General features: G+C 47.0%; 2 long non-coding RNA genes across 3 annotated transcripts; one reads left to right on the forward strand and one right to left on the reverse strand.

Annotated features, from left to right (window-relative positions):
• Positions 1-44,434: 44,434 nt before the first annotated feature.
• Positions 44,435-58,969, reverse strand: LOC140631776 (uncharacterized). Its single transcript, XR_012029294.1, has 4 exons — positions 58,864-58,969; positions 46,891-49,656; positions 46,410-46,542; positions 44,435-45,121 (listed from the first exon to the last, which is right to left on the reverse strand). It is a non-coding gene; the product is annotated as an uncharacterized lncRNA (long non-coding RNA).
• Positions 58,970-59,004: 35 nt separating this feature from the next.
• Positions 59,005-97,013, forward strand: LOC140631774 (uncharacterized). Of its 2 annotated transcripts, none has more exons than XR_012029291.1 (5): positions 59,005-59,243; positions 59,577-59,624; positions 74,096-74,196; positions 96,604-96,786; positions 96,859-97,013. It is a non-coding gene; the product is annotated as an uncharacterized lncRNA (long non-coding RNA). The 2 variants fall into 2 exon arrangements; XR_012029292.1 differs by having other exon boundaries at positions 96,893-97,013.
• The last annotated feature ends 21,600 nt before the right edge of the window (positions 97,014-118,613 follow it).

The raw sequence follows: 118,613 nt of genomic DNA on the forward strand, positions 1-118,613 counted from the left end.
CTCTCTTATTCCCAGCCTTTGTCTTTCTGTCCACCTGGATGGTCACCAAGTGCCAGAGCAGAAGAACAGAACGTCTTTGAGGTTGTCTTTAGCACCAGTTCTGAGACTATTGTGAACATGATCCTGGCTGATGGGTGACATTTTTTCCTGGTGGAGTTTTTGATTTAAGATAAGGCAGTGGAGCCTGAAGTCGGCAGCATGATGTGGACCCTACACAGCCAGCCTCACTTTTCTATAGGAACCTCAGTAGAGGTTCTGCTCATCTAGGGCCACATGCCATGAGGGCACCGAATGAGACCTCTGGGTAAGGTGCTCATCCCAGGATGAGCTGAGGAGTTGATACAGAGGTCATCAATACCTACTGGAGATTGTACTGAATTTGCTTGGAAGTAAAGGTGCACACTCACTAGATAATGAGATGATCTGTACCCACTGATCAGCCCGACTCCAGAGAGCTCCTGGGGCTTTGAGAACCCATTTGCCAAGCATGAATACATGGGCTAGGCACTGCATGATGGACAAGGCCACAGCCTACCTTTCTGAGTCTATTATCTTGGGGAGGGCCACAGGTATGTTTTGCAAAGGGCTGGATATTCCCTGCTTTGAGGGCCATGTGTCTTTGTCACAACTACTCAACTTGGTTGTTGTGTGTGAAAGTAGCCACAGGTGAATGGCATGGCTGTGTACCAACAAAACTTTATTTACAAAGCAGGTGCTGGCCAGATCTAGTCCACTTGTCTACTGCCTAGGCTTTTCCTCTGAGCTTTTGAAGGGCAAGAACAAATTCTTACTTATGTTTGCCTCTCTAGTGTCTGGCATGGGGCCTGATACATGCTATGTGCCGAGAAATACTCCATAGGGAAGGAAAAGGTATATTTACGATTCATACCATGAACTGCACTTGGAGTCCTGATATGAGAATGCTTAAACTAAAGGGCCCTGGTATATCATACACCCACACCTGCATACCCACTCACCCACAGAAATAGACATACAGATACATGCAGGTATATTACAACTAATTCCCCAGATATGTGGGCAATTTATATTCCAGTTCTGTTGTTCTTTCAACTCCCTGACTTTTTCTCCTTCTCTTTTCCCCCTTTTTCCTTTCCTTTTCTCATCTCCCTAAAAATTTATTATGCATTTTCTATGTGCCAGACACTATGCTAGGCTGTAGACAACATTTAAATATAACAACCAACACATAACATTTGTCTTATGGAGCTTATAGTCCAGTAGTTGAACTCAAAGAAAGGAAAAAGAAGAAAAAAAAGGATAAATGATTATTTTAATGAAGTATACAACAAATACAAAATAGGAAATCTTAACGAAACCAGAAGTTAGATTATTTGGAAAGAAAAATAAAACTGATTTAAAAAAAATAAACCCTAGCAAGATTGGGCAAGGGGGGAAAATAGATAAGGTAAACCTAATCACTGTCCAGCATGATAAGGAGACATCACAACAGAGCCAACCTTCATGAAAATGCCATTACATTTGAACATTTAGATAAATGGGTAAATCCTTAGAAAACACAATTTGTCAAAATGGACACAAGAAAAAAATGTGAATCTCAACTAGTCTAAGACTAAATAAGTTAACTAAGTTAAGTCTAAACTAAACTAGTTGATTAAACAAATCCAATCTATAATTTAAAACTTTTCCAGAAGGAAAATCCTAGGCTTTCTGTTCTAGAGGGGTACTCTGGGGGCTTTGCTGAGGTTGGATAAAGAAATTAAGCCCAGAGAGGGTTTGGAGGGATGTGTGAGGTCACATGAGAGGTGCTGAGGCTGGGGAAAGAGTGCAGATGCAGTAGGGCTGGAGAGGCAGGGGTGGAAACAAAATCTTCACCAAGGTGGAATCTACAGGACCTAGATGATGAGTATATTTGGATTGCTGGTTTGGATGACTAGGTGAATGGGAGTCCCATTCTCTGACAGTGGGGGAAGATGAACAGTTAAGTTTGGAGCATGTTGAGCTGACAATTCACTGTCCAGTAGAAAGCTGGGAAACTGGTTTGGGGCTTAGAGAAGAAATTCATGCTGGAGTCATCAGACATCCAAAGCAGCGGGTGATTGGAAGCATGGGGCAGGGGTGGGAAAGGAGGAGCTGTCTCTGGGAACGAGATTGGGTGGAATGAGAAAGCACTGGAAAGCACCAGCATTTGTGACAGTCATGGGCCATGCTGGAAGTTTCCTAGTGGAGAGCAGGCATAGGCCCTCTCATGGAGGTTGTCTATGCATGCTGGAATAGTCATTAGTTACCGTGGCCAAGGATGGGCTCCAGTGGCAGGGGAGCCCAGCTGGGGGAACCCTAAAGAGAAGGAAACAGAAGCCCTTAGATTCAGGATGTTTTTCCCTTCCAGCAGTGACTCTTGGTCTGGGGCAACACTGGACCCTCCAGCCCTCTTGTTCCCTTAAGAATGAAAGAAACAGGGTCATTGTGTTGCCAACGTGCTTTTGTGTCATCAACCCTATAAAGATTGGGAAGTCTCAGAATGCCTTGTTCTGCCTGGGAACAGCACAGTTCCTGGCACATGGGGTCTCTTTCTTCCAAGCTAAGGAGTCAACTTAACAGCTTTCTAGAGTTCTCTCAGTCTGTAAGCCGCAGATTACATTTGGAAACCATTCTGCAAATGCATGGCTCTGAGTGATTTTCTGCTGATAGCACAGAGGCAGTGACTTGTCTGCCAATTTGACTTTATGATTGAAGTCTAGGTAACAGGTTGTAGATGTCTTGAAGGAAAAGTGTAGGTAAGTCCTCATCTGGAGCACAGAAAACTAAGCTAAACAGACAATTTAAAGCCAAAGGAAAGTAACCCTAGGATACTGAATTACATAATTTTTGGTAAAATATAATGCAGGGGCAACCTTTGTTTAGGTAAGTCTTACCGAGAAACTGAACAACCAAACCAGCCAAGTGCTGAGCTGCTCTGAGTTGTGGAGCCCACCCCTCTACCTCCTGCCACTTCCCATCACTCCCTGCTCTTCCAGCCTTGGGATATTGCTGGCAGAGCCCCATGGTTCTTGGAACCTGTACCTGTGGAAGTTTGCTTCTCTCCTGCTAGCTCTGCCCAGCACCTGCGAGCAGTATCTCCAGATCTCATCAGCATCTCTCAATCCAGTGACAACCTCTGACACACAGCAGGGGGTCTGCATGCTGTTCCCCAGTGACTCTTATGTCACAGACAGGCTGTTAGCTCTTTTGTTTCTAGGAAATATTCCAGCCAATGTAGTTTCTGACCTGGGGCTTGGTCCCAACGCCTCTGGCTCGAGTTGATCTGACATCTGATGTCTGAAGCAGACAGTTGGCCTTATGTAGATGCTGCCTGTGGTCTGGCTGGGTCCCCTCGGGACTCTGGGCTCCACCTCCACACCCTTACTTGGGAAGTAGGAGCTCCCAAGGGCCCAGGTCTGGAGGAAGAGCTGAACAATTAGCTTTTCAAGGCTTGGAGGGATTAAGGGTTAGCATGCAGAGGACACAATTTATCAATAAACTTGACAATTGTTCATGATCTTGGTCATTCTAATTTGGAACTTGCTCTTTAAGAGAATGTACTAACCTAATAAGGTGGATTCAGGAACTCAGTGAAATGAGGACATTTATCCAGAGGTCAAGGTCCCTCTGAACTCCTCTGGGTCACCCTTGCTAGTTCAGCGGCTGCTCATAGCCTGATAACAGTCGTGAACCTCATGGGGTACCTAATACCTCACATGGATTGTTGTGTTTCCCTTCGGATCTGTACCTCCACAGACCTTGAAGTCAAGCATGACAGTTGTAGCTAGCACACATTTGTAAGCACTCGTGGTGGGCCAGGCACTGTTCTAACATGTTCCATGCGTCATCTCCTTTCAGCCTCACAACAGCCCTGAGAGGTTGGATGAAAGCAATGATGAGCACTGATTTATTGATGTGGGCTCACTATCGACAGCTTCTGGTTTAAGCCCCTGACATACATCGGTTTAAGAACAGGAGTGAACAGAGGTCCTCTGGGCCTGCCCTCTTCCCGGGGGCACTGAGACAAGCAAAGACCATGCCACGAGGCACCTGCATGAGTGGAGCACAGGCTCCCGTGTATGTGGGTGTGTGCGCGCACACACGCGTGTGCACATACATGTAGGCATGCACTTCTCATGCACACACCCCCAGTGGTGGCAGAAGGGACACGTGGCCCCTGGATACAAATTGACCTTGTCCCTGAAAGTCTGGGGTGACCTCACGTACTCTGTACAGCCACTGACTTGTTTCCCTGGCTCACCCAGTGTTGCTGTGTCCTGGGGACAGACTGTGGGGGAGACCTCATGACGACAGGATCACCCAGGGTCTGCACAGCTGTGCAGCCTAATGGGACTGTTTCTGTTCAAGGCATAGGACAGGAGGAGCCAGGGGCTTCTCCCCGGCCATGGGAGGTTTGAACTGCCCTGGCCACCCGCCCCTCCGAGAAGCTGACACAGACAGGACCTGGCTGAGTCCCGGATGGATGGTAGGAGCCAGGAGGAGTGCTGACTGCAGCCGTGGCAGTCCACAGGGACTAAGGCTGAGTGAGAAAGAGCTTCAGCTGTCAGGAACGGAACCCACCAGGGGAGTGGGTGGAGTGGAGTCCTGTGGAAGGCAGAACAGCTCAGGGGTGAGTCCAAACAGGCTGGGCCTAGAGAGCAAGGTGGCGGCCAGGGTCCCCGGGGGCCCCGAGCAGGGGAGCGCCGCCCCCTCCAGCAGGTGCTCTTCCTAGCCAGGTATGGAAACGCTACTGATTTTTCTTTGAAGTGGGCTAAGGTGTGGGTTTCCTGGGACAGTTTGTAACCCCAGGAAAATGAAGCTGCAAAAGCTGTGAAGCACATTTTCCTCTCTTCCGGTGAGGATGAGAGGGTCAGAGAGGCAGAGACTAGGAAGGGTGCTGTGTAAGAAGCAGTGGTCCAAGCTGCTCCTCCTGACCTCGCTCATGGTGTGGCCCCCAAGGCAGGAGACAAATTGGACAAGCCCGGATGGTCAGAGAAGCCAAGGATGCATTCTCAGGGTCATCCTCCAGTTGTTTGGAGGTATTGGGTTCTACTCCAACGTTTATGTACATTCCTGTGGAGGGGGTGTGATCATATTTGAGCTTCCAGATGGTGAAGAGAAAAGATAGGAGTGATTCTGGATGCCAGCTCCCAAGCCAGCCACCACTGTCCTGGCACCTCAGGACCTGGCTGGTGGTGGGACAGGATGGGGCCTCGTGTCCCTTGGGTCCCTAGGTGTTAATCAACCCGAAAGAAATGGCTTCTCAGGAAGAGGGGCTGGTGAGCAAGCAGATGACCACATGAGTCTGTGAGACAAGACACTGACTAGGTCTCCTTTGGAGGCAGTCACCGTGGTCCCTGGCGAGTCAGCGAGCACTCTGTGGTCTGCATCCCCTGCGGTATCGTTGAGAAGTGCCAAGGATGCTGTTGAGGGAGTTGGCTGCGTGTCTTTTCATACAAGGTCCCAGGCAAGTATGTCCCATGAGGGAGAAAGCATGAAGGGGGAGAAGGGGAAGGCAGGGCTGCCCAGGTAAGTAGAGCCAGGGCCCAGGCAGGAGGCTTCCCCGCAGGGAGCCGGGTAGCCCTGAGAGGGGGAGAGAGGCCAGGGCCAGCTGGCTCAGGGAGAGGAGGAGCATAAGGGTGGGCAGGGGAGGCTAATCTGAGGGCAGGCCGACACTCAGGTGGGCAGAGAGCCTAGGCTGCTCTGCAGTGGGACTCAGGAACCAGGAACAGGATGCCAGAAAGGACGGCGGGGATGGAGGCCTCTTTCCTGAGAAGAAACAATGGCCATTCTTCCATTGAAGGCTGACTGGTGAGAGAGGAAAAGCCTCCTGGTGCAGGGGAGGGGGCATCTGAAGGAATGGAGCCCAGAGGGAAAGGAAGGGGCCCCAGACGCTTGTGCTGACCCAGGCCTGCCCGACCAGGCCTTTGGAACTGACTGGGAATTTGATATGTTGCACGCAACCACCCCCCCCCCCCCCCCCCCCCCCCCCCCCCCCCCCCCGGTCCCCCAGCATGGAGCAGACAGGCCCGCTCCCTGGGACGGCTCTACCTGAGTGTGACTTTATAGCTTTACGAGGCGCCACTGACTCAGCTCCCGCCCCTGCTCCGTGGCCTCCCAGGAGGACCCTGAGTGGCAGGCCTGGATGGGGCGCTGCGATGCTGCCCCAGGCAAGGGTCTCATGTGCTGTGCTGTGCGGTTCTGGGAGGCTCACCATCTATACACACGGGAAGAAGGATTTCCCAGAAAAAATAAAGGAAGTGGGCCAATATAATCAAGGCACACAAACCCCTCCTCTTTCCAAATATGTGCCTATCTCCAAAACAATCAAAACTGCCCCATTAAATAACACTTGTTCGGTACAAAGGAAGTACAGCATGATGGGATTGCACACCGGTTCCAAGTAAAACATTCCCGATTGTTAGGCATGCAACAATGAACAAAAAAAAGCTGGATGGCATTCACACGTGAGGGCTGTGGTGCTCGGGTGAGCCCTTGGGAGTGCCTGGGTGCCCAGCGCAGGGGTCACTTGGTGGCCCTCTCATGCTCAGCTTCGGGGAGAGGCCACCCCTGGGTCCAGGGGGTCGGAACTGGGCTGGGGCCTCGCCAGTGGGTCCTGACTTGCCTGGTGGTCTGTACCCCCACCTCCTGCCTCATGCGGTGCCTCTGGTCTGGCCCTCAGTCCTTACCACAGCCGCTGGCACATGATCTGACACAGGCTGAGAGCTGGCAGAGAGGGGAGATGGTGACCAGGGCCCAAAGGGAGCTGAAAGGAGGGCTGGCAGCCTTGGTTCTCACCAAAAGGAGGGCTTGGGGGCCTTGGTGACAGCAGTGTTGTCATCTGTTATGGGCTGAATTGTGTCTCCCTGAAATTCACCCACTGAAGCCCCAACCCTCAGTGTGACTGTATTTGGAAACAGGGCTGTCATGAGGTAATTAAGATGAACGGGGTCCTAAGGGTGGGGACCTGATCCAATAGGATTGGTGTCCCTATAAGAAGAGACACCGGAGAGACCCAGCCCTTCTCGCCCCTTCCCTGTGTGAGGACATAGAGAGAAGGAAGGTGGCTGTCTGCAAGCCAGGAGGAGGGGTCTCACCAGGAACCTAAAAGGGACCAGCATCTCAATCTTGAACCTCCAGCTTCCAGAGCTGTGAGGAATAAACGTCTGCTATTTAAGCCACATGGGCTGTGGCATTTTGTGATGGCAGCCCACGCGAATTAAGACATCATCCAACAAGAAATTGGGAAGCCAAAGGGACCCGAGAGCGTTGGGGGCCAGCGGACTGTCCAGGCCATCTGAGGCCTCTGCCAGCCCGTGGGGGCTGCCCTCCCCAGAGCCCACCAAGCCTTCCCCAGGGACGTGGCGAGCGAATTCACTCGTGTGCACGCATGAGGATGCGTCAGCTCCTGGGTTCGGTTGCTGGAGCCTGGGAACGCAGCACCTTCTCCGAGTCCTCGCTGGACTGGCCCAGCACCCCTCGCCCTCGAGCTTGAGGCTGGCATGACTCCCACACGGCCCACGGCCCAGTGGCCCTGTGCGGACGGTAGACAGCAGGGAGAGATAAATTCTTAATAAACCGAGTCCCGTTTTTATGCTAATGTGCCTGCTAAAACAGAACGAAGGAGCAGGAACTACAGAATATTTATGACAGAAGCAGGACTGTTTGGAAACAGACGTTTTATTAGGTTCCCGTGAGGCACCAGCTGCTCTTTTAACATTTCTATTTCAGGGCTTATGTAGGAAAGCAGTGGCTCTATAAATAGCAGCGCAGCAAAGTTAGGGAGGGGCTGGTATCAGATGAGGAGGCTGGGGTCCCGAGCTGGGAAACCTTGGGGCTCTGTCCCCGGCCTTGAGGGTTTCTCGGGAGACACCATGTCTCCCAGGGTCATCTCCCTTCCGGGTGACCTTTTAGGCATTTCAAACTCTTTTTTTAAAAGTTTTTATTTATTTATTAATGAGAGACAGAGAGGCAGAGACATAGGCAGAGGGAGGAGAAGCAGGCTCCTTGTGGGGAGCCGATGGCAAAATCCATCCCAGGACCCTGGGATCACGACCTGAGCTGAAGGCAGACACTCAACCGCTGAACCACCCAAGCATCCCTCAAACTCTTCTTTTGATAATACATCCATGCCTGCCTCTGGGCTCCTTCTTTTCTTCTTCCTTTCTAATGTTTCAGATGTTTTTATTTAACTTTGTATTTTGAAAGAAATTCTTACCTTGGGAAAGTTGCAAGAATAGTACAAGGAACATCTGTATACCTTTTGTACAGATTTATAAGTTGACATTTTGCTTTCTCTCTCTCCAAATACATATTATTCATATCTTTTGCTGAACTCTTTGGGATTATGTTGTAGACAACATGGCTTTTCACCCTGAAACACTCCGGCAAATATCTCCTAGGAGGGACTTTATCTTCTATAACCATGACATGATGATCTCATCCAATGCCATGACCTAACATGAAGTCAATACTCACATCTCACCAACGAACGTCCCAATAGTGTTTTTATAATGTTCCCCACCCTCCATCCACGATCCAGTCCGGACTCGTTCACTGCATTTCCTGGTCTGGTCTCATGTCTCCTTGAATCTGCAAGGATTCTATAGACTTTCTTTGAATTTCGCAGCATTGATATTTGGGTCAGGATCTGGAAAGGGAAGCAGAATGGTTAGCAAAGGAATCAGGATGGATTAGAAGGATGATCCCTACTCCAGGATGGGAGAAGTGGGGGAGGTGAAGTTCTAGAGAGGTCATTGGAGAGGGGAATTGGAGGAAAGTGCTGAGCTGGGACAACATGGGGGAGCTGGAAAGATGTCTAGGGAGGGCTATTCTCTGATGGAGTGTTGAACCTGGGGTCTCTGTCAATGAGCAGGGCAGGCCTTTGGTGAAGGAAGTGGTACAAAGCGGGAGAGAACAAAGCGGTCCCCATGGGGACACAGTGGCTTATGTCTATCCCCACTATACCTACAGGAAAAGTTAGTACCTTCACCACAGAGCTGCACCCATGCTTGGCCTGGGACGTGCAGGTGCCATGGGAGCCTGAGATGCCAGGAGCCCACTATTGGCTGGGGCATGGAGGTGACCTGGTGGCTGGTGGTAGGGGACCTCAGCAAGCCCTCCAAATGTAGCAGTGGCTACTTCCCCACTGCCTTTCTGATCTTGTGCACATTTCTCCCTTGGTCTGTCCTACCCATTTTTCCTCCCTGCAGACTCACCTCTTCTGTGAAGATGAGTCTGACAACCATAGGATCGATGGACATCCTTGTCAATGGAAGTGCTCCCTCACCGGGCTGAGTTCCCACACCAAGCCTGTCACAGCCCATGCTGTCCTTTCATGCTTTCTTCTCCTCATCACTTTGCTTGTTCTCTGGCTCCTTTTACCCATGAGATTGGGAGCACTCCCTGGGAGGACAGGGCCCAGTCTATCGTGTTTATAGCTGTACCTCCAAGATCCAGCCCAGCACCGGGCAGAGCGCTCACTTAGAAGATAGTGGATGAACCATGGGGCTAATTCGTGGCTCTGCTGTTCTGGAAACCATCTAAGAGGCTTGGGTGATGACTTGCACTTTTAGGAACTTGCTGTGAAGAGTGGCCTTATAGATGGGCCACAGTGGGTTAGATCTGCCTGGCATTTTCGGTGGTGACTTTGTCCTGAGAAGAACTGTTGGAATGAAGGCAGAATTCACTTCCAAGGTACAGAAAATCTACTATCACTGTGGCTTAAACAAGATAGGAGTTTATTTCTCTTTCACATAAACTGAATCCCAAGGGAAGTGATCTATGGAATTCTTAGTGCCTGGGCTCGACCAACTCACCATCCTGCCTTCCCTAGGAAGTGGCTCTCTTCCTCCTGGTCCAAAATGGAGGCACCCACATCTCAGGAAGCAGGAAGAAAGAGGGGACAAGGAAGAGACCCCCCCCCCCCCAAAAAAAAGTGCAGCCACAGGACACAGGACACTTCTGCTTGTTTTTCATTCTCTAGAACTTACATGGCCACAGCTGGCTGCAGAAGACCCTGGATTGTGATCTTATTCTGGGTAGCCATGTGCCCAGGTAAAAAGGCTACAAAGATGGTTTTGTCTTTTGTCGGGCCACTAGCAATCTCTGCCACCGTTGTGTTTGGGGAGAGGTCACATGTCTTCTTCTCACTCCCTCTTTCACATGTAGGATGGGAAACAAGTAGAAGGTCCCAGGCCCTTTGCTCCGGTGCAGGGTCATGTGTAAACTTTTCCTAAGAGTGGGGCAGGCTGGCTGCAGTGTGTTGTGATTGGATTATTTGTGTTGAGTGGCATGAGGTTGTCCACCACGCAAATATTGAAGTGCAGGGAATAGTCTGCATTTCAATGCATTGGGACAGAAATCTAAAAAACAAAAAACTACCTCAAGCCTAAGAGAAATCTGTCAGGGTTTAAAGGCAGTGGTGAGCAGGGAGGACCATGCTGTGTGTTCATGGCAGGGCCCTGGTTTTTGCTGCCTTGTGATTGAAAGAGTATTTATTATAGGGTGGGAATTTTAAATCTCCTTTTAAAAGCACGAGTCTCATGGGAGTGTGTTGGAGGCAGGGAACTGCTCCCCAGAGAGCAGTTCTGTAACTGCTTGTAGCTGAATTTATTTTGTTTTACTGAAGTATGCCAGCCTGGACATTTCCTCTTGTTCTCATGCTTATGGACTTGAGAATGTAGAAAGCACATGTGTGTCTGGAAAGCACAGCTGGCAGGATGTGAACCAGGGACTCCCCCTTGCTATGTCCAGAGGGTAAATCACCTTGCCTCTGAGTGGTCAGTGTGGGAAGGGACTGGGACATAGGGGAGAAGCAAATGCTGCTGGTAATGGGAGTGGGCTATTTTCTCGGCCAAATTACTCTTGAATTTCTGCTGTTTATTCAAGTTGACTTCCCCATGTCCTATATCTTGGGGACTGGGCTACCCCCCTTACAGCTACTGCTGCTATTCTGTGGCTCTGGCGTGTACAGGTGTGTGCCATTGAGCTGAGCTTCATTTATTTGGCTGCCTCAGTTTCCCTGTAAGCCCTCACACTGTTTGGCGGGTCAGAGAGACACACATAGGATTGTGTATGGTGTAAGTCAATTAGTGGAGTGAACAAAACCCAAAGCAACAGCAACTGCCATTGACAGAGTGCTTGTACTGTGTCCTAGGTCCTGAATGTCCCAAATCTCAGCACCTCCTCTGACAACCATGAAAGGTAGGGATTGTTTTCTCACTTTGGAGATGAGGAGAATGATGTAGCAGTTGAGTGACTTGCCTCTGGGTCTGTGTGTGATGGAGTTTGGGGGTTGGGTGGGATTCTCAAGATGGGGAGCAGCCTAACCTGTGAATGCTGCCAAGGGGACTCTGTGCAGGAAAGAGAAGGTGCTCTAGCTCACAGGCGGGAGCTTTGCAGGTTGTGAAGCAGAGAGACATCTCACTTAGGAGCATCTCCTCCCTCTGCAGACAAAGCATCCAGAGCAGCCTTCTTGCCATTGGGAGCAGCTACTGTGGTAGACAAAGGTCCTCCAGCTTATCCAGCCCTTGTTTTCCTGTGACATTCATGTTTATGCTAAGGCCACACCTGCACATCAGCTCTGGGGTAGAATGAAGAATTTACCCTATAGAGTATGAAATATCCCTTCCTGAACTTTTCCCTTTATATCCACACCAGTTGAACCCATAACCATTTTGGTCTGTTGGTTTGCATACATCTACTGGTTTGTCAAACTCTGGAGGGGAGGCACCATGTATTTAAAATCCTCAGCCTGGCATAGCAGAGAATGACAAAATTTTAAAGACTGGTTGATAGATTTAATAACAAAAAAAGTTACTTCCTTACCTCTGTGTTTTACACAAAGCAGCATTTTAATTCCATTAATAATTCATTTTTTCTCCTATGTCTAGTGGGAGAGACCTCAAAATGTTTAGGCTTTATTGTTCTGCTGTGCTATTCATAGGCCAATGTACTTCCTACTGTATAAATTCACGTATCTCCTTTTTTAGGGGATAAAATCATGTGGAGGGTGATTGTACTAAACCAACACCACAGAGACCACACTTTACTCCTGGGTACAATCCAGAGAATTCTTTTCCATTAAATAAATAGGTATTTTTACAACTCCATACATAAAGTAGTTGGCAACATTTGTTTTAGGGCTTCCCCACATTCCTTCCAGCAGATTACCTACATGTCTAATGGCACCTACTCTGTGCTATGGGTATTATTGAAAATGTGTGTATCATGATCTCTGCCCTCAAGGAGCTCACAATCCAGGTGGGAGTCATGACAAAAAATAATAGAGAGCCACAAAGACAATACAGTATCAAGACCCAAATTTTAAACTGCAGGTTGGAATCCACTGGTGGGTGGGCTGTAAAATTAGTTTACGGGATCACAATCAGCAATAAAAAAATAAAAAGAAAATAGAAAAATAGGAAAGATGAACATGTATATGATGTAGTAGGCTTAAGAAGTTTTTGGCAAAGATTTGGTTCTGTTTTACATATAAATGGTTTCTCATCTAGGTCATGGCCAAATATATTTGGACACTTCTGAAAAGCTATGTGTGAGATGAATAGAGGCAAGTGTCTGAAGGAATGCCACATGAAGAGCAGAAGTTCTTTTTTTTTTTAAGATTTATTCATTTATTTCAGAAAGAGAGAGAGAGAGAGAGAGGGAGGGAGGGAGGGAGAGAGAGAGAACACAAATGGGAGGGGCAGATGGAGAGAATCTCAAGCAGACTGGCCTGAGCACAGAGCCTGATGCAGGGCTTGATCTCATGACCTGAGCTGAAACCAAGAGTCAGATGCTTAATCAACTGCACCTTCAAGGTGCCTCAAGAAGTAGTTCTTAACTTGTGTTCAAGTCATGGACTCTTGAGAAACCCTTTGAAAATGATTGGCAACCGCTCCAGAAAACATGCATATGCCTGGCATTTTGCATGTGATCTCAGTGATACATGAACTCTGCAGCCTTTCACACACCTTGGTTAGAGCCCTTTGATTTGAAGATTAAAGCTGGGAAGGAAGGAGAAGAGAGGGGCCGGAGAGATGGTGGGTCTTTGTTTCCCAGGAGAGAAGATCATCTATCTCTCACGGGAAGTCAGTGAAGGCTTCCAAGGAGGAGAAGCTCACGATCCAATTCATGTTTTAGGAAGACTGTTCTGGAAGCATTAGAGACTATTGAAATAATTATATGAGAGGTTAGAGAGGCAGATAGGTAGGAGAACACAACTGTAGAAGTTTTTAGGATAAAAAAAATCATTGGACTTGGTATTTGTTTGGATATGGGGAGAAGGAGTGTGGGGAGGCCTTGGGTTTCAATCTTTGAGCAGACAGCAATGCTAAATGCTGGGTCAGGAAGAAATATAAATTAAAATAAATATATATTAAAATAATATATTAATAAATACATATAAATATAAATAAAAAGGAAAGTTAGTTTGGGGAAGGAGTATGAGTTTACTTCTGTAGTTAAGGGACATGCACATGTATATCCGGGGACTTAATATAGTCTCACAACATTTTCTCTATGAAACTAAAGAGGTGAAAGGTGCCAAGGAGGGCCATGTGGGGTGGGGCTGCGGGGTGGCAGACCTGGAAGAGGAAGGGGCTTCAGACCTTGGGTAAGTGTGTTCTTTGGTGAGACAGTTTGGCAATCCTGGGGCAACAAGAGTGTCCCAAAGGCTCTGAAACCCCCACGGACGACAGAAATAGTGGGCAAGGTGCATTTGATGAACTAAAGCAGCAAGTGAATGACACTGAGGATGAAGCTGGGCCTCTGGAGGCAAAGGGGCCTGTGCCAGTGGACTGGGTTTGGAAATATAGGGGAAGGGGCTTGTCCAGCCCAATAAGGAAGGCCTACCAGGTTGTGGCAAGGGTGTGTGCATGTGTGGCAATGTCTAGCTCCATCTGGAACTAAAGTTGGTGAGTCTGTACAGCCTCATAAGCATCTACGAGGAAGCAGGGCTCTGACCCTGCCTTCCCACCCAGTGTCCTCACTGCATTTTACTGTGCCTCTGGCCTGCTTCAGATTGCTCCAGCCACTGAGCTCCTGCAGGGTACTTAGGGCTATTTAGGTCTTGGCACTAATGCTTCGAATCTAGTGCAAGTGCTGCCCATCCAGGCCTGACTTCTGCTGACCTCCACCCCATTCATTCCCCATTTGCCCTTGAACCCTGGACTGAGTGCCTGCCAGCCTGTCTGGGCTATTGCCCTGTCTCATCTAGTCCTGTGGCCCTGTGCCTGCCAGATTCCACTGACCCTGCTGGTGGGAAACATAGCAGGATCCCCCAGTCTCTTCCAGGCCCAGGAACCTGATCCAACGTGTTTGTGTCTGGTATGGAGGAAGGTGATATAGTCAGGAATTTCATGCTCCTTCACTCTTGATAGGTGCTGCTGGGAATCTGGGTTAGAGTCAAATTTGTATTGGATGCTCTGGGTGAACTTCTTAACTATTTGTTTGTAGCATTGCTAAATATTTCCAGATGTCAGCATAGCACATATACCATGATGCTATGATTAAAGCACTCAGTGCTAAAACTTATTTCTTTTTAAATAAGAAAAATGCATAAGGAGAAACTAAATCTCTTTCTGTCTGGAACACACCATAAAGACCCTGCATTATTTACCAACCACAAGAGTTTTTCCTTGGCTGGTACATGTGTCTCTCCTAGCACTTTTTCCAGCTGCTCAAACATACTTTGGCAAAGTTACTCACTAGCTCCAAATACCAGGGTTACCCCATTCTCATTTAGCAGTTCAGGGATTTGGCACTCAGGGGAAAAGCGAAGGTAATTTCAGAATTCTACTAACTCCCCAAAAAGAACTAGGTAATGGTCCTGAACTTATGGGGTTGTTGTGAAGATGGCAGGGGACAGTGCATGGAAAATATCTAGTACATACTTGATATCTACCGTGGTCTCAGGCAAGGCCAGCTCTCTTTTCCTGAGGAGAGTCATGTAATACCCGACCAAAAGATTTTCACATCAGCTGGATTGGGGACATTGAAGCCTCTGATGTGGGTTTATCTGTAGTTGAGATGTTGATTGGAAGTCTCGAGAATGTCATGGAAGAAAAGAAGCAGGTAAGTAGAATGGTAGTTCCAGAGCTGAAGGTTTGAATCCTAGACTTACCTCTTCTTCCCTGAGTGACCTTAGGCAAGGCATTTACTGTTGAACAACACAAGGGGTGGGGCACTGACCCCCCTTGCAGTTGAATATCTACATATAATTTATGATTCCCCCCAAAATTCACTACTCATGGCCTACTATTGGCCAGAAATCTTACCAATGACATGAACAGTTGATTAACGCCTGTTTTGTATGCGATATGTATTACATACTATATTCTTCCAATAAAGTAAGCTAGAGAAAAGAAAATATTATTAAGAAAATCATAAGGAAGGGCACCTGGGTGGCTCAATCAGTTAAGTGTCAGCCTTCAGCTCAAGTCATGATCTCAGAATCTTAGGATTGAGCCCTGTGTTGAGCTCCCTGCTCAGTGGGGAGTCTGCTTCTCCTTCTCCCTCTGCCCCCCACCTGTGTATGCTCTGTCTCTCTGTCTCTGTCTCTCTTATTAAAAAAGTAAAATAAAATCTTTTTTTTTAAGATTTTATTTATTTATTCAGAGACAGAGACTGAGAGAGAGGCACAGATACAGGCAGAGGGAGAAGCAGGCTCCACGCAGGGAGCCCAATGTGGGACTCGATCCTGCGTCTCCAGGATCATGCCCTGGGCTGAAGACGGTGCTAAACCGCTGAGCCACCAGGGCTCCCCAAAATAAAATCTTAAAAAAAAATAGAGACACACAGAGAGAAGCAGAGACATAGGCAGAGGGAGAAGCAGGCTCCCCGTGGGGAGCCCAATGTGGGACTCGATCCCAGGACCCTGGGATCATAACCTGAGCCAAAGGCAGATGCTCAACCACTGAACCACCCAGGTGCCCCTAAAATAAAATCTTAAAAAAAGAAAATCATAGGGAAAAGAAAATACATTTACAGTTCTGTAGTGTAAGAAATCCACATACAAGCGGACCCCCACAATTCAAGCCCTTGTTTGAGGGACAACCACAGTTTTGCTGAGTCTCAGTGTTTTTGTTTGAAATGTGATAATGCATTTCTCAGAGGGCCGTGGGGCAAAGAAAGAACACTGGCCAATGGTTAATTATTAAGCAGCAATTATTATTATTATTACTGTGACTTCTCTCATTTTTTGCAGCAACTTGTCACCAGAGCGTCACATTCTCAAATGTCTTCTTTGATGTTACAAAGTTGTTTTCCTGTAGGTGCTGATAATATATTCATTCATTCATCTAACAAATACTTATTGAGTACCTGCATTACCTGCTGTGTCCTATGTGCTGGGGTCCCGCAGTCAACAAAGGTCTTACCCTTCTCCATATCATATTCCAGTGAGAGAAGACAGACTGTAAACATATGGTAGGTACATGCTACCTGTACAGGTGATTAATGACATGTTCATCAGGGAGATTCTGCATCTGACTTCACCAAACTTAGGGAGCCAGTGACATAGGAAATCCATGGTCTTTATATCTTCTCAGGCCTTTCCTGGTTGGGATGACTTTGCTGGTGCTCACACTTGGGGACCTTCTTCTAGTCCTGTATTTCCTATTTGGTCCTTGCTTTCTCAGTCTCAGCATCTCTGTTGCTCTGTAGCTCCCCAACTTTGGCTTTGCTCCCTTTTCAGGTGATGAGTTTTCTTGGAGCTTGAAGGGAAAATCCAGCTTCTCTTGAGTAATATAACCCAGGAGACTATATTGTGCTTCTGGCTGTACAGAGCTCATTCTAGAGAGTTCTAATTCTCATTTTTAGGCCAGAGCATCTCCTTTATGTTTTACTCATCCTTCAAACTTGTCAGATGCTCTCACACTGTGGGGTTTTTGTTGATGAGGTTCTTGCAGCCTGGTGTCTCTTGTCCCCACATACTAAATCCTATCCATACTATCCATACTAAATCCTATCCACTCATCCGGGTTCAGCTCAGATAATCCCTTTGTGACAGAGAATGTGAGCAATTTTCCAACATCCATTCTCTTCTGTTTCTGGTGGTCATAGAACCCCTAAGCATAAGCTGGACTCACGGCTAAAAGTTAAACATTCACCGCCTACTTTAAAGCTCAGTGCAGCTGTGTGACCTGGGACTGGCTCCTTCTACCCTTCTTGCTGGCGAGAATGGGGAACTTGGTGTCAGGACTTGGAATCTTGACAGAGCAACAAGCTGGAAGGAAGATGCCTAGGTACTTGACAGGATGCAGCTGCCCCATCAGTCCTGGATTATTAGTGTTCACGCAATAATCAGAGGGAAAACCGAAGTTCTTTCTATCTTTGTGTCTTTCTCAAGCTATTGTTATTTTGGTTTTCATTAGTAAAACAGAAACTGATATCCACAAAACTCGTCTTCTTCTGTGAGGTATTCCCAACATGCCTCTACTTTTGTATCCCCAAAGTGTGAGATTTTGCCTCAGAATTGTCCTTTGGATGTTTGGGAACCCAGTGATTTATATGACTTATAGTCCTTGATGATGCAAGACCCCAGAGAACAGGAACCTGTCTTATTAAATGTAGACACAACCCCCCGCCCCCCATAATCAGCACAGCATTTGGCCTGTGTTCTTCATGTATTTAATGAATGCTCAGTACATTTTTTGGTGAATGGAGAATGATTCCCTGCTTCTCTGGGCTAAAAAATACTCTCTCTCTCTCTCTTTTTGAAAAGATTTTATTTATTTATTTGACAGAGAGAACAAGAGAGCACAAACAGGGAGAGTGACAGAGGTAGAGGGAGCAGGGAGCCTCATATGGGGCTCCATCCAAGGACCCTGGGATCATGACCTGAGCTGAAGGCAGATACTTAACCAACTGGGCTACCCAGGCACCCCTACTCTCTCTTTCTAAAGCATCTTTGCCCAATAGAAATATAATCCATGTATGTAATTTTGAATTTTCTAGTAACTACATTCAAACCAAATCTGGTGGCATCGCAATTCTGAATTTCAAGCTGTATTACACAGTTGTAATCATCAAGACAGTCTGGTACTGACACAAAAACAGACACATAGATCAATGCAAGAGAATAGAGACCCCCAAAAGGGACCCTCAACTCTGTGGTCAACTAATCTTAGATAAAGCAGGAAAGAATATCCAATGGAAAAAAGATAGTCTCTTCAACAAATGGTATTGGGGAAATTGGACAGCCACATGTAGAAGAATGGAATTGGACCATTCTCTTATACCATCCATAAAGATAAACTCAAAATGGATGAAATACCTAAATGTGAGACAGGAATCCATCAAAATCCTAGAGGAGAACACAGGCAGTAACCGCTGTGACCTTAGCTGCAGCAACTTCTTGCTAGACACGTCTCCAAAGTCAAGAGAAACAAAAGCAAAAATGAACTATTGGGACCTCATCAAGATAAAAAGCTTTTGCACAACAAAGGAAACAGTTGATAAAACCAAAAGACAACCTACAGAACGGGAGAAGATATTTGCAAATGTATTATCAGATAAAGGCTAGTATCCAAGATCTATAAAGAACTTACCAAACTCAACACCAAAAAACAAATAATCCTGTCAAGAAATAGGCAGAAGACAGGAACAGACATTTCTCCAAAGAAGACATACAAATGGCCAACAGATACATGAAAAAATGCTCAACATCATTAGGCATCAGGGAAATACAAATCAAAACCACAATGAGATACCACCTCACGCTAGTCAGAATGGCTAAAATTGATTGTCAATTTGTCAGGAAACAACAAATGTGGGTGAGGATGCAGAGAAAGGCGAACCCTCTTCCACTATTGGTGAGAATGCAAGCTGGTGCAGTCACTCTGGAAAAGAGTATGGAAGTTCCTCAAAAAGTTGACAATAAAGCTACCCTATGACCCAGAAATTGCACTACTAGCTATTTACTCAAAGGATAAAAACATTGTGATCTGAAGGGGCATGTGCACCTCAATGTTTTTAGCAGCAATGTTCGCAATTGCCAAACTATGGAAAAAACCCAGATGTTTGTCCACAGATGAACGGATAAAGATTATTACCAAGAATGTTTTACATTCTTTTTTTCATACTAAGCCTTTGGAATCTGGTGCATATTTTATACTTTTAGCACATCTCAATTCAAACCAGCCACATTTCAAGTGCTCAGTGGCCACCAGTGGTGAGTGGCTACCATAGCAGGCAGCATAGATCTAAGGGACCCTGAGCCAGACCTAGAAAGGTGGGGACAGTTTGGATGGACTGGAAGGGCATGGGGGGAATGCCATGAAGCAGAAACAAGGAGTCTTTTTCTAGAGGTTTCATAGAACTTGCTCAACACAGGGCTCTGAGATATATGGGGGCACTCAGCGAATCTTAGTAACTGTCAAGTGGCTTTGATGTAGAATGATTAAGACAGGAAGAGAAAGAACCACTGGCAAAACTAAAGAAGAAATGAAATCAGTAGAAGAGGGTGTTTGGAAAAAGCTCTGGGGGTCACTGAAGCCAAACTCTGGGCATATCTAATGATATAATGAATAAGGAAGGACACAGTCTTGGCTGAGAGACATGGTGATGTGGGGCCGTGTTTTCACCATTGCTGCCTGAGTGACCCTAGATGAGCCATTTCAACTCTCTGAGACTCAGTTTTCTCAGGATGCCCACTTGGAAGCACCAGTCTGGTAGGCACAGAGCAATCTCTTCAAAGGAGCCAAATTCCTGGTGGCAGGAAGCTCACCAGACAGCCTCTAGGGCCACCAGGGAAGGCAGGGCTTTTTTCTTGAGTTATTGAAGAAACAAGTGGTTTCCATCCAAGGTATCTGGCCAAGGAAAGACTGATTTTGCGAACAGTGGAAACGGACAGGTGGAACAGGGAGGGAGCAGCCACCACACAGGGTGGGGTGGGGAGGTGCAGACACAGGCAGTTGCCCATAGGGAAGGAAGGAAAAGATGATGCTTTTCCTTTTTCTTATGGAAGCCCCTTCATGGAGCTCTGGAATTATGAGTAGATGGGGCACAAAATACCTCAACAGCCCAGACTGGGAGAAATGGGACCATCATACAGATCATTTAAGGAGGAAGCAGAAAAAGTCCCCAAGAACTCCTTTAAGGTCTCAGCTTTCTAGTATCTCAGACTACAGTGTTATTTTGGCCTGCATTTATCCAGTCACGGCACTAGTTTTTTACAGAACTTTCCACGAACAGATCTGGTCATCAAGGATGTAGACCATTCCCACCAAGAGCATTGTGGGAGGAGGCTGTGGCTCAAGGCTGATTTGGAGTTGATTTTAGGAGGGGGAACATGTCCACAGTCCCAAAGCTCAAGGTTCGAGTCACCAGAATGTATGGATGTCCAGGGAACAATGGAAGTTGTGGTCATGGTGATGGTCTGGGAAATTTGAGTGCTGTATCCACCAGAGAATCTTAGAAACTTATGACTTTGTATTTGGGAAGCTTCCAGTGTTTCTGGAAATGGCTGTGCTTTTGGGTGAGAGCAGCTGAGCAAATAAAAGTGTTAGGTCAGGACCAACATGCTGACACAAAATCACCAGGCCAGCGCTGTGAGTAAGAGGCTGGCCAACCCCAAGGCCAAGTGTATCCTTGATGGAAAACTAAAATTCTCCAGGAGGAAGTCTGTAGTTGGATGAAGTTCCTTCTTGTCTCCCTAGCTTGTAGAAGCAGCCAGATTCCCCTCCCCCCGCTGGTTTTCTGCATGGAATGTTAGTTCTTTAAGAGCTGGCCTGAGCTGCATGTGCTTCAATGTTTCCTCAAGGTGATATTTTCCTTGGATGGTCCCATATGGGATGGAAGGAGAAAGTTTCAGGTGGCACCTGGTACGATCAAGGTGCTCAACCAACGTTTATGTAAAGGATGCATTCATGTGTTCACCTCTGAACAATGAGGGTACAGTGACACGTAGCACCTCCCACTTCTTTCTGCCTTCATTCCTCATGCCTGGTGGCACCGGGGAGCTGGGATCCTGCCTTTCCTACCAGAGACTTCATGCTGCTTTGCTACTCTAATCTTTCTTACTGGGGACAAAATCCAATAAACCTGATGAACATAATCATTCTCGAGTGTTAGGGATTTACTGCTCTCCCTCCATCCTGAGTAGCCAGTGCTAAAGGTTCAGAGCTCAACCAGCTGGATATGAATCAGGATTCTGCCTATTATTGGCGGTGAGGCTGTGGCCAGTTCACTTCACCTCTCTACGCCCTAGTTTTCTTATCTAAAAAACCAGGGATGCTAATAATTTTTATAGCTACTTCCCAGGGTCCATAGAATTACATGAGATGAGGAACATGAAGCTCCTAGCACAATGGTCACACTGCACGCCTTCCAGGGCTGGATACCCGGGCAAGACTCTGAAACTTGTAGACTTTCTCTTCTGCCTCCTAGAATATGTAACCTTTATGTTAAATGACTGGTGCTGGAGAGGAGGAAAGAGAGGGGAGGTTGGGATTTGTTATAGAAAAACTCTCCACCATCCATTTTAGTGACGTCAGTTCAAAACAGGGAGTTGACTGGACAGTTTTCATAAATACAGGGCTCGGGCTTGTATTTTAGACAAGAAGGAGAATGCACACCAGTGACGCGGCCATCCGCAATGGTGCTCTAGTGGGGAGTGGTGGTGGTGGTGGTGATGGTAGAGTCATCTTCTTCTGGTGGAAGCTGAACAGGGCACATGATCTGCCGAGAATTTAAGATGGAAAATAAAATTAAGGCAAAACCGAGTCTACTTTTTATGATCGCCGTGTGTGGGCAATTCTAAACAATCTCAGATAAAATAATCTTCCCCACAAAAAAAAATAATGCTGTTCTAAGTTCTTAACAATTGGCACAGTGGCTGTTGAGTTTTAATAACATATCCATAAGCTTTTGGGCAAACTTTTATTACTTATCCTTTCCTAAATCATTGTATTCTCTGTGAAAGGTAACTTAGAGAACTCTCAGTTAGGCAGTTGGCCTCCTTATCACATGTTTACCCAGCTATGTAGTTTATTTCAGGAGTAAATTCACGATGATCTGGAAGCATTGAAGCTCACTTACAGTGCTGTCCCTCTCTCCAACCCCTGAGGCGCAACCTCTTTTTAAAAATGGTATATCCAGGGGCGCCTGAGTGGCTCAATCAGTTGAGTGTCTGACTCTTAATTTTGGCTCAGGTCATGATCTCAGGGTCATGAGATCAAGCCCCACATAGGTCTCAGCTTGAGATTCTCTCTCCCTCTCTCCCTCCCTCAAAAAATGGTATATTAATTTAATGGATTATTATGTAATTATGAATGAGAAAAAGGTAGATCTATGCAAAAAACAATCTCCAATATATGGTGTTCAACGATGTAAAATATGCAGAACATTTAAAAATATTTGAAAAGGGGACATGTATGTATGTATGTATGTATGTTTTATATATGAATAGAATGTCTTTCAAGGGACAAATAAGAAATGCTGAATTCAAAAAGAGGAAAGGTAGTACAGTGATCGTAAGGGCAAAGACACATATTTGAGCTACCTCAATTCTGTTGTTCTGTATGTGACTGCTTGGAGATTTCATTTATGCTAAAAATTCAGCACAGTGAAGCAGAGTGTAACGTTTGTCGTCACTGAGTGCAAATGTTCACACATGAAATATTTTACTGAGTCCAAGCAATATTTTTCACAGCGGCATTTATTTCTCTTTTTAAATTGTTAATTGTTCACTCTAAAGCTAACAAACTCATCAAGAGGGTAATGGCTATTACTGTTTATTATGGGATTCTTAGATGAATAATTTGGTGGCAGAGAGAGGGGGGTTTTAAAAAATGATTCATTCTGGGTGCCTGATGCACTGCATGCCTGACTTTTAATCAGGATGTAAAAATGCTTTTTGGGCATTATTTTTATTTTATCTGCACAAGATTTGCTCAGAAGAGCAATTTAATCAACAGTTGTAACTGGTCACCTTTGGGGCCACTCCAAAGACTTGGCTTGGATTTAGGAGCACCCACCTCACTAATCCGATCTTTTTCTTTCTTTACAATAGCTTCCTACTTTCTGATACTATGATTCCTATAAAAATTCCTTTTATTCCAGGGTTGAAAGGCCAAACATATAGGTGCTCATGGGGTCATGTCTCAGGATGGAGGAGCCCCAGCGAGAAAGCGCCACCAACAGGCAGGGGACCCTCATTCTTTTGGTCAAGGAAGAATTTGCAGAGCTCTGCGGAAAATCTGAGAACCTACAGGAGGGCATGGAGTGCCTTCCTGGTGGGTAAAGGAAGTCAAAAGAGGAGGCCAGGAATAAAGCCTCTCCTGGCCTCTCTTATGTCTTCCTACCATGGATCCTGTTTTCCCACAAGGGACAGCACTGCGTTTGGCCATGCACCTGTACAGAAAGGCAGTGGCACCTCACACAATTCAGGGCAGGTCCTTCCTTCTTTGTCTCCTCCTCTCTCTGAGCCTTGCATCCTAGAATGGTAAGGGACCTCCTTCCCTCTACTTTCTGGACTGAGGCACGTGCCAGGTGGATTTCAGTGGTGCCAATATGTCGTGACCCGCCCACCTCCTCAGGGATCAAGAAGGAGCCTGTGCAAACACAGATCCTAAGCCAACCAATCACCTTCTGCTTTCAGTGGCAGCCTCCCATTGACTACAGCGGGCCACACAAATACTATTTTGTATGTGTGCCCTTTTGTGCAAAGATCTCAAGAAGCACTGCCTTGGGGCCAAGACAATGTTGTTCTTGGCTGTTTAGGAGAAATGGATCTGTTCTGTGCAGATAAGAAAAAGTTGGTCTGATCTATTTCATTGCCTGGTGAATATACCTGATAGTTCCATTGCTTCCAGATTAATTTGAGTGAGCAATCAGCAACCTGTGGACAATGTGTGGCTAGCTGAAAATGCATCCTCCTGTGATGTGAAGCTCAGCTACTCTTCTCTGGCTTGGGTTGTCGTGCTGTTTTCTGCTGCCACCCACAGCCTCTTAACATTCTCTCTTTGTGAAGTGCTCAGAGATACAGCAGAGCTGTACACGTGGCAGTTCTTTTTCTTCTTGAAACGAAGGGAAGGCTCTATGGCTCCCATGCCCTGTGATGCATGCCATCTGAGAGATATCATAATAAGATGGTAGGGACCCCCATCTCTGGAAAGATGGCACCAACTGTACCTGTGGGTGACGGTGACAGTTTACATACAGTGGGTGTGATGTGTGAATGAAAATGTAAGCTGACAATCCTTTTGGGGTATTCACAGTCTTCATTCATATTCTGCTGAGGTTTCGTGTTCTCTTCCCACATGTAATGAATGAAGTGCTGGCAGCACAGAGGGGTCGAAGCCGGAGCACAAGCTGTGGTCCGTACAGCGCATTCAGTCAACAAATATGTATGGGATATCTCTGCATCAGGCCCTGGGCTGTGTGCTGGATTTGCTTTATTCAGTAAGACAGTAAGAAAGGCTATTTGTAAAGGCCAAAAGAAATTCCTGTGAACAAAAGCTGGAAGTATTTTGAAGTTACCTAAGGTGGTTATTTGAAGGGAAATGTATGATAGTGTCTTCCATGTTTCTAAGTGTGGGTGGCCTCATTCTCTCCAAACTCGTGGGCTTGCCTCTGACATTGGCAGAGCTCAGGGCAGGAGTACAATTGGGGCCACCATGTGTCACAGTATTTAGGAATATCAATCAAACCTATTAATGTTTAAATAAAATGTGCTCTGTCATCTTACTTAAAAAAAAAAAAACACATTCTTAAAGACAAAATTGAAAAATGTGTAAAGCTATAATTTTTACATGACCAAAAGTTGGCAGATATAAAAAATGGCTTAGTTAATTATTATTGCACGTGTTTAAGTGTTTGAATGACTAACAACATGAACGTATATAATTTCTTTTAAAGATGTATCTGTTTTAGAAATACAGCGTGTGTGCGTAGAGAGAGGGAAGGGAGAGAGAATCTCAAGCAGACTCCAAGAAGCCTGAAGGGGGGACCCAGGATCATGACCTGAGCCAAAACCAAGAGCTGGATGCTTAAGCAACTGAGCCACCCAGGCACCCCAATGAAGGCATATAATCTGCAATTTTTTCATATTTATCTCCTTAAATTTTTGGCTTCATTTCAGCATGATCATGAATTCCGTCATCATGTGAATACGTTCACCTAAGTTTATTCTATCCACAGCAGTGAGCTAAAGGGTTTTAAAAAAATGTAAGTGTATTTATTTACTTGTTAAAGATTTTATTTATTTATTTGTGAGAAAGAGCACACAAGACAGAGAGCATGGGCAGGGAGGAGAGGGAGAAGCAGACTCCTCATTAAGCAGGGAGCCTGATGCGGGGCTCTATCCCAGGACCCTGGGATCAAGATCTGAGCTGAAGGTAGACGCTTAACTGACTGAGCCACCCAGGTGCCCCTGTAAGTGTATTTAAAATATGCAGCATGTGAGTATATTTCATTAAAAGTGTGAAGTACATGTAAAAATACTAAAATTAATTTTTGTATGTATTTTCAAAGAGAGTTACTTTTTCTTACAAAATATTAAACTTAAAATGGGAAAGAGAAAATACAGATTATAATTAATAAATGTAAAAATGTTAAAACAAAATTATTTCAAGAAAGCTGAATTTTATTTTATTTTTAAAGATTTTATTTATTTATTTGGAGAGGCAAGTATAAGCAGGGGGACAGGCAGAGGGAGAGGGAGAAGCAGACTCCCCGCTGAGCAGGGAGCCCAAAGTGGGGCTTGATCTCAGGACCTGGAGATCATGACCCGAGCTGAAGTCAGATGCTTAACTGACTGACCCATCCAAGTGCCCCAAGAAAACTGAAACTTAAGTTTAATTTTCTAAAACTTAAATCTCATTAAATATTCATGTTGACAATGCTTCATATTTTTAGCATTCAACTCTCATCCAGTGGCTTACATAAATGATCTGTATTATGCTTCACACATGTTATATAGATACTGATTTGAGAATAACAGGAATTGTGAAGTATCTTGCCATGTTGCTTAGCTGCTGTATGCAATTGTTGCAAATACCATGTTAATTCTTGAGTACCTCCAGGACCAGGAACTGAAGCAAGGAAAAGGAAGAGGAATGCTCCTGGGAAATGAAGTGTCTGAGGGGAAAGGGCCAACACATTAATTTGCTTGTCTTTCATCTCTCTTGCATGCATCTGCTGGTCAAATCCTCTCTGCACTCTGAAATACCATCCTGCCTCATATAGGGGATCCCAGTGCAATCCACAGACTTGCATGGAACATGGAGGCACTGGGTTTTTCTTTTTTCCCAAGGACATAGGGCAAAAGATACAGAGAAGCTTTAGAGAAGCTGTGTTGGTCACAGGAGTGGATGTTAGGGCAGTGAGTGAGGCTTTGCCAGCCCTGAGTACTGGATCCCCAGTGGCTAAGGGGACCATGTGAGCATTAGCAACATTTTTCTTATGACTGTGGAGCTGTCTAAGCCATCGGTCCCGGGGCAGGATCTCAGGAAGGATTTCCCACTTCAGTGACTCTTCTTAACCTTCTGGTGGCTCTGTCTGCCCACTTCCTGGGGTGGAAGGGTGGGTGCTTTCAAGAGGCCTAGCCTGCCACATGGCTCATTTCTGTTCTGGTTGCTTCCTGGAACAGCGTGTCATTGGAGGTGAAGTAGAGGTTGTAAAACTGGCCGGGAATAAGAGGATCCTTTTGTGGTTTGCATGAAGTTGCAGTATGTGTAGGCCTTGTGCAGAGGCATGCTGTCTCCCTGGGACACTTCTGCCCCACTGCTGTCTCAAGGCAGGGCTGCACTTTGTGGGTTTCCTTGACTGTAGCAGAATATCTGCTCTCACCCTGGTTTAAAGAGAGAGAGAGAGAGAGAGAGAGAGAGAGAGAGAGAGAGAATGAGATGCAGGCAGAATGAGAAGGAGAGAGAGAACCCCAGGAAGACTCCATTCAGATCTTGGAGCCTAGTATGGGGCCCAGTCCCAGGACCCTGAGATCATGACCTAAGCTGAAGCTGAGAGTCAGACACTTGACCAACAGAGCCACCCAGGTGCCCCTCTCACCTCAGTTTAGGCCCTCATCCCCAGGTTAGCCCAGCTCTGGCCAGCAGTCAGAAGGGGGTGCTTGGTGCGGACTCCCAATGATGCTTCTGGGGTGAAATTCACAGCTACGGTGATGGTACTGTGTTTTCTTCTGTCTTGTTGCTGATTTCAAAGCTGAACTGGAAAAGTCTGTGTGTATGTGAAAAAGAAGTTACATTCTACTGAAATACAGGGAAATAATAACAGGACTATAGTCACAGCCAAAGGCGTGTATTGGGGGCCTTCATTGTAGCCAGAGGTCCTGCAGAAAGAAGACAGGTTGGAGACGCAGGCTTAACTGGTCAGCTGGGACTATCATGAGAAGGTGGCAGCCTAGGCACATCTAAAACCACCAGGGCCTCTTTTCACACTCAGCCTGCCCCTCACCCTGCCCTAGAACCCGCTCGGTGAGGCTTCCTATTGGCTCTGTCTGGGGCACGGCTGACCTGGCCTTCACCTCTGTGTTCCTGACCTCACTTCCCATTCACTATATATTCTTTCCTCCAGGTCCTGGACTCCATCAGTTCATCCCCACCTGATAACTTCACCTAGACTCCTGAGTCCTCTCCTGGCAGATTATGGTTGTCCCCACAGCCTCCCTGGTTTCCACCCCTCTACCCCCCACTAATCCCCAAGGACATAGGGCAAAGGATAGGGAGAAGACGTTTGAAATCCTTGCTTGTGAGGGTCTGACAGATCGAGACCAACATTCCCACCTAGAGAAAGAGCATGTAAGCAAAGTCTTTTCAAAAGGAAATGCATCGGTTGATGGTAAGGCCCACATGACACTTGGGGCGGGTGTCCACACCACTGAGGCTCACCAGGGAGAGGAGCGGCAGGATGCCATGACCAGCCCCATAGACCCCTGCTGGCCACTGTCCCTCTGATCACTTGGCTGTCTCACACTGCAAGAAGGTTCCAAGACTCTCACAGTGAAAACTCACGACTGTAATGATTCCCCCTTTTTATCTTTCTCCTCCACAAATTGAGCTTTATGCTTAGTGAAATTAGGTATGTCTAACAACACAGTCAGAATATATTTAGGTTGTGCTGTAGTGCAGTTGTTCTCAAGGATGTCCCATTTCTCTGGTTTCACAGATGTTTTGGTTGGGTTTTATTTTTAGACTGCCTTCGCCAAAAACATCTTCTCTGCGAAACAGTAGATTCACTTCAATATTTCACCGTGGACAGTTGCTTGACTTTGTTCAGCACCCCATGCTGGAGCTCAATCTCCCTGGGCCCTGCATGCTTTCCTCCCATTAGCATCAGTGGGAGCCTAGCAGACAGATTGAGGCCAAAGGAAGGTGGGCCCCTACGGCTGCGCTGCGGGGCTGTGAGCATCACAGAGCAGAAAGTTGGTGCATGGAGAGTCGTAAATGGTGTATCGCAAGCCAAATGCTGCCTTAGACTGCATTTACATCCAGACGTACCACCTCTTGTTATCACTCTAGGCAAGACATAATGCTCAGCGATAGGAGATAGCAGCCACAGTGAGCATCAGTCTTCTTCTTCTACCTGCTGTTGCTGGGTGTTTAATTGGGCAGGAATTCTGATCAGGTTGGTATAGGGAAGTGTGACAATGTCTTGTGTTGTGGGCTGATGGACGTAGGGAGGCTCTCTCTCTGCGCCGAAGCTGAATGGTGTTTGGATTTCTGCTGCTTGGCTAGAGTATTCCTCCAGGAACTGGTTGAGGTCCCTGGGCCAAGCCCAATGCACCCTCAAGGGCCTCTCTGGTGAGGGCCTTCCAAAGATGATATCCTGGAGTGGGGGGTGCCACTTCGAGACCCATCTGTGAAAATATGTGGCTTAGACAACAAAGCAGAAACTGATCTGGAGCCCGGTGGGTGTGCAGGGCCTGGCAGCCTGCTCTCCGGGAATAAGCCATCACCTGGTGGGAACCTGACAACCAAATGCACAGTTGTGTTGGCTATTGGGGTGCAGGCGTGATTCTACATTGTTGCTCTACCCAAATCAGGGTTTTGTGACTTTGTGTGTGGGGGTCTCTCTCCTGTGATGAGTTCTGTAGAGCTGAGATCCCAGCTCAGATTCCACTGTGGCCCCCTCTCCTGGCTAGAAGGCAGACAGGCAGAGAAGGGAGGGAGGGTGGGAGAGAGACAAGGAGAGAGGGAGGGGGACCGTTTGCCTGTGGCCTGGCCACATCTCCCTGAAAGTCCCGTGGATTAGGTAGGAGCTTTTATCTTGCCTAATTCCCCATTGGCAGGGAAGAGAGTCAGAGTGTTAAAATGCTCTCTCATGTTAGGGGACAGCCCTTTGGGGGAAGAGGCGAAAATGGAAATTCAGGCTAGAGACTCCATAGAGAGCTTTTCTGGAGTTTCTTAATGGGTGGCGCCTCATGTTTAGGCTGGTTATCCCTGGGCACCGGTGTGGTGGAAATCTAATGAGTTTTAATGCAATTATTTAATGAAGGAGCCAGACTAGAAGGATTTTAGGGCCTACTCTACACCTGAAATTCTGTATGCTCAGTCAAGGGGCGAGTGCAAGCTCTGTCTTCCAGGATGCCTGGGAGTTTAAGTCCCAGCTCCCAGTGTTTCTGCTTGTTGTGCAGCCTGGGGCAAGTTACTTAACCTCTCTGAATTTCAGTTTCTTTATCCCTAAAATGGTCTGAGAAGTAGTCTGGTTCATAGTAGATGCTAGTAAATGCTGGTTGCTTTTCCTTCTTGGAGTTGGGAAAGGCCTTCTCTCAAGCACACTCTACCACAGACCCCAGTCTCTTTCCCACACCAGGAGGGAGGCTTTCCAGATAACTCAGATAGAAGGTGCCGTCTCTCTCTGAGAACAGGTGTTCTTTCTCTGCTGGGCCAGCTCAGAGTCCATGGCTTCTGTTGGTGCCTTATGGACCCCAAGTGCCCAGGACCCTCACACCCCCAAAGGGGCTGGCTCATTTGTGGCTGGTGGAGCAGAGTTTTCTATTGGCTTGCATGCACGTGGCTTTGTCGGCGCACATCACCGTCCACCGCTTGGCACCATGCCCCTGCTTTGCGTGTAGCCTCCTCCTGCCCACCGGATGCCTGCCCCAGGCTCACCAGCTGAGATGGGAAAGGAGCTGGAGAGAAGGAGAGCTTCCAGCCTCTCTGACCTCAGTTAAAATCTCGACTGTGGTGGTGGTTAGCTGTGCAATGTTAGGCATGTCCCTGAACTCCCAAGCCCCAGCATTCTAGTCTGTAAAGGAGGATATTAATTCCTTCTTGGCAGGAGTGTTGTAAATATCAAAGGCAGTGAAGTATCTGGCACATGGGAGGCATTTGATAATAATATCCTTGTTATTCAGAGTGATGTTCTCATGCCCTTAAATCATTCTCTTTAAATAATTAGAACAGCGGTTCTCAAAGTTGTGGCTCCTGGGACAGAGGCCTCAGCATCTCCTGGAGCTTGCTGGAGATGCAGATCCGGGCCCCAGCCGGGACTCCTGGCTCAGAAGCCCCGGGGCAGCCTCAGCAATCTGTGCTCACGTGGCCTCCAGGGGATTCTGATGCATGCCCAAGCGGGAGAACCTCTGAATTTGAAATGTTTTTCAAAACCACGTCTTTTGTGGTCATTCCTTTTGCCTGCTGTTGCTTGCTTGCTCCTGGATGTAGCTCGGGAGGGTTTATAAACGCCAGGACCGTGGAGGCTGGTACAGATAGATACCTGTGGCCTGGGGCTGGGTACAAGCCTGCCCGAATGCAAGAGGAGGGCTCCAGAACCTTCGAGCCCAGCCTCCTGCCGGCACAGACCAGGGCCCCTGCGCAGCGTTCCGGGCATTGTTTTCCTCCACCCCCTTGCGCCGGGAGGGCTGCTCTTCTTCCTTCCTGGGGAGCAGAAGCCAGCAGCCCCGTGCTGGTCTGTTCTCCGGCCCAGCAGAGTCACTTGCTGTCATCTTGGCTCTGCTTCCCAGGGGAAGGGCCGGCGGGCCGAGGCTGGATGGACCTGTGATCACCCAGGTGCGCTGCGGGGACCCACTTCTTGAATGGATGCTGCCAATGCGCCCAGACCGGTACTTCGCCGGAGCCCAGACAGCGTTATTAGTACCGTATGGCGGCTCTAATTTTAGGGGAAACCTGATGCCTTGGTGTTGCTGTGTTCTGTCAAGCAGTCTTCCAGAGGATGTGCTGATGTCTTTCATGTGGTTTGTTATCCTGCTCACTGAATTATTGAATGGGGGCACAATCCGAGCAGCTAACACAAATAGCGCTCGGCTCTGAGTTCTGGGACCCGCCGTCATTCCTGGGGTCTTCCAGGGGCCAGGCATTCCACCAGGGGCCACGAGGCGGTGGCCGTCTGGGATGGCTTCTGTTCTGAGAATGGAACGTTTCCAACAGCTACTCAGAGTTTTTCAAGTACCCAGAGACTTGGTATCATAAATGGACCAGCCTCGGGGTGAGTCCTCAGGGTTTCACTTCCCTTTGCAGACGCAGTGTGGTTTTGCAATGAGGCAGATCTGGGTTTGATTCTGGTTCTGCCACTCACTAGCTGTGTGACCTGAGGAAAGTTACTCAACAACTCTGAGCCTCAATTCCCTTATCTCTCCAATGGCGGTAAGATCCCCTGCAGGGCTGTTGGGGATATCGCAAGAGATCTAGAGTAAAGTGCCTGTACACGGTAGGCAACCCATAAACTATTATTATTACTGTTGTTGTTGTTATTATTATTACTACTATGGGTTTTGCCTCTGGGTGAAGCCTTGGAAAAGACAATCTATTTTGTCCTATGGAAAAATAACTTTGGAGGAACTGTTTCAAAATTTTAATGGAAGAAAGATGAAAAAGCTTTCAGAGGTTGAAAACAGAGGTCCTTCTAGTAATGTTCGAGCTTCTTGTTTCATTGTCCCTCACAACGTGGGCCTCTGGTGAGTCCCACAGGACACTCCTGGGCCCCAGGTGAGGGATGTATGCCCTGAGCCATGGTCCAGCCTGCCAGCCGACTGTGGCGCTCAGGATGCTGGCGCGCGTAGGTGCCTGCTTTCCCCTATGAAACATCTGTCTGGACCCACTTGACTGACAACATGGAAAGCTCTGGCTAGCTGAGCAAAGGGTTCGAGGAAGTGGTTCTTGACTTCTCCCTGTGATCTCACAGTCGGGTCACCTGAACTCTGTGGGGTGGATGTAGCTGTCCAGATGAAGGGACAGGTGAGAATCTGTCTAGAGAGTTCCATGCAGGAGGAAGCCACTGGAACAGAGCCACACTGCGGAGGCCGTGGCTCCCACACAGGACTGCCACAACTGGGTGTGTGTTATTCCCTGGGGCGCTCAGCAAAGCAGGTGTTTTGAAGGCAGAGTTAGTAATTAGGTAAATTCATTCAAATAGGCTATTCTTAAATATGGAGCAGAAGAGCAAAATAGACTCGTAAAACCTTTTAGATTCTTTTCAGCATGGTGACAGTTTTTTTTTTTTTTTGTTTTTTTTTTTTACATTGACACTTTTTTTGCATGATTTTTATTGTGGTAAAATACACTTAATAAAAACTTTACCATTCGAGCCTTTTTTAAGTGTGCAGTTCAGTGGCACTGGGGACGCTCACGCTGCTGTGCAGCCCTCGGCACCATCTGTCTCCCGAACTTCTTTATCTCCCCAAACTGAGACTCTGCCCCTTCCTCCCAATCCCTTGGTAAGCACCATATATTCCACTAAAACTTTTGTAAAGATAAAGACCAAAGGAAGCTTCTAGAAGGTAGTAGAAGGAGCTTCAAATCACCACCTCTGTCAACAAGTCTATTTCGGAACTCTGTCTCCTTCATATAGGAACTCTGACCTCTCAGATGCAGACACAAAACAAAGACTTGAACGTGCACGGAAACGGCGCATATGCCTTTGCTTTGCCCTTGCTGAAAAGAGCAATAGAATGTTTATAGAAGAACACTTGCAAAGAAGAAAGACTTGGAACGAAGCACCATCTTCCTGAGTCGCTGACAGCTGTTCTTCAGTGGAAATCTCAGTGGAAACAAAGAAATCTCGCAGCATTGTTTTCAAGTGAACATGTGAAGTGGCTTCCTTCCAAAGCTTGGGCTGATTTAGGTACCTGGGATCTGTGGCCAAAGCCTCCTGCGCGGCCTCCAGTTCTTCCCTGTGCTGATGTTGACGCAGCTGCGGAAAGGTCTGGTGTGCATCCTGACTCTGCGATCCCTTCCACTCGCCGAGAGTCACGGGTTTCTAGGCTAGGTCACTGGCTCTTCCTGAAGTGTTGGTGGCTCTGTGTGCAGGCGTCGGGTGTCTTGAGGAAAAGCGAGCTGCTCATTGTTGAGAAGGTTCTCGGGCTTTCTCGGAATCCAGGGGCAACGGCAGGCGACCCAGATTTCAGTGGAAAACCACCGCAGTAGGGAGGGAGGAGGAATCTGGGGGCATTTAAGAGAAGTTGATGTTTTCCCCAACTCCACATCATTGATTTTCCTCTTTGTGAGATTTCTGGCACGTGAGATGGCCCCTTTTGGGCCCTGGGCACCCTGTTGTGGACCTGCTCACCTTGCCTGGATGCTGACTCATCATATGCCCTGCTGAGTCATTTCATGTCTCGTTTTTATCCATGAGTAAAATGGGGTTAATAACACCTGTCCTGGTTTTAAAGTCAAATGAAAAAACATATGTGAAAGTGATGTGAAAATCATGAAGTGCTTTCCAAGTGAGGTGCAGCGGGCCTGGTGGTGAGAAGGGTGTGTGGTGTTAGAGGTGTGGGCAGGGGGCTGTCGAGCCCCTCAGCCCTCTGGCTGTGCATATCTCCTTGGTGAGGGCTCCTGTAATATCCTCACTCTGGTCATCTCGGCTCATATGCCGCTTCCTCCAGGGTGTCTTCCTTAGCCCCCCTGGCACCTGGACTCCCACACTGGCCACATTGCTTTTAGGTTGCTTGTTTCGCTGTCCCCCTGGCAGACTGCAGAGTCCATGAGGGCGGGTGTTCATGCAGATCTCCACAGTAGCACCAATTCCTTGAACACTGGTTGTTCCAGCTGTGTGAACTCACTTTTCCTGTCTGGCGAGTGGGCCTTTACATTCTGCTCTCGAGGTCAGTGTGAGGACCGATGCAGCAGCTGTGCAGCCTGGGAGGTGACAGCCTCCTGGAGGGACTGCCATTATTGTGTTCAATGTTATTTCCCCCATTCCTAACTTATTGCTGTCGTCGGGTGTGTTCTCTGCAAGTCTTTCCACTGCAGCTTCATCCCAGATGCATCCTTGATCACAGTCATGTGCCCAGCCCGAGGAACCTTGGAGCTACGTTTTTTGAACCCATGTTTACTTATGTCACCACATTGATCAATGGGTTTGTGGCATTCTTTTTTGGGACAAGGACATTTGACCGATGGGTTTGGATGTAGAATTTGGGGTGGGTGAATGGCGTGTAATCCTGTGTTTGAGTAAGCATGTTTACACAGAGAGTTTTGTCCCGCAGATAGGGGACTGAGTGCATGACCTACCTGAGGATCGCCGTGAGAAAGTGTCAGGCCAGCCTGGAGGGATCTCAGGAGGTGTGGGGCTTTTGACTTGAGCCGGGGGCTTAAGGGCCCGAGTTCTAGGGGAGGAGTGCTGCTGTTTGGGTAAGGGTGGGCTGGCTCATGCTGTGGGTCCCTCTCTGGGGCAAGGGAAGGCCACAGAGCAAGGGGCATTCTGAAACATTGAGAGGAGGCTTGGGGCCAGCTAGACCTAGGGAAGACTTGGGAAAGAGCTGGGCAAGCAAGCAGCAGGAGATGGTTCTGGAAGCATCACCTGGAGTCACTGTGCCTGTGTGTGTGTGTGTGTGTGTGTGTGTGTGTGTGTGTGATTTGGGTGGTGTGGACGGGGAGGGAGCCTTCTACTCAAGACAGTAGCAGAACCCACGGTCCCCAGGAACCCATTGAGAGTCCCAGTTTGGGCAGGTGTTAGTAGGAACTGCGTGAGGATGTGGCGACAGGTGCTTGAAAACTGTGCAGCCCACCCTTCCTCCCAATACTCAAATCCCCCTTCAAATGGCCCAACTGAACAGTGAAAGACCCCATGTCTGGTACTCCTTGGGACAAGATAGCCCTATTCGATCCATTCTTTATCTTTCCAGTGGATTTTATTTGAGACACAACTTACACACAGTACAATGTGCAAATACACACAGCTCAGTCATGGCACAGCTCCATAAGCCATGTTTGCACGCACCCGTGTAACCCCTCCCAGATGGAGATAGAGAGGATTTTCACTGTCGTAGCAAGTTTCTTCAAACTCCTTTCCAGGAAATCTCCACTACCCACTCGAGGGCTGTCACTTCTCTGACTTTGACCATCTTAGACTAGTTTTGCCTGTTCTTGAAATCTGTGCAATTGGGATTCTGTACTCACACTTGTTTGTGCCCAGCTGGTTCATCTGTTCAGATGGCACAGCTCCTCACTTCATTATATTGAGCCTCCTCTGGCGCACGCACCTCTGCCCTGCTCCTGCCTCAACTCACTTCCCAGAGAGCTTCCTCCCTGGCACCCCCTCTCCCCGTGCTCCCCACGCCAGCCCTTTAGTCCTTACCCACCTGTATGGTGGATGTGGCAGCAGCCCTGGTGCCCCTGACCCCTGGGAGGGCTCAGTATTGGTGCACTGCTGATGGCAGCATAGTGACAAGCTCTCCCGCTGAGCACGGCTCGGACAGTTAGGAGAGTTGGCTTTTCTTAGCTCCAGAAAGGGGAAGGCCATGGGCTGGAGTTTGGAGAGGCAAGTTGGCAATGAATGTGAACACTAGCTCTATGACCTTGAGAAAGGCATTTGACCTTCCTGGGTCTCACTTTTCTCTTTTTCCAAATGAAAGGGTCGTTTGGATTAGAGGCTCTCTGAAGTTCCTTATGATCCCGAGTCCATGATCCTGAGTCCTCCCTACACAGGTTCATCCATACATCCTCTGTGAGTATGTGGTTCCCGAGGGAAGTGTCAGCTGAGTGTGTGTGTGTGTGTGTGTGTGTGTGTGTGTGTGTGTGTGTGTGTTTATCCCATCTTGGAGTTCAACGTTCCTGCAGACCTAATTTATTTTACAGTCTGGGTTTGAAAAAAAGACATTCCAACAGCAGGGATTCTAGGCTGGTGGAGGGCTGGCCTCCTTGTACTGATTGATGAGGGGCTTTTTTTCCTCCCAGCTGACCTTGGGGGCTTGCCCCTACCCTCAGGCAAAGGGCTATCTGGTGGTCCTCTTTATAGAGGTTCCAGAAATGGATGAAAGAACAGCTCTGTTTGGAAAGTATTTTGATGTCTTGGTTCAGTAGTTTTTAGAAGGTCTTTAGACTCCAAAAAAATCTGTATTTTGGGATTCAGTTCAAAATGGGGCCCTTGAACTCCATGGTGAGGCAGTCTAAGGGTGATTCAACCATCCGCTGTGGGCCAGCTCCCGGGCTGCTGTGCTCTGTTTCCCATCTGTAAAATGGGTGAATAATCCTTGCTTTATCTTGAGGTATTGTTGTCATTATCCAATAAAACACAGGCCAGAGAAAAGGCATTGTTCCAGTAATTGGAGGCCAAGGGTTTGGGTTTGGCCAAGGGTTCCGCTGGGATGTGAACTGATTCTGGTTGTTATTTCCTGGTTTGATCAGAGCCCAGTTCTTCCTAGCTGTCTTTCTGCCTTTTCCTATCTCTGCTCTATTCTCCCAAACACCACCTCTTTCTCTTACCCCTGGGGCTACAGGGTGCCCTCTCATGAGCCCTCCTCTCTCTCTGGAGAGAGAGAAATGCCCAAGTCCAGACTAGGGGTCTGACTGTGGTTAGCACTTCTTGGTACCAGCGTGTCACTGCCCCAGGAAGTCACGGGTGTGTGGGGGCCTGCTTACCTGGACACAAAGGCTTTTATTGCTACCAGCTGGCTCGGGGTATTTGGAACCGTGGCGTACTATGGTGAGGTAGGACTTTGATTTCTTAAGTGAGAGATGAATGTATTGCAGCCCGGAGAGGGTGAATCTCCTGCCTTGGGGCCCCTGGACAGTGTGCCACTGATTTACCTTTGCTCTTTCAACCTGCTGTATCTGATTGTTCTGCACTCATTTATGTGGGTTTGCTTTGTCTTAGGCTCTTTGAGGACCTGGACTAAGCCCCACACAGGTTCTCAATATTTATTTCTGACCAGATTGGACTGTTAATAAATATTTGTTTCAGTTAATGGAAGTCTGAAGGAATAGATACATCATGGGACGTGTTCTTGCATGTGAATTATTTGTGATTACGCCGAGCCAGTGGTCCCAAGGCTTGGAATCCTCTCAAAAGCAACCCCCTCCACCCCCCACCTTTCTCAGTAGTGCCTTCTGCTGTTATTTGTAGCTGAGAAGGTCCTGGCCAAGATGAGGTGGAGGCAAAGGGGTTCATCTCCAACTTCAGTCTTCTTCCTTTGCCTCTTGTACCCGAACACCCTTGAAACGTTACCTGCAAATTCCTGGAACTTTAAATCAAAATGTCAACCTCCTCTTCATTTCCACTTACTGTGCCGGCCCCTGCAGGACAGAGTGTGCCACCCTCACAGTGGGTGATAGCCTTCCTAACACGTCTTCTGTGGGTGGCTTCACCCGGGCAGCATCTGCTGTGCTCACAGATAATGAGTGCTGGGATCTTACCCTTCCATTATGTCATTTGGTTCCCAGCTTCTGAAACTCAGAATCAGGGCATAACCACAGCATGAGGGGCATTTTTGTGAGTTCTTGGTGAACGTACAGAACCCGATGCCTAGGAGCCTCGTCATGCTGGGTCATTGGTGGAAGCTGAAAGCAAAAGCATATCTGCAGAGGAGCTAGGGCTGTGGGTGACATCCTTTTTCCAGAATACTGAATGCAGAGGGACCCCACTTTCTGTATCCAGCGTGTGGTGGTGTCTGTGTTTCTCTGCTGCGTCTGTGTGAGCAGGGCAGCTTGGCCTGACAGTTCTTGGTGTTGGGCAGCGAGATGGTGTTTTGGGCCCCCCGCCTCCCAATACTCCCGGCAGCTGCATGGCACCAAACCACCGGACTTGTTCATAACTTGAGCCCCATTAACTCCATCTTCATAGATCTAGATTCAACATGCTGCTGTTTGTTTGCTTAAAATAAAGGTACAGTCCTGAACCCAGAGGGAACTGACAAGGGTTATTTCAGAGCCTCCTTTAAAAGATCTAGGGTTACTCTTCAGGTGATAGTGAAGTAAGTGATAAGCATTCCCCCTAAACTAGTTTCCAAAAATAGTGGAGGTTTTTTGGCCAAGATTGCCTCACGGCTGAGGTCCACTGGAGATTTAGACGTGGTGCTTTCCCCACAGAGGAGCAGTCTAACAACTTCCATGGCTCACCAAGGCTCCCTGCCTTCCCTGGCTGCCTCAGGGCCCAGGCTAGAAGGGGCTACATCTCCAGGAACAGTAATAACATTGAACATTCCCGGTAAAGCTGGAGCCCTCCATCTCCTCTGTGCTCCTGGACATCCAAGAGGTCACAGGCAGTGAGAAAGAGAAAGGATCCCTAACTTCAATCAGAGTCCACCTACCCTGCTCTCTGTCTGGGCTGCTGACCCTCAGGAGAGGGCTCCCTGCGTGGTGGCCTGGGGTCCTCAGTGCCATGGAGCCAGTGAAGGCGGTTGGTCATGGGCAGGCTCCACCTTCTCTTCTACATCCCACTTAGCCTGTCCCTTTTCAGGGGCTCCATGTCCCACATCCATGGGACATGGCCCCATGTCCAGAAATGTTGAGTCTGGGGGAGCTCAGGATGTTGAACCAGCTGCTCCAGTCTCCCTCTGCTTCTTAGGAGGGCCTCTCTTGGTCTATTCATCTCCTTTTATTTATAGCTAATAGGATCCTCTTAGGACATTTGCCATTCCATGCATCTCATTCAGTTTGGGCTGCAATAACAAATTATGATAGACTGGGTGGCTTAAAACAACAGATAATTATTTCTTATGGTTCTGAAAGTTGGGAAGTCCAAGATCAAGGCACCAGCAGATTCAGTATCTGGTGAGGACCTGTTTCTGGGTTCACAGATGGCCATCTTCTCGCTGTGTCTTCATATGGCAGAGAAAGGAAGCAAACTCTTGTGTCTTGGGGCATTAATCTTATGCAGGAGGGCTCCACCCTCATGACCTAGACACCTTGCAAAGGCTCCATCTGCTAATACCATCACACTGGGAATTAGGGTTTCAATATATGACCTTTGTGGTTCATAACATCATGGGGCAGGTACATAGGTGTGGAGTCTCTTCCCAAAGCCCCCTATCTCAGAGAGGGTGATTTGGGGCACAGAGTGGCCAGCAATTATTAGGGATTGCCTTTAAGGGAGCCTCTCATGAGGCTCTGACTCTTGAGAGCATAGTCAAGAACACCAGTTCAGTCAAGGAACAGCTAAGTACAATCCCAATGGCATTGCCTGGCCCATTGACTGTTTTGACGGCTGGCCTCACGCTGGTCCAGCCCTGGGTGTGTGGATGTGTGTGTGTCCATGAGGTACCTAATGGATATTCTCTTTAGTCTTTTTTGTGACCATCCTTGGGTTAGAGGTCTCCTGGAAGGCTTGCCTGGTTCCTGGAATAGTCTAGGTGTGCATCTGTACATTTCCCCATATGTTCAAAAGGCACTTACTAAATAATTGTGGTGTGCTACACTTTGGGAAACAAGACGAAAAATAAATGTGGTCCCAGCCTTCATATAGCATATATAGTCTTAAAGAGATATAGGCAAGGAAACAGGTGTCTTAGCCAGCTAGCACTATGTAACAAATAATTGCAAAAATATCAGTAGCATCTAACAATGACCATTTATCTTCATGGATTTGTGGGTTAACTGGGTTGGTTCCACTTCAGGCTGTAGGCTCTGTGAGGGTTGGTTGGGCTGATTTTATTCCATGGTGGTTCATCCCAGGTCTCAGGCTGAGGGGTCACAATGACCTGTCAGTAGGCTTTTCTTTTGATAATGACAGAGCAACGAAAGAACAAGTGGAAATACACAGAGCTCTCAAGACCCAGGCCTGGAATTGGCACAATGGCCTTTCTGTCCATATACCCATGGCCAACACAAGTCACATGGCCAAACCTGAAGCCAACGGGTGGGGAAGGGTACTCCTCAATGGCAAGGCTACAGGCATAGGGAGGGAGGAACAGGGCCAATGATGTAATCCACCACACCATGGGCAACTCTCACAGGCACAGACCGTTGGGGGAGCATGATGCGGCCTGGGAGACAGAGCTTAGGATGCTAGCCCAGGGCAGCAGGAGGCCCCAGTTCAGGGTAAGCATGAGTTACTTTAGTATTCTGGGCAGGAGTAGCAGCTTCTCCGTGCAGGGTCTGTGAAGATGCTGGTTCCCTGCTTTGGGCCCTCTGGGCGCCCATGGCATGCCAACTCCAGCATCCAGAGTGTGCACGGGCATGAGCTTGACCATTCTTCAGGGCTCTGGGATGCTGCATGGAGTGGACCACTGAGGCCCTGCCTGTCCTTTTCTTGCTCAGGGAAGGGTGGGCCCATCTCTATGGCCGAGGCCAGCCCACCATTTGATGTCTATGCTTTGGGCATAGCTCAGGACCTGGCAGGGCACAGCCAGCCATGCATCCAAGGAGGTACTTCCCTCAAGTCCTTTGCCAGCATCAGGCCTCTCTGAGTGTGGCACTAAAGGCTTCCCTCCCTTCTGCACGTCTCCCCTTCGGGCCCGGGGAGCCAGGCATCCAGCATTCTCTGGAATCAGCGGTGTCTCTGCCAGCCTCCTGGCTCAGGCCATGCTCATCTCTGCCCTGTCTATTCTGGGAGCCTCCTTGCTGGTCCCTCTGCTTCCACCCTTGTCCCTCCTCTGCACCCACGTGAACTTCCTAACATGTAACTCAGAACACGTTGTTCCCTGCTTCACCCCTTCCATGGCTTCCCATCGTGCCAAGAGTAAAAAAACCCAGTTGTTAGGGTGGCCTCTGGGAAGTCGAAGCTCTTTGAAACCAACATTAAGGCATCATTTGCCTTTCTTGCTCTTGCTCTCCCATGGAGTTTGCGGTGGATTTTCTCACAGGCTTCAGGATTGGGCAAAATAGTGATTTCAGAAGCAGAAATGAAAATTTGGTCCTAAAGCTAGGCACTTAAGAGATTCACAACAACTGTAAAATAATGCCACTATTTCCACTAATTTGTTATAGGGTCATCTTTCATAAAAGTATGGTATTTGTGTTAGCATGTAAGAAGTTTATTTTTGTTATTTTTTAAAAAAGATTTTATTTATTTATTCATGAGAGACCCAGAGAGAGAGGCAGAGACATAGGCAGAGGGAGAAGCAGGTTCCCTGCGGGGAGCCCAGTGTGGGACTTGATCCCAGGACCCTGGGATCACATTCTGAACCTAAGGCCAACGCTCAACCACTAAGCCACCCAGGTGTACCTATTATTGTTGTTTTTAAGCAAAATAATAGATAGTAAATTAAATTAAGTTTAAATAAATTAAGGTTTTTTCAATTTCTAAGACAGTAAATTTGACAGACATAACCCACGTAAGTGGAAGCCCTTTGGGGATTTCCATAATAGAAATTTTTGAGGGCTTTAAAAGGTTCCTAAGACTGAACAGTTTGAAAACCATGGATATAGACTATTTCTGGAATCTACTTGATCCAGAATCCCCATCCCTCACCCCTTTCAGGTCAGATGGCAACTGTCAAAACCTGTTGGTAGTCATATTCCATTTGAGCTACATGGGGACCACTGATGTTCTGGGAGAGGAGGCGCATAATGTGATAGTGGGTAAGGTTTAGGACAGAGTTGGCTAACCTCAGTTCACACCTAGTAGCCATGTGACTCTGGGCACATGACCCAACCTTCTGGGCTGGTCTCCTTATCGGTATAGTGACAATGATAACAGTACTACTACCGGTAGTACCTATACTCTAGGTCTGTTGAGAAGATTATATAGAATCATGAATGCAGGGTACTGGATACATAGCAAGCACCCAGTAAGCACTGGCTAATGTCACTGCTATGTAATAATATTGCTGCTAGAGTTGTATCTGAATTAAAAACAACAGCAACAATAACAAAAGGAATACTGATTCAAAGTCCATGAGGAATGGAGGAAGAATCTACTCTGTAGAGTAGAGGAAAGGGCTGCTCACAATGGTGGGTTTTCACAGGGGGGCCCATGGATGGCAATGAGGGGTTTGCCTTAGCCAGTCTGTGGCAGGTGGGATCTCAAAGGAGAGTGATTTTCGGACTCTTGCTTGCCCAGCCCTGGCCTTTGAGGGACAGGAGCATGTGATGGGCCTGGTCCCCTGGATAGCACACTCTGGCAGCTGCATCCAAAAGGCCAAATAGAAAGCAAATTGTGCCTCTGTCATGGATGGAGCAAATCTGTTGCCTCTTCCTTTGTTGGCTACTCCCTGCTGTCTGCTTTGGAGCAACTGCTTCTTTGGCTGGTGGAGTGAAACTGAGGCAGGTTTGACCTTGATATATATATAGCCAGGAAGTAGGAAAGTATCATGAGTAAAACCAGAGCTGGGAAATCAAATGAAATCCCCTGGGGAGCGGTAGAGTTTGTATGAAGTGTGAGTGTGTGTGTGTGTATGTGTGTGTGTACAATTTGGCTAAAGGCTTGATTATTTCTAGAAGGATGCCTGATTGGCTAGGTCAACTGAAAGACCAACATCTCTTCCCTTTATTGGAACTTGGTTTCACCAACTGTAAAATGGGACCAGTGCTTGCGTCCTTGATGTACCTCCAAGGCACCCAGCAGTGGGAGGAACAGAATTATAGACTGTTGCCAGCATGAGGTGTTCTAGAAGGCATTTGCTCCCTCTCCAGCCCAATGAGAAAAACCACAGAAGTGCTGGCTGAGGAGAGAAAAAAAAAAGTCCAAATATCGGCAGTTCAACTCTCTGTGGCGTCCTAACACTTCCACCAAGTTTCTCTTGTCATGCTGTGGTAACCGCGGAGGACAATCAGCCTGAGGGATGAGGAGCTTCAATCTGCCTGGCACACGACGACCTTGGCTCCCAGGTGCCTCTCCTCAGAGGGAAGCCACTCCGAGGCCTTAGGAGCCACCACCAGGGGCAGCCCTAGGTGAGCAGGGCTGATATGGTGGAGCTATGTCTTCAGATAAAGGGTTGGGCAATAGAATTGTGGAAAAGGAGGAACGGGGTTCTCCCAGGGGTGCCCAACAGAGTGGAATCCCTCCTCAATGATGACAGTGGACACACCTGGGCCCTGTGCCTTCTGATCTTCTTCTGTTAGATTGACAGCTGTGTTCCCCTTGGCAACAGTGAAATAGAGGGTCACATCCACGTTAGATGATATCTAAAGCGAGGGAGCCACCTTGCAATGGTCTCGGTGCTGAGGTCATGCAGCTTGGTGAGATGGCAGATGTGCGGAGGTGCCCCGTGGCCTGGAGGTAGGGTGACTGTACACCTTCTCATACAAGGAGGGACCCGTTTTTGAGAATGAAAGGAAGTGCTACTAGTAATTACTTTGGGTAGTAGGAATGAACTGGGACCATGTGGGTAAAGGAGACACGTGGTCAGCCTCGGAGGTCGTGAGCGGCTCGTAGAGGAGCTTAGCCCATGGGATTTCCCATGGAAGTATGACCAGGCCACTTCACGAGGGCTTAGTGCACAGGGAGAAAGAGCCCCACCATTTCTGCCTGAAGAGGGGCTGGCCAGCAGGAGGTTGCCGTGAGAAAGGGACTAACGGTTGTTACCCTGCGGGTAGAGGGGCCCTGTCTGGAGGTCCAGTGTGAAGACCCAAACTGGGGTTATCCTAATGCTGCTGTGCATTCTCCTGGGGTTTTACACTTTCCAAAGCTCTTTCACAGGGTCCACAGGATAATCGGGAAACCCCACCCAACCATCCGAAGGGGCCTGGGGCAGATTATCATAGATGGGCCCAAAGCCCTCAGCCTGTGGGGAGTGGATTCGATTCCCAGCATCTGTCTGAGGGAATGTTCCATCCGTGCTACCTAACCAGAAACATGGCTAAGGTCCGAGTTTCTTACAGCGTATTTCTACCCAATTAGTGACCTTCAAGGCAGTGCGGGGAATTAGGAAGGAGAAACCCACTGTGCTGTGGAACAGAGAAGCTTCTCTGGATGGAGAAGGGGAGCTCAAGAGCCTATCTGGATGGAAGGCTAACGGTCCACTCAGGTCCCTGTGTTTCTGTAGTTTTACAGGAGCAGCTGTGCCCAAGGCATGGGGACAGGCTGGATGACAGATGCAGTAGCAACAGGGCCCTCCAAGGAAAGTGACTCACTGCTCCTGGGGTTTCATGGAATGACAGAAAGATGGAGCGAAACTGGCCTTGATACTCACGTCCTCCAACTCCCTTATCTGAAAGATGGAGAACCTGATGTCCATAGTGGGAGGAGGAGGCAACGTGTGCTACTCCACGCCAAGCGTCTAGCTCACATGCATCTCAGGTAGTCTGCAAAACCCTCCGGGATAGGAAATATAATCTGAGGTTAGCTCTGTCATCTAAACGAGTAGGTGGGGAGGTAGGATCCAAACCCAGTTCTCAGGCTGACTCTGAAACCCACACTCTTCTCACCACACAGTGCCCCCTCTCCCCAGGGCTTTGTCAGGAGGAGGTCAAGCCAAGCTGAAAGTATGCTGACCCCCATCTAAGTCTTTTTTAGGTCAACTCTCATTGTAAATATTTTTTCTTTGATTTTGCAACCCACGGCAGTTAGAGACCAGGGCTGCAAAGGGAAGATAAGCTTGCAAGAGAGGAACCTCCCATCTGGCCCTAGTGAACCAAGGGCAGTTTCTGAGTCACTCTCAGGCTGTCAAATGGAATGACCCCATGAGGTGAACACTGAGGCCACTCTGTAGATATGACTGGGGTTCATTTTTCCATGATCTCAGCAGAACCAGATAAGCCAGAAGCAGATCAGGCTTAGAGATGAGGGAGGACATCGTGTCAGTTCCTGAAAACCTATCCTGCTCCAGCAGAGGGATCCAGGTGGGGAGTGGGAAGAGCTGAGTGGGGTGGAGAGGGTAGGTGGAGGGGAGAGGCAGGTGGATGCACTCCTGGACAGGTGTGCTCTTATGTGGTCACCTCCAATCTGCTCTCTCCAGAGATGCTGGCCAATCCACAGAATGAGGGGCCACGGGAACTGTATTCCCAAGAAGGCAGTGAGTCTCACGCGGGGCTGGTGGTCTCTGTAGAGGGAGCCTGGATCCAGCAGGAGGGGCCATTATGTAAGCAGTGACGAGTGCCAGGGACTGTCCTCGAGGCAAGGGTCAACCCGTTAAGAACAAACAGGTTGTTTTGGAAAATCATCTGGCACCCTCCCCCTCAGCCTGCATTCAAGGGGCAGCATTTTCCGTGTCTTTTGCCTTATTTGTTGATCAGCACTTACCACATCCTTGAGAAACAGGTCAACACGCAGGTGGCCCTTTTTATTTTTATTATTTTTATTTTTTTGTATATTTTTTTATTGGAGTTTGATTTGCCAGCATATAGCATAACACCCGGTGCTCATCCTGTCAAGTGCCCCCCTCAGTGCCCATCACCCAGTCACCCCTTTTTACCCACTGGGCCGATGTTTGGAACTCTGATCCGCATAAGGGCAACCTAGCCACCACCGGCCCTTCCTGCCCCAGGGCCTCTGCTGGGCTGATCCCACACCTCCACCCCATCCCCAAATAATGGTCCTATCCTTTTCCACCCATGAGATCCTGCTCACCTTTCAAGACTCCGCTGAAAATGCCTTTTCTGCTGTCTGCTCCCTTTTCCCTACCCTGATTTTTAACCTTTCTGCATTATGAACGTTTCAAACATTCCCCAAACTGGAGAGCAGAGTACGATGGGCACCACCCGTGTGTCACCTGGAATCAAGACTCTACCACACTCACTTCATCTCTCTGTCTTTGTGAATTTTTTATAGCGGCATGTAATTTCACTTCTGCACACTAGATTTTGCTCTCTAAGCAGTATGGGCATTTTCAGACATAATGATATGGTTATGGGTCTAGAAATTACCAACAGTTCCTTTCCTTGCCATCATCCAATACCCGATCCATACTGAGATTCCAATTGTCCCAATTTTTTTTTTTTTTTTTTTTTTTTTTTTTTTTTTTGCTAACAGTCGATTCTTTTGAATCAAGTCTACCATTTGCTTCGGTGGAGTTTTTGAAGGAATGGGGCCAATTGTTCTGCAGAACTCCCACACGTGGCTTCTGCCTCCTCTTCCCATTTATGCTTGTCTTACAGCCTTTATTATAGGTGCCCTCAATTATGCCACTGCTGCCCTGGCCCTTAGACTCTCCGCAGCACGAGCTTTTTGAGAGCAGGCATGATGTATGCGCTTCATCTCTGTGCCCTCATGCCCAACGTGGTGCTTTGTGCATAATAAGCATGCCATTGATTCTCACACATGTCACCATATCAGAGCGACTTTTCTCTTTGCCACTTAAAACTTCAGTCTTGAGACTTAGAAACCCCCACGCCTGGGAGTGACCGTTGGATCCAGAGAGGTTTGTACCCAGAGCAGAGGGCAGACAGGATTACCTTTACGACTCAGCATGACTCTGCAATTTTGGGATCCAGAATCTGGCAGGTGCTGGACATTGACTTCGTCCTCCAAACTTTGTTCTGGGATTTATCAACATTCTCGTATTTAAATTCCACAAGCTGGTGTGATCTGAGGAGGAAAATTAGGGCATGATTTCTTGCCATCACTTTTTACAGCTTGGCAAGGGACAGAAAGGTTATCCTTCTCTCTCCGTGGGGCTGGGTCATTTTAAGTAAGGTTGCCCAGAGCCGAGGGCCTGGTGCATTTGGGTGATGGCACCTCCTGCCCCTCACCTTGCTTTTTGACCTAATTCCCTGATCTCACAACCTTTGACTTGTTTATTTCTAGAGGGTATAATCTGTATGTCGTATCGAGAGCGAATGAGAAAATAGGGCTTGGATTATGGAATTCAGCTTTATGATTCATTGGTTCAGCAAGCTTTTTTTTTCTGAGAGTCTACCATGTGCCAGGCCTTACCTGCCTCGGTTCTGGGAGTCCAAAGGTGACCAAGGCCCATTTTACCAGCTAGGAGTTCACTGTTTAATGGAATAGGTCATTAGTGCCTTGATAGAAAGAAGTCTGGGCCTTATGAAGACAGAGAAGGACAGCCATTATCAGACTGCTGGAATATGGGAGGGCTTGCTGGAGGAGGCAGCTTCTCAGCTGGGCCTTAAAGGATACATAGGAATTTGCTGGAAAAAGAGGAAGGGGAAGAAGAGGGAAGAACATTGCAGATATAGTCCAAGGATACAGAATAACCTAAGGAAAAGGAAGTTGTATTTACTCTGCATCTTTTTTTACCCTGCATTTTCAGAGACACTTATAGTGTCATTCAAACTTTTCAAATGATTTTTAAAAAATAGGCCTTGGGGAGGTTAAATATTGGCCCAAGGGAAGGAAGAAGAATTAGAATTATGGCCACGGATTCTCTGAAAAGCAGCTCAGCTCCTGGCTTTGTTCTGTGCCCACGTAGGACCCATCCCTCTGTGAAGCAACTCCGAAATTCTCATTTGTGCCAATCAGAGGAGGGCTGGGCCCGGTGCAAGGAGTGCTCGGTTCAGGGAGCACGTGGTTGCTGCCTTCTGGAAGGAGCTCAGGCCTCGTTTACACGTGAGAGGAATCACCTACGGCCTCCCCCCAACATCCCCACAGTCCTCTTTGGGACCGGGAACCAAGGACAACAAGCCTTATCTCAGAGAGAATGGAAAAGTTTCTCTTCCTGAAGCCGACACAGACTGTTGCATGTTGGCTTCCTGACAAGCTAGAAATACCAGACTACTGACCAAATAGGATTATTTGACGGTTTATATATTATATGAAAACCACTGTGTTTTATTACATATACATGAAATGATAGTAAATGCAGTCAATCCAGCCACAATCTCAAGGAAGACCAAGATTTTTCTTCTCTTCTCCTCATCAGATGATTAAAAAAAAAAAAAAATCTCTGGAAACTTAGAAGTGTTTTTCTAGAACAGTTCAATGAGCTTTTTAAAAAACCCCTTGACCCTGAGGTACTTGGCTCTGAAGTGATCACCATGGCAGCAGGCGCTTTGAAGACTCTCTGAGAGGAAGTGAGGGAAGCAACCCAGCACGTACCAGACACTGTTCTAGACACTTCCACACAGTGTGCTCTGTAATTCTCGTTAACAAGCCCTACCTGATATGGTCACTATTAGTCTAATTTTTACCTGTGAGGGAACCAATATTCTGACAGGTTAAATAACTTGCCAGTTTCACAGAATAAGGAGCAAACTAGAATTCCGACCCCGAAGTCTACTCTTCCCTGATCACCATGATTACATGGTGAGGTGATGGCCAAGACTAAGCCCTGGGATCAGACTCTCTGGGTTTGAACCCGGACTCCAGCAGATTGCTCACTCTGGACGAGTTTCTTTGCACCTTTTCCTCAGCGTTCCTATTGTGCATGGGAGCATCGTGGTGCCTTCCTCACAGGAAGGATTCAAGGGGTCAGTCCAGGAAAAATCCATTAGAGAAGCCAGACCTGGAAAAACACCTGGTTTTGGAGACAAAGGCTCCAGAAAATAATTAAAAGCTGGAAACGTCTGTGAATGCCGTGATACCACAGGTTGCTGAAGGTGCTTCCTGGGGGATCAAGCAGGGGCAGGCCTCCACCTGCTGAGACGGGCCAAACCAGCCCCAGCGTGGGCAGAACGAGGCTCGTGTCAAAGCTGACTTGCCCAGAAATCGAAGGCGAGACGGTAATTTCATCCGCTGGGCTGTGAGGTGACCGTGGACCTGCCGCCCGGGGACGACAGACCAAGGCCCAGAGTCAGGCTGGGCTGAGAGAGCCAGGCAGGACCTGCAGGGCAGGCGGGCAAAGGGCCAGGGAGGTGGCTGGTCAGTACAGCGGGAGTGGGCCAGGCCGAGCAGTGGGGGGCACTGCGCACGTGGCAGGGTTTGCTGAGCCACATTTTGAGGGTCAGAGTGGACCCAGGGAGAAACCTTCAGAGACCAGCGAAGCCAAGCAGGAGCAAATGAGGGCAGAGCTGGAAACCAGGCTGGTACTGGGGCGGTTGGGCTTTCCAGCTCTGGCGAGTGAAGATGGGGGTCCTGGGGAGAGAGGGGCTGGTGTGGCAGCAACAATACGACACGTGAAGGGCACCATGCTCGCTCGCTCGGGGGAAGAGGGCAGGCCCACGTCCCACTCAGCCACTTGCTGGATGTGCAGTTTTTTTCGGCCCAGTGAAGTCTGTGGTTTCCCCTCTGTTAATGGGCATCACGCTATCTGCTTTACAGGGCCAAGTGCAGGCGTTACAGAAACAACGCCTGTGCGGGTGCCTGACAACCAGCTCTCTCCCTGCACCCCACTCTCTTCTAGCTAGTCCCTTCCCCTCCCCGAATCTCGTTCATCTCATCTGCAAAATGGGATAAAAATGACCACCTTATCTCATCACGCATGCAAAGGCTCTTGGTACCAAAATTGTTAGAGAACCGCAGTCTGATGCAGAGTGAGTGCTCCCCGAGGGCCGGGGGGCCTAGTGGGGACCTAGGCCCTCCAGGATGCTGTGATGGTGGGGCTGGGAATGGCAGGGTCTGGCATCCTGCCCAGGGACCCGGCAAGGCCACCTCTTCCTGGAGCTTGATTCCCTGGAAGGCAGTGAGTGCTCTGCGTGCGGGTCCCGCCTAGGTCTCTCGGCTGCCCCTCCGGCCTCCACCACACGGAAACGTGGGCGCCTCCATCGGTGCCGAAGCAACAGGCTTCCTTCTGCCTGGTGCCACCTGCAGGGAGGGTCCCGGGTTCACTTGGTGTCTTCTCAGGTCTCCCCGCTCCTCGGACACAATGGTTGTTAGACAAGGTAATGGTGATATATGCAGACCCCCTGTCAGTGCGTGAGCCAGGTGGCGTTAATGGCTATCTCAGAGGTGACATTCCATTAGGGGTGATTGGACTTAATTTTAATGGCAGGATGACTTATTGCTTCATCATCCTCTCCCAGGCCTGGAGGTCAGTGGGAAAACTTTCCTCCAGGAATTACACTTCAAAATCCCCATAATGCTGTGCCGGTCTTGGTTAATGTTAAAATACTGAACTGTAAGGGAACGCTTATGCACAGACAGGTGTGTTTGTCAACATGGGCATCTTGGTTCAGTGACCCTGGAGCCAGAGATGGCATTCGGTTGAACGCTGACTCTACCCGCTCCCTGGCTGTGTGGCCTCAGGCAACTTACTTAACCTCTCTGTGCCTCATAGTGTTGGTGTGACAATTCCATGACTGAGTGTGTGGAAAGTGGTTAGAGCAGTGCCCGAAACATGGGACTTGCCATGGAGATGTGGGCTCCTGTTATTAGTCCTTTAGGGAAAGGAATAAAAGAAGCAGTTTGAAACCCCAAGTGAACAGGTAGTCGGGCTAAGGTGAGGGGTTCAAGGAGGAGTAGGGAAGTGGAAACGCAGGTTGGGATTGGTTGTTGATGCATCGGGATGGTGGGCTCACGGATTGATATACCTGAATGATATACCTGCAAGTGGAGAACATCTGGAAGCTTCCCAAGAGGGAAGGTGACGGGAAAGGAGTATTTCTGGAGGCTCTTCACTGACAGTGGGAATGGAACGGAAGAAATATATATGAGATCCATTAGGAAGCAAGCCCCCCGCAGGAGCATGCAATAATTGGATGTGGGGTTGGCGGGGAGGGTGGGGTCAAGGAGGGGTGTAGGATGACTTTGAGGTGCTGGAGGAGGTGACTCACAGGGAAGTATCCTCACCAGCGCAAGAGGAGCTGGCTTGGCAGGGAGAGGGCGTGCTGGTGTTCGGGTTCCAGGGAGATGGGGCAGCTGGGGAGCGATGTGGGGGCTGGGCATATAGATGGGGGCATCATCTGCAGAGACAGCTCTTGAGGGAGGAGAGAGAGGGGGAAGCATAGAGGATGGAAGGCAAGTGGATGAAAGGTTTCACTGGGTCGGAAGCTGACAAAGGAGGAGCGGAGTGGGCTCAGGATGGCAGCCGGGAGGGAACCAGCACAGCCCGCAGGAGGGGGTTGGGGGGGTGCTGCCCTGTGTAGCGGGGTGGCTGACAGTGGGCAGAAGGGCGGGATCATCGCTGGGCATCGGTGCAGCTGCCACCCCTGGGAGCTGTGCTGGGATACAGGCACTGACGGGAGGGAAGGCCTCAGGGTACAGGGCAGACCCACAGTGAGATTTAGTTTTTTTTTTTTTTTTTTTAAGATTTTATTTATTTATTCATGAGAGACACAGAGAGAGAGAGACAGAGACATAAGCAGAGGGAGAAGCAGGCTCCCTGTGGGAAGCCTAATGTGGGGCTTGATCCCAGGATCCCAGGATCATGACCTGAGCTTAAGACAGACAGACATTCAACCACTGAGCCACCCAGGTGTCCCAGTAAGATTTAGTCTTAAGAATTTTTATGAAGTGCCAGAGTGAGAAGCTCTTGTCTTCCCCAGGGAAAGTACCCACATACCTGGTCAGCACCTTGTTCATTGGCTCCCTGGGCTGCCTTCTGGAACGTAGACGAGGAAACAGAGTGCTCAAGAGAAGGCTTGGCCTAGTGGTCATGTAATTTTGAGCAGTCTGGCCCTGGGTTCCCCATCTGTGACAGGGGGTAGGGGCATTTGTACTGATGGTGCCTGGGTCCCTTTCTGCCCCCTCAACCCATGAATTGCCATCGAGTACTTCCTATGCTCCTCCAATCTCTGAGGGCTGAGACCTCCCTGATGCCAGGCCTGAGATGGCACTCACTGGGCCTACAGCCCCGCCTCGTGTGGAGGCCATGTGACCGCTGCCCTCCTAAAAGCCCAGTGTGACAGGAATAACTAAAAATGACATAAAAACATATAGATCGCAGGATATTTATGCAAATATTTAACATGTGAGCTAGCTGTTATCATCCTGTTTGTGCGGTCAAGAAATTCTAGGCTCGGAAACTTGACCAAGTTCACACAGCCAGTTAGTGGCAGAGCTGGAACTGGAACCAGACACTTGTACTCTCGGCTCAAAACTCTTTCCATCACAGCACACTCTTTTAAAATTTAAGTGGAATAAAATAAAAAAAAATAAAAAAAGAAGTTTTGATTTGAGTAGTGTGGACAGTTTTGTGTATTTCCTTGAGATGTTTAACAAAAGTGGTTGTGGTCAGATTCGAGGTGAGCTACCCTGCTGGCCATGGGGGCATTGGCTTCTCCAGCAGAAGAACAGCTGCTATTTTTCCCCTTTCTTCCTCTCCGCAGATGGAGAAACTGAGGCGGCTCCAGATCAGCTTTCTATTGCTGCTTCTGGATCTGACACCAGTTTGGACAGTGGCCACGGCAACCTGAGTCTCCCGGGCTGTGGAGGGGTCTATGTTCAGTGAGTGACAGGGCCTTCCTCTAATAGCAGCTTGTGGCTAGAAGTTCTATCCGCATAAGTTCTGGAACCTAAGCCCTACCTTCTTCCCCTGGAAGGTAAGGGTCCCAAGAGGACTCAAAGATTCTCCTTGGCCGTGTAGAGAGTTTGGCACAGCAGCTGCCACTCAGGAGTCCTTTGCTCTGCTGTCCAGGCCTCTGCTGTGCTGTTGAGCTCCTGTCATGCTGGTGAAGGGACCTTGAGATTTGCCACTGCCACACGGAGGTCTCTCCTGCTGTCTTCCTAGTGTTATGTCCTCCACGGTCCCATGCCACCTGATGGGAATAAGGGGCAGCTCCCTCCCCTAAAAGTACCAGCTCCTACTCAGTTACGGAACACAACTAATTCTTAACACTCTTCTCAGGATTACGACCCTGAATTTCACTTATGCCATTTCTTTCAATGTCCCCTGTGCTCCAAGAATTTAGGACAAAGTCCAGAGGGTGTGTGGAAAGACAGCACATACAAAAGCACTCAGCATTGCATCCTAACTTGTCCCTCTCCCTGACAACTGGCCAGTGTCTCTGTATTAAACTCACACACTCCTGCAGGCCCTTGGTGGCGGTGGGGGTGAGGGCGGGCTGGATGCGGCCTGTGCCCTCTCTTTGTGGTGGTGGCGGCTCTACTGCAGAATGGAGCATGCACTGCATTATTCCTGAATGAGTTGCAGTCCCTCTGCCCTCTGCTGAACAGGCTAGGGTGTCTTTTGACACACACTTGATACCCGGTGTGCTGTTACAAAAACAAACCAAAGGGATACGGGAGTAGAGCTGTAGAGAGGTGTTTGGGGAGACAAATGTTGACGGTGGGTCAAACTATTCCTGCTGGTCTGGCTCGCCCATCGCAGTCCTCACACAGCCTCTGAATGACTCCCCACCCTTCCAGAGTTCCACCTCCTGGCAGTCAGGCCCTCAGGAGTCGCCTCCCACACTGAATATTATGGGAATGAACTAGTCTGACCCCTGAAGCTGGGTCATAGAAGACACAGAAGCTTCTCTGCCTTGTTCTCTTGGATAAGTCCCTCTGGGAAGCCAGCTGCCACAAGAGGACACTTGTGGACAGATCCACCAACAGTTCCCCCGTAGTGACGAACTAGGTCTCCTCCCAGCAATGACTTGCCAGCGTGTGACAACGGAGCCGTCTTAGAAGCAGACCCTCCCGTCCTGGTGAAGCGTTCAGAGGACTGTTGCCTCTGCTGACGTTTTAGTGACAATCTGAGGAGAGACCCTTAACCAGAACCAATCAGCTAGGTCACTCCTGGATTTCTGACCCACAGAAATTGTAACTTAAGAAATGCCATTGCTGTGTTAAGCTGCTAAGTTTAGGCTAATTTGTTACACAGCAACGGATAACTCATCCATGGTATGCACACATGGACTTATGGGCCCGTCTGGACTCTGGCACAGGTTACATTTTCCTGTGTTTTCTTCCAAGACCGTTGCCTATCTGCCTCTTTCTCCCTGTGCTGTTTCTGTTGTTGTGCAGGCGGCAGAGCGGCATTTGGTCCCTTGTGTTACTGCTATTTGGGCCACTGAGGAGGAGTCCAGGCTCGGGAGCTCATTTCACAGCGGCGCATGGTGGGGGCTGGAGGGCTTACTCTCAAAGGCCTCAGACTGTGGACAGACAGAATGGAGGGGCCGTGAAGTCAGCCAGCAGGTTGGCAGGAGGACGCACACGATAGCAGATGGGCTTCCAGAGCCCCGGCCTCAGTTCTCCCCACCTCCTCCTTGTGAAGTTTCACTTCCCACGGTGCTTCCACGGGCTGCAGGAGGCCACCTCAGGCACACAGAGAGCCTGGTCTCACGGGTACTTTTCAGGGACCAAGAACTCTGAGTTTCAACCTGGAGAAGATGGGGCTGACATATTTTGTCCACAAGTTAGCAGAGACATCCTCCACTAGAAACCCGACTTGACGAGCGTGGGGGGCCCAGCGCTTGGCACACATCCAGCTAACTGGTGACTGAGGAGCCACGCTCTCCTAGCCTCTGCCCTGGTCACAGAACACCGCGGAGGGGATGGCACTGTGGGGCCCACACTTACAGAGGGACGTGGGAAAGTTGGAGTGAGTAGGGGTGACTCATGGGGCTGGTGACAAGTGAGGGAGGCTGGTGGAGCTCCGAGGACTCCTACTCTGCAAGGGAGACCCACAGACACACCATAGTCTGGACATCACCCACGGGCCCTCCCGTGCCCTCTCGCGATGGGCGGGAGGGACTCTGAGAGCCACATGTCCCGAAGAAGGACATCACAGATGCTAGGGACACCACAGCCCTCAGGGAGGGATGAACGGCTGCCCCGGAGTCGCCAGGCCCCAGCCAGATGGCTGAGATGGCGAAGCAGCCGAGGACCTCCCGGGCGGGTGGCCCACACTCCGAGAGGTGGGGCGGCCTCGGGCTGGGAGGAGGAAGGTGCTGCCCTCGGGGAGCAATGGCGCGTTCGCCTCGAATGAGGGTCCTTGGTTCCCTGGCGCTTTGGCAGAGAGCGGGGAAGACGTCGCGGTGCCCACCCCAGCGAGCCCGGCAGCTTCTTTGTGCCGCTGAGCTCGGGAACCAGGCCCGAGTCCTCCCTCCCGTGCGGTTTTTAATTAGGGAAACCGAGTGGCCTGGCCGAGGCCTGGGTGGGGGACGTGGTCGTGGACGTGGACGTGGGCGTGGACGTGAGGGACCGCTCGAGGCTCCCAGCCTGCGGCCCTCTGTCTCCAGGGCGGCCGGCGCCGGGTGGCCAGTGTCCTCGTGTCCCGCAGCCCCGGGTGGGCGGGGGCGAATCTGTCCCCTGGGCTAGCCACGGAGCAAATGCAGCCTCTGCAGCCTGCCCCAGGAGCCCGAGGATGGGGCCTCCCCAGGCTCGTGCCCAGGCCCCCCGGGCTCGTCCACCCGGCAGCGGTCAGGCTGGTGGGAGCTGCAGAAACGGCGTCTCCCCTCTCCCTGCGCCCCCGCACCCCTCAGTGCTTTCCCTTGAAGTTCCAAAGGGGGAAGGAGCACATTCTTTCCTGGGGCAGCTGCTCTACTAATTTCCAGCCTGTTGTGCTCTGAGCTCATAAAGTCAGAGGAATCAAAGGGGGAGCTGCAAGTGCTCAGGCCTGCGGGGACCAGCAATGTCAGAGATGCCAGTTTGCTTTTTCCTTTCCGTGTGCGTCAGATGTGCTGGCTCATCTTGCAGAGCCTTGGCTGGCTCTTGTTCTTCCGCAAAGGAAGGTAAAACAAAGCTGTGGCCGGGGGTCCCTCAGGCGGGGAAAATATTTAAAGCTGGGGGTGACAGGCTGCCATTCCGGGTGCTCCAAGAGAAATGCAGATTCCTGAGCCAAGCTTGAGAGCCGTTGCACATTTGTAATCCGGGCAAAGCTCTCCGCACAACGGGGAAGTCAGGTCAGGTCTGGGTCTAGCTGCAGCACAGAAGGCTGGAGAGGAAATATTCTGGGATCGAGAGCCTTCTCTTTGGCTGGCGGCAGGAACATGCTGTCCATGGTTGAAGTTGCTTTGCCTGGATGCCCCAACTCAGCGGCCCATTTCTTCCCAAAGCAGGCACTGTTCCCCTTGTGGCAAAAATAGCCCCACTGCTGACTTCATCTTCTACAAATGGGCAGGAGTCCATTCACATGGGGCGATCCGTATGGGTCTCGCGGGCACCCCCGCTGCCTGTTCACCCTTGACCTTGCCCCGTCCTCCAAAGTCAGATTTAGAGGTGGGAAAAATACTTGGCAGATGGGAACATGAGAGGCTTAGCGGGAGCCTGAGGAATTGGTAGGGAAAGATTTAATTTAGTTTGCGTTTATATTTGAATGGATAATTCATTTTCTCGCTTCAAAAATCAAAACTGTGAAAAGCTTGTCTTCTAGCCCTGCTCCCATCAACCCAATCCAAGTGAACGCTTAGAGCAATTTCTTGGGCATGTTTATTGTGCCTCTGTGTGTGTGTGTGTGTGTGTGTGTGTGTGTGTGCGCGTGTAGTTTTTTTCTTTTTCTTTCCTGCCTTTACAGAAAAGGAAATGAAAATGGCTCATGAAAGAATGGAGGGATCCTCAGTCTCACTTAAGGAAGGAGAAATGCAAATTGAAACTCCAGCGGAATACCCTGGTGGCAAGGCTGCCGAAAGTTAGCATTCTACACAAACGAGCTTGGAATTTCTTCTCTTTGCTTAATTATATATCTTGGAGACCTTTCAAATCAGTGCCTAAAGAGTGTCTCCATTCATTTTTACAGCTTTATAGTGTCTTATTTATGGACACGCCATAAATTTATTTAACTAGTTTCCTATCGAGGGACCCTTGGGTTGATTCCAATCTTTTGCTACTATGAACAGTGCCAGCCCGGGACATTTCCTGCTTGTGCAGGTATGTCTGTAGGATAAATTCCAGTGAGTAGGATGGTTGGGTCAAAAAGAAGTGTGTTTTTGATATTTACAGGGCTTTCTAGATGCTCTGGATGGGGTTGTACAATATACACAGACTCTGGTAACCGAGGAGGGAACTCTTTCCCCACAGCCTCGCCACATGGACATTTCATTGCAGTTTTTTTTTTTTTAAAGGTTTACTTACTTACTTATTTTAGAGAAAGAGCAAGAGAGAGTGAGAGAGCTCACTGAGAGAGGTGAGGGGCAGAGGGAAAGAATCTTTCAAGCCGACTCCCTGCTGAACACGGAGTCCACCTGGGGCTCCACCCTGAGATCATGACCTGAGCCAAAATCAAGAGTTGTCGCTTAACTGACTGAGCCACCCAGGTGCCCCTCATTGCAATTTTAATCTGCATTCTTCTTATAACAGTGAGACAGCATCATTCCACTCATTTAAGAGCCACTTTGCATTTCCTTTTCCATGAACTGCCTCTGCGTATCTTGTGCCCATCTAAGCAAAAATTGTCTTGTTGTCTTGATCTTTTTCCTTAATCATTTCTAGGAACTCTTTTCCTGGCAAGAAAAGATCAGCTCTCTGTGTAAGAGTTGCAAATATTTACCCCACATTGTTGTTTTTTATTTTGCTTATGTTGTGTATGTCTAAGTTTAAAAAATTAGGTGGTAGGATACTGTAATCTTTAAAAAATTTTTTTTCATGGATTCTGGATAAAGGAAAGGCTCTCCGTTCTTTAGGGTTCTATAAGAATTTGCCACGTTTCCTTCTAGTACTTTTATGGTTTCATTTTTTAAAAATCTTTCTCTCTTTCATCCATTTGGAGTTGATGCTGTGTCAAAATAGGAGGTAAGGTATGGTGTGCTTAATTCTTTTTCAGTTGTGTTGATACCATTTACTGGCCTATTGCTCAATGATTAGACATGTCATCTTTGTAATTTACTAAATTTCTGACCAGAACTGGGTCTATTTCTAGTTTGTTCTACTGACTGGACTGTCTGTCCATTAGCTGGTACAGTGCTATTTTCCTTATTGAGACTTTATGGCATGCTTCGACATGGGAGGTGGTTGTTCCTTCTCCTTCCTTTTTTCCTTTTTTGTTCTCTTTTTTCTTTTCCTGTGTATTCTTGATTGCTTAATTTGCCATATGAACTTTAAAATCTGCTTATTTAGTTAAAACAAAGCAGATATTTGCATTGAAATCACATTGTTTATATATTAACATAAGTGACACGATAATGTTAATTATGAAGATATTGACATGATTGTGAATTGACATGGTAATGAATTTTCCTGAACGTAGTGTGTTTCCATTGGTTCTACTCTCCTTTGGCTTTTTAAAAAACTATTTATTATAATAATAATAATAATTATTATTATTATTATTACTATTTTTATTTGACAGAGAGCAAGAGCGAGAAAGAGAGAGCACAAGCAGGTGGAGCAGCAGGCAGAGGGAGAAGCAGACTCCTCTTGGAGCAGGAAGCCTGATGTGGGGCTCCATCCCAGGACCCTGGGACCTGAGCCAAAGGCAGATGCTTAATATACTGAGCCACCCAGATGCCCCTGCATTTTTTTAAAGCAGACTCCACACCCAGCACGGAGCCCAATGCAGGGCTCAAACTCACAACCGTGAGATCAAAACCTAAGCCCAGATCAAGAGTTGGACACACAACCAACTGAACCCTCCAGGCACCCTTCTTCTTTAGCATTTATTAAAGGTCTTTTTCTGAAACATTTTGCAGAAATTATTAAGTTTTTTGCAGATATTTTGTTGTGTTGCTATTGTAAAAAAAAGCCAACTCTTGAAGGATATCCAATTTTTCTGTTATTTAGTATGTTAGTTGTATACCAAGCTACATTAATGAACTCATTGTTTGTAGTTTCTTTTTCCAGAAAACCTTTAATTTAAAGAATAACAATGTTATTTGGGAAATTATCCAAAATGGATGTTTTAGCAATCACAAGAAGGCAGCCACAAATGGGTTTGGGGAAAGCCATAATTGGGGTGGGAATGCTAAAGAGTGTGTCTCTTGAGACTTACTGAATTCCCTTCAGTAAGGTGGAACTGGGGGAATGAAATCCAATTTCAGAACTCCATTTTAGACCAAGATTTAAAAGATGTAAAAGCAGAACCAGTTACCTGGAAATAAATTTGTGATGAACTCGTATGTGGCGATATTCCTTCAAGCCTCAAAGCACAGAAGGAGAATGCCCAAGGCTGATTGCAGTGAGATGCAAGGTTCTTACCTGCTACAAAACTGGTGACTACAGAAGAACTGCAGGGGCATTGGCCGCTGATGCATCCTTAGCTTTCAGAACCACTCACCAGAGCCCATCAGCGGAAGGACCTTAGAACACAGGGGATAGAATAGAGCTCCATCACGCACCTGTTCCCTTGGAGATGGAAGGACAGTGGAATTAACAGGTGGCCTGTGAAATGACCTGGTGAGGGACAGTTACCACCTTACACTCTATCTTGGTTGCGGTCTAGGGCAGGCCCAGCCCCAACACCCTAATGCCTCTGCAGTCTCCCATATAGTTTATCCGGCCAAGGGCTTAGAGATTCATCTGGGACTCTGGAACCTTTTAGGGAACAAAGCTTAGCTGCTTCTTCACTTTCACCCACCGTAAGTAAGAGAAGGGAGAGGAGGGGTGCCTGGGTGTCTCAGCAGTTGAGCATCTGCCTTAGGCTCTGGGTGTGATCCCCAATCCGGGGATTGAGTCCTGCATCAGGCTTCCTGTGGGGAGCCTGCTTCTCCCTCTGCCTGTGTGTGTGTGTCTCTCTCTGTGTCTCTCATGAATGAATGAGTGAATGAATGAATGAATAAATAATCTTAAAAAAAGAGAGAAGGGAAAGGAGCTGTTAGCAAGTACTTGTGCATAATGCTTGGTGCCATTTGTATGTCATTTTATGTAATCCTCTAAACAAGTCCTCTGAAACCTCTCTGTTCTACTGGTAGGAATGAAGCCTTGGAGGGGCAATCACCGTGCCTAAGGCCATTTGGCTGGTAAGTGACTGATGCTGGGTCCAGGGAGGAGAACAAGAGCGGAGCTCTGGAGTCCCTCTTCCCCTTGCTTTAATGAAAACAGCTCTGCCTTCACCTATGTTGCTCCCATTACATTTTGGTTTGAAGAATGAATTCTACTGTGAAAGAGTCTGTGTTGTCTGGACAGGTCCATTCTGTTTCTCATTATCCCCCATCCTGGGGGTGTTGAATTGGCAGCACCTCCTGACTCCCTGCCCTGCCCCCACCTCACTCCTGCTACTTTTGCTCCTACTGGATCCTAGTGGATCTGAGGGGTCCCACTGAAGGGTGTTACTGGGAATTGAAAGCTCAGAGGAGCTCAAGACTGAGAGAGAGCTAAGGCAGTTGCAAAGGTGATTCTATAACCTGCCCAGCCCAGTCTGGTCCTCCAACCCATTGCCACAACCAGCGCCGTGTTGGAGGGCCCAGCAGTGGAGCAAAGCTGACATTTTCCCCAAGGGGTATAATAGGGAGACATTGTTGTGGGCACTCTCTCCCTTCTTCTTCCACATCACAACCAAAGGGTCCTCCAGCCAGCTGTGTCAGTTACTCAGCAGTGTCTTTGGAAGAACTAGAAACTCAGGAATCACTCAAATCAAGTTGAGGGAATTTTAAAGGTACTTGAGCTCATTGTATACTTTTAGAGTTTGAATTTCCTTTTGCATCTAATAACCAAGGGTCCTTGGTGCTCTGTTATCATCCTACTCAAAGGTGTTTTAGAATACTAGAAATAAAAACATTTTTAATATCATCCTCCTCATCATCATTACTATCATGATGATACCCCCTTTGGCTTCTAAGCTGGGTTGAATCTAATGTGGATGGGGGAAGCCAGCCCCATTATTCTCACCACCATTACTAATAAAATCATGCTGAATTAAATATTCAGCCTCTATAGGAGAAGCTCAATAGGCTAGGTCCAACACCACCCTTCAGAAAATTCAAATTTTGGAGATAGGGAAAATGGCCATCCAGAGAGGAGCTCATTTATTCTACATTCCTTGCAAAGATAAAGGAAATCTTTAGAAAACACTGTGCTCTGCTCTCTCCAGTGATTGGAAGCAGTTACAGCTTGTGAGGATCTTGTGTCTGGGCAGAATTCCATAGCAGCATGGCAGCATTTTGTGACCAACACCTGGGCTGTGTGTGAGCAAGCAGGTGTGCTCAGAACCAAGCAGCCATGTGTTGCACCCTTATACTCTTGTTGTGGATTAGGGGATGCAAGGACCTTCCATCAAGCTTGATGGGAATAGGCTCAAACTGGTGAGGATTGCAACAAAATAAGCAATGATGTATCATCTGTGGTCCACAGCTGGAGAAGAGTTGTATTCTATTAACAAATACCTAGGGGCAGCTCAGGTGGCTCAGCGGTTTAGCGCCGCCTTCAGCCCAGGGCCTGATCCTGGAGTCCTGGGATCAAGTCGCACATCAGGCTCCCTGCATGGAGACTGCTTCTCCCTCTGCCTGTGTGTCTGCCTTTCTCTCTGTGTCTCTCATAAATAAATAAATAAATAAATAAATAAATAAATAAATAAATCTTTAAAAAAAAAAACCCAACCCAAACACCTAGATATTGGTGCAAGCATTTTACAAATACTAATTTATTTAATCCTTATACCAATTATTGTTCTCACTTTATTATTCCTATTTTCACATAAGAAAATGAGGCACAGAGAGGTTAAATAACCAGAACAAGATCACACAGCCAGTCTATTGGAGAGCTGGAATGGGGTCCAGGCCATTTGGATCTAGAGTCTAGGATGTACTTACTATTCATGAAACATCTCTCAGGTGCCCTGGGCTTGGCAGGCAGTGGAGATGAGAATCCAATCCAGCATGGCTCTTCCTTTCTAGTACCTTACAGTCAATGAGGGCTTACGTTTTATTATTTTATTTTTATTTTTAAATATTTTATTTATCCGAGAGAGAGAGAAAGAGAGAGAGAGAGGCAGAGACACAGGAGAGGGAGAAGCAGGCTCCATGCAGGGAGCCCGATGTGGGACTCAATCCCGGGACTCCAGGATCACGCCCTGGGCTGAAGGCAGGTGCCAAACCACTGAGCCACCCAGGAATCCCAAGGGCTTATGTTTTAAAAGAAGTCTTGCCCTATAAGGTTCTATACCTCATCTCCTACACTTCATTCCTCTGTACAGCTACATCAACCTCACTCAGCTACAGGGATTACAAACAAATACTACAGGGATGTAGTGGCTAATTTTATGTATGAGCCAGGGTAGGCTATGGTACCCCAGTACTAGTTTAGATGTCACTGTGAAGATATTTTTTAGGTATAAATAACATTTAAGTCAGTGATTTTGAAGAAAACAGATTACCCATCATAATGTTGGGGGGCCTCATCTAATCAGTTGAAGGCCTTAGGAGGAAAACCTGAGGCTCCCAAGGAAGAAGGACTTCTGCCTCCAGGCTTGAGACTGCAAAAGTAACTCTTCCCTGGGTCTTCAGCTTGTCAGTCCGCCCTGCAGGTTTCAGATTTGCCTGCAATTGTGTGAGCCCCCTCCCTAAAATAAATCACTTTCTTTATGCACATGCCCTGTTGGTCTATTCCTCTGGAGAACCCTGTCGAATGCAAGGGGGAAAAGTTGTATTTCTGAGCCTCGGTAATGAAATTCTTCAGTGGCAAATGAGTTCTGTAAACAGGTGGCCAGAACATAAACAAAGGTGTTTGAGAACAGTAGAATCTTCTGTAGGATTTCTGTAATGCAGATACCTCTTATGTGATCCTCATGGCATGTGAGAAAGGAGTTGAATCTGAGAATTCAGAAATTCTGACCCTGGTCCTGGGCTCGGATCTCTACATGCTCATGGTTGGTAAGTTGGAAAGGATAAGGTCCCTCCTTCCAGCAGGAAGGCTCATCCATCCTACCGCATGCCACCACTTCCAGTGTATAATACAAAACACTTACGTCATGCCAGGAGTTGGGCTGGAAATTTGCACGTGATGATTCTTGCAACAGCTCTGAATGGTAGGCATAGCATTTCTAATTTGCTATTCACAGAGAAACATTTTCTGAAGTGTCATGGCCAGGAGTTGGCACTTACCCATTTCATCTGCGGAGATGGTGCCCCCATCTGCAGGGATGGTGAGGGCGTCCTATCCCAGTCCTCTGGTGAGACACAGAAAAGGCTGCTATGGGAATGGTGTAAGGACTGGTGGACAAGCAAGGACACAAGGGAGTAGCTGAAAGTACTTCCAGGGACAGGAGAGCCTCTGACGGGCTCTGCTGGTATCTGAGAGTGCCCTGTGAGAGGAGCCTACAAATGGCCTTGGCTATAATTTACCCACCCCAATTAGCTACAACAACAGCCTTTACAAGCAAATCAAAGGGGAAAAATAGCTTTTCCAAACTGGGGACAGTTGCCTCAGTGCCACATTATGGTGATAAGCACTTGGACCTTATTCCAGGCGAGAGTCAAATAAAACCCAAAGTTTTCCTCTGAACAAGGCTGCTCCATGAAACAGATTTGTCACTCAGCGAGTCTGGCTGTCTCTCTAGGCCCCTTGCTAAACCTCAGGGATACCTTCACAGAAAGCTTGAAGCTTTGCCAATTCAAAACACAGCATTTCCTTCTGCTCAAGCCTTGGCCAGGAAAAGTCAGGTAGGGACCCATATTTTAAGCAAGTCTGCTATGTGTGAATGCACGCTCCCAGAGTTCGTTTGAGAGGAACATGTTAAACAGGAGCATTGGAATGGACCAGTTATTCCCAGCTGCACCTCTGCTGTGTTAATGGTAGAATCAGGGTGTGGGACTGCCTTGAGGATACTCACCTGGCAGTGAGCAACACCTGGGCTGTGTGTGGGCAAGCAGGCAACCCCCCATGCTGTTTCTTTGGGAAAAATGCACTCCAAGTATCTTTGTTGGTTGGTAGGTTGACTGGCCAATGAACCGATGGATTCATTCATTTATTAAGTCAGTCATTGCCTGCTATACACCAGGAAGTCACCACGGATGCCAAGACTGTTCTCTTGATCTGAACAGCAACAGTGAGGGGGGTGCCTGGGTGGGAGGGAGGGGACAGTGCTACAAGATACTCAGGGAGGACTGTGCTTCAGCCAGGCATTTCTACATGTTGTCTCAGGAGTCAAGAAACAAAGGGCAAAGGGCAGAAGTGATTCCTTATTCACATGTCACTTGACACATACAGGTCATCCAAAAATCAAGTCTTTGCAAGTCTGAGAAAAGTTGGGCTTCCCTGACTCGGTTGGATGAACCAATGAACTTCTTGATGGCTGGGCTGGGTCTTAGATATTCTGGTTTCCTTAGATACCTCACATAGAGCAAGGACCAATCCGGTCAATCAATACACATTTGATAAAGTCAAACCAAGTTCTGCTGTCCTGAAGCCTGCTTTTGTTTGTTAGGCTTTAAGTGGTTAAGCATGTCTTGATTTGGTTGGAGTCTCGGCTCTCACTGGGGTTTTGTGATTGAATGTGTATTTTAGGGATATACTCTCCAGGGAATGGAGAATTTTCTAAAGCACAAATAGTATGTGGGTGTTCTTTACATAATGGCTCAATCCCAGTATCCCACCTTGGCTTAGAGAAGTCTAAGGTGCTGGAGAGGAAGGCCAATCATGGCTTTTGGGAAATTCTTGTGTGGGAAAATGTAGGATTTCAAATAAGATGTCTGCTTAAGTTGTAATGTTGACAGGAGTGTGGGTGACAATAAAGAGAATGCTAATCACTGAATGTTCTCTTCCAACCACCTCTGCTATCCATGGTGGCCATGCATTCATCTCTGCTTCAGCAGAACTTACGGGGTTGATGACACTTTGCAATTCTAGAAGGATCTTGTCAAGAAATCTCATCATAAACATAATTCATTTTGGCCAAGGAAGCTAGGGCTGTGAGCACCCTTATGTTGGATTCACTCTGTTCTAATTATTTTGTCAAAGAGACTTCTCTTGCTTCCATTTTCAGATGCCTCTGTCTTTGTCAAATCCTAGCGATCAAACTTGAACCACAGGCTCAGGTGTGGGATTCAGAGCTGGGGAAAGAGGGAACAGGCAGGATTCTACATACTCATAGTTGCTTTGTGAAGGCAAGGGCACTTACTTTTGTTCGTCATTATAGTAAAAATGCTGTTAGCTAGTTAGTGTTCATGGAGCATGCGTGATGCCCGACATGGTGCTAAGCACTTTTCATGCATTATCTCACATGCTTCTCCAGCACTCAACAAGACACTGTTTTCCTCCCACTTTTACAGATGGAGGAAACTGAAGTTTCAACGTAGCATGTCCAAGGCCCTGTCTTGGATCAGGGTCCCAGAAGTGGACCTTCAGATGAGGATTTGTGGGCAGGTGACATGTTGGACAAGTGATTCCTGGAGAAACTCGTTTGGAGGGGGTGGGGTGAGCCAGACTGGGAGGCCAGTGAAGTTAGGGGAGCATCTCAGGTAATTCCCTGGGCGAGTGGCTTCTGTGAGGTCCCACAGGCCAGCCTGGCTTCATGGGTGTGCATCCTGTGCCTGCAGGCTCCATGCTCAGAAGAGCCCCATGCTCAGAAGGGCCCTTGATGCTCTGCTGTTGCTGTCTTGAAATTCTTAATAACTTTGGAAAAAAGGACCTGCATTTTCATTTTGCATTTGGCTCTGCAAGGGGAAAGTGGATGCCCCCTTCATGGATGCCCTCACTGGGGGCAAGGGGATGGGGGGTTTATACTTCTTCCATTGCGTATACTTGATCATTGGGTGAGGCCTGCATCTTAACCATTCCCACATTTTTCTAGTTCTTTATATATGCAAGTAAAGCTGTCTAATGGCAGGCAGGCAATACTCTGCCTCTTGCATTGGCATGCATTTTCAGATAATGAGTCCTAAGAGCAGGGACTGCCCATTTAAAAAAAACAAACAAACTATCATTCCTCTTACAGGACCATGGACTGTAATGCAAGAGGCACATTCAATAAATATACTAAATATAAATAAGGAATCAATGTTAGGGTGAACTTGCTATTTGATCTGTACTACGAGCAATGTTCTGGAAGTGTTCAAATATCTCCTGTATACCTGTACCGTGTTCTGAAAAAATGTCCTCTGTGCACTGTGCATCAGATCTTTAAAAGATATTGACTTGGAAACTTTGGCTGCTTGTTCTGAGCTATGCTTTAGTCCTTGGTTTGCTGTCCTCACAGCAGGACCTGTAGGGGAGAAGGGGGTTAGACAGAGACCCTTCTAGACTGTACCTCCAGTAAAATCTTCCTTCCTCCTTCCCTTTGTCTTCATTGTCTTAATGGCCCATTGTACCCAGTCATGTTCTCTTTCTCTTCCTCTTAGCATTTTTGCTGTGTGTTCACCTTGTATTTTAATCAGGTCCGATTCACTGGACTAGCAAAGGTGGTGTGCTCATCCTGATGAAAGGACCCATCCGTGTGATTCATCAGGGCCATCGGGCTAGAAATCAACAAGCAAACCACTGCCAAACCTTCGACTTCCTTGCATGGGAAACCAGCAGGGACAGGTTCTCTCTTTTTTATTTCCACAAAATGTACATCCCCAAAGCATACAGAGAAGCACATGCTGGATCATAGTGTCGTTGTTTACTCAAGATGCCTGCAAAGGCTGAAAGAGGAAGGAGTGGACATTTGGCCATCAAAGCCAACTGGAGGAATTTTTAAAGGAAGAGGCGGCTTAAAAATCTAGGCGGAAGCTGTGGTGAGAAGGCCATTCTTTGTGTCTTCAGGCAAGTCCCGATCTCAGGCATCTCTGTTTAAACTCTTATGTGTGAACATCCCCACCTCCCCCCATAGCTTGTCCTGGGAGGGAAAGAAACCTGTCAAGAGAGCCATTCCTCAGAAGGAATGAGAAGGAAGGAGAAACACAGATGTGTGTGGACTCTGGGATGCTTGGGTGCGGCCAGTTGGGAGCGGCCAGTTGGGAGCCTTCCTTCTGGACTCATCCCTCCCATCCACCCCCACAAAGATTCCATCTGGGAGGGAGTGTCTTGGACCAGCAAAGAGTTAAATTTTTGTGAAAGGCTTCCAAAGGGCCCTCTGCACTCCCCCCTTCCAGTGGGAGGACAGCTGGCTGAAGATCAGCATTTATATCCAATTAGGTTCTTTACCAGTGCTTGGTAGTTTCATATCCTAGAAAATTTTCACTTTCTGCCTCCACAAGGACTGTCGTAAGCCATTCCCCAAAAAACTATCTCCAGATGAAAAACTATAGACATGGCCCCCAGGACCCAGTATAGACTTGCAGCCATCATTCTCTCTCTGTCTCCGTGTCTGTCTGCATGTGTGTGTCTCTCTCCCATCTACCACTTCACCGTGGCTCACCATCGTTCTCCATCCCACCCACATAACCTCAGAAACTACAGAAGAAGAGTTTCCATTTTAATTCTGACATTACGAGGCTATCTATTTTGTGACTCTGAATTGTTAGTCCAAAAATGGTACTTTCTATTAGAGGTTTGATACTTTTTTTTTTTTTTTTTTTGGTCTAAGGGAACAAGATGGCTGAATATACAAAGCATGTGGTTTAATTAACTCTGCATTTCTTCAGAAGTCAGGGTAATAGTGAAAACCTATTTTAATGGAGAGAGCCCACTATCATTTGAGGCTTTAAACTTGAGCCTTTGAAAAAATAATGAATCAGGTAGCTTCATACCAGTATTGCTACATTTTCCTGCCTTTTAAAGCACTTTCTGATATTACCAGAATCTTCTGATAATGAAAGAATTAAATAATGAGATTCATCATGACAATTTTTAAAGCAGCCTTTCCTCGTCATTACCTATTACAATCTGAAGGAGCAGAGGAGAGACTTCCTCTAGATTGTTTTGATTAGGATTACTGTGTCTGATTGGACTAATATCTAGACTTCACCAGTGAGGCTGTGGAGTGCTTCTATGGATGTGTTCGAGAAAGATATATTTCTTTCCACCACCATAGGCTCTATCCCTCTATCCACTCTTTTTTGTTCAGCTCCTGGGTGCATTGTGCAAGTCACCAGGCTTAACAGGTGTTTGCTTATTGGTGATTTATCATACTCTTTTCTGATGCCATCACTGACAGAGCTTGGTTTCCCCTTTTGTCCCCATGTACAAAGGACTTAAATGCTTGCAATTGAAAAACTGTCAAATCTATTTGCATAAATCCTTTTTTTTTTCTGTCTTTCAAACTACAAGACTTAGATTTTCTCTCATGATGTTTGCTTTGTTTTAATGAACTTGACCACACATTGGATAGGATGTTTCCTGCTTGCTTCTGAGTGCAATCCTGTATGCAGTCTTCAGGGCCTGCATACAGGAGCAGCTGTATAATTTGTAGGGTCCAGTGGAAACTAGAACTGCAGGAGTCCTTCCCTGTTTGATATGAGGAATTTCAAGCTGGTGACAGCAGAACATTGGGCCACCAATGGGGACTCTGCAACTGTACAGATCACACTCCCATGAAGTCTGTCATTCCTACAGAGGAACTTTTTATGACTAACCCTAAGCGTGATCTATGACTTAGCCTGACTTTGTTCCTTTGCTATTTTTAGCTTGTAAATGGGGTAAGATCATCCTGTATCTCTCAGTGCTTTGAAAAGATTCCACCGACTACTGGCTTCTATTGGCACTACTGAAAAGTCTACTGTCAAAGTCTACCCCCACCCTTGGTTTCACCCTTTGGCACACTTTTTCCTTACAATGTGTCTGGTTTTGTGTATCTTATTTCAAGTCAATTTTGCTTCCTCGGTCTGATTTTCATCCTAGAGAGTTTTCAGCCCCTATCTTTAAAATATTGCCTCTTGTTCCAGTCTTTCCAGAGCTCCTGTGTGATGCACATTAGAGCTTCTTGTTTATCTTCCGTGTCTTTAACTTCTCTTTCACTTTGAAAATCACTTTGTCTTTTTGTGCTGTCCTCCAGGTGATCTCCTTCCAAACCATTTTCTGGGTCACAGGTCTCTCTTTAGCTGTCTAATCTTATTGTAAAACCCACTCATTAGATTTCTGTTTTTAATGATATACATTTCATTTCTAGAACTTATATTTGGTCCTTTTTCAAATAGGCCTTGTCTTTTTTTTTTTTTAGCAGAGTCTGATTATTTGCTCATAATTTTGATTCTCCCTTTCACATTTTTAAATTATCTTAACCAAAATTTTTAGCCCCTTCTGATAGTTTAATTATCCAATGTTTTTGATATGACCCATGCCGTCTACTGTGTCTGTTGACTGATTCTTTGTGCTCATGTCCCTTGAAGCATTTTGTAGTTTTTGATTGTGAGCTTCTATTTCCAAGAACATTCATGATGGGAATCTTGAGTGGCCAGGGTTAAGGATCTGTCACCACAGAGAAACTTCTCATTTGCTGCATCAAGTGCCCCTGTGGTATTACTAGATTGGGACTGTTTTCATGTTAATTAATTGGCTGAGAGTTCTCAGACCATACAGGTGTGTCAGTTTAAACCCCAGGGCTGTGTGCAGTGTGGCCTGAGGTTATGAAACTCAAGGTGACTTTTTTTTTCCCTGCCAGAGCTCCCACTGCACCAGCAGCCAAAGTGTCAGCACCTGCTCCGGTGCTCAGCCTGCTAGTTGCCCTCAGGGATTTCCTTTACTGATCTCAGCTGTGCTTTTAAACCATGTTTGTTATTTTTGTACAGCATATCTAGGTATTTTGTGGCCGGAGGTTTTTCAGATTCTCCTCCATGATAATGCCACAAATGGTAGTTTCTGTCATTCTGAATGTCATTCTGAATGTCATTCTGAATTTCTGAGCCCAGAAAAAGCTTTCTCACTATGATTACATATTTTGAGATCTCCCTAGTTGTTAGAGATGGATAGTGGTAAGGGTTGCACAATAGGGTGAATGTACCTAATGTCACCAAAAAAAATGGCTAAGTTGGCCAGGAACCCTGGCCAAACTCATGGCAATTCTGCTGCACTAACCAGAAGATTCCCTTATTTTCATATGCAGCTTTAATTTAGATGAGGTTTTGGTTTTGTTCTGCAGAGAAAACAGCTAATGTACGCTTTGCTAAAAATGACTAGAGTGCACAAATGGTTGGATTTATTTAGTACCAAAATGTGACATGTTTCAAAAAAAAAAAGAATCTTAGGAATTTGAGGACACTGGGAGGGTTGCTCAGCATTGAAAAGCGAACCGAGGAAAAAGGTATTTTGGTTTCCCTGTGCCATGCATGCTCTCTGGTTTTGAATAATGCAAACATCTCTTTCTGTTGTTCCTTCCTGTTGAGTTTCCCGCGCCTTAGAGATCTACTTTACCAGAAAATGAGAAACTCTTTGCCCAGGGAAGCACCAGAGCCATGAAGTCAGATTACTGTAAAGGTTTCATGGCTGAGTCAGCGGGAGGGCAGCTGGTGATCACTTCCTGTCTTACCCAGAGGAAGGAGCTGCCCCGGAAAGGGACATTGACACCAGACAAACTTTAGATGGTTCCTTTACCTCTCTAGGGGCGAATAAGGCTCTCTGCATGGAAGGTTCTGCTATCTGGATGGGGACAATCTAGCCCCCTGGACCAGGAAGGAAAGTCATTCATTTATTCATTCATTCATCAGTCCTCCCTCTTCTTAGAGTGGAGTGAGGAGGGCTTTGTGGGAAATGTAGGCAGGAAACTTTCAATATGACTACAGATGTGTACTTAATGTTGCTGTTTTTTTTTTTTTTTTTTTTTTGGTTTGGAAATCTTAATTACTCTGAATGAAAAATACTCAGTAATGTCCACAGTTTTTGTTGTGGTTACTATTCTGCGAACATGCTTTTAGGGAAAACACAGTGCAGGGGCCTGGCCTTTGCTGATGAGGCAATTCTGGGTCCCTGTGTTCACTCTTTGTTTTTTTTCTTTCAAATAACACTCATCCGGCATTATGTATTAGGGCTTTGAACGGGTGCTGTGGGGCTCAAATGATAAATGATAAATAGTCCCTGTCCTTAAGAATCTCTGTTTAATGCCTTGTAGAAAGGCCAGCACATATACAGAAGGAAAATGCTAAATGGAATGCAATTAATCTTCAAATGATCTAATTAAAGAATCAGAATGAGTAGTCCTACCACTTTTTTTTTTATTGTGATAAAACATACATAATAGAAATTTACCTTCTTACCCATTTTTTAGTGGCTTTGAGTACATTTGCACTGTTGTGCCGCCCTCATTCCCATCCATCTCCAGGACTTTTTCATCTTCCCAAACTGAAACTCTGCTTTATTCAACACTAAATCCCCACGCCCCTCTCTCCCTCAGCCCCTGGTAGCCACTGGTCTACTCTCTGTCTCTATGAATTTAATGCCTCTAGGGACCTCATATAAGTGGAATCCTACAGCATTTGTCGTTTTGTGTCTGGTTTATCCATTACCTTTTTAATCGAAGGAAATACGACTTACTGAAGAGAAAATGTCCACCCTGTCATTGACTGACTCATCACTTGGCTTGGCCCAGAGTAAGACGGTTAACTTTCCATTATGGGCTCAGCTCTACAATAACACGACCATTTTAGTATCTTTTCTTGAAGACTCCATCACAATGTTGTGATATTAGTTAAATCAAGTTGATTGACATGATTATAGCCTTAAGAGGTTGCCACTGCCTGAAAACATGTCCTAGCCTCCCTTCTCAGGGGGTGGTGGGGTGAAGTTAGCAGCTTGCAGGTGGATAGCGTGTGGTGGCTCTGTGGAAAGACCTGCTGGCTTCCACAGGTTGCATGTCTCACAATGCTTCACATGTGAGCACATAGCAAGCCCTGTAAGTCTCTCAGCTCAGATGCCTGCCAGAAGCCCAGGCCCTGGGGACTCCTCTCCAGACATGTGCTCTGAACCGGACTGTCTAAAATCTTTCCTCTGGAAACCATCAGGCACTCGTCAAAGGGTCAATATCTCACCGACTGCTTCTGAGCACATGTTACATTTGAGATCTGCCCTATGTTGGGAGCTGAAACATTTTGGCTTGTCTCACTGGAGTTAGGGAAAGGCCTGAAGTCATGAGGATGGCTGGTTCAGGTTTCCCACTGTGTTTCTGGGGCACCTGGATAGTCAGCAGCCTGAATTTTATACCTTACAGCAAGTCTGGTCTATTGAGTAGGAGTCAACATGGCAGCTTCATGCCATGAACAAGGGGCTCAGTTTCTTGGGGTTCACTTCTTTATTCCACCAGGATATAAGCTCTACAAGGGCTGATCTGATCAGTCCTGGATCCTCAGTGCCTACAAAAGAGCCTGGAACAAAATGTGAATATCTCCTACAAACTGGAGGAGATATCCATTGTCAGGATATTTAGTCAATCAACATACTGAAAATTATGTTGCTAGAAACCAGAAAATGATACCACTATTAAATGCATCCATGCAAGCTACTTAATCAAGAAATATCCCCAACTACCTAGTTCTTTAAGAAACTAGAATGGGGGAAGCCTGGGTGGCTCAGTTGGATAAGCATCTGCCTTTGGCTTGCATGATTCCAGGGTCCTGGGATGGAGCCCCATGTCAGATTCCCTGCTCAGCAGGGAGTCTGCTTCTCCCTCACCCTCTGTAGCTCCCCCCCTACTTCTGTGGTCTCACTCTTTCTCACTTAAATAAATAAGTAAAATCTTTTAAAAATATTTAAAAAATTTTTTAAAAACTAGAAAGGTGGGCAGCCTGAGTAGCTCAGCTGTTTAGCGCTGCCTTCAGCCCAAGGCGTGATTCTGGAGACCCGGGATCCAGTCCCATGTTGGGCTCCCTGCATGGAGCCTGCTTCTCCCTCTGCCTGTGTCTCTGTCTCTCTCTCTCTCTGTGTCTCTGTGTCTCTCATGAATAAATAAAAAAAATCTTAAAAAAAAACTAGAAAGGAAAAATAAATGTTTTTCTTCTTTTAAAAAAATTAGTTGTTTTCTCCTAAAATAACATCACTTTGTTCTTAACAAATGTTGTGGAGTCTTCTGGATGTATCAGTGAAACACTTAGCATTGAAAGAGGAAATTAACTACGTGAATTTTCAGGATATTTGTTATCTATTGGTTCTCTAATATGGTTAAATGTTAATATTGTCTCTGAGAATGTGATGCTGCGCTTGTGAAGCAATTGTTATAACAGGGCCTCTGTGTAACATTTTCTTGCGTAGGATTTTATTAAAAAAAACACACACACGCACAACAACAATAACAAAACCCCTAATAAGCTGAGGTCTTGGAAAACATTAGAAAATAGACTCTCTACAGGCTTACCACATAAGCATGCTGTTTCATTCCCCAACGGACTCTGATTGGTTTTGAGTGGGCAGTTCTTCCTTTGTCTCTGGGGCTTGGGCCTCACTTCTGTTTTCTGACCACCAGCCAGCCATGCTGTCTTCATGGAAGTCACGCAGTGGAAGGTGACGTGATTCTCCATGACTCCTCTGGGGCCTTGCACAGATGTGAAGTCCATCACCAGCGCACTGCTCTCAGAGAGGGTGCAGGGAAGCCGTGCGGTCCGCCAGAGCAGGGGCTTATGAATAGAGCAGGGGTTGATACTTCCTGTCTGGATGCCCACAAATGTCATCAAGGAATCCTCGCAGTTCTTCTTTCTTCTTTCCTTTTATTTGTATGGTTATCAGTGCACGTTGCTTTTGTACTTGCAGGGATCATGTCTGGACAAATAAGCCAAAGACTAAGCCTATAATTGAAGCAGCATTCCATGTTCCTCAAAGATGTTGGCTTTCCAGCTCCCCACAGCTCAGTACAAGGCCCCGCCCTGGACAACAGATCTTTCTGGGCCACCCGTCATGCTGGGGATAAGACATCTTCAAAAATGTAGAATATTTTTGGAGCTCTGATCCTGACCGCCACATCCCCAGTCCCTTTTGGACTAGACAGCCACCTCCTCAGATTCTTGGGGCCTCATCACACCCCTTCACCTGTGACTAGACAAGGACTAAGGGATCGGGGCAGTGTGGGAAGGGGTTGTCAAGAAGGCTGTCACTGACCAGGCCCCACAGCCTCCTGGAGGCAGACTGGCTGGAAGCGCAGTGCTTTCTGTGTCAGCCGATGCAGAGCAGGTGCTGAGGCAGGTGATGGGAAGGGAACCTGGGATCAGAGCCTTCCCTGGAGTAATGATTCCTGATGACACTGCTGATGTACTGCTGGCTGTGGCAGCCTGTCTGGGAGGTCATCCCCACCCTCAGGTCATCCTTCGTGTAGAGAAAGATCACTGGGAGGTGTTGCACGGTTGGGGTGCTACCTGCACTGACCACTTTTGTTTGTCCACTTGGCTTGGGTCCCTGGACCCCACTTTGAGCAGGTGACTGGCTGACATCACAGAACACTGAGTACATAGGATGGTTTGGGAGTACTTCAGCATGGTGGCAAGGGAGGGTACTTCGAAAGCGAATGGCCTTGGTGCCCTGGCCCTCCCCTCTATTCTTTGAAATCTAACGGCATTCTAGCACTTCCTTTTGCTTGTTGCATTACTTAGGGGAACGGTAGCAGCAGTAGCAAATAAAGCCTCCAGCACCAGAGCCTTAACACTGATGGTTACGTCCTGTTCAGGTTCATGGGTGACCGTCCTCAGGTGATGATGCAGGAACCCAGGCTCCTTCCAGCTTGTGGCTCTGCGGTCTCCTAGGCCCTTGAAGATCTCTGCACTGAAGGTGAGAGAAAGTTAAGCTTACATTAGCCTGAAGTGACACATTCCATTGACTGGAGAACAGGGAGAGGTAATCCCAGTGAGAATTCTGTGCTATGGCCGGGACGGTGCCAGTGTTGATGGACAGTTAGTTTCCCTGTCACAGTAGTGGGATAAACTTCCAAAGCTTCAATTTCCTCATCTGTAAACAGAAATTGAACCTACATCTGAGAGTCACCATGAGGACAAGTGCTAACATACGTGATGTGGCTAAGCTGGAGCCTGACGTGGACAGGGCCCTCCACCTGGGGCTGCAATTACAGCCAGTGGGAGAGGGCCTGTCTCATCTGCTGGAGCCAGGGTGGTTCAGGCTCACGTGTGCCCCAACTACTGCAAGGGCTCCCTGTCTATCCTGTGCTTCTGTGCAAAGAGGTTTCATACATAAGACGGTTATGCAATATGCATTCTGTATCATGATTATTATGTAAATGTGAGTCTATGTCATAATGATTATTAGGTAATATGTATTAGGTATTGTGATCATTTTGTAAGTGCCAGTGAATGGCTTACTCTAACATATGTCCCATGGACTAATATTCCTGGGGCATTGGCATAAGCTTTGGAATATTTTCCCATTGTTTGCTACCTCTCAAAAGACTTTTGTTTATCAAAGCAATATAGATCACTGCAAAAATTGCCAACACACAGACAGCTAGAAAGTGGAGCTTAAAAGTCTCCTTCCCACACTTAGTGCCTCTTCTCCTACCATTGTTGGGTAAGCAACCATCGTTAACACTTTCGGCAAATCCTTCCAGAAATACTCTGTGTTTATATGCAAGTATATTTAAATCCTCTCTTTTTACACAAAAGCAAATCATGCTAAAATGTTATTCCGCAACTCCTTTTTCTGCTTCCTTGTCTGCTCTACTCGCTGCTTTTAACAGCCACACAGTATTCCATCATGGCCTGAGCCCCAGTTTATTTTATTTAACCAGAGGCAAGAGCTTTATTTGTCAGTAAAAAGGCATCAAACTCTCCTTTTGTCCATGTGAGTTGATGGCTAACTCCCCAAGCTGACCTCCCCAGCAAATTGCAGGTGCCCCCTGAAATCACAATCCCATATGTGTGCCTCTGGGATTCACGTGCCTCCTACCAGGGCATCCCTCAACATCCCAGGACTTGAACAAGTGTAGTTTAAAAGCTCCTGCTTATTCTCTCAGGGATGAAGTCACAGGGGTGGGGGGAGGAGTGTGGGATGGGGGGCGGGGTGAAATAAACTGTCAGAAGTCTGCAGGAACTCCTTCCCTGTGCCTGTAACCTCAAGCTGGCTCAAAATAGCAAAGCAATCTTTATTGTCTCCTCCAGGGCACTGGGCACACTTGGTTCAACCTTCAGAGATCTGGGCCCAGAGAAAGGTAGATCAGAAAAGGAATCCTCTTCTGCTGCTCCATTCATTTGGATTAAGACTTTTTAATGTAGTGAGGAAACCAGGAGGTTCTTGCAACCGTGCTCAAGTCCCAGATGGGCGATAGTGGTTCTGCGTTCAATGATTATGCACCATGTCACTCATCCACATCACAGGAACCCATCTGACTTCGGCCCTAGGATATTGTTTTCACACATCCATGTGCCACCTTCTGATTTCCTTTTTCCCATCTTTGCATACAGCCTTTACTAATTTATTTAACATTTATATACCGAACAATTTCACTTCTAAACCTACAAACCATTTTAGGTCTGTCTTAATCCTGAGCAATGTCTCAGAGTTGGGTTGGGTATGTGTTCAGTTATATTTTTTTGAATAAACACATCATGATAAATCAACTCTTTAAAAAATCGCTCTTCATACCTCAGTGCCACACCAAGCTTTGGCAATTGCTGCCCAAGGAACTCCCACATCTCTTTAAAGGAGATGTATCTCTTTGAACAATTTAAGAGGAGACCATTCCGAGATCTTTGAATCACGTAGGATTTGCACAATAAGAAGACAATGTCCATTTATTCTCCTGCATCAGCACAGCATGGTATTTTTGGCCACAGTGATCCTCATGGAATATTTTTTGCTTTTTCTGGAAAGCGAATAAATGACTCCCTTCCCAATTACCACTGAGGATAAGTAGTAAAGAGTGAGGGAGCGCCCAGGGACTCCAGCTCTAGCAGATGTAGACATCTTTTTATTGCTTTGCATGCACTGGGCCAGGCTCACATTAGTTCTATTTTTAGATTTTCGGATTGACTTGGTGAATCTGGCCTCCTTTTCAACAGATCATATTAATGAACTGCAGATGGTCCATAATTGATTCCTCTCGATCACGATTTATTTTGCATGCAGGCAAATGTCCTTAATGTCTCCTCGGGGAATAGTCACCTAGTTTCTAAAGCCCCTGCTCTGTCTGGGAACAGGTTTTCTCTTTGGTTTCAACATCAGAGGAGAGACTATTCTAGATGGATTCAGTGAAGCGCTTGGATGTATGCTTGGCATCCCTGGGAATTTGTAGGGAGTTTGGAATCCTGGCAGTTAGTTTTGCATTCAGTTACATGAGATGCTGATCCCTATCAGCTTGGTGGATGAGGCAGGGGCTGCGTTACTGGATGACATTCAGGAACATTTCCCCTACCTACTAACATACTTGTGAGCTCCAGTATTCTAGCAGTCTGCCCAAATCATTCCTCTCCTCCCCTGGCCACACCTTGAAGTATCAATGTAGGTCTAGGTCTCCAAAGGCATTTTTTATTTTGGGTTCAACAGACTTTTCCTTAAGAGGCTCTCATTTTCCCCTTTGGCTCCATGTGAGATCTCACTTGGGGTGACCAAGCACCGGCAGGGCGTCTGGGTGTTCGCATGAGTTTGCGCACATGACAGCGCAAGATGCTGTCCAACCCCACTGAGAGGAGCCACAGATGGTGCTGACAGGACTGCTGCTGGCTCAGGCTGGGCGTTTACTCAACTGAAACAGAGAACCAAGAGGAGTGATGGAAAGAGAAGACAAAGTTTCATCCATGTTCATGCTCCAAACAAACATCTATCGATTTCCTGGTGAGTCACTAACTCAAGTTGGGTAACTAAATCTCACTAATCAGACAGCTGGATTTATCCCTGTAATATCCCGCTTGGTGCTTTACCCAGGATGCCCATTTTTCATCTGGAGGAAGGGTCTCACTGTCACCCAGGAGGCATGTGGTCACATCCATTCTGCATCGGATGCTTTGTACCAAGAGACAATTTACATGTTCATCTGGATAAACACATAATTTGAAAGCTGAAGCTTCTGTATAAACATCATAACTTCATTTTCAGGTCAGACAACTTTTGCTCTATTATTATCTGCCCTTTGGATTATTTGAGCTCCTATTCACCATAGAAATCACAGAGAGTTACCTTTCTTATATTAAGCTATAACTGACATCTTACCTTATTTTAGTTTCAGGTGTACAGCATAATGATTCAATATTTGTATGTATTGTGAAATGATCACCACAAAAAAACCTCATTCACATCTGTCACCACCCATAATTACAGAATTTTTTTTCTTGTGATGAGAACATTTAAGATTTACTCTCTTAACAACTTCCAAATTTGAAGTACAGTGTAGTACTGTAGGCTGTACATGACACCCCATGGACTTATAATAATTTTAACTTTTGGAATTGAGAACTCATGTTGTCCAAATATGTTCTGGGACAGCCTTCAAAAGGGCCAAACCTCAGCTGTCCTACAGTTGACTTGATCTTTTAGAACATCTCCAAGCTGATGGGTTGGACAAAGCACATCAGTAATGAATCTTGTTGGCTTTGAGATGGACAGCAGCTCATACTTGTCTTTCCAGATGTTGCTCTGGTCTGTGGACAGTTCAGTCTGCTCTCTTCGGGAGGATGCACATGGTGTGAGTGGAAGGCTCTGCCATTCTCCCCAGTTCTTCCTTGTGGCTTCCAAGCCTACTTCTGATGGCCTTGATTATGACAGAGTCTATTATCTAAGGAAATGCAGGGTTCTAGCAAAAAGTGAATAGTTACTTTCATTCGTCCTGAATTGAATTATCAAAGTGCCTGACAGTTGTGTGTTACAAGACTTTTGGACAGGTGGCCATCAGAAAGCATTGTTTGCTTAGCTTAATTCTCTTTAGGCACCAACATCTCTGAAATCCAGCAACAAGACTCTGGGAAGTCACTTGACTCCCATTGTCACCTCTAATGGGCAACATTTAATGGACTAACATTTTGTGGTTTGGTATAGTTAGGAAATTTCCGATCTCTGCTGATAAAGGAGTTTATTATTTTTCTAGCACATAATTCTGAGGGATTACTGGCTTGAGAATTTTAATTGACCTCAGTAGATCCCAGTTAGGAGGAAGACGGGGTGATTGTGGAGTGGAGTTTGATCACAGATTTATAAATACTGAATGATAGGCTCAATGCCTATCATTTATCCTTCAATGATTTTTTTTAAAAGACTCTATTTATTTATTTGAGAGAGAGTGCGTGAATGCACAAGCAGGGGGAGGGGCAGAGGGAGAGAGAGAAGCAAACTCCTTGCTGAGCAGGGAGCCTGATGTGGGGCTCGATCCCAGGACTCTGAAATCATGACCTGAGCTGAAGACAGATGCTTTTTTTTTTTTTTTTTTGAAGACAGATGCTTAACCGACTGAGCCACTTCTATCCTTCAAAGCTTTTTTAAAGTTCACAATTGGCTAGCATTTATTTGAAATAAATCCCTCATCCTTCTTTCTGAAAAAGCCTGTCTTGGGCACCTGTGCTTCCTTCAATTTGCTCTTGGAATTAAATGGGGAGAAGACTTAACTGGAGAAGACTAAGTGGAGCTTTTCATGCACATTACCTTTTGACTAAAGAATGTCTCATACTGACCCAGGGCCTCCGCACCCCCAGAGAAATTTGCTGTTTTGGCAGGTCATTCGTCTTTGTCATTCAGAGGATAAAGATGCTGAAGAAGAAAGGAGCAAAATGCCTGATGCCTCAGGATTTGTGGACTCTTCCATGTGAAGCCTGGAAGGGGCTTTGCAGATTAGGATCAGCATTTAGAGTGACCTCACCACGTATGTATGTGGAATTAGGACGAAGGTGTGTAGGATGCTGAATTAACTGGACCAAGGTTAAAAATCCCAGCGTGGCCTCTTACAAACTGCTTGACTCTGGGAAAATTCCTTATACCTTCCAATCCTTAGGTCCTTCATCTGAAAAATGGGATGCTACCACGCCTGTCTCATGGAGCTGCTGTTAGCTAAAATGAAACAAAGGAGGAAAAAGCCCTTTGCACAGTCTGGAGCATTACCAGAGTCCTGGAATATTTCCAGCAAATGTTGGTTCATGTCCTCTTCACATGCAAAGGGAAAGCGACTTGTCACAAAAGCCGGGTCCCCTTGAGCAGGCCTACAGGGCAAGCTTTGTTTGGGTTGAGGCTGCCAGGACTCAAACGGCACCCTGACTCTGAAAATGATTATTCAGAGTGCTGCATTTTTGCCTCTGTGAAGCCAATATCCTGACTATGTTGGTGTTAGGAGCCTAACCTGTGATTTCGCTTTCTTGTGGTTGGGAGATGGACTGGACGGTCCCTGACAGACCCATGGGGAGCTGTCCAAACAAAGTTGAGAGAGTGGACTGTGATCCATGGGCAGTATCTCTGTGCTCCTGTGCCAACAGCAGTAATGATCGATCAGTCAATCAGCAAACCAAAAAATAAAATCATGGATGTTTTCTACATGCCGGACACTGTGGTAAGTGATTTCCATTCTGATTCCACAGCAGGACCTCTGCAGAAATACCAGGACTCACACATTCATTCCTACAGCAGCCCTAGGAGTTCTGTGCTGTTTTCATCCCTGCCTCACAGATGAGGAAACAGTCATAGAGAAAGCACTTAATGGTTTACAAAGCATTTGAATATAGCATATACTTTTTTGAGTACCAAGCCGTACATAACAGTAGTCAGAAATATGGACAATATAGAATTAAAGAAGAAAACTCAGTCACTCTTCATCCTATTACTCGGGGAAGTTGCTACACAGATGTTTTTTGGATGGTTAACAGGGATGGAGGTAAGGGTGATGAGGATACATTTTGTAGACACAGAAACGAGGGCTTAAAGACAGTGGCCCATAGTCTGTAGCAGAGCCAGGCCTCACTCACATTTTCCTGCATTTCTCTACCTCTTTAATTAGCCAGAGATTTTTTGGAGGTCTAAATCTCTGTTGGATTTGCCAGTTCCCCTTCTGCCTTGGAGAAGGCCCCAAAGGATTCTTTGCAGGTGACTGGAACCGAGGTGGGTTGATCTGTGAGGGTACTTCTGTCACTCTCAGGTTTCTAACCTGTGAGCTTCAGGTCCCTGGAGGAAGGGGTCCGCCAGAGTCATTGCAGGGACTTGAGGTACCTGTGCTGGCCAAACCTGCAGAGGCTAACTATTGCCTCCCACTTGTGTGAGCTATTATTTGTCAAATTATATGTAGATGATTATGGTTAATAAAATATATATTTGCTTGTAAGCATACCTGAATTATTTTTAAAAAATATTTGATTTACTTATTTGAGAGAGAGAGAGAGAGAGAGAGAGAGAGAAAAGCATGAGCAGGGGGAGGGGCAGGGGAAGAGGAAGAAGCAGATTTCTCACTGAGCAGGGAGCCTGACATGGGGCTCAGTCCCAGGACTCTGGGATCATGACCTGAGCCTAAGGCAGATGTTTAACCCACTGAGCCACCTGGCTGTCCTGGGATACCTGAATTCTTTATGAGCTTTTGTCATTATGTATTTTCTTAATCAAGAAATATTAGGGGCACCTGGGTGGCTCCGTGGTTGAGTGTTCAGCTTTTGGTTCAGGTCGTGATCCCTGGCACGTGATTTGGGCTCCTGGCAGGGAAACTGCTTCTCCCTCTGCCTATGTCTCTGTGTCTCTCTCTGTGTCTCTCATGAATAAATGGATAAAAATCTTAAAAAAAAATTAAACACACAACCATTATCATGTGAGAGTCTGCCATATTTTGGGGGTTTACAAAGCCATGTACAAAGGGGTTCCCATATAGAGATATAGTAGCTGTTAATACAGAGGAGAACCAAGGTCAATATGGTGACAAACCATTGAAACCCCAGGCCCAGCAAGGCAGACGTCTGCATCCTGCATGGGGGAGCCCAGCAAGAGGACAGCAGGAATTAGGAGAGACTTCTATGTAATGAGGTCTGGGAAAAGCTCACTCATTTGTGGGGTTTGTGGCATCATGTTTATGAAACACCCACTTGATTTGGTGATTTTTTTTTATTTTAAAGATTTTATTTATTTATTCATGAGAGACACCGAGAGAGAGAGAGAGAGAGAGAGAGAGAGAGAGAGAGAGAGAGACAGGCAGAGGGAGAAGCAGGCTCCATGCAAGGATCCCGACGTGGGACTTGATCCTGGGTCTCCAGGATCAGGCCCTGGGCCAAAGGCAGGCGCTAAGCCGCTAAGCCACCGGGGCTGCCCGATTTGGTGATTTTTAAAATGAGCTTTTAGGTGCACCTGGGTGGCTCAGTTGGTTAAGTATCTGCCTTTGGCTCAGGTCATGATCTCAGGGATCATGGCCTGGGATCGAGGCCCATGTCAGGCTCCCTGCTTAGTGAAGAGTCTGCTTCTCCCTCTCCCTCTGCCCCGTCCCACTTTCTTGGTCTCAAACAAATTTTTAAAAATCTTTTAAAAAGATTTTTTAAAAAATGAGATTTTATCTAAACTCATTTTCATGCCATGTGAACCCAGTCTGTTGGGACAGCTAATCCAATAGAAATGGAGATGCTGACTTACTTTGTGCCTCTGACCTTTCAGAGGGAAAAAATGGTATTATCTACTGTGATGGTGGGAAGCAGCCCCCCATGTCCTTTCTCAGGGCAAGGAAAGATGCCACCAAGTTGCTTGTCCCACACTGCTACATGTCTCCTGGTGGGGTGGAGCCTCTCAGCACCCTCTGGCCTGTCACCTGGGGCCCTTCCCTTCTGTCATATAGTTGCAGGTTCCATGCCTATTTCCTCTGCCAGATTTTAGGCTTTGTACATGCAGGCTGTGTCTGCTGAGCCTTCTTTCCTGGGTCCAGCACAAGATATATTCAAAAATATTTGTTGAGTGAATAAATCAGTGAATGGATGAGTATATGAATAGTTAAGTATGACTTTGACTTGACAAGTTAGAGATTGAAAAAGTTTTAAGGAGATTTTAAAGTCTGGATCACTATTTATTAAATGTGCCTATTCAGTTTTTTTTCCTTTTTACTGCCCATATGGATTTATAGAAGCTCAGAGTGTTAAATGAAAAATCCTATTTCCACCCCCGCCTTGATTATAGAAACAACACATGCTCATTGTAAAAAAATTTAATTAACGAGGTGAAGAAAAGGCTGACTGTCCTTATCACCACACCTCCATGTCTCTGTGAGCACACCTACCTCTCCAGAGCACCCTGGGTGTACTCGGCAAGGTTTCCTCAGAGCCCCCAGACCCTTTCTCTGCCATGCTCTGTGCCCAGGAGACTGACCTATCATGGCAGATAGCAGGCTTCTATGCACACCCTACTCCCCTTCCTGTTATGGTGGGGAAGGCACTGGCCAGAACGAAGCCTGTGGCAGGAACAGAAGTCAGTACACTGCTCCTTCGCCATGACCTCCCAGAGGTCAACTGTCCTGCCTGACCTCTGGCCCCTCCTGCATGGCTCCAGTCCTAGCCAGGACCAGGACACACTATCTCCTCCTTGTTCTTCATGCTCATGGGGTCATGAGGGCTTCCCACCATTGCTGGTCTCGGTATCACCATCCCTCTTGCTGGGGGATACCCCTGCTGTCCACAGCTCTTGAATTGGTCCCTTCACAAAAGCTCCTTTATAGGAACCATATGGGATGGAGTCTGCTTCTGGCCCGATTAAAACCATACATACCTGTATGTACATACATGGCGTGTTGTACCATACTTTCTAGCCGGTTACCAGCTTTTATTTTTATTTTTTATTTGTTTAATTAATTTTTTTTTGGAGTTCGATTTGCCAGCATATAGCGTAACAGCCAGTGCTCATCCCGTCAAGTGCCCCCCTCAGTGCCTGTCACCCAGTCACCCCGTCCCCCCGCCCACCTCCCCTTCTACTACCTTCCACTTCGTTTCCCAGAGTTAGGAGTCTCTCATGTTCTGTCTCCCTCTCTGATATTTCCCACTCATTTTCTCTCCTTTCCCCTTTATTCCCTTTCACTATTTTTTATATTCCCCGAATGAATGAGACCATATAATGTTTGTCCTTCTCCAATTGACTTACTCCACTCAGCATAATACCCTCCAGTTCCATCCACGTCGAAGCAAATGGTGAGTATTTGTCGTTTCTAATGGCTGAGGAATATTCCATTGTATACATAAACCACATCTTCTTTATCCATTCTTCTTTCGATGGACACCGAGGCTCCTTCCACAGTTTGGCTATTGTGGACATTGCTGCTAGAAACATCGGGGTGCAGGTGTCCCGGCGTTTCACTGCATCTGTATCTTTGGGGTAAATCCCCAACAGTGCAATTGCTGGGTCGTAGGGCAGGTTTATTTTTAACTCTTTGAGGAACCTCCACACAGTTTTCCAGAGTGGCTGCACCAGTTCAGATTCCCACCAACAGTGCAAGAGGGTTCCCCTTTCTCCACATCCTCCCAACATTTGTTGTTTCCTGTCTTGTTAATTTTCCCCATTCTCACTGGTGTGAGGTGGTATCTCATTGAGGTTTTGATTTGTATTTCCCTGATGGCAAGTGATGCAGAGCATTTTCTCATGTGCTTGTTGGCCATGGTGTATGTCTTCCTCTGTAAAATTTCTGTTCATGTGATCTGCCCATTTCATGATGGATTGTTTGTTTCTTTGCTGTTGAGTTTAATAGGTTCTTTATAGATCTTGGATACTAGCCCTTTATCTGATAGATCATTTGCATATATCTTCTCCCATTCTGTAGGTTGTCTTTTAGTTTTGTTGACTGTATCCTTTGCTGTGCAAAAGCTTCTTATCTTGATGAAGTCCCAATAGTTCATTTTTGCTTTTGTTTCCCTTGCTTTCATAGATGTATCTTGCAAGAAGTTGCTGTGACCAAGTTCAAAAAGGGTGTTGTCTGTGTTCTCCTCTAGGATTTTGATGGAATCTTGTCTCACATTTAGATCTTTCATCCATTTTGAGTTTATCTTTGTGTCTGGTGTAAGAGAATGGTCTAGTTTCATTCTTCTGCATGTGGATGTCCAATTTTCCCAGCACCATTTATTGAAGAGACTGTCTTTCTTTCCAGTGGATAGTCTTTCCTGCTTTGTCGAATATTAGTTGACCATAGAGTTGAGGGCCCATTTCTGGGTTCTCTATTCTGTTCCATTGATCTATGTGTCTGTTTTTGTGCCTGTACCACACTGTCTTGATGATCACAGCTTTGTAGTACAACCTGAAATCCGGCATTGTGATGTCCCTGGCTCTGGTTTTCTTTTTCAATATTCCCCAGGCTATTCGGGGCCTTTTCTGATTCCACACAAATCTTAATATTATTTGTTCCAACTCTCTGAAGGAAACCCATGGTATTTTGATAGGGATTGCATTAAACGTGTAAATTGCCCTGGGTAGCATTGACATTTTCACAATATTAATTCTTCCAATCCATGAGCATGGAATGTTTTTCTATCTCTTTGTGTCTTCCTCAATGTCTTTCAGAAGTGTTCTGTAGTTTTGAGGGTATAGATCCTTTACCTCTTTGGTTAGGTTTATTCCTAGGTATCTTATGCTTTTGGGTGCAATTGTAAATGGGATTGACTCCTTAATTGGTTACCAGCTTTTAAAGTTAACAGTGCTCTGTGATAGGAATCTCTTAATGCCAGTAGATATAATTATGTTCCCTCATTATTCTATTTGTTAGGATTTTCAATAGGATCTAATTAAATCCCACAAATATTTATTGAGTTTCTACCCTGTGTAAGATATAGTCCCTGCCCTTAAGGGGGTGGTGCTATGTGGGCCTTAAGACAAGATAAATTAGTGGAAAATAAGAGGTGTCATAAAGGAGATGCTAGCTAAAAGTCATAAGAATTCAAAGGAGAGAGTGTGGGTCATGCAGAAGGCTTGTTGGAGGAGGCAGTGCTGTGATAAGCTAGGGTGTGTGTGTGTGTGTGTGTGTGTGTGAAGACTTAAACCAAAGGGAGCCTGGAAGACACCCCAGGCAGGGAGGGTGGCAAGACCCAAGGCTCAGAGCTGTGAACTTATAAGGTTTTGAGCTGTGAAGAGTCTGGTTCAGCTGAGCAGAATGGAATGTTCTTCCAGGGTACTTTATTCATCTTACCTTTTTTCCTTTTTTAAAAAAGATTTATTTATTTACATTAGAGACAGCGCATGTGCAGTGGGGAGGGGCATATAGAGAGAGAAACTTAAGCAGACTCTGCAGTCAGCATGGAGCCTGATTCGGGGCTTGATCTCACAACCCTGAGATCAAGAGTCAGACACTTTAGTGACTGCACCACCTTTAAGGTAATTCATCTCACCTTTAAAGGAGTTTTCTGGAGTGGATTTCATTTTTCTTTCTCCCTTCGAGATTATCATCTTCTCGAGACCAGGGACCATCCTTCACATCATTTTATAGACTATATACTTCGAATAAGGTAGGGGTTCCAAGTAAAGGCTTGCCGAGTGAATCTGAACAGATAACCTTATGATGGGAACTGAAATTCCTTGTCAGATCATGATGGGTTGTGACAGCCAGGCTGGGTGGTTTGTGGGAACTACCCTGGACTTGCAATCCTTCTGGTCAGTGTCTTCTCTTTCTTTTCAGAGACTTCTCGCTCTTTTAGGCTTCATTGGAATCATAGATATGAAAATGCTTTCTGGACAGGGACACTATCTTCTGAGAAGATAGGTCCCTATTTCCCATCTATTCTTTCTTCTACATGTAGGTCCGGGGGTAGGAAGCCCTGACTCATGTTCACCAGAGAAACAGATTGCACATGATTCTGCTGAATCAAGCTGATCTTTGGAGTGGAGGGCAAAACGAGAGCTGAATTTGGCTTTTCTACCAATATGAAAAGTCCCAAGAATATCTCTTTTCCTATCCCCTTCTCCTCTGGCCAACTCCAGAAAAGCCAGAGAGCGCCAACTTTTGCCCAAGCACCCCGTTTCTTCCCCTGCTCCTCCACATCCTGCCTCTGTGGCTTGGTGGCTGAAGGTATTGATTGTTGGGCAGGGAACACGACAAAGTTTGGGACATTCGTACAGCCATTGTGTATGCAGTGACGGGTGATGAGGGTGTGCAGCAACCACAGTAACGAAACAGAAGAAGAGATGGCGTGTGTGGGCATGAACATGAACTCTGTCATGCACTGGCTGGTTGTGTGTGACTTGCCTGTGAGGCAGCTCACCCCCTTAGCTGTAGTTTCCATAAGTAAAATGGAGATAAAATGGAGACAGTAATATCTACCCTCACAAAGTTGTGCAAACAAGGGAGGTAAAGGGCAGAGAGAAGCACAAAGCTTTGTGCAGGGACTTTCCGTACTTTATGCTTTTTCTCCCTGCACATTGGTACTTTACCTTTTCTATTCCAAACTCTACTGGGATACAAATGTATATTTTTTTTGGTGAAGGATTATCTAATAATATCATATTCATTTCAAATTCCCTTGGAGGTGTGTAGGACGTTGGATGTAGTTGGGGAGAATTATCCATTGCCTCTTCATCTCCAATCCCTGAAACAAAACAAACAACACAAAACGAGCATCTGGCTTCCATTCTGAAACCAGTTGTTCTGTTAGCTCATCTGTCACAAAATGCACATGACGTAGATAAATGGCCCTCCCGAAGCATGTAATATGCTGCTCGGGGAGGAGAAGTGCTTCGACGAAACCAGTTTGCATCCTGGAGGCTCCGGGTCTTGTAAATATCTAGGAAAACCTGTTGACTGTTGAAAATCCAGAGTCTAAATACTGTTTACTCCGGAATAATTTGTAATTCCTTTCCCAGCTCAAATAACTATAAACTCCTACAAAGTGGTTTATAAACACTCATTAGAGTATTACAAAAGTCCTTTGAGCTCCACGTGATTATCTCCATTTGGCAGTTGAGTAAACTGAGTCACAAAAGTTGAAAGATCTGCTCAAAGTTATGCCAGGAGCAAAGACAGGGCAGGGCCAGAGCTCAGACACCCTGGCTCCTGATCTGGTGAGCGGTTCCACAGAATGTGCTGGGGTTGGCCACGTCCAGGCTCCTGACCTCTCAGGGTCCCACAGGGCCACAGTCTTCTGTTAACCCATTGTCCACGACTGGCTGAGGTCCCCTGGCTCCTGAAATACCACCGTCCAGGGGCAAAAGCTCTGCTTTGAAAAAGCCATCAAAACATGTGTCCAACAGCCACCTATGTCCTTCCAGCCATCTCACTGATTCTTGATGCCTGCTTATAAGGGCCCACAGATGGATCAGTAGGTAGAACAGTCAGACATTGGTCTTCTGCTTTTCTGCCTGAAAATAGCCAAGATTTGAGGGGTGTAGTAAACATTTCCTGGTTTTTGGCTGCCCGGCATTTTGATTCCACTTATATTTAGGCTCCACCAACCCAACCACCAGGGTCAACAGAAAATGCTGACTATGCACTCTTCTAGAACCCTGGCACCAGGGTGCGGGCACAGGACCTAAGCCTGGCCAGCTGGCAGTGCTGCTTGGGACTCAAGTGAGTGGGAAGGAGAGCGGGATTTGCCTGGCAGCGGGTGGAGATCCCCGCATTCCATGCCTGTCAGTGGTGGTGCTGTGGGGCCAGCAGGGTGGTCTGGGTCCCAAGGAGGCAGCTCTACCATCAGATTGCTGTTGTCTATGACCTTGGCTGTGGTTAAAACTGTTGTCTTGGGTGCGTTTGGCTTCCTGCTCATTTCTGGAAACCTCTGGATTGTTTGTGAGTTAGCAGTTTTCCTTCCAACAAATTCCTTCCTGAAGTACACCAGAGTCAAGAGTTTTGTTTGTATCTGGCTAGGAATAAGTTGCAGGATGAGAGAGGTATTTTTTTTTCCTTTCTCCCTCACATTACTGAGAGATGGGTTCTAAGAAACCAGTGAGACAGCAGATAGTAAATGTGCCATGAAACAGAAAAAAAGGCTCAAAAATTTAGGAGCTGGTGTTTGAGGATGATCTGGCTCATTCTTCTCCAACAACACTGAACCCACATCAGTGATGTTGGTTGGCACATTGCTATCACATCACATTGTGAGTGAGAGTTCACTGCCATCAGCATGACCAGTGTCATCACCAGCACCACAGCCCCTGACATTCTAACCATAATGGTGGTGCCTTAGACCAGCTTCAATGTGTACTCATCTCCGGTCTTCCTCTAGACTCCTGTCAGCAGGTTGCCGCCCAACCAGGGTCCTGACACAGCTTGCATGTGGAGTTGGGGAAAGGCTGCCCGCAGCAGGGGAGAGTGGGGAGAAAAGGACACGTGTGCCCCAGAGCCCTGCATGCTTTTGCCTTTCCCACTACTGGGGGTATGAGGATGCTGTCCAGGGAGTCTGGAAATCTTAGGAAACAGTGTTTTCACCTATACCAGTGGCAGTGGGCAACATGCCTCTTACAGACTCACAGAAGAAGGTAACAGAATAAAAGATAATATTTGTTGAGTGCTTCTTATGGAGAATCTCATTTGGTCTTCCTACTAACCCTATGAGGAAGGTGCTATTGTTATCTCTAATTTACAGGTAAGATGACTGAGGCACAGAGGTGAGGTGACTTGCCAGGGAGTCTACTACTAGGCTACAGTGAATTGGGTAGGTGCCTGCATGCTACGGGAGGCTTACAAAGTTAACTCTCACAACTCCATGGAAATATTATTTAAAAATACAGATTTCCAGGGTCCACACCCAGGTTTTAATTCAGCAAATCTTGGGAGGGTGAGGGATACAACATGGAGATTGAGCTGCTACCATGCATCCCGAATGATTCTGAAGGAATCCGTCCATGGGCAGGTATTGGGCAGCCATTGGCCCACACAAGAGCATATGTAGCCACTCCCTTTTCCATGTGCTTGGCAGAGGATGCTTCTAGATCATTGTACTCTTTCCTGACTTGGCCCCAGAATCCTTCTCAATGCAGGTAGTGACTCACAATCACAAAGAGATGGCTTCAAGACAAAATCAATTTGTCATCTTCCTTCAGTATGCAGGAGGGGAACTGAAGAAGCTGGGTGTTATCACAGGCCAGTAACTCAACAAAGGAATAAAATAATGGGCTCTTCCTGTGCCCCAAGTTTTTTCTGTTCTGTCACAGGGAGATGTTATAGAACCTTTCATTTTTAGCCTGGAGAGGGTGGATTCTTATCTCTAAATTGCTCTATTGGTTTAAGGTTATGCTAGCTACTTTAACATTTTATGACATTTTATAACATATTATAACTGTGGTTGAAACTGTTCTGAGTTCGATTTTTTTTTTTAAGTCATCCAAATGACCAGCTTCTACCCCATGAATTGGATTAGTTTGCATATGTTGGGTCTATTTGTTAGGATGGCTCTAAACACCAAATCAACTGCGTTTGATCAGTAGCAGGATTCGGGGAAGGAGTTCTGTTCCACCCATTCCTTAAGGCTCCAGGCTGATGGAAGCTCTGCCATCCTCAGTGCATGGCTTCCAAGACCAGTCACCCTAGCTGTTTACACCCAGGAGATTGACAGTAATGAAAGACAGTGGCGAATTGCCCAGGAACATTAAAAGAGCATTTGTTGGAAGCCACAGTCCATTGGCCAGAACCAACCAGTCACATGGCTTTACTCGACCACAAGGGAGTCTGGGAAATGGAGGCTAGTGTGTCCAGAGGAGAGGGAAATGAGTTGGTGCTCAGCTAGCTGGAGTCCCATGGGGAGACACTAGGGGCTATAGTTGTGCCCAGCAGGTGACTGAGGACCACACAATCCAGAGTGGCTGGTGCTTGGGCCAGTGGTATCTAAATTTGTAACTGCTGAGTTGTCCCTCTGTTGGACAATTAAAATACATTCAATGGGACAATTTTAAATGGTAGAAAACCCCACACCAAACAGAAAACAAGAACAATGTGTATTTTAGAATTTTCCCCAACATTTTAACAATCTTTCATGACTTTTTTTTTAAGATTTTATTTATTTATTCATGAGAGACACACACACACACAGAGAGAGAGAGAGAGAGAGAGAGACAGGCAGAGGGAGAAGCAGGCTCCATGCAGGGAGCCCGACGTGGGACTCGATCCCGGGTCTCCAGGATCGCACCCTGGGCTGCAGGCGGCGCTAAACCGCTGAGTCACCTGGGCTGCCCATGACTTTGTTTTTGAGTGCTTTATACCTGTATAATTTTAGAAATGCTTGTCTGGCTCACCTTGTGGTTTTGCTCATTAGCTGTTTGTCTCCCAAACTGTTTCCTTGGACTCTGAGGGAAACCTATCTAGTTCTGTCCCAGCCTTCTCCATATTCTGAAATATTCCTCCAAGACTAGAGTAATGCATTAGCATTTCTGACTCTGAACAAAAATGCTGCCCTGGTCCTCTTTCTTGAAAGTCAGTGTCCCTGGTCCTCATAGTGGTAGGCTCTGAGCTTAGACCCCAGCACTGCCCCCTTCAGTAGTGAGTCCTTTGCAAATGTACCAATAGCCTCATGCCTCATCATCCCATTTACACATGAAACTAGCAATCCCCACCTCACAGGACAGTGGCAAGTTGCGGGGGAGCAGGTGTCTGATGTACAATAAGCATGAAAACTGCTATTGTTAACTCCAGAATCAATGAACCACCCACTGGAGTTCAGCTATGTCAGGCTCTGTGGGTAAAATTGACACTTATGGATAAGAATCTAAACACTGAAGCTCAGAACAAAGACGTGGTCAGAGGGTGCTCTCCCATTGGCCCAACTCAGAGGTGTCTCCCAAAGTTCTCTCTTGAAACAAAACTTGCGCTCTCAAGCCCTCACTGCGCTGTGACTCAGTTTCCCTGATAAAAGGGGGATACAATGACAGTTCTAAACTTGTTTGCAAAACACACCGAGCACCTTGAAATAAAAGTGGTATTTAGTGGGAGTTCAAAGAGTTACGTGATTATTTTATTGCTCCTTTTATTCCTGAGATTTTTCTGTTTGCTTGGCTTACAAACCCAAGCCAGGGCCATAAAATCACTTTTATGCAAGCGCCTTTCACACACATCATGTACCAACTGCACATTTCAGTCAATGCATAAAGTGCTCAGGAGGATGAGGGTGGAGACAAGCAGAACAAGAATACCAGCCGTCTCTGCCTAATTGAGGCCATTACTATACACTGCCACTGAAACTGTGCCACGGTCGATTTTTTTTAGCTGTCCAAATGACCCATGAATTGGATTAGCTTGCACACGTTGGATCTGTTAGGATGGCTCCAAACACCAAATCAATTGTGTTTTTCAACCTATTGTTCTTTCTTGTGGGGTCAGTCTATGACTCACCACATTCTTTCCAGAGGCCCCATGACCCCAACCCAGAAGATGAAAGAAGCTTCAGACTGGTGTAACTGACCCAGGGTGGGAATCCCTCTTACAATGCCTTGGGCATGCGGTGGCATAGACTTTGTAGGCAAATATGGGGCCCACCCTCCCTGTTTTGGGAGGCATCTCATTGTGTGGTTGGGTGGATCTGGTCATAAAATGGTCTTAAAGGTGAACAGATGTGTTGGCTATGCTCAAGTGAGGAGTCCCAGGGAACACTGGTTTCCCACGTTGGCCACAGAAGCTGGTAGCCTGAGAGGTTCAGAATGCTCTGGTGGTCCCGAGCCTCTCTGAGCTCCTGAGCAGAAAGAGGTGCGGCACAGGACCCAAGAGTTATTTCTGTTTGGGTTCTTCCTCTACTCAGTTTTACAAACCAGGACGAGTGGCTGCCCCTTTAGTTGAGTCAAAGTTTAGGATTGATTTACAGGGATTGGCTCTTCAAGGACGGCATTTTTGCAGCTGTTCTTCTGTGCCTTTCACTTTTGGTCAAGGTAAGGAACTATAGGCCGCCATATTGCACAAGAACAGGGAAGACTCTTCGGCATCTGTCTACGTCAGCAGGAGCTTAAAGTGAATGATCTATTCCTCAAATTCACTGAGTCAATCATTTATTCAATTGCCATTCAATAAACCCCTACTGTGTAAACAGCCCTTCCTAAGACAAGGGAATTCAGATCCTTATGCTTGAGACACTTATATACTCTTTAGGGAGATGGGAAATTTTACCTGGACAGGCTCACTGTACACCTCACCCTAGGAAATCCCATCTTACGATACCAGAGCAGTGGTCTTTGGTGACTCTATTCTATTTCCCTCCGTTGGTCTCTCCATCTCTGTCTCTCTGCTTTCTTTCTTACACATACACACACACACACACACACACACACACACACACCAGAAAACAACTTCTTTTTACCTGGCAGCCACCTTGCCCCATGGACCATGGGGAATGAGAGCAAAATGTGAGCAAGTCTGAGGGTGCCAGGCAAACAACCTGATTCTGTGGGAGATCTAAGTCAGGGACAGCTGGTTCTGGAGTCAAACAGTGGTGACCAAACCTTGGGCTTGGTGGTTGGATGCTTTGTAGAGAGCCCATGATAAATGCTCTGTAAATTTTTATTGAATAAATGAATAAGTGAATGAGTGCATGAATGTGGAATCTACCTCTGTCTATACATGGTCCCAAAACATTACTCATCTTCATTTTCATTCTTCTGTGCTGAATTCTTCTAGTCTAGATGGTTCAGGGAAAGGGATTTTAAAAAACAAACAATTCCAGAGATAGTTCTTTCCATCTGCCCTGCGTATACCCTTAGACCTTTTTCTTCAATGAGATTTTACATAGCAGAGAATTCTAGAACCAAGGTCTTGTGGGATTCGTGCTCTTTTAATCTCTCAGCAAAGATAGAAAAATTTATTATTATTAGCACTTAAATTGATAGGTGTCCACAAAAAAACAGTGGTGAGTGCACTTATGTCTAGTTAGTTCCTTTTACTGTGAACCCGGAGCACTTGGGAAAAAATTTATATTCATACCGTCCAAGTAAGGCAAGCTGATGTCAAGAATTACTATCCAATTTAACAGATGGAAAATCTAAGGCTTTCATTCATGGAGCAAGTCAGAAACACAGAGCTCAGGAGAGAAGCCATCTCTCTTTGTCCACACCAGGAGATGAGTCCACTGTCACATGCTCTTGGGATATGCCTCCTGAAGTCAGCGCTCCTGGTCAGTGCTCCTGCAGGAAGTGTATGGAGGGGTTGGGTCCAAAGGCTTTCATATCTTTGTCCATGTCTTTCTAAGTGTCTGGGAGGGGAGGAGGGTGGCTCTCTCTTCAGTGGGGCCTCCACAGTATCATGCCACCACTGTCCAAAGTGTCTTGATCATCCATGATTATCACACAATCTTTGTCCTTGCTGTCATCCTCTGGGGCCACCACATCATACCCCCAGTGAGGGCCATATCTAGGACACTCTTCCTCTCTGGGTGTCCTGGGCAGGCTTAGTGCCAATCATAGTTCAACCACTCACTTTCCTCCTGCCCTTTCTTGGTCATACAGGTGGCTACGTCTTGGTCACTCAGAATCGTCTCACTTCAAAAATTCTGGACTCAGAGGACTCCCTCTCTGACTACAGACTTCCATCACTGCCACCACTTGCCAGAAACTCTTTCTGACCTTGTTCACCTCACTCTCCACTCTAGATGATGTTCAGTCCATTTAATAGTGCTCCTTGAACACATGGAACGCCTTCCCACATCTCCTGATTCTTTGCTGAACATCATCCTGCCTTGGCTCTAATTGTTCCAAAACATATCTGCAACCAGTCATATTTCCTGAGCTTCAAACCCTGATGTCCAACTGCCCACCGGGACACTCAGTTCCACCAGGACATCTCATGAGCACTGAAAACTCAACACATTGAGACTGAATTCATCATTCCCTCTCCAAAATTTTTTTTTGTAGGATTTCTCTATTTATTTGAGAGAGAAAGAAAGAGAGCAAGTGGAGGGGAGCAGAAAGAGAGGGGAGAGAGAGAATCTCAAGTAAACTCTGCTGAGTGTAGAACACGATGCGGGGCTTGAACTCATGACCTTGAGATCATGCATGACCAGAGCAGAAATCAGAAGTCAGTCACTCAATCTACTGAGCCACCCAGGCACCCCCCATACTTGCTCTTCTTCCATGTTCCCTTTCTCACCGTGATGGTACTGCCATCAGGATGCCCAGCCTGGGCATCAACCTTGGTCAGCTTGTCTCTCTCATTCCTACGTCCAATCAGCTGTCCAGGGACATCTCAGTTTGCCCATTTTTGTCCCCCCCACTGTCTTCTGTGGTTTTTCAGGGTCCAGGCCACTGGTCTCCCTCACTGGGATCATGTCAACCTCCCCCCCCGCCCCCCAAGCTCGCCTCATTCTCTAGGCTTTTCCCTTCTAACTCCACATTCAAACTGCGGCAAGAGAGATGCTTCTAAAACATAGATCATTCTCCTGCTCAAACCATGCAGATGCTCCCTGGCGGCCTCAGGATAAAATTCACATGTTGCTGGTCCCCGTCCTCCTCCCGCTCCCTCTGCAGTCCGGCCTCTCCCTGGACTCTGGTCTCACCAAACTACTTCCTGTCCCTTCTGTGCTTTTGGCTTTGCTTCCTGGAAACTCTGTACATGCTGTTCCCTCTGCCTGAAATGTGACCCCCTTCCCCATCTCACCCTCATCCACTCTGGCTTGGCTAACCTCTTACTCTCGGAGTGTCTCAGCCCAAAAGTCACCTTCCCCAGAAAGTCTTTCCTGACTGTCAGGCCTTGGGCAGATTCCCCATCTGAGTTTCCCCAGCACTGTGTCACCCACAACCATCACCGCAGCATTGCCATCTAGCTGACAGCCAACATGTACTAAGCACTTGCTCTGTGTTAGGCTGCTTTTCAAGGTTTTATATGAATGATTATGTTCAATTGTCACTATAACCCTATGAAAAAGATGCTGTTATTATCCCATTTTGCAGATGAGGAAATGGAGTCAAGAGTGGCCACACACATATACTTTGTAAGGGGCAGGAACAGAAATCGAGGCAGTTGGACTCATGATGATGCTATGCTGTAGGGATGCTCAAGTCTGGCTGCACATTCGAATCAGCCTGCAAAAAACACACTTGCTCGTGCCCTGTCCTAAGAGGTTCCTTTGGTGGCATGGGTGGCGGGTTGTTGGGCAGTTGGCAGGAGTCTGTCATGCTGCAAGTCTCCAGGGGTCAGTCTGACGCGCAGAACCGAGATGGCAGCCACCTGTTTTGTTGTCTCGGGTCTGCCATGAGCTCAGCAAGGACAGGGAACATTATCTCTGACTCGCCAGTTCCCTGCACTTCCTAGAATAGCCCTCGGCCCACAGTCAACCCTTCAAGAAGTGAAGTAAATAAATGGCTTTTACTCTGGGCTGTCTGGACTTCTGGGATGCTAGAAAGAGCCAGATAATCTGGCCCACTGGGCCCATAGGTCCACAGCTGCTGTCCTTGGCCCCTCTTGTGACTTGACTCCTTCCCAGGAGTTGTGGAAGTTTTTTCCTGACCTGTGAGCCCTCTCCCTTCCCTGCCACACTCCTGGCAGATGGCCTGGCCCCCGTGCTCCTGACACCACCATCACACTCTCAAGATCTCCTGGCTGGCGTCCCCCCTGCCCCTGTTGCTCCCAAAGGTCTGTGATCTTCACTCTTTGATCCTTTCCCTTCAAGGGGACAGAAGGCAGAAGCCTTGGGCTCCCCTCCCCAGCCTGAGTCCCCGAGATGACATAGTCCCAATTCCCAGCTGGCACCCTCCATCACTTGCTGTCTTGGAAACCTGTGCGCTCTCTCCTTTCTGACTTCCCAGCCATCACCTGACACCGAATGCATCTGCCTTCCAGGCCCCTCGATCATGGTCTGGGCCACCCTGGTGGCCTCCCAGCTGACCCGCTTGTTCTCATCTTTCAGCCTTGCCTCCCTCACCATGTCCACTTTGGTGATTCCATACCCTTCTCCAACGTTCCAGTGAGCAAGGTAGATGGAGTGGAGCATGCGAGCTTTCTCACAGATGAGGCCTCAACTTCACTTTAAAACATCATCTCTTTTCTTCTCGCCTCTCTGCTCCAGTTAGATCTCTTCCCTAAAAATGTCCTGCCATTCTTCTGTCTCTCCCATTTTTTCCCTGTCAAAGCCTCATCCAGCCTCAGAGCTCAGCTCAATGCAGCTCCATGAGCTCCAGGACCAGCCTAGCAATAAAGGGGGGGGGGGGCTCCTCTCTTTGAATTTGTTCTGCAGCATAGCAGTGTGTCCTGCTCTTCCAAGACTTGCCAAAGATTTTCTCACCTTAATGGACTATAAGCCCTTTGAGGGCAGGATCTGGCTTTTATCATGCAAGCACCTTATGCTAGCTTTGCACAGAGAGAAGGGTCCATTCTGCATGGTGGTCCCAGAAGAACACCATATCTCTAAAGCTCCTCTTCATCCCTCACAGAGTCACCCCGCTGTCAGCGGTGCCTGGAAGCTGTCTGTGCAAAGCAGAATTTTGTCCCTATGTCTTCCCGATTCCCAGGCAAGCTGGCTGTGAAAGCATTCATGGATGCTGGGACCTCGCTGCAAGAAGCTGAGGCTACTGCTGCTCATCTCCAGGGCAGGGAATGGGCAGCCTCTCCTCCAGGTGAGGTCACTCTAGGGCCCAGTGGGGTGATTTGGGTCAGGGACCACGGCACTGGCCAATGGCCCCTTTCAGCCTGGGCCTCCTGGACACCCTTACTTTCTTCCAGCACGAGAGCCTGGGTTCCGCTCCTTCCTCCCGAAGGGACTTGAAGAAGAAATCACACAGGGGAAGGCCTCAGCTGTGGGAGGCTGGAGCAGCAAAGCCAATAAACCCAGCTTTATTTGTAATGTGCCTGTGCTTGTTATTTTGTTAGCCTCTACTCTGCTTCTTTGGAGCAATGAAACAAGGAAAAGAAAAGAAAAAAAAGAAAGAGCCCCGCTCTAAGTATGCATGAACTTTATGGCCTCACTCTGCTCTCTGTCCTCCTCCTTCCCACCAGGGTTGCCTGTGAATTCTTCTCCCAGACTTTGTGTTTTCCATCCTAACTTTTATGACATTTCCCTCGATTAATGGCTAACACATTCATTTTCTCCCCTCCACCCTCATTATCAAAGAGCGCTTGAATAACTATTAACTCTCTGGTTAACAGAAACATGTTAATCATCTACAAGCCCTTGGGCAGGAAAATGATTCTTTGTAACCTTCTCCCAAAGGCGGGAGAGCCCTTGTCCCCTGGGAGCTGACCTTCAGACCAACCCCGGTCTAGAGGTTGGCAGAACCCAGACTGCGATGGTGTTACTAGGGCTGTTAGCCAAGGTCACAAGGCCCAGAGTGGGAGTGACGCTGGTGTTCTGCTGTCCAGGCCGTCAGGGTGCTTTCAATCCAGCCACCCTTGCTCCAGGACCCTATAAAGAGACCAGGCTGCACCTCTTTAAAAAAAAAAAAAAACTGTTTTGCAAGCCAGGACTAATCTATTGCACATTCCTTGTTGCTGGGAGACCCAGAGTGGCTGTACAGGCTGTTCCTTCTTGGAGCCATAGTTCAAAAGTGCTCCTGACCCAAACACACACGTGTTGTAACCCTGCCCTCCCTTGTGTGGGGTTGAGACAGCCGCTAGGAAGCACCTCCCCGCCGCAGCTCGGGTCCCCAGGATCCGCCAGCCAGACCCACTGGCTGGGGGTGGGGGTGGGGGTGGGGGTGACCTCCTTCTGAAATTAGGTGGGTGGCGCCCTTCCCGGGCTGGGGTAGGCAGGAACTGGAGGAGAGGAGGAGGAAGAAGGATGTGGGGAGGCCCACCCCCAACCCACGGGCTGAAGCAGCTGAGCCCAGCTTAACATCTGGAGCGTGCCCCGCGTGCCCAAGGGTTAGAGAGCCACCTTGGAGAAAACGCTCCCTTCATTCACAAAGCCGATCTGCTGCAGAGAGGGGAGGCCAGGGGAAAGGAGGGCCATGCTCCAAGTTCTCGCCGGCTTGGCTGCTCTCCCTCTCCTCGGCACCCCACCCCCTCTTCTTAAATCAGGGCGAGGGAGAGGCCGAGCTGCAGCGAGAGGACACGGGCCGGGCCAGACTTATTAGGAAAGATGTAGCGGGGTCTTGGCAAGCTCCCAGGGGCTCCCAGGGGCTCCCAGGGGCTCCCAGCGGCGCCCCCCGGCGCCCAGCCCCGTCTGCTTAGTCAGGCGCTGCGCTCCCGGCCCTGCGCGGCCTGTGCTGGGCCCCGCCCCGCCGCCCCCCGCCCCCCGGCCCCCGGCCCCCGCCCCCCGCCCCCCGGCCCCCGCCCCGCCCGCGCCGCGCCGCTCCGCATCCAAGCATTTCCACATTAGGCAGCCCCGGCGCTCGCTCCGCGGCCTGGCAGTGACCTCGGGTGACCTCGGCGGCCGGCTCCCGGCCAAGCCGCCCCCACAGGTGCACTGGCTGTTTTCTGGGTCACCCTTGTGATCCGGTGTCCAGGCACTTGGCAAAATGTAGCAAACGTTCCTGGGCGCTCGGTTTCGCCTCTACGCTCTTTGCACAGCCGCCCGGGAACGTGGGAGAGGAGCTCGCTGCTCGCAGGCCGCACCAGTGACAGCGCCCGGCCGAGGCTCGCCCTCCCGGAAAACACGCGTGACTTCAACTCCCTCTCAGCCCCAGCTCCCTCCTTTGAAGCTGCCCTGACTTCCCTTGTGGACCCAAAACTCGCAGCAGAAGCTCGTATTCCTTACACACACACCCACGCGCAGGGGGCGCAGCCACAGAAGGTACCACCAGCCGCCAGTGGCGCGGGCGCCGACAAAGGGCTGCTCCAAACCGGGAGGGGCTGTCAGTTACATTAGGCCAGAGCATTGGGGCTTACCTAACAAAGAAGGTAGAGGCCACCCGGGGGCTCAGTGGTTGAGCGTCTGCCTTCAGCTCAGGGCGTCATCCCGGGGTCCTGGGATCGAGTCCCACATCCGGCTCCCTGCATGGGGCCTGCTTCTTCCTCTGCCTGTGTGTCTGCCTCTCTCTCTCTCTCTCTCTCATGAATAAAAAATAAACTCTTTTTTTTTTAAGGTAGAATATGACACGTGTGGAAACAATAATTTCTATAAAGTGGTTAGATAAAATGTTATTAAAATTCACATACCCATTTCTTTTTAGTGTTTAAGGTAACTACTATAAATTGTCACGTGTGGCTTGTGCTGTGTTGCAGTGAGACAGCGAGGCTCTAGACTGTCCCTTCTACAAACTGCTCTGTCTGTGCTTCCTAGTCCTGCACTTTCCTGACTGCAGGGTGGCTCCAGGCTCAGTATCTCCTCCTACCTTCCTGTCCTCCTCCTTCCTGCCTTCCTCCTGGCAGAACTTCTAAGTCACGCTTTAGGATCCAGACCCAGGGATCCCTGGGTGGTGCAGCGGTTTAGCGCCTGCCTTTGGCCCAGGGCGCGATCCTGGAGACCCGGGATCGAATCCCATATCGGGCTCCTGGTGCATGGAGCCTGCTTCTCCCTCTGCCTATGTCTCTGCCTCTCTCTCTCTCTCTGTGACTATCATAAATAAATAAAAATTAAAAAAAAAAAAAAAAAAGGATCCAGACCCAGAGTCTTATATCCCTGCAGACTCTCACCTCCTTGAGCGCAGTCTCCGTGCCCAGGGTCCCAGGCAGACAGCACATGTACTCAACCAAACGCGGGTGAACAGCCCTAAGGGATCACGCAGTTGGAACCTGGTTTTATTTATTTCACTATTGCAAGAGACACACAATGATTAGCTTAAGTCATGATGATTTGACTGCAATTATCAGCACTTGAAAGAAAGTGCTCACCAAGTCTGGGCTTCAGACCTACTTGGTACTAGTCAAAAGAAGCTTCACAATTCTTATTTTATTAAGAGCACTAGGATTTTATTTATATATTTATTTTTTAGAAAGACTTTGTTTATTTATTTACAAGAGACTCACAGAGAGAGGCAGAGACACAGGCAGAGGGAGAAGCAGGCTCCCTGCAGGCAGCCGGATGTGGGACTCCATCCCAGGACCTGGGATCATGACCTGAGCCCATGGCAGACAGTCAACCACAGAGCCACCTGGGCATCCTGAGCACTAGGACTTTAAATCAAATAAAATGTCATGTGATCACAATTTCTTTTTTCTATATGAAACATTCACAGGAAGTCAAAATTTTGTAAGGTAGAAATATCACCGTGTGAGACTATTGTGTGACACAGTACATGTGTCCCTTGTGGCTGGCTATTTGAACTTGATATGTGGCTAGCCCAAATTCAGATGTGACATAAATATAACATGCCCTTGGATTTAAACAAAAAAAAAAGGAATAAAAAAAGGATAAAAATATCTCACAAATGATTTTTAAATATTTATATTAAATATTTTTATGTTTTGTCGATAGAGTTACATCATTTCAAATTAGTCTTGTTCCTTTTTTTAAAAAGATATTTATTTATTTATTTACTTACTTACTTACTTATTCACGAGAGAGGCAGAGACACAGGCAGAGGGAGAAGCAGGCTCCTTGCATGGAGCCCAATGCGGGACTCGATCCCAGGACCCCGTGATCAAGGCCTGAGCCAAAGGCAGATGTTCAACTACTGAGCCACCCAGGTGTCCCTGGCTTGTTCCTTTTTTTTTTTTTTTTTTTTAACATAGGTACCAGAAAATTTAAAATGACTTCTGTGGCTTACATTATATTTCTGTGGGACAGTGCTGCTTTAAGGGAATTATGCATTATTTATTTTGAGATATTTACAGGTAGAGGTGAGCATCTCAGTCAGGTTTATCACAGCTTACAAGCCTGGGAACTTCGACGCTGAGTCTTCCAGCCATGTAACAAAACATACATCCAGTTCTGTAAGTTTGAATTCTGGTACCTGCAGCCAGATGTTGCCTGGAGGACCCACCTTGACTTCCCATTTCCAGAAACAGCCCCGCTGTACCTCTGGGAAACTCCCAGGTTGTGCAGAGACTTGTCGGGTAGTAATTACAGGTGTGCAAAGACCCTCCTGCTTCATACACTTAGTCATAATGATTTACCTTTACCAGGCACCAAAGGTGTGCTGGGAGATTAGCTGAGCAGAGGGAAGATGTGGCAGGCAGATCACCTTGAAGTTGACCTATCAGACAGATTTCATAGCACCTGCCTGTTCTAGCCTGGGGGGCTGTGATTTATTCTTTGGGAAATTGCAAATTCTGCCTGTAGGCCACAACCCAAATCCTCGCTATGCTCTCCCAGGTTCTGAAAGACAGGATGGAGGCATCTGTAGAGCAGGAGAATTCTTTTCCAGGGAGTTTCCCACCTGAATTAGCTTTTATGACACCTTCAAGCAGTCTCTAAGATTTTGGCCTTTTAACACACGCACACGCACATACGCACACATACCTATATAAACATTCAAATCCACATCAGAATGTACTTGTTGTTTGGCCCCCTGGAGATGGGTGCTGAGTCATCTGCTCCCCTTCCCAAGCCCTCCAGAGCGGGGGACCCCTGGATTGAAGGCAGTAAGAGGAATCCTGGAGAATCAGGTGTTCCTGCCCATTTGCATGACCTGGCCACCGGGCCTGTCCGCCCCACACGCTGAATGCTGCCGGGAAGAAGAGAAGCAACATTCATTAAAGGGGAGGAAAAATCGGGCCCTTTTCATTAAGGTCAGAAGATTTTTGAGGTTGGATCAGCTGGACAGGTGCATGACCAATTTTCTTGGCTCCTTGGAAGCAGCAAAGTGAAAAATAATGGAGCCCTTAGTCTTATAAGTAAAAACTCATTTATCTTGGAAACTTTTTAAAAAAGTGCTAGCGATGGAAATTTTCCGAGGAGATGAATTTCTTCGCGCCTGAGTGTCTTGAATGCCTGCTGGATTAGTCTCCCTGCTAAGCTACTCACACTTGCAAATCTGTGCTTTTCAAGGTGAGGAGCTGCAAGTAAAAAGAGCCGTAAGATGTATTTCTGGGAGGGCCAAAAACAGGAAGCAAATTGGAACCAGGCATGTGGGACAAGGATTCTGGGTTCAGGGAGGATGTTTGCTTATTTGGACAGAGGGTTAGTGTCCCGTCCCACCCACTGCTAGGAGCTTGACACTTTGTTAACATCTCCTGGAAACCAAGGTTCTCTTTGGGACTGGGTGGGAGTGTGCTATTTTTTTTCAGTTTAAGTTGTTTTTATATGGTTACCCTCACTACTCCTTTCTGTTTGGGGATATTTTCTTATTTAAAAAGCCCAGAACATCTTGATTTTTGAAAAGGCGCATTCAGCCACATAAGGTGCCAAGAGCATAAACAAGGTGGCCTTAATATTTCATGTGTCAACAGCCAGTCTTCCCAGTATACATAGACGAGTTTGAGAGCAAGGAAGGAAGGGGAAAGCTCAGTCCTTGCCCCCTAGGTGTTTAAACACCTTCAGTCCCCTCCTCTGACCTTTACTGGCTTTCACTTCTGTGGTTTTGAAGGCAGAGGACACAGGTTGTAGAGGAAAGAGGACAGTGGGTGTGCAGGTTGTGGAGGGAGCGCTCAGGGTGCACTTGGGGAGGAGAAAGGAATGGGGGGGGGTGGGGAGTCATCTGTGGGGGCAGACAGGTCCAGTGACCTGGAGGTCACAGAGGTCACAGAGCCGTGTTGGTCTATCTCATAGGAGGGGTACTGGAAGACATTCTAGGAAGTTCTTCATCGCCTCTGACAGTCATTGACAGTTTCACTGTCCAGAGAAATCCAAAAGGTGCTCACACAGTCTACACGGGAAACTATTTTGCTGGCTCAACCTTGAGAGCCACCTTAGAGTGCTTACTTGTCTCCATTTCCCAGGCTCACCTGGTCACCAAACCTGGCTATCCTTCCCTAAGCTGGCTATCTTTTCTCCCTTCCCGTCCCCATAGCCCTTCCCTGGGTCCCAGAGTACATGTCAAGGGGGAAGGGACACCTGTAGGAGCCAGCTCTAGTCAATACTCATGGCCACTGGCCCAGAAGGTTGTGCTTATCAATCTTCTCCAGCCTCTCAGGCCCCAGATGCCTGGGTCAGGAGCAGATTCTCCAGGAAACCTGGCAATGTGGAGTCCACAGACATCTTCTACCTCTCATTTTGCAGTCATGGAGGCTGAGACTCACCTAGGTTAAGTGACTTGTCTGGAGTTGTTTAGCCAACTGGCAGTAGAGCCAGAGCCAGCACCCAGATTTCCTGACTCTGTGTACTGCCCTAAACTTACCCATGGGGGATGTTCTCCTAGGCCAATCTCTTCACTGTCAGTGGAAAGACGTCACCTTGAGTAACAGGTGTGGTTTTGTAGCGAACTTATACAGACACACTTGAGCATGAGAGGAGTTACTGGGTGTTCCCTGGCCTGCATGGACTGCATGTCACCATGTTTCCTGGAAACTCTGCTTCTGGTCTGGGTAGCCATGCATGCTGAGAGCAGAGGAGATTGCTTGGTGGAGTCTTCTGGACCAGGAGTCATGCAGTATTGCACAGAGCCAGCTGCTGCAGGCTGGCCAGAACCAACTGTCAACTATTCAGGCATCCTATGAGTCCCTTAACTGTTGATAGCATGAAAGTGGCCCCAGTAAGAGTATTTGCACCACAGAAATTGGTAAATCTACAAACCAGGGATTCATTTTCCCTCACCAATTAGCTGGTTCAGCAGCTCACCACTGATTTGGAGGTAGGACCCTGCTCAGGGCGGGGAGCTACTCTCAGGCAAGATTTTTAGTGCCAATTAAAACAATGGAAGGTGGCTCTATTGTGTACAAGGAGTCCATCTCATCTGAAGAGCTAGTGTCTATTCTGTGGGACATAAATATTCCTGATGCGTCCTGTACCAGACTGGAACTCTAGAATAGTAGAGCTATCCGACCTGATGAATGACAGTGAGGCTTGGGTGGGACTCTGACAGCCGGCTCAGGACAGCTTACCCAGGGTCACCTACTAGCTGGTGTGCTGGATGTGCCACTCTGCCCGGGACACAGCAAATGCTATCAATCCATCGCTGGCCCACACCTGACTGTGCTCTCTGCTGCTTACTGGGGCCACTGCCCAAGTGCAGGGCCCTGTGCCATCTCCCCTAAGATGTCCCCTTTCCTGCATTCTTGCCCACTTCTAGTTACCCTCAGCACAGCAGAAAAAGTGATGAGGGCAAGAGGAGGAGGAGGAGGGGGAGGAGGAGAAGGGGAAGAAGAGGCAGAGGAGAAGAGGAAGAGGAGGAGAAGAAGAAAGAGGAGGAGAAGAAGGAGGAGAGGAAGGAGGAGTAGGAGAAGAAGAGGAAGAGAAAGAGGAGGAAGAGGAGGAAGAGAGGGGATGAGGAGGTGGAGGAGGGGGAAGGGGAGGGGGAGGGGAAAAGAGGAAGAAGAGAAGGAGGAGGGCAAAAAGGAGAAGGAAAATTTATTATGTCATCCCTCTCTGGGCCTCATCAAAACCCTTCAATAGCTTCCCATTGTACTTAGAGCAAAGCTGTGCATGACCTGGCCCCTGCCCCCTTCTCCAGCCCCTCTTGCTCCATGCTCCTGCATGCTCACATCACTCTTGCCACACTGGTCTTCTTTCAGTTTCTTAAACACTGGCCAATCTTTATGCTGCCTCAGGACCTTTGCATACACTCTTCCTGCTTCCGGGACTATTTCCTGAGTCAACCCATGGCTCCTCTATTTCCTTTAGGTCTCAACTTGGGTGCATTCTTCTTAGAAGGAGAGTTCTTGTTCACCTGATGGAACCTCTGAAGGGCTAGCAAGAGGCTTTGCACACAGAACTGGAGAGAACCAAACAGTGTGGGATTTCTGGGTGAAAGGAACCATCTGAGTTCAAAATGTTCCCGTCAAATTTGCAAACGTAAACCTTACAGCAATACTGCTTGAAAATTCTTGCTTGCTGACTATGCAGTTCTGTGTCCATTTGGGCAGAAACCTAGGAAGGAGGCCAGTGAAGAGGGGGTGTGTAGGACGATGGGGGTGCAGGAGCCCTGCTCAAGCCATGCACACTCCCAGACACTCCAGTCTTGTCCTAAAGCTCCAACCAGCCTCTGGTTTGTTATTGGAACTAGCACTGATGATTCACGTTAGACAGATCCGAAGCATAACTCACAATTTGTTTTTCTTGAAATGGTCCTGAGAGGTGCTTTCCAAGAAACAAGAAAAAAAAAAATGAACTTGAAGTGATGACTTTGAGTCTGCTGAGGGGCAGTCAGTGGTTCATTCCTAACTGCAGAGCCTTTCCTTGCTGCCCAGTATATGGGCAGTGAAGAAATGGGCCATAGTCTGGGGGGTAGAAGTGATTTGCAGTTGTTCTAGCAGGGTCTTCGGGGAGTACTTATTGGGCCCTAAGGGAGGGCTGGGGAAGGGGTGCGTTCCGTTTCCACAGCTGCCGTAACAAATGACCACACACCGTGTGGCTTAAAACAGTGGAAACACCTTCTCTGACAGTTCTGGAGCCCAGCAATCTGAAATCAGTGTTACAGAGCCACGCTCCTTGCATAAGCTCTAGGGGGGAATCTTTCCTTGTCTCTTTCAGCTTATAGAGGTGGCTGGAGATCTCCACATTCCTTGGCTTGTCGCTCCACCTGTCCAATCTCTGCCTTCACCGTCACATGGCATTTGTCCCTCTGTCCCAGTCTCTGTGTCCAAATCTCACTGCTTCATAAAGATCCCAGTCCCTGGGTTTAGGGCCCCACCCTACTCCAGCAGGAGCAGCTCATCTTAACTTGCTCACATCTGCAAAGACCCCATTGCCACATAAGATCTCATTCATAGGTAGTGGGGTAAGGACTTCCACCTCTCTGGGGGACACAATTCAACCCATGCAGGAGGGGTCCTCTTGCTCCTCTGTGGGTAGTCATATCACATGCACATTTCACAAACATGCAGAGCTGGTGAGAAAGCATCACCTCTAGCTTGAGTATGACGGGACTTCCAAGTATGGGATACACAATTTACAAAAGCATTTTGAGGTTTGGAGTGACAGCCTGCTGGAATTTAGGAAGACTCCTTCCTTCAAAGATTTCCAAATACATGTTATACACGTCCCTGTGGCAGGTTAAATAATGGCCCCTCACGACATGTCTACGTCCTAATCCCTGGAACCTGAGAATATGTCACTTGACATGGTGAAAGGGACTTTGCAGATGCGATTAAGTTAAGGATTTTGAAATGAGGCAATTATCCTGGATTATCCAAGTGAGCCCAATGTCATCACGAGGGTCCTTATAAGAGGGAGTTCAGAATCCAAGGAGACATGACCACGGGTCATGTGCAGAGTTTAGAGACAGAGGGGCTTGGAAGATGGAGAGAGGGACAAATAGCCCGGAATGGGGTCAGCCTTCAGAAACTGAAAATGCAAGGAAGTGGATTCTCCCCTCAGAGCCTCCAGAAGGAACCTGCCTTGCTGATGCCTCGATCCTACCCCAGCAAGACTGATTTTTCACTTCTGATAAATACATTTATCTTGACTTAAGCCACGAAGTTTGTAGGAATTTGTCACAGCAGCAACAGGAAGCTAATGCAGTCACACAGCCCAGTTCCCTGTCTTGTATTAATTTAACGAAGTATCCATTTGTCTATTGTTTCTGTTGATTAACATCTAGAATAGGATGTTGCATGTGGAAGACGTGAGTACACTGAGAGCTTATTATAGACCGCGTAGTACCCGAGCCTCTTCGATCGCCGCCAGTCCCTACCTATGGGAGCGGAGGAGAGCTGGGCACTAAACAGACACTTCACACAGCGAAGCATAACCGGGTCCTACAGTGGGTGCTATGGCATTAGAAGTCCAGGGAGTGATGACAGAGGAGAACGGGGACCTAGCTGAGCCTCGGGGGCAGGCAGAGCCATGGGGAGATGCACAGCTGGAATGAGGACAAGACGTCCCTTCTCTTGGTTCCGCTCTCGAAGACACAAACGTTCCCTGGACAAGGAGGTGGCCTGGTTTGAGCTCTCACGATGCCCACCGTTTTTCTGGCCTGGTCTGAGGTTGTCGCGTGGTGACAGAAAAAGTGTGGTGCGGGTTCAGCCTGGCCCTGAGGCGGATCTTCATCTTCGTTCTGCCCCCATCAGCCTCCTGCGCCCTCCGCTGAGGAGCCACGTCCGAGGCTGCTCGCCTGGCTCCTGGGGCTGCTGGCGTCTCCCGAGGCGGAGCTGACGCTCGGGGTGGAGTTGGGCGCCTCCGGGCCAGGGAAGGGGTAGGACCCGGGGAGGCAACGCTGAAAGACTCAGAGGCCCTAGAGCCCAAGGGATGGAGGCACATGGCAGAGGCAGAGGCAGAGGCAGAGGCAGAGGCAGAGGCCCGAATGCAGAGCTAGAGCTCTGTGCTGCACTAGAAGTGAGGCGCCACCAGCTCTGCCTGTGGAATTCTGGGGAACCCAGGGGAGACCTTGAAGATGCTGGAGTTTGGGAGGCTGAAGAAGTCGCAAAGCACATTCTGGACAGGAGCAGCAAGGGCGAAGGTTCTCCGCACTTCAGGGCTCTGGGTGGTTGGGGACTAGCCTCATGCCGCCTCGCTGTGTCCTCACACCAGTGAGGGTGGCGGCCACGGTTTCTCCAGCACTTTCCCAGTGCCCGCCACTATGTGAACAGCTGGACACAGCCCCACTCCTTCGTTCTCGCCACAGCACTGTCACCTCGCTGTCAGCACCCCTGTGCTTTCAGATGAGTCTCAGGGAAGTGCAGTCACTCATCCCATCCCCAGCAGCTGCTGAGAGCCGAGTGCTGTCTACGTGCAACCCAAACCCGGACTCTTACCACTGTGTGGATGCTGGATCTGCGCGACAGCTCCTGGCCCCCAGCCTACAAGGGCCCCCCAAACATTTTCTGGAGGTGCATTTCCTGGTGCGGAAGGGAGCTCAGTGCTGGTGAAGGCAGACCTGGCCCCAGGTGTAACTGGGCGCCCTGGGTTCGGGTTCCAGAGGCCGTGCATCTCAGAATGGCCAGTCATTTTAGGGAGCACCTGGAGAAGCTTCTGAGGTTAAGCTGGGCTCTGCTGACCGCACAGAGCTCTCTGTTCCCCTACTGAGGAGGAGGATTTGTCATGGGGCCAGACACACGTTCTCTGGATGTGCTCATTGAGACCTGCTCTGGGAGGAAAGCCACTCACGCATGGCAGCCAGAGGGCCTGGGGCACCAAAATCTTGTGCAGGCTGCCACTTGCCACCTGCCAACCAGAATCCCTGTGTTTCCCTTCCCACCCCACACTTCCAGTCCTGCCTTATCAAGTGGAATCTTGTAGGAACTGCTGGTACCTCAGCAACAATGAGGAAAACACCTTCATCAAACAGAGACTTTCCCGAACAGAGAAGGGTTAGCCCTCGGCTATGGCCTCATGACAGCACTCCTTGCTCAAGCGTTTACAGGGGAGCCAAGTGCCCTCCTACTGAAGGCCCTCCCATATCTTTTGGGTGAATCATTCCCCCCTGACCCCCACCCCCACCCTAGGCACCCATTTGAGGAAAGACCTTGGCCCCACAGGCAAAATGGCAGCTGAGAAGTGAAGGGGTGGGGGCCTGCTTTGGAGCAGAACCAAGGAATGTGGGGGTGGGCACCTGCCCCCCAACCTGTACTCCCCCATCATCCTAAACAACTTTTCTGTGGAACTAGGCAGGAAGTTCTGTGAAGAGGGGAAGAGAGTTGTGTCCAAAAAGAGCCAGAATGCATGGCACTTTCCCCATTCAGCTAGGGGAAACCAGGAGCTAGGCTCCTTTCCCCTGGAGCTAGGCTAACCAGGACCTTCCCTGGCCTTCATTTAAGCTCCCTTAGGTTTTTGGATTGGCCCAGAGAGGCACATACAATCTCTTTCTTTGTGGACCATCGTTCTTTTCTAGACTAACTTACCTCAGTGCAAGGCTGTGGCCATTGTGATGAAGCCCTGATGAGCTGAGACACTCAGCTCTCGGCATCTAGAAGAATTCTCAAGAGTTTGTGGTATTGCTGCTGTGGCTACTGCTGTAGGATTACTGTACTGTAGGATTGTCTGCCACTGGGACATGACAGCGTATGTTCAGTCTTTGTTTTGTTTCATTTATGATTGTTTGGAACCTTGAACATATTCTGTGTGTGTGAGGGTGTGAGATGGAGATGGAATAGGGGATGTTGGGCAGGCCATAGACTGGCCCTAGTACTTCCTAGAGCTTACCACGCTCTCTGACATCAGTTGTCCATTTGCTCATCTCCTGAAGGACAATGAGCTCCATGAGGAGAGGGGCAAAATCTTATTTTTCTCTGGATTTTTAGCTTCTGAGATACTGTACGTTTCAAGAAATACTGTCGATGGCATGATGGAGGTACAACAATGAAGTTGTTGAACAGAGTAGTGATAGGGGCTCCATACTAGCTGGGACTCCTCTCCCCTGGCAGGGAGATTACCGTGGTAATGGTAACCAAGCTGAGGATCAACCAGGTCAAGCAGGTTTTGAGATCTACTGGAAAATGTTCATCGACTGGATTATATAGGATTGTGTGTTTCAAGCAGCTCCATTTTCCTCTAAAATAGTAACAGCAGTACAGGTGAATTACTGCATGCCAGGCTTTTTGCACATACTATTTCTAATCCTTATAAGGACATTGTAGGGTTGGCATTATCATCTTCATTTCACAGATGTAGAAATGAACACTCAGTGAGATCGGGCATCCTGCTTAAGGCTAAAAAGTGGCACAGCCATTCGTTCAATTCACTTACTCAGCCAATATTTATTGTGTGCCTACTATATGGCAAGACCCAAGTACCACTCTGGGTGCTGAGAGAATGGCCATAAAGACCAGACAGAAATTCCTGCTTTCCTGGACCTTTGGTCCTAGTGGAGGGAAATAAAATGGTAATTAAGAGAATTAACAAAATATATGATATGTTGGAGGTTGATAAGTATAAGGAGAAAAATAAGATAGAGAAGGGGAAGGGCTGGTAGGGACTGCTAGGGGTTGCTGCAATTTGTGTGTGTGTGTGTGTGTGTGTGTGTGTAGGGGGCAAGGAAGCCCTCACCCAAATGGTAATATATGACTACAAACCTGAAGGAGGTTCGAGAAGCAGCAGAGAGCTCTGGGAGGAGGGGCCCAGGCAGAGAGAGAAGTGAATTCCAAGGTCCAGAGGCATGAATGTGCCCAGCATGTTCCAGAAACAGCAAGGTGAGATGAGGTGAAGTCAGAGTGAGGGTGTGCAAAGGCATAGGCCACAAAGGGCCCTGTAAATTGTCCTGAGGATCCTATTGTACTCCCACGGAGACAGGAGCCATGGAGGTTTTCGAGCAGAGCAGCAACATGATCCAGTTGGGGTTTTAACAGCATCCTTCTGGCTGCTGGGTTGAGGACAGACTGAGGGGACCTGGGTAGACCAGGGAGATTGATCAGGAGGATGGGGAAACACTCCAGGCCAGGGAGATGATGGCTCGCATCATGGCTGTAGGGGGGTGGTGCAATTAGAGTCAATGGGATTTGCTGATAGATTTGATGCGAGGTGTTAGAGAAGGAGATGTCCTGAGCAACTGGCAAAATGAGATTTCCATTCCTTGAAATGGGATCTAGGGGAGAGAATACTTGGGAGCAAAATGCAAGAGCTCTGTTTTGGATGTGTTACATTGGAGATGCCAGTCAGACATTCAAGTGGAGATGCCAAGCAGATGGTTGGATCTCTGAGCCTGGAGTGGTGGGGAGAAATAGGGGCTGGAGGTAAGACACTTACTTATATCACTGTGTAAGTAAGGCATTTGAAATCCTGATGCTGGGTGAGCTCATTGATGGAGACCGGGAATGTAGAAAAGAAGAGATTCAAAGACTGAGTTCTGAGGCACTTGTGGCGGGGAGGTGGGGAGGAGGGACCAGCAAAGGAAGTGGGAAAGATCAAACAGAAAGGCAGGCAGGTAGGCCCCGCAGCCAAGGGGAGGAGGAGAAAAAGGTGGAGGGGAAGGAGGAGAGGGGGCAGAGGAGAAAGAAGGATGGAGAAATCAACCGGACCAAATGTTGCTAGCAGATCACATAATGTAAAATGAGAACTGAGATTGAGCCCAGCCCCATGCAGCCCCAAAACTACTGTGCACTGTTCACTCCCTTAGTATTTGACTGATGACAGATGCCAAAAACTGTTAGCAGAAAAAATCCCAAGTCCCAAAGCACAGTGTACTTAACATTTGACTTCACTAAACCACTCGGTGCCATAGTGCTGCCTTCAAGTTCTCTGATTGGTGTGCTTCCTTCCGACAGCAGGTGCATTTCTGAAAGCAGAACGGAAAAGGAATCATTCTAGAGTATATGATATAATTGCCCTATTGCTATTGCAAATCACCCTTTTTTAAAGAAAATTGTCACCCTCTAATTTCTCTGTTTTATAAATTAGAGTTTATAGATGATGAGTGGAATATACCTGCTCTGGGATTTGACCTACATTAGAAAATCACTGTGTAGTAGCGGACCAAATGGTACTGGAGAGGAAATCCCAAAATAAACTGGCAAGAACAAGAGACTGATCCAGTGGAAGTGACAGAGGGAGAGGAGGGGATCTGTTCAGGCTTGGCTATGGGTTCACCACATGATCTTAAGTAAATCACCAATCACATTTCCCTCATCTATTAAATGGGAATAGCTGATCCTCAATATGCTTACCCTACAGAGGAAGGACCAATGAGGATGTTGTGAAAGCATTTTGTAAAGCAGAAAACCCACAGGAAATGCTAATGAGTACTGAGCACAGTGCTCGGCACATAGTAGGACACAGTAACTGGGAGCTGTTCTTGACTATTGCTGTGCTTCTTATATGAAAATGTAAAAAGCAAGATAAATCTGAAATCCACTGGGGACCGAGTGAGGTCAGGTGAGCATGTTTTGGGAGTCTGGTCTTGTCCACAGTCAGACTGACTGCTATAGGTCCAGCTCCTGATTTCCAGAGAAGGGCTTAAGTTTGCTGTGGACAGTGTCCACAAATGTGACTTTCTCCCTTCTTTACCAGCATCATTCCAGTTAAGGTTTCTACTTCACTGCACCTTTTAGCCAAGGATGCTAAGCGAATTCACCACTACTCCAGAGAGACATAGAGTTCATCCAGTATCAACATTGTCACCATAACTAGCATCGTGATGACCATTAGAACTGCTGGTAAGGCAACGAGTTGACACTACCAGTGGGCAGCACCACTATTTCTGATCAATTTTTCATAATGGGCAGTTCTGGAACTAGAAGGGTCAGCCCTTGAGGAGTTTATTTCATCCTGCCTCTGACGTCACCCCATCCTCATCTCATCACTTTCCCTCCTGTACTGTTGTGTGGGGTGATGTCGTCTCAGAAGGAAATATAGATGGAGTTCTTAGATATTCTAAAGGCTTGACTAAGAGTCAATGTGTTCTCTTTGTCTTTTGATATAACCCCTCCTTTCACAGGAACTATTTCCTGTGCATCTGTAGGTTCTTCGTTTTCTGCTCTGCTTTGGACCACTCATGTGCTTTGTCTTGGAGAGCTGTGTCCTCTTACTACTTACCTCCCTGCTTAATTAGAGATGACCACTTGTCTCCATATCCACTCCTGCCCTCCTCAACAACAATTCAAAGTGTGGCTAGGCGTGTGGCCATTAGAGACTATTTTTCTTAGTATCCCTTGCAGCAGGGTCATGTGACTAACTTCTTAAATAGAGTTTGTGCTAACATGGTGTGTGCAATTTCTGAGCCTTTAAGGAGAGAGGTTTGTGCCCATTATTCTTCTACCTTTCTTCTTGCTACTCTCAGAACGTGGATCTAGTGGTGAGCCAATTGGACTAAATGGACAAGGGCAATATACTCAAGATGGCAGAGCAACAAGATGGAAGACACTTGGGTCTTGACATGAGCTCTGGACTCCTTACCCTCAAACTGAAATATGAGAGAGAAATAAAGTTCTATCTTTCTTAAGCCCTATTGTTTTGAGGTCTGTTAGGACTGATGAACCTACATTCTAGGAAATGAATTCTCCAGGCTCTTTGACTTAGTGGATTGTGGGTTACATGAGACAGAGAACATGGTTTGCTCACCATTGAGTCACTGTTACAGAGAACTGGACACATGGTATATAGTCAATAAATATTTGTTGAAAGTATGAATGAGCTACTGTTTTACTCTGGCATCTTGACCTCTGCTTTCCAAAGAGTGAGTGGCTCTTGATCCATTGCTCACTTGGACTACTATGGTCTCTGTCATGGGCCAAGTATGGAATGTTCTAAGGAAATGAAAATTCAGAGAAAGAGAGTCCCTGTCCAGCTGAAGGACCCTTTGGGAATGTAAGCCTCAAATTAGGTTAGACGATGTAATCTTCCCATCTGTTGAATAAATAGAAAGTTATCTAAGGATTCACATGACTTCCCAGCTCCATGGAGATAATGTCTTCACTCATATGTGAGCTCCATTTGATAGAGTGCCAGCAGAGGCAGGAGGTCCATCAGCTACACCTGGAGCTCTGAGGATAGAAGAAACCACCAGGGCCTTGTAGATTTTTCAGACCTGTGACTCTCCCAGGGAACAATGATCCAGAGTTCTGGCCTATTTGGCCTACAATTGTGTTCGATCCACTGAATGAGAGTGTTCGCCAATTGCCTGCTTTGCAGTGTCTTCCTGTCTTGGACTTTACTCCTGACTAGGATAGTCCATAGACACTAGTCATAATGCCCTGATTCCTGAATTGGCGAGTTAATTTTCCAGCCTCTACAGAATAACTTAATAACTTGGTTTAAGGGTGATAGTTTTGTAACTTCTTATCTCAGAGCTATGTGATCCTGCTTCCCCTGCATGAATCCTACTATCCCTCCATCTCACACTTATCCATTGGGTCTCAGCTTCCATGTCACTTCCTTGTATTATCTGATTACCCAACACTGGAATGAGTGTTCTTCCAATGTGATCCCAAGTACTCTTGCTCTTCTTTTTTTCTTTATTATATAATGTACTTGTGACCAGGAGACAGACCTGGTCACTTGCCTTGATGTCTGGTGTGTGGGAATTTCTCACTAAATATTTGTTAAATGAAGGAGATGAATGAGTGAATAGCTTTTCTTGCCTAACATAGTCTTAACTCTTCCCTTGTTGCTTGGTAAAGCCATGGTCTTGGGCCTCCAGTGCGGTTCCCAGTCCTTATATTTGGTAAAAAATACTTTCAGATTTCTGATTATTATTTTCTTGTTTGTGGATTTATCCCCTAACCCTGTCCTTTGATCTCTCTGCTGATTCTTGGTATCATATGGTAGCTTCTTGTTCTAATTCTACACCTCATGGCTGCTATAACTACACAGAACCCCATGACAGCAAATCCTACCACATGATGTATTGCCACTTTGGTACAATTCCCGTCACAGCCTCCCCTACTCCTATGTGTATACTGTTTCGATCCAAGGAGTACAACAGGCAACATATTATGAAGGTTAGAGTAAGCCCAGATCATGGTGCTCCAAACAGATCAGAATCCTTGGGTGTATAATACCTCCCTTCAGCATTGGCAGACAAGTGGTAATGATTTTTTATTTGAACTTCTTGTTCTGAAAAGTTCACGTACAGTCATAAGAAATAATTTAGAGAGATTTGTCTACTTTTTATTCAGTTTCCCTCCAATCATAACATCTCTCAAACTACTGTACAATGTCACAACCAGGGTACTGACATTGATACATTCAAAATATGGAACATTCTCATCACTACAAAAGTCTCTTGTATTGGTCTTTTATAGCCACACATACCCATCCCCCATCCTTAATTCCTAACTGCTGGTGACTTGCTCTCCCTTTCTATAATTTTGTAATTTTAAGAATTTTATCTAAATGGAATCATACAGCATGTAACTGTGGCTTTTTTTTTCACTTAACATAACTATCTGGAGATTCATCTATGTTTTTGCATGTATCAGTAGTTTGTTTCCTTTTGATGCATGGTGTTCCATGATATAGATGTACCACAATTCGTTTAACCATCCACCTGTTAAAAGACTTCTGGGTTGTTAACAGTTTGGGATTATTACAAATAAAGCTGCTATCAACATTCATGTGCATATTTTTGTGTGAACATAAATTTTTATTTATCCCACAGAAATAAGCACATGTTGGGTCATACGGTAGCTACATGTTTAGTTTTATAAGAAACTATTAAGCTGTTTTCCAGAGTGACTACTATTTTAAATTCCCATTAACAATGAGTGATTCTGTTTCTCTACATCCTCACCAGCATTGGATGTTGTCACTATTGGTTATTTTAGCCTTTCTGATAGATGTGTAGCAGTATCTCATTGTGATTTTAATTTGTATTTTCCTAATGCTAATGATTTTGAAAATCTTTCCATGAGCTTATTTGCCATCTGTATATTCTCTTCAGTTAAATGCTTTTGAAAAAACATGATCTAACTGGATTTTTTTCCTGTTCGGTTTTGAGAATTCTTTGTCAATTCTAGATATTAGTCTTTATCAGATGGATGGATTGCAAATACTTTTTTTACCAGTTGTAGTTTATATTTTCATCCTGTTAACAGGAAATTTCAAAGAGTAAAAGTTTTTCATTTAATAAAGTCCAACTTATTGATTTTTCCTTTATTAGAATATGTTTTTGGTATTAAGTCTAAGAACTCTTTGCTTAGCCCTAAATCTCAAATATTTTATCCTCTTCCCCACTTTAAGTTTTATAGTTTTACATATAAATCCATGACCCATTTTGAATTAATATTGGTTTAAGGTGTGAGACTTTAGATTAAGTTTCTTTTGTTTTGTTTTGGCCTATGGATGTCAATGGCTCTGCAATTTCTGTTAAAAAAGCGATCTTTCCTCCACTGAATTGCTTTTGCACTTTTAACTAAAATCAACATATTTGTATAGCTACAGTTCTGGATTCTCCATTCTGTTCTATTGGCCTATGTACCCATCCCTTCACTAATGTCACATAGCCTTGATTACTATAGCTATATAATCAGTTTTGAAATTGGGTAGACTGGTTCCTTCCACCTCATTCTTTTTCTTTCTTTCTTTCTTTCTTTCTTTCTTTCTTTCTTTCTTTCTTTCTTTCTTTCTTTCTTCCTTCCTTCCTTCCTTCCTTCCTTCCTTTCTTTCTTTCTTTCTTTCTTTCTTTCTTTCTTTCTTTCTTTCTTTCTTTCAAGACCCCACTTATCTATTCATGAGAGACAGAGAGAGGCAGAGACGCAGGCAGAGGGAGGAGCAGTCTCCCTTTGGGGAGCCCAATGAGGGACTTGATCCCAGGACTGTGGGATCATGCCTGGCCAAAGGCAGATGCTCAATTGCTAAGCCACCCAGGTGTCCCCTCTTTCTTTGTCAAAATTGTTTTAGCTATTCTAGGTTCTTTGCCATTCATATAAACTTTATAATAATATTGTCTATAATTTAAAAAAATGTTGCTGAGATTTTGATAGGAACTGTATTAAACTATATATCTATTTGAGAAGACAGTTTTCTTATGCTAAGTCTTCCAGTCCATGAATATGGTATGTCTCTTCATTTATTCAGATCGTCTTTCATCAGCATTTTAAGCATAAAAGTACTATACATCTTTTGTCTGATTTACACCTAAGTAATTTTTTTCAAGTGTAAATAGTATTGCATTTAAAATGTTGTGTCCACTTGTTCATTTCTGGTATGTTAAATACAATGTAGCTTGTATGTGTATCTCTGTTCTTGCAACCTTGCTGGACTCAGTTATTAATTCTAGGTGATTCTTTTTTTTTATTATTATTATTTGGGATTGACTCTATGCAATCATGCCATCTGCAAATAGGAAAAGTTTTATTTCTTTCTTTCCAAACTATGTGTTTTTATTTTTTTGCTGACTGGAACTTCCAGTATAATATTGAATTGGAGTGGTGAGAGTGGATATTCTTTCCTTTTTCTTTTACTGTTAAAATAATTGTTTTGTTAGCTCTAGGGCTTTTTTAAATCTTTTTTTTTATTTTTTTAATTTTTATTTATTTATGATAGTCACAGAGAGAGAGAGAGAGAGAGAGGCAGAGACACAGGCAGAGGGAGAAGCAGGCTCCATGCACCGTGAGCCTGACGTGGGATTCGATCCCGGGTCTCCAGGATCGCGCCCTGGGCCAAAGGCAGGCGCCAAACCGCTGCGCCACCCAGGGATCCCTCTAGGGCTTTATAGCAAGTTGAAGAAGTTCTCCATTTCTATTTTTCTGAGAGTTTTTTTCTAATGAATGGGAAAACTTGGGAAAGGGCAATAATTCTTTCACTATTCCAAATTCCTTAGTGAAATCAATCCCTCAATGGGTGTGTTATTGATTGAGCACACACTGTATGCTATGCTAGGCCTGTGAGATCTAGGAGCTTGAAACTTGACCCTTGCCCTCAAGCATTAAGGAGACATGATTTTCTATTCTGCTATTGAGCATATATTGTAAATCTGCAGAAGATCCAAAGTAGAAAAGGCTAGTAGCAACCTGGCCAGAGGTGGTACTTAGACTGGCCTCTGGGAATGAATAGAACCTGACAGAGAAAGTATATGAGAAAGAATTAGGGAAATCTAGATGACCTGAAATTCTATTTTCCAACAAGGATAATGGTAAGTCAATAATTAGGAGGATACAACTAGCTTTTGATTTAAGGAGATGGATTGTCTCTGTTTTGCGGATTATCCCTGACAAATGCTTAATCCTGGGCTTCCTCCCTTTCTTCATCCAGCTGGGCATTTGGGCTCTCTTTTCTGCCATCAGTCAGCATGCTCAGGGAATGCAAGCTAATACTACTATTAGCTAAAGAAAAACATAATTAGGAAGGGCAATCTGTTGTCCCTAAATTATATCATTTATTCCAAACTAAATAGGGGTGATATTTGTATTTTTTTTGTAGATACCCACACCACTTCTCTCTCTCTTAAAGGTAAACAAAGATCATCTGTGTAACTATCATATACATGTTGCATTTATTAAGTTGGCTTGGGAGCTAAGAGTCATGCCACAGAGATCATGGACCATAGGACATCTGATTCATTGGACCCATCCATATTTTTGTGTGTTTACTCTGACATAAAGTAATAATGAATAGTGCTCTCATCTGCAAAATTAAAAATCCTGGCACATTACCCACAGGTCATGCCTTGGGTTGTCTTCCTACAGCATTGATGGATTTGCATGGATCTGGCCCTTCTATCTCACTTTGTCCTGCTGGTGACCAGTGGCTCATCTTTGAGGCAGATGGCCAGGGTTAAGGGTGGAATCTGAGGCCATGAGGCAGAGTGAAATTAACTGCTCCCTTCACATAGGGATTGAACCCCTGACCTTCACCTCATTAGCACAGCACTCTAACACTGCAATTCCCAGCTTCAATTTTATATCACCCCAGGGTGTTTCCACTTATCACAAGAGAGAGCTGTGGAATTCCCCAAACAAAATTAATTTTAATTCACTTTAATTTAAACATTAAATATGGGCTATGCAGGCAGTACTTTGTAGGAGTGGAAGAGAATGGCTAATGTTGTAAGATGAACCCACCATATTGCACTGTTACCCAAGCACTCTGAAACTGCCTCTCTAACCCACTGAGCCAGTCCAGGGAGAAAGGAGTCTATATGTTAGTAGCAGCATGGAA

The sequence above is a fragment of the Canis lupus genome, chromosome 4, assembly GCF_048164855.1.
Source record: "Canis lupus baileyi chromosome 4, mCanLup2.hap1, whole genome shotgun sequence".
In the NCBI taxonomy this organism is placed as follows: Eukaryota; Metazoa; Chordata; class Mammalia; order Carnivora; family Canidae; genus Canis; species Canis lupus.